This window comes from Podarcis muralis, chromosome 5 (assembly GCF_964188315.1).
Source record: "Podarcis muralis chromosome 5, rPodMur119.hap1.1, whole genome shotgun sequence".
Lineage (NCBI taxonomy): Eukaryota > Metazoa > Chordata > Lepidosauria > Squamata > Lacertidae > Podarcis > Podarcis muralis.
The window spans coordinates 22,485,024-22,592,961 of NC_135659.1; the positions used below are offsets into that span (position 1 = coordinate 22,485,024).

The following is a 107,938-nucleotide window of genomic DNA, read 5'->3' on the forward strand; positions in this document are numbered from 1 at the left end:
TGCTGCAATAAAAGTAAAACCTATCAGTTTAAGAACAAAAGCACTCTACTTCGAAATAAGATGCCTTTGCCTTTGCACTCTGGCGAGAAGAACTGCCCTCTCTTTTGCAGCACCACCCCGCGCGCATCTCGTCGAGACAAGAAGCATCCCAACCTCGCCACCGCCCTATCAGGCGGCTATCAGAGCGCCCGCGGCAGGCGAGCCAAGTCGACCGCCGATCGAGAGGCGCGAGCGAAGGAAGCCGGCGAGCGCCAGGTCGAGGCGGATGACGGCCGAGCTCGCGGATCCGAGGAAGCGCGGTTGAGCTGTGGCCGCCGGAAGTTGCGAGGGTCCGCTGCCTTGGTTCGCTTGTTTTTAAAAGCGCGAGGAACCGTTGGCGGTTGGCGAAGCGAATCCCTCAGGTGGTGCGCGCGCGCTGCTAATGCGGCTGAGGGGGTTGTGAGTTCGTTGGTTGTGGGCGTGGTGGTTTCCTCAGTTTTCCTCCGTCCGTCGCCTCCTTCCCTCAGGCGGGGACGTCCCGCCAGCCAGTGGTCGTGGCCTCGGTTCTCCTTCTGTCGTTCTCCCCGCTCCCCCCGGGCCTGGATGACGAGGCATTTTCCCTCTCCAGGGTTGCCGTTCCGCCTTCCCCTTTTCATCCCCCCCCCCCCCCAGACGGTTGCACGGCGTCTAATGCGGGCGAGAAGCGTTTTCCCCCTCAGGAAGGCAGGGGTGTGGGCGGGTGTGAGTCTGTCGCCGCTTTTCAAAGCAGCAGCTTTCGCTTTCGGTGGCCGTGGCCAACCCTATCCATGGTGTGGGGGGAGGAAAAGACAAATCCCCGTGACCCGTGCTATTTTTCTAGAAAAAGAGGAACCGGAAATCCCTAAGAACGCCTCCCTTGTTCTCTTATAATGGCAGTGGCGCCCACCTGAGAGGTGCCGGAGTTGAGTTCGGGCGAGTTCTGGCTGAAAAAGCCCTGCCTGTGACCCAAAGGTATGTGGGGTTTTTTTTTTGAAGGGGGAGGGGAGTAAATAACAAAAGAATCTCGGTTCCTGGATTCAAAATGCGGGGTTAAATTCACTCCCAAGAGGCAGAGGCATAGCTGGGCTCCCTTGCGCTCTGGGCAAGGAGATGGATCCCCTCCCCCCAATCCCTTGCGCTCTGATGGCCAGACTGGGGAGAGCCCCCCCCCCCCGCAAGGCTGTTGCGATGGCTCCCACTCCGAGCCAGAGTAGAGAGGTGCATTTCTTTGTATCCGCCCCGCCCCCCAACTGTGCCCTTAGCGTGGTCCAACCTGACCAACCCCCTAGCTATATCCCTGCTAGCAGGAGAGAGCCCCCATTAGCAGAGTTTAAATTAACAAAAGTCAAGCAGCTCTATAGCTTTATGTTGTTAGACCCTTTTATCTTATTTAGCCTGCTTGCAAACAGCATTCTTTCTACCCATCTTGCAGCGAACTGCATGCTATTAAGTAAGTTTAAAATGTGTTGCCTACGAAGGTCAGAGTTTCATTCATTTATCCAAGCAGCAGCAAAGAGAACACAGGCAGAATACTAGTGGGTAGAAAATACAGAAAGATAGCTTCAAACACCAGCTCTAAGCTTGGAACTTAGGCACATCTTCTTTGGTCAGTTACATGGCTGAGTCTAGGAACAGACATCTCTGGTCTTAATGCCTTCATGCACTTATGCATAGTTACCGTATTTTTCGCTCTATAAGACGCACCAGACCACAAGACGCACATAGTTTTTGGAGGAGGAAAACAAGAAAAAAAATATTCTGAATCTCAGAAGCCAGAACAGCAAGAGGGATCGCTGCACAGTGAAAGCAGCAATCCCTCTTGCTGTTCTGGCTTCTGAGATAGCTGCGCAGCCTGCATTCGCTCCATAAGACGCACATACATTTCCCCTTACTTTTTAGGAGGGAAAAAGTGAGTCTTATAGAGCAAAAAATACGGTATGTTTGACTGCAGTTAATTCTCTACCAATGGCTTATCTCTACAGTGGTACCCCGCAAGACGAATGCCTCGCAAGACGGAAAACCCGCAAGACGAAAGGGTTTTCTGTTTCGGAGGCGCTTCGCAAGACGAATTTCCCTATGGGCTTGCTTCGCAAGACGAAAGCCCATAGGGAAATCTCCGGGGACCTGTTTTAAATTGCTGGCGGTCGGGAGCAAAGACTTTCGCCCACAGCCGGCCTTCAGAAGAGGTCCTGGACCTCTTCTGAAGGCCGGGGGGGGCAAAAGTCTTTGCTCCCCCCCGCCTGCCTTCCCGGGACAGCGGAGACTTCTCCGCTGCCCCGGGCGATCTTAAAATACTGGCGGGCGGGAGCGAAGCGTTCGCTGCCGACCCCCAGCATTTTAAAATCTCCCCGGGACAGCAGAGAAGTCCCGCCCCGCTCGGGATGGCGGCGCAGAGCTGTCTGCCGTGCCGGGATCAGCGCAGCTCTGCGCGGCCATCGGGAGCCGGGGGCAAAGCCCGCCCCGCTACAGATGGCCGCGCAAAGCTGCCTGCAGTCCCGGGACTGCAGACAGATCTGCGCCACCATCCCGAGCGGGGCGCTAAGTCCCGCCCCGCTCGGGATGGCGGCGCAGAGCTGTCTGCTGTCCCGGGATCAGCGCAGCTCTGCGCGGCCATCGGGAGCCGGGGCGAAGCCCGCCCCGCTCCAGATGGCCGCGCAAAGCTGCCTGCAGTCCCGGGACTGCAGGCAGATCTGCGCCACCATCCCGAGCGGGGCGCTAAGTCCCGCCCCGCTCGGGATGGCGGCGCAGAGCTGTCTGCCATCCCGGGATCAGCGCAGCTCTGCGCGGCCATCGGGAGCCAGGGGCGAAGCCCGCCCCGCTACAGATGGCCGCGCAAAGCTGCCTGCAGTCCCGGGACTGCAGGCAGATCTGTGCCGCCATCCCGAGCGGGGCGCTAAGTCCCGCCCCGCTCTGGATGCCAGCGCAGAGCTGTCTGCCGTCCCGGGACTGCAGGCAGATCTGTGCCGCCATCCCGAGCGGGGCGCTAAGTCCCGCCCCGCTCTGGATGCCGGCGCAGAGCTGTCTGCCATCCCGGGACTGCAGGCAGATGTGTGCCGCCATCCCGAGCGGGGCGCTATGTCCCGCCCCGCTCTGGGTGGCGGTGCAGATCTGCCTGCCGTCCCGGGATCAGCGAAGCGTTCGCTGCTGACCCCCAGCATTTTAAAATCTCCCCGTGTCCTGGTGAGATTTTAAAATGCTGGGGGTTGGCAGCGAAGCCCTTGTTCCCCCCCAGCCCCCCCAGCCTTCAGAAGCCCTTGTCCCCCCCCCCCCAGCCTTCAGAAGAGGTCGGGGGACAGACTGTCCCCGGACCTGGTCTGAAGGCGGTTTCCCTAGGAACGCATTAATTGATTTTCAATGCATTCCTATGGGAAACCGTGCTTCGCAAGACGAAAAACTCGCAAGAAGAAAAAACTTGCGGAACGAATTAATTTCGTCTTGCGAGGCACCACTGTACTTGTTTGAACCCCCAGTTGCTGTGACCTGGGAATGATGAGTGGGGAGAATGCTGCTGTTATGCTCAGCTTCTGCTTTCAGGCTTCCCACAGACTTTCTGATTGTTGGCTGCTGCAAAAACAGACCTGATCTAGCAGGCTCTTCTGTTCTTGTGCAGCATTGAAATGAGGACTGCCAGCAGCATAGTACACTGCCCATATTTAGACAGGTAGGCAGGAGTGTGTGCAGATAAGAGGGGGTATGAGGTTGCTATGCAATAAGGAAAAAAGAAATACTGTCTTTCATTTCTTTGACACAAAACTTGCAAATCTTTTTGAGAACCAAAAATGCTGCTGTTAACAAATAATGTGTTTGTGTGCAGAGAAGTCTTGGTGAAATTCTTTTTTTAATGCCAGCCAGACTTTCTTAGAAAGTTGTCTAGCAAGAGGCACACTAGTAAAGGAGTTATAAGTTATTATATTTCACCCAGAACCCTGTAAATGTGGTGTTAAGTTTCCCAACTGATGTCTGGCCTAGGTTTTGAACATGTCCCACCCTATATATGCATCATAAAAACTTGGAAAACACCCAAGGGTCATCTAGTCTAACCCCCCGCGATGGAGGAATCTCAGCTTAAGCATCCATGACAGATAGCCATCCAACCTCTGCTTAAAAACCTCCAAGGAAGGACAGTCCACCACCTCTTGTGGGAGTCTGTTCCACTGTTGAACAGCTCTTACTATCAAAAAGTTTTTCCAGATGTTTAGTTGGAATCTCCTTTCTTGTAACTTGAAGCCATTGCCTCAAGTCCTACCCTCAAGAGCAGGAGAAAACAAGCGTGCTCTCTCTTCCATGTGACGGCCCTTAAGTCTCCTACAGTCATACCTCGGGATAAATGTACTTCAAGTTAAGTATTTTTGGGTTGCACTCTGCGGCGACCCGGAAGTAACAAAGTGCGCTACTTCCAGGTTCCGCTGCGCGCACATGCGCAGACGGTCAAAATGGCATCACGCGCGGAAGCAGCAACGCGCAGATGTGGGTTGTGTTCGCTTCAGGGTGCGAACGGGGCTCCGGAACGGATCCCGTTTGCATCCCAAGGTACCACTGTATTTTTTAAATTGTGGGTGGATATTGGTATCATTCTTTGAATGGCACTAATAGGTCTATGAAACTCCTAGCAATGGGAAGACTGGGTTTTGTTTTTAAAAACATATCAGTGGTCAGGCTTGGGTAATATGAGTTAAGTTTAACTGCAGCTTAATACAGCTTGCTTTTATCAGGTTTGCCTTTGTCCATACATATGCCAGAGTTTCGCAACCATGATTTAGAGTAAAGTTTACTAGACTTTATGACCATCATTTGAGTGTGCAACCTCAGACTTCCACACATACTAGTTAATCTATTCTGATGTTCATGTAAAATTATTCTGCAGATCAAGTGTTTGAAGGTGTTTGGAAACTAAGTGGGTAGAATTTAATGGGGACTGTAAGAGATAACTTTATATGTCACTCTCGAGTTACTTGCATAAAGGATAGGGTGCAAGTTTGACAAGTAAATTAAGTTATATTTCTATGTTCCTTAACTAGAGTAACCAGATGACGTAGGCAAATTACCTACGTCACTAAATAGTTCAATTTGTCCCAGAGGATTTTGATTCTGCTAAAACCATCAATTGTGTTTTGTGACAGATGATGCTAGCTCCTTTGATACTGTGTGTAATCCTGCTGATAGGAGGTAGCGAAACTCAAAATGATGACTGGATTGATCCAACAGACATGCTGAACTATGATGCAGCTTCAGGAACCATGAGAAAGCCTGATAAGGTACACATTTTGAATTTGAGTTGCTGTTCAGTAAATGGTTTAGTTGATGCCCTTTAAAGAACCTGTTCACCATGGATGTCTGGATTGCCTCCCTTACAGAACACATACTGCAACAAATTAATAAACCTAGAGTTGAGCATTGTTTTTTCTTACTGGAATGATTCCATTCTGTCCTAATGATCAACTGATTAGTTGATAGGGGTGTCTTACTGAGCTCTGATTGCATCTTTAGATTCAAACAGAGTAATTACAAAAAAGGGATTGGAAGGAAGTAATAGTTGGTTGAAGGCTGCCAAATACTCTTCCACATTTCATTGTTATTTTCTTTTCCATTTGTTTTTGAAAAAAATATAATCCCTGAGTGCTCTCAGTTGTACATGTAGCACCATGTGGACAGGAGGGCTTGGGACAGTTCTCTATGCACATCCTCTCTTGAGTGCACAGATTGTGGTTTTGAAGGGGATACTGGGCAGCTTCTGCTGGCATGGGACTCCCAGTGAATATGGGAAACTCATGGCTAATAAAAGCGAGCCGGGAAGGGCTGGGCGATGGGCTCTGCGGGGTGGTGAATGCTTCCCTCTGTGAGGGAGCCTTCCCAGACCCGCTGAAAGAGGCGGTTATTAAACTTCTTCTTAAAAAAAAATCCTTAGACCCAGCCGATATGGCCAACTATTGCCCAGTCTCAAATCTTCCATTATTGGGCAAGGTGATTGAGCAGGTGGTTGCTGAACAACTCCAAGCACGCCTGGAGGATGCGGACCATTTGGGTCCCTTCCGGTCGGGATTCAGGCCTCATCATGGGACTGAAACTGCCTTGGTCGCGCTGGTCGATGATCTCCGGCGGGCTAGGGACAAAGGTGAAAGTTGCTTCCTAGTTCTGCTGGATCACTCAGCGGTCTTTGATACTATCGACCATGACATCCTTCTGGACTGTCTAGAGGAGCTGGGAGCTGGGGGGACTGTTATACAGTGGTTCCACTCCTCCCTCCTGGGCCGTGTCCAGAAAGTGGTGTTGGGGGATGAGTGTTCGAACCCCTGGGCTCTCACTTGTGGGGTACCTCAGGGTTCCGTCCTCTCATGTTTTTTAACATCTACATGAAGCCGCTGGGAGAGATCATCAGAGGGTTTGGGCTGGGTGTTCATCAGTATGCAGATGATACCCAGCTCTACCTCTCTTTCAAATCGGAACCAGTGAAGGCGGTAAAGGTCCTGTGTGAGTGCCTGGAGGCGGTTGGAGGATGGATGGCGGCTAACAGATTGAGGTTGAATCCCGACAAGACAGAAATACTGTTTTGGGGGGACAGGGGGAGGGCAGGTGTGGAAGATTCCCTGGTCCTGAATGGGGTAACTGTGCCCCTGAAGAGGCCTGGGAGTCATTTTGGACTCACAGCTGTCCATGGAGGCACAGGTCAATTCTGTGTCCAGGGCAGCTGTCTACCAGCTTCATTTGGTACGCAGGCTGAGACCTTACCTGCCTGCAGACTGTCTCGCAAGAGCTCTGATTATCTCCTGCTTGGACTACTGCAATGCGCTATACATGAGGCTACCTTTGAAGGTGACCGAAAAACTACAATTAATCCAGAATGCGGCAACTAGACTGGTGATTGGGAGCAGCCACCGAGACCACATAACATCGGTCTTGAAAGACCTACATTGGCTTCCAGTACGTTTCCAAGCACAATTCAAAGTGTTGGTGCTGATCTTTAAAGCCCTAAACGGCCTCGGCCCACTATACCTGAAGGAGCGTCTCTACCCCCTTCTGGCGGTTCCCTTACTGCGAGAAGCGAAGTTACAGGGAACCAGGCAGAGGGTCTTCTTGGTAGTGGCACCCACCCTGTGGAATGTCCTTCCATCAGATGTCAAGGAAATAAACAACTATCTGACTTTTAGAAGACATCTGAAGGCAGCCCTGCTTAGGGAAGTTTGGGCAGGGTATAAATCATAAATTACTATATTATGACACTTGCATCGTGCCAGTTTGATTTACACAAAGTACCAGTGAGCTGAGAACCCAGTAAATGAGAGGGAAAATACATATTTGGTTAGCATGTTTATACTACAAACAATGTAATTAGTTAAATTGTTTTGTTAGTATTATTTCTTGTTCATGCATTCAGCAGCAATGAGTAACAAATTTTGTTGAGTTCTCTCTTTTCTCTCTACTCCTTTTCCAATAAATATGCAAAATGAAGCAACCATATTGATATGAGATTTCCAATCTATAAATTACAGTAGAAAGATTAAGAAATGCCTATGATTACAGTTGCTGCAGGTGAACCAGGATGATTCTGAAGATAAGAAAGTTCCCCAAAAATCAGTGGTAAAAGAAAATATTGTGGATGTTTCCATGTGCCAAAAGCAACTTGATTCTTTAATTCTTAAGGTTTGTTTGCATGTATGATGCTTCATATTTAATATATTACTTTATGAAAATATTGTTTACATATTCTTTTCATAAATTCAGATCTTGTTGGTCTATCACCTTCACAGAAATATATTCCTGGGTAAGCATTCATATTGATAGGTGGTGGTAAGAATCAATACTCTTAATTAACTATTTGGTCCACAATCTGGTTTTATTAAAACCAGTCAGTTTCATTGTTGACATCAACAGGTGCAGATTTGTATGTTTACAGCACAATCATCTGCACAACTGCATACAAGTCAGTCCCATGGAGTTAACTGAGACTTAACTCCAGGTAAATGTGGGACTGCAGTATTGGTGCCTGCAAGGCAGTATTTGTTATTGTATTATTAGCTACGATGTGTAGAGTGTTGAGCTACTATGAAGATCTACCACAACAGCCCCTGTATATGCAAAAGATTAGATGTAGAAACATAGACTGTTTCTTGGGACATTGACCTTTGTTTATAATAGGCATGTATAGTTTTTGACCCACCAAGCCAAACCTGGCTCATCAGCTATATATCATAAGCTGCCAGTTGTTTGTATTTCAGCAGATATCAAAAGCAAGCAGCTCATTATGATCCTGTTAGGTGCCATTCTTAGCTGATGGACTGCATTTGGCATGATGGGTCACAAGTTTCCTTTTTAAAATAGGTTTCAATACATGTCTGGAGTCAAATCTCTTGAACATAAACAGATCTTGAACTGTGTTTTGGAGATGCTTTCAGCAAGTAGATTTCAGTTATTAAAGGCCAGAGTGCCTCTGTAATCAATGGACCTTAGCCTACATGTGAACATTAGCCTACGTGTTAGTCTAATCAATATACACACTACAGTGGTACCTTGGTTTGCAACCGCTTTGGATTACAACCATTTGGATTAAAACCACGTCAAACCTGGAAGTGCATGTCCTTTTTTTTGGATTACAAACAATTGGGGGGGGGGGGAGGCCCCATTGGTGAAAGCGTGCCTTGGGTTACAACCTGTTTTGGTTTACAACCGGACCTCTGGAACGGATTGTGGTTGTAAACCAAGGTACCACTGTACAATGAATTATTGCTTGGCTAAGACATTGTCTGGCCACAGTATACGTATTACAGTGGTACCTTGGGTTAAGTACTTAATTCATTCCGGAGGTCCGTTCTTAACCTGAAACTGTTCTTAACCTGAAGCACCACTTTAGCTAATGGGGCCTCCTGCTGCTGCTGCGCCGCCGGAGCATGATTTCTGTTCTCATCCTGAAGCAAAGTTCTTAACCTGAGGTACTATTTCTGGGTTAGCAGAGTCTGTAACCTGAAGTGTATTTAACCTGAAGCGTATGTAACCCGAGGTACCACTGTATATACTACATGAATTAAGATTGGCAAAATGTGATATTGAAACACTTTATATTTGCAGCTTGAAGAATATGAAAAGAGAGATAAAGCCAAGTTATATGAAAACAATAGCATCCATGTTTTTAAGAGATATTTGAATAAGATTTTAATTGAAGCTGGAAGACTTGGTCTTGTGAGTATCTGAATAAGCCAACATTCTTATTGCTGTATACATTCGCTCATTTAAAGATTAAAATGTATTCTTAGCAGTGTCTTATGCAAGCAGAACATTCATTGTTAAGATGGGCAATAGTAAGTATGTCATAGAACCCAACCATGTATTTATTCTTTTTTCCCCTTTTACTTTGCTTTCATGTGGCTAACGAGTAATCTTACATAAAACATGAAAACATCCTATATTCGTGGATAAGATGGGTTTGGTTCTGTAGGCTTATATAGACTTTGTCTTGGGCAAAGTCTCTTAGAGGTGCCTTGGGGCTGAATGTCCCCCCTCCTCCTCAAAGGTGTTTCTATCTGGCCCTCAGGATTCTTCCCAGGCCACACCCCTCACCAACACTGCTCTACCCTTTCCTTAAGTGCTTTGGCTTAACTCAGCTGTCTCATTGAGCTGTGTTAATGCAGCTTACATGTGTGCCTGCTTGCTTGCTTGCTTGCTTGATTGCTTGGATGGTGAAGAGATATGTATAAACCTCTTAATGTAGCCAACTGGAAAAAGGGTAAGAGTCATATCTGTTGCTCTACAGTACCTACTTTTTGCCTCAAACCTTACCCGCCACTGCCATGCAGTCCCCAGAAGGTTGCCTAGGAGGAATGCTGCCCTTGGGCTTCAAAAGGTTTGCCAAACCAGTCCTTGGCACCGGGGTTGGTTTTTTTGGTGTGTTTTTTTGGGGGGGTAATAAACCCCCTGGATCTAGGACTTCTATAACTACAGTATTAGGTTTGATATATGATTTTAACAGAACTCCCATCTTCTGTTGGTACTGTATATACATCAACAGCTTTACCTGTGAATCTGGGTACAGTGGTACCTCAGGCTAAGAACTTAATTTGTTCTGGAGGTCCGTTCTTAACCTGAAACTGTTCTTAACCTGAGGTACCACTTTAGCTATTGGGGCCTCCTGCTGCCGCCTCGCGATTTCTGTTCTCATCCTGAAGCAAAGTTCTTAACCTGAGCAGAGTCTGTAACCTGAAGCGTCTGTAACCTGAAGCGTCTCTAACCCAAGGTACCACTGTCATAGGTTTGAATAGGGCTGGCCCAGCCATGAGGTAAGGTGAGGCGACTGCCTCAGATTACAAGATCCACAAAGGCAGCACATCTGGCCTGCAAGGAATGCATTGCCTGCTATTGCCAATGTAGATCTTCACTTGCCCCTTCTTCCTTGCCAGAGCAGGGGGCTACACCATTTTGTGGTTCGACTTAGGTGCCAAAATGTATTGGGCTTGCCCTGGTTTTGAGACTAGAGTAGGTGAATGTGTACTTAGAAAATATTAAGCAGAGCAATCCTAATTATGGTATTATTTGACAGACTAGTCCTTGTACAGCAACTTACATGCATTTAACTTGTGCGCATTCAGCTTTACATGCTTGGCAAAATATTTTTATTTAAATGAAAAGTGGGGGGGGGGGGAGCATCTGGAGAAAAAGACTAACAGTCCCACCCACCATTGAACCCATGTGTTTTCACTATACATAATTTTGGCTATAGGCGTAAACCCTAGAACGTAACCTCTACATAAACTGTATAAGAATTCTTTTCTCTTTGACTTTGTCACTACAGACGTCAGTCAGTTTGATTTAGTAAGGCTCTGCTTAGCTATGGTTAACAGTCAGATTACTTTGTCTGTTATTATATGCAAGAAATGTCAGTTCCCAATTCAACTGTGTTGCCTTGTTTTTTAGCCTGATGATAACACTGGAGATGTGCATTATGATGCTGAGATCATCCTTACAAGACAGACATTTAATGAAATCAACAGGTTTCTTAATGAAGAGGGCTGGAAATCAGCTGCTTTGGATGATGCACTCAGTGATATTCTGATTAACTTTAAGCATCATGATGCTGAAGTTTGGAAATGGAAGTTTGAGGACACATTTGGGGCTGATGCATATAATGTCTTTATGGTGAGATAATTTTTCTGCAGTAAGGTGTTTTTCTACTGCCAATATAGTCATGGGTACCTCACTTGCACCAGACAGAAAAAGATAAAACCTATATGCAGTGCTTTGTCCCACTGAAGGCTGAGCATATAAAGTCTTTTAATGTTTTCAGGCGGTCGGGACGCGGGTGGCGCTGTGGGTAAAACCTCAGCACCTAGGACTTGCCGATTGCATGGCCGGCGGTTCGAATCCCCGCGGCGGGGTGCGCTCCCGTCGTTCGGTCCCAGCGCCTGCCAACCTAGCAGTTCGAAAGCACCTCCGGGTGCAAGTAGATAAATAGGGACCGCTTACCAGCGGGAAGGTAAACAGCGTTCCGTGTGCTGCGCTGGCTCGCCAGATGCAGCTTGTCACGCTGGCCACGTGACCCGGAAGTGTCTGCGGACAGCGCTGGCTCCTGGCGTATAGAGTGAGATGAGCGCACAACCCTAGAGTCTGGCAAGACTGGTCCGTACGGGCAGGGGTACCTTAATGTTTTCAGGCAGCAGTAGTAGGTCCAGACTGCTTAATTTGTGATCCAAATTTCAGCCCGCTAGCCATGACTGCTTTCCTACCATGAGTTCAGCACCACATTTATGTCTGGGTGTGCAAAAATAAAGGGATATGAATCAGTTCAAAAATTGTAGCATTGTCTTGAGTGCAGCTTCATGGGGTATGTACTGCAAAAGTCTAAAGTAAATTTGTTTGTTGCATTTATACCCCACCTTTTTCTCCAAGGAGGTCAAGGTGTTACACATTGTTTACCCCTTCTTCAATCCCCACAAGAACCCTGTAAGGTAGGTTAGGCTGAGAGAGGTAGTGACTGGCCTGAGATCCACCAGTGCGCTTCATGCCGAGTGATTATTTGAATGGCATCTGTTTAAATTTCAGTTCACATTTCGCTGCCATCAAGCTATTGTAAATGAAAAGAAGTCATAGCTGTTAGAATATGAGGTTTAATAAATGTTCACCAACATGATAATGGTTCCACATTGTTCAGTTTTACTTCAAGAAACCAAAATGAGGCTTCTGCCTCCCCACCCCATGATCCCTTTAATTCATACTGCTCATGATTCCCTCAAACAGAAGCTGAATGGAAGATTTCTCTATTATCAGATAAATGCTAAAAATGCTTCAATGCTAAAAATGTAGGTTCCTCCCATTTTAAATGGCCTTGGCTTTTATAATTCTTTTGCAATTTACCTCTCTTTATCTCTTGTTTTCTAAAAGGTACTTCTGTGTTTAGTGTGCATTTCAGTAATAGTTGCTACAGAACTATGGACACGCATTGGTTGGTTTACACAGCTAAAACGTGTTTTATTCGTAAGTTTTCTCATCAGTTTTGGGTGGAACTGGATGTACCTATATAAGGTAAACAATTATTAGTGTTTATTAAGTAGTAATGGGGAAGTGGATATCAGTGTGCCCTGGAAATACAGAAAATATTGTGCCACTCACTATTTAGCTCAATAACTTAACAGGGCTCAATATAAACTCAGGCTACCACACTTGCTACCCTTAAAACAAATAATGTTCTTATCCGGCACATTTTGATATTGATCCAGTAATAATCAGAGGCTATTTTGGGACACTTGTGCAAAACTATTTTAAAATATACCAGGTTCGTTCTCGTTACAGGCTAGTGAGATTGGCACATTGGTCTTTCCTTCTCCATGATTTACTAGCAGTTCAGTAGTTTTGAACTTTTATTATCCTGTGTGCCAATCTTATAAAATTAACAGTGTGCTGCAGCAGGTCTAATAGACTCTTTCCCCTCTGCTATTTTTCAGTAATTTTATGGCTCAGTCACAGAAAGAAGAGTGCTTGACCTCAAGAGCCATATGTGTGCAATCTGTTTTGAAAAATCATATGTTTTAAGAAGTAGACTTTTAATAGCTTTGAATTATTCAGTTTTATTGTATATGAAAGTTGCAGCTGCATTTGGAAGTATATTAGTTGGAATTATTTATATCCTGCTTTTAGGATATAAATCCTACCAAGACAGTTTACAAGTAACATCAAATTGCATTAATACAGTACAAAATAAAATAAAATCAAAATATTAAGTCATAAGGAATTTCCCACAGGCTCTGTGGAAACAGAGGGCAGTGGGATTTTCATCCACTTTTTTAAAAAAAAGATTCCAAAATGAAATTGATTTAACAATTTTGTTAAATTGTTAAAATCCTTTTGTTTCTGTTGTAGGTAGCCTTTGCTCAGCATCAAGCTGAAGTGGCAAAAATGGGAAAATTTGATACTGTATGTGCTGAGAAGATCCGTTGGAGTGATGGTCTAATAGGTGAGCTGTTTTTGTTTTGCTTGCTAACTTTCCATGTCAGATTTCCTTCTCGGTAGTGGCGCCCGCCCTGTGGAACTCCCTCCCATCAGATGTCAAGGACATAAACAACTATCTGACTTTTAGAAGACATCTGAAGGCAGTCCTGTTTAGGGAAGTTTTTAATGTTTGATGTTTTGTCGCATTATTATTATTATTATTAATATTCTGTTGGGAGCTGCCCAGAGTGGCTGAGGAAACCCAGCCAGTTTGGGGGGGGGGGGGTTGTTAAATAAATTTTTGTTTGTTTGTTTGATTTAGTAAACATTTAAGCTTATTTTTAAGATTGGCTCTAAACCCTATACAAATCTGGAGTGGAGTATCTAAGACAGTTGGATGGCTCCTTGTATGCCTCCTTCCAGCAACTCCTGCTTCCAAGCTGTTGCCAAACATTTTGTTTTCCTTTGGACCACATTAGTGAGCCTGAGAGCAGGATTTTGTCTAGACAGTCAAGGACTTCCATACAAATTGCTCAGGCTTGTGTTCCGGCAAGGTCACTTCAGTGCTGCTAATGCAGAGATTTGGCTTCACCCCTGGTGGCGCACTCCATTGTCTCTTGAGACAGACAGATGCCAACAACACATTTCTGATATTGCTGATTTTACTCTCTGGGTCACTTCTTCCTTGTGCCAATATAATGATTCAAACATTATTATTCCTGAAACATTGCCTGTATATTCAAGCATTTCAACTTGCTTACTTGGACTGTGTCATTCATACAGCTGGCTCACTGATAATCTTCTGAAATGAATCTCTTTCCTGGTAGTAGATTCATTTAATGTAAATGTCTTTGAACAAGTCAGGTAGATGTGCTCCTTGAAATATCTACAGAAGACATTTTGTCTGCTTGTTGAGCCCAAACTAGTATTTTTGGCGATAGACTAGGGCAGGGGTCTGCAACCCGCGGCTCCGGAGCCACATGTGGCTCTTTTATACCTTTGCCGCGGCTCTGGGGCGGATACTAGCGAGGGGAGGAGGCGCATTGTGCGCTCCGACACTCCCCACTGTGGCGGGTGCTGTACTGGCTGTGACGTCACATGGGGGCGGTGCGTGCGTTAGTCACGCACCGTCCCGACGTCACCTTCCCGCCCACCCGCCCGCTACATTGTAAGGGGGCATGTACGCTGGTCACTGCATTGTAAGGGGGCATGTACGCTGGTCACTGTTTTGAAGGGGAGTGAAGAACACACACACAAAAAAAGGTAACTTGTTAATTTAACGTTTATTTCTATGAGGAGAAGTAATTCTGAGGGGTCAAACAAAGAAATAATAAAAAAGTGACAAAAAAGTTATTTTTATAATGACGAGTTTTGCGGCTCCCAGTTTTTTTTTCTTCGGAAACGGGTCCAAGTGGCTCTTTTTGTCTTAAAGGTTGCAGACCCCTGGACTAGGGTTTGGGAATCAGGTCTGCTGAACATCTAAAAAAATGACAGAGAAAGGCATTTTAGTGGGATGAAGGGGAATGAAGACAAGAATACTGGAGTTCAGCATCGCCCTTGGCCTTTTCAGCCCAGTGCACTCTTCTAGTGCTGCTGCTAAACCAAATAGCCATTTGGGAGGAGAACTGAGTCTGATAATCTAAGTTAGCAAACTTCTAAAAACTTCTAAAAACCTTTCTCTCCTACACTCTCCCATTGTAGGGCTAGGAGAAAAGGGCATGAGGAAGAGAATACAGAGGGAAAGTAACAAGTTTCTCTGTATCTGTTACATTTTACTTATGTACCTAATCAGAACAAAACAGGACTAAAAGCAAATAAATAGGACTATTTGGTAGCAGACCAAGGTATGGATACTTCCTCCTCCTGAGGAAAGAAAGTGCCATTTGCTACATTGCTTACCTAAAAAGGTAAAGGTAAAGGACCCCTGACAGTTAAGTCGAGATGTGAACGACTCTGGGGTTGCGACGCTCATCTTGCTTTACTGGCTGAGGGAGCTGACGTTTGTCCGCAGAGCATTTTTCCGGGTCATGTGGCCAGCATGACTAAGCCGCTTCTGGCGAAACCAGAGCAGCGCATGGAAACGCCGTTTACCTTCCTGCCAGGGTGGTACCTATTCATCTACTTGCACTTTGACGTGCTTTCGAACTGCTAGGTTGGCAGGAGCTGGGACCGAACAACAGGAGCTCACCCCGTTGCGGGAATTCGAACCACCGACCTTCCGATCAGCAAGCCCAAGGCTCAGTGGTTTATACCACAGAGCCCAAATATCAATCTGGCAGGTTGGGGGTGGGTGTGTTCCGTTCTGCAAATTATGCTTCAGCCATGTCTTCTACTCAAGACTGGGCCTACCCCCAGTTTAGCAAATATACTTTAAAATACCCTGAGTGTTGGTGTAAATATTAGAAAATCATTTCCTTCCAGATCTTGTATCATTTCTTTTGATAAGACAAGTATAGTTAAGTGTTTACGCCCTCCTCACTGTCTATATATGACTTATTACACACTGAAAACATCTAGTTATTTATTCATCCTTACAGCCAAAATATACTTGCTTTTTTGTGGTTAGTTGTATGACTTGTTGCTTTTTAACTATAGAATGGTTTAGAAGCTCGATGACGTTCCAAGATGATCCTTGTCAAAAGTATTATGAAACCGTATTAGTAAATCCTATTTGGCTTGTTCCTCCAACAAAGGTACTCTCTTTTTCTAACTGAGTCATTTGTATTTTGTTTGATTCTGACAGCTTCACTATCATTCTAATTTTACTTTCTGTCTGGTTTTAGGCATTGGCTGTTACATTTACCAATTTTGTAACGGAGCCATTGAAGCACATAGGTCAAGGAATTGGTGAATTTATTAAAGCACTCATGAAAGAGATTCCATTGCTGCTACATATCCCAGTGCTGGTGATCATAGCAATAGCAGTTTTGGTATGTACATGCACAGAAACATGAGGGATCCAATACTGCACACATGGATTAGAAATTGTGAAAGTAGATACAGCTAACAATGGATTTGCTCAACAAGTTAACACCAGTAAGACTGAAGTAAGGGTACAATTAGCTACTTACCTGTGAGTGATAGACAAAGTAGTTCCAGAAATAACATCTTAGTTCTAGCACAGTTGTTCCACCTCCTTGTGCAAGAAGAGGCAGCTGTGATTGTATATTGATGCTCTTTCTAGTCCTAAGAAAGAAGTGTTAGAAGATAAGGAAGACTTAACTTGTTGACATCTGCAGCTAATATTTTGGGACATAAATAGCAATTTATTTTTCAAGGATAGTATAATCTTTCTCCCATACTGAAGTATTCTAGAACACAAAGAAACAAATTATCCATATTTAAAGATTTATGAAATAGAAAATTGGATTTTTTAACATGCATGCCACAGCAGTGGTACATAATTTGGCATTTTCTGTTAGGTGGACTGACTAAAAGTAATACTCATTTGTAAAGCTCTATTCTTATATGAATATAAGTAAGTCCAAGAATTTAATTCTCTGTTATATAGGGCAGTTACAGAAATACTATTTCCACTATGTCTGACTAAGAATAGTTGATAATGAAGAAAATCTCTTGAAAAAAATATCTTATTTTAATGAATATATAGGAACACAGATCTTGAGCCTATTTTCAAAACAAAACAATGTAAAAACCTGTGTTAAAAGGAGGAGTGGAAACAAAAGTTTGTCAGAGTACTTACAAGGGTGTCTCTTCTGTAGGGTTTCTGCTTTGGGGCTGGAAGCTCAGTGAATGCGCTAAGGATGTTAAGCTACTCAGACAAGCGGCCACCTCCAGCACTTCCTCCAGCAGATGAACAGCCGCCTGCACTTCCCCCAAGGGGCAAACAGTCACCTCCTGCACTTCCCCCAAGGGATAAACAGCCACCTCCTGCACTTCCTCCAAGGACCAGAGCAATACAAGAACAAATGCTACATCTGCAGCCAAATGACACAGGTGAAAATGGTGTCAACATTATAGAAAATATGGAAAATACATACAATATTTACTCCATCAAGAGAGGACCTTATGACAGAGGAGATGCTTCAGTAAAGGTAATATTTAGGTTTTGCAATCAGGTGATGTGCTATATATATATTGTTGTCCAGCAGCCTCCCAGACCAAGCAAGCAAGTCTCTGGCAATTGTGTTGTAGAACCTAGGACTATTTCCATACTGAAACTGCTCTTGCAGCTCTGACTCAGGACTTCATGCGATGAAAGAAGCTAGATGCTGGCTAGAGCACAAATGGTGGAAGTCCCACTTCAAAGATTACTAAACCTGTGCTAAAGCACATAATTATGCCTGCTGTGGAAACGAAAGTGGCAAAGAAAGTGAGCTAGATGGCATGATTGATGCAGTCCTAAGTGAAGTTTCCATCAAGCCACATTTTGAGGGATCATTTTCAGTTTTTGCAGCCGGATGTCATTGACAGGGTGCTTGTGAGTCTGCACCCAAAAAGATGCCTTTTGGACCATTTTCGTTCATGGCTGGTTAAAGCTAGCTAGAGGGGTGTAACTAGATAGGATCTTGGTGTGATGAATGCATCTCTGCCTGAGGAGGTTATGCCAGACATCTTGAAGAAGGTAATAGTATAGTCATTCCTGAAAAAAACCACCCTGGATCCATGGTATTTAACAACTGCCCAATCACAAATACTTCCTTGAGTGTTATGGTGACGCAGCTACAGGCGTGTCTGGAGAAATCGGGTTATCCAGATCCTTTTTAATCTCGTTCATGCCCAGGTTTGGAACTGCCTTGGTCGCCCTAATGGATGACCTCTGTTGGGAAAGGGACAAAGGGAAGCATGACCCTGTGGCTCTTAACTCTTGTCAGCTTTCAATACCATTAACCATGGTATCCTGCTGGACCCATCTACAGGAGATTAGTATCAGTTCCGGTTAGTGAGCGGTTCCGGTCTTATTTCCAGAGGCAGTTCCAGAGGGTATCACTGGATGAGTTCTCCTTGACCCCTTGTCTTTTGAGGTATGGGTGCCACAGGACACTTTGTCTCCAGTGCTATTTATCATCTACATTAACCTGTTGGGAATGGTCATTAGGAATTTTGGACCAAGCTGTCATAAGTACATTGATGTTGCCCAATTCTCTTTCTATGCAATTCCTGATTTGAGAATGGTAAAAAAAAGGCTGTTGTCTGGTGTTTGGATGTAGTGGTGGAATGGGTAAGGACTAATAAACTGAGCCTGAATCCTAGCAAAATGGAAGCTCTGTGGATGAGTAGTTCCTGGGTCCAGGAAGTTGGTAATTTGCATGACCTGGACAGGGCCAGAAGGGCTAGCCAATATGTTCTCTCCTGTTTGAGAACTATACTCTTAGGAGATGTATATGGGAATTTAACAATTCAGTTTAGAATCTTTATTGCAAATAATGAGGAAAAAGAACTCAATTTTCTATAGTTATTAACACAGGAGGTTTAATCTGCATTAAAAACAATTTTTGACAGGCACCTCAACTACCAACTAGGGATGCACTAATTTCGTAACTGCTTTCTAAAAAACACCTTAACACAATTTTCACATAAGAGTATCAAAAACAGCAAATAAATTTAAAGCAAGACTAAAATCCTAACAAAATAGACACTCATGGTAAAGACCCAATTATCCAACTGCGAAAGCCAGTTGGAGCAAAACCGTTTTCAGTTGTTTTAATGCATGGAACTAGCATTATTAAAACGCGTTAGGTTTAATAAGATGTATAGTGCACTTAAACATGTCTACTCGGAATCAGTCTCATTCAGTTCAGTGAGACCTAGCTGGGGGTTTGTAGCCTTAATTATTTAATGACCTTGATTCATCTTGTTTTTTCAGTCTTCAGAAGAAGTAAATTCACAAACAGAAGCAGAAAAAAAGAACAGTGAAGACCGTCCTGTAAGTTGATAGATAATATGTTGGGCGGGGTATTAAATAAAATGTCTTGAGAAAAACACTTAATTCCTAGTATGTTTGAATATCAAATTGATATTATATTTTTACTTAATGGATGTTTCAGACTGTTATAAGAACCTTTTTTCCCCTGGGTGTTGGATGTCTCTTGTAGCTTGAAGTCTGGAAGCCCTATGACAGAACAGATTTTGTCAGACCTCACTTTGCCTCACAATCTGATATTTTCATTGTGCCATGATGTTAGACTACGCAAAAAAGGGAATAGCATGCATTTGCGTAGCTGGTTGTACAATGGAAAGTAGAAAATAATATGTTCTACTGTGTCTGGCACATTCAAAAAACATCCACAATGTCTCAGCTATCTTTCCCTCTCAGCTCTTAGCTTCTGGACTCCTCCTCCTCCTTACCCAACTGAATGGGCTTAGTACTCTTTGAATATTCACAGGGCTGTCAAGATACATAGATAGAATGAACACATTCAAGCAAACAAGCACACTATTTCCCTCTTTTCACCTGACCACTTTAGGCAATAAGGTTTCTAATTCCAGCAGTGCTCGATGGATCAAAGCCTGTATTTCATTGGTTTATGAGGCACTACACATTTCTATACCAGGGCTGCAGCTTTCTCCATAAACACCCCATTCATAAAATATGGCAAGCAGCCATGTTGTCCACACGTAACACTTGTACTTATCACTACGAATTAGACCCGTTTGTTTCAGAGGAGGTAGCTTTTGCAAGAAAGAGACTGCAACAAGCCATCCCTCATATGTAGAAAGCCACGTTGCTCTCCCATCCACATTACACCCACGGGAGAAAGTAATGTTGTCTTAGCATAGAAGGTTGTTCTCATTGAGAGTCATTTGTGTCCCCTTTAGTGGTTTTTCATTGTTCTTTGTTCTGTTTCTGTGCATCAGAGGGTCTTACTGAGCTCACAGAATGGAACGGAGGTATGACAAAATCTGTTGTTGCAGGGTTTAGAGATAATGGCCAAATCTCACTTAAGATACATATACCCAAAGAGGACCACCTTTCACAGTAAAACCGTTACTAAAATAACAGATTGAGATACCCCATTTAAGGCCGCAATCCTATATCCAGTTTTCTGAGACTAAGCCCCATTGAACTCAGTGAAACTCACTTCTGAGAATATATGTATGGGATTGCACTGTTCGTATTTTTTGTTGATTTTTGATGACCTAATATTGTTCCACAAATTCAGTGATATGTTACTTCTTGCAGAGTAGATTAGATACCAAACCAGGTGATCAAGCTACTGATAGAATAGAGAACAGCACAGATCAAAGCCTGGTTGAACTGGACAGACCTAGCCACATACAAGAATTTACAAGAGGCAATGAAGATGAAACAAAATGTAACTTTAAAGAGGACAGGAGTGTGCAGCAAGAAGTTCCGGATATAACAGGATGTAAGAAGAAAGAGAGCCACTCATGTGAATTAGAAGAACCCACAGAGGAGATTGTAGAACATTTGAACTTTACTGTAAGTTTTAACATACAGCATATTTTGTGTATCACAGAAAGGGGATGTACACCTCAGCCAATTCTGCCTTTCCTAGTGAGGTAGCATTATTGAGCAAATACAGAAGTCTTTCCCCTTTTTTGCCTGCTGCAGAGGCTGGAAAGACCTGCACAGAAATGCAAACGAAGAAGCAGTTTGAGGACTTGCTCTATTATTTGAGAATAACAATGTTACATTCTAGGCTGCATAATCTTGCCTACACTCAAAACAGGGTTTGGAGATTTAAGAATGCACTCTCTTGCCTTAGTTCAGCTATTTATATAACCATTTCAAAAAGCTCGGTAATGCAGGCAAATTTATTTATCAAATTCAGAGAATGTAAGAATGCGTCAAATCTGAGTTGAAGTCTTAAATCATTTAGGTATCTGATTCCTACTAGAATCAAGCTTAGTAGACAAATGCTGTTTTATTCATACTTAAAATCAAAGGATTATATCCAACTAAATTCTACTTAAGAGTAGTCCAATTAAAATGAATGGATCTAACTTGAGTATCATGATCTTCGAGTTGTACTATATTGAATATTTAATAACTTAAGGGAAGAGTAAATTCTTTACTGAACCAATTGGAGCATGCAGACTGAAATGCCCAAGCCACTTCCTTAGCATTAGACACATGCTATATTTGAATTGTAGAACAAATGATTTGAAGATAATAAGAGTAATAAAAGACATAGTAGAGACAAACTAAATGTGAAAATTAGCAAAGACAAGATGTTCAGGGTAAGTGTTTTTAGTACTGTGAAACTTGAGCATCCAACTTATGCTGTTGGTAGAGGATCTAAGAGTATTATTTTAATTAAATTTTAAAGGTAAAGGTAAAGGTACCCCTGCCCGTACGGGCCAGTCTTGACAGACTCTAGGGTTGTGCGCTCATCTCACTCAAGAGGCCGGGGGCCAGCGCTGTCCGGAGACACTTCCGGGTCACGTGGCCAGTGTGACATCGCTGCTCTGGCGAGCCAGAGCCGCACACGGAAATGCCGTTTACCTTCCCGCTAGTAAGCGGTCCCTATTTATCTACTTGCACCCGGGGGTGCTTTCGAACTGCTAGGTTGGCAGGCGCTGGGACCGAGCAACGGGAGCGCACCCCGCTGCGGGGATTCGAACCGCCGACCTTTCGATCAGCAAGCCCTAGGCGCTGAGGCTTTTACCCACAGCGCCACCCGCGTCCCTAATTAAATTTTATACTGCACTTAATCCACAGATCACAGGGCAGTTCACAGCCAAAAAATACAAAATTAAAACCCAAAATACAGTGGTACCTTGGGTTAAGTACTTAATTTGTTCCGGAGGTCTGTACTTAACCTGAAACTGTTCTTAACCTGAAGCACCACTTTAGCTAATGGGGCCTCCCACTGCTGCCGTGCAGCCGGAGCACAATTTCTGTTCTCATCCTGAAGCAAAGTTCTTAACCTGAAGCACTATTTCTGGGTTAGCGGAGTCTGTAACCGGAAGCGTATGTAACCTGGGGTACCACTGTATATAAAAAAACAGGAACAAAAACAAACCAATAGCCCCATTCCCAGTGCTCATATTCAACAACTTTCTGTAGTACTGGATGTATTAGATGGCAACCTTATGACCCAGTTCTGTTCATATTTACTTAAGAACAAGCCCTACTAAGTTTGAGTAATGGTGCATAGGATTAGTTAGATTCTTTGGTAAAAACAGCTGCCTAGAACGATTTGCCCAAGTGTGTTTAATGAGACTGACAGCATTCTTTAAATAGCAGCATCTTGGCCATGGTGGAAGATGATATTAAGCTGAAGAGAGCAGCAATGTTCTGCTTCAGTTTCCATTACCAATTCTCACCAAAACTCATTTCCCCATGTAGATTTTAAATTGCATGTGTGCAAACATAAATGCATCTGGAGTGGAGGGAATAGGGAAGGGCTAGCTGGGGTAATGGTTGGCATAGCAGTGAGCCTTGGCCTCCTATACATTTAAAAACAATGGCACTGTAGTCTGTGTTTGAAGATGTCATAGTTTTATCCTTCTACCATTACAAAAAGTACCAGGATAGTGGTTTTGCCCTTTAAGATTACTAAATATTTGACTCCACACTGGAACAGAAATTAAAAATAATCTGAAAGGTTGTGGCTTGTATGCTTCTCATTTAAATCTTCTCATTTACAGGAACAAAAACAGAGGAACACTGCTTCCTGATAGACCACCTTATACCAGGGAAATGATTTTTTTAAATGCCTCTGCTAACCAACAAATGTTCGTGAATTTACTTTTGTCAGTTTTCATTCTTATAGAACTTCTTTGCATATCAGGGCACATAAATTATATTTATGAAGCACCTTTGTTTCCATACAACTACTTCAACACATTTTAAAAACATTTAATGAGAAAATAATGTAATTCGAAAAGGGACTCTACTGGTAAAATGCTTTTAAAATTTGTGCTAAGTTTTTTTGTAGTTAATATTTGCCAACAAAATAAACTCTTACAAAATGTTACTAATGAAATTTCTTTTATATTCATATCTGTAAAAGCTGTTATTTAGGTTCAACAGGAGAACTTTTATTTAGCTGTGACTCCCCTACCCCAAGATCAAGAACTAATTTTTACCAGGTGTCATGTTTTTGCATGAAGAAGGCTTGAACATTGCTTGGAAAAGGAATGTTGGTTCATACCCAAGTTCATGTTCTTCAAAGGTAGGAGAATAACCTCGAGTGGGTTGCTCTTCCCAGTCCCTCAAGGAGACAGGACCATGCAAAGCAAGCTCTCTGACAGAGAAAGCACATCTTCAGCCATGACAGTCCTGCAATCTAGCCCCCACCCCACCCACCAAAAAACAAAACAAAAACCCAATAACAGGCAGGAAATAATGGAAAAGCCTTCTCTTAACAAATGGGAGCAACAAATAACTAGAATAGCTGAAAAAACTCCAGGGTGGGTAGGAGATAGGACCTTACCACAAAAGGACATCTTAAGGCAGCCCTGTTCAGGGAAGTTTTTAACATGTGATATTTTATTGTATTTTTGGTTTTTATGGAAGCCGCCCAGAGTGGCTGGGGAGGCCCAGCCAGATGGGCGGGGTATAAATAATAAATTATTATTAATTATTAAAGGAACTTATCTGACTTAAGAACCAATGGCATTCTCTTTGGATCAGTTCATTTACTTACAGACAAAACAGCAGGTTTTGCTAGTATGAAAATATTTATTTTTCTCGTGTTGTTTTTTTTAAAAAAAACAATGTAATACTTGTCAATTGTTTTGGAACATTCTATACTTCTTAGATGTTAGAAAAACTTTTGAGGTTAAGTCTAGAGTTTTCCTATTACATAATTTTAGCTGGATTTTCCCCCATAAGCTCATGTGAAAAGTACCGTTAAACACTAAACCATATGAAACAAAAAAATATTTACAGAGAGAAAATTGAAACAGTGCTCTATAGAGCTTTTTACAAACATTTTTAGATATGTTTTTTTCAAGCTGTGGCAGCAGTAACTGTACCATAAACTTTTCCCCTTAGAGGCATTGTTTCCTGTATTATTAAAAAAAAAGGAATTCCAGTATTACACAATCCATCTGTTTCTCTTCGGTGTGCTTTTGAAGAAGTCCATTAATTGGAATTTGCCCTCTTCAAATCAGAGGGTAGAAAGACTCTCTGTTCATCCATTCTCTTCCCTTGGGATCGCAAAATAAGGCTAAAAAAATCTTCATCGGGTACAGTTGGTCCTTTTGTGATGATTGGTGGTGGTGCACATCTCTGATCATCTAGTCTAGAGCCCTAAAATCAAAACAAAGTAGGATAGTAGGATAGGAGTTACAGCTAAAATCCACTGTTTAATCATTCCACAGTTCAATTCATCCTGTTTGCCCATGTTAAACCTATTAAAAGTAGTAACATTCACATTTTGGCAGAATATTGTCAGCCATGATTTCCTGTCCTTTCCCAGCAGAAACAGCATATATACGTTGTGTGGTTCTTATTGAAATACTCACTCAGAGAAGCAGTAATATAGCACAACTATGTCTGTTCCTCCAGTGACAAAGGAAGAAAAGAATTGTGGTGGGGTTTTTTGATTTGGTAACATGGTGAAAGATGTTGGCCAAATTGAAGCTGGTTAAAAGATTTTGTAGACCAAAATCCTGGAAAAACTATTTTACTTCCACAGCAAATACACTAGGAAAGCAAGTGCTAGAAACATTTGGAAAATCTTAAGTGATAGGATATGTGTTTTTGAACATGTCAGTATGCTATTCTCCATGGTTACTGTTGGATAACAATGTGGTGAGTTCTTGTTCTCATTCTTTTTATTGGTTTTTCACATAATAAATACAAAGTACAATAAACAATAGCAGCTTGCCTGTCATTTTGGGGGGTGGGGGTGGTCTTAAAATTGGAAATATTGCTTAGAACAAGTTAGTGATGCATATTAAAGTCTCTAATCCAGTAACTCTGCCAATGTTTCCATGGGTGTGGGGAGGTTGTCTCGATGCAGCATCTGTCGTACAGGAGAAGAATGGATGCCAGCTAGAAGAATAAAGGACTCATCTGGCATCTTGTCACACTTCCCAGCCAGAGCAGTGAACTCCACCCAAGTGTGTACCATGAATGGATACAGAGGCCTTAGCCCAGATTAGAGAGGAACACCTTTCAGGTATGCATGAGCATATACTTCAAAGTCAGCTAACACAACATGAACCCATTTTAAGCATACTGAAAGATTAGTGACATATTGTTGTACCTTTCATGATAGGAAAAGTGTGACACAAGAACAAAATAGTTTTAAATTTTCCTAATCTACCGTATTTTTCACTCCATGAGAGACACTTTTTTCCTCTTAAAAACTAAGGGGAAATGTCTGTGTGTCTTATGGAGCGAATGTGTGGTCCCTGGGGCGGGCTTCAGCTCTGGGAGCAATGGGAAGGCTGAGCGCAGCCTGTCTGCTGCTCCGTGAGCTGCTCTTTGGGGCTGGTGGGGGGGGACGGACCCGAGCTTCTCCCGACAAGTTCCTTAGCAGCTCTGGGGTAGCCCACGAAGCCTCCGCAGGGCAGCAGGGAGCCTGGGATGCATACAGGCTCTGCTCAGAGCTCCCTTTAAATAATTTTTTTTTCTTGAATTCCCCCTCTAAAAACTAGGTGCGCCTTATGGAGCGAAAAATACGGTATATTTTAATCATCTCTTCCTACTAGACCCTTAGTCTATGAGCTCTTTGTTTGGAATAGTCAGTTATGTCATGGAAAGACTCTAGAGCTTCTTTTGCGTTTTGTCCTTATGAAGTCAGAGCACTTTAGATAAAAACTGAATTACCCAGTTTGCTTACAATCTCCAAGGCCCTTCAAGCCTCCTTCACTATATTATCTTTTTATAAATGTTATGTTAGCCACTCCTTCACCTTGTCAAGAAATGTATTCCAACTGAAATAAATTTTTCTCCTTGCACAGGATTCACAGCTAGTTGTTAGATGCTTGGGAAGTAGGGCTGGCCGAAGTCAGGTTTTCAATATTACAATGTATCACCAGCCAAACATTACAGTCTGGCAATTCACCATGATGTTGAAATAAGCTGCACTGACCCCAGCCCACAAGGGAGGGAGCAGAGGCAGTTTCACCTCACAGGACTGGGGTCAATGCAGCTTGTTCCCAGTGCTGGGGGAGGAGCAAATCCCTCCAGCCCCAACACCTGGTGTGGAGAGAACATGCGCTGCCCATCTGGGGGGGGGGCACAAAGGCTTTACCCCCCCCCCGCCCAGCTGACCAAGCCCCATGTCCCTCCAGCTCACGGGGCACTTTTTTGTACTGCATTGCCCCATAAGACCCCTCATCTGACTGCCTTCGCCCTGGGTAGGTGAGGTCTGTCTTTCCTCCCAGGGTGGTGGGTCACCCTGGGAGTAAAGATGCAGTGCACTGGTTGGGCCGGGAGAAAGAGATAACCTGCCAAGGCGGCACTGTGCCAAGGTGCCTGCCTCACCACCACCTTGCCATGCGTGGGCTACCTCTTTTGGGGTGCACAGCTGCCTGCCCCTCAGCAGACAAAATCTAGCAGAGCACCCACCACGTCTCTGCCTTGTGGGGGCTCCCTTAGACTTCTCCGCTGCAGGGCAGGCAGCCCAAGGGAGGAACAAGCTAGCTTGCCCTCAATTCTACGATGGCCAGAGTGCAATGGTGGCTTCACCTGGTGGTATATTGCGTGTGAAATTGCCTCCAGTGCCCAGCTCCAGTTTGGAGCCTGGCACACTGGTGACAAAGGGACTCCTGAGTGGTGTAGCCCTCATACCGGTCCTGGACCAATGTATTGATATAGAAAAGTCCTTTTGATCCAGGCTTTGAAAACAAAATCCTAGTGACATGTATAGTCATTTCAACAGGGAGAAAAAAATGAGATAAGAAATCTGCAATTGTGAGGGTCAGGCAAAGTCTGTGCAGAGAGCTGTTTTCTCAAGTCAGAGCATGTTCTGCTTATTTCTCATCCAACCAACATTAGATTGTTTATAAATCCAGTAAGTTGAGTTCCTTATTCGTTACAGCATTTTGGCGAGCCATTTGATTTTAAGAATATATCTGAGGGTGACTCACCACAAGCTTTGTTTAAAATGCTAAGATTTATCAGAGAGCATTCATTAGCTTTTTAAATTGAAAAAAACAGTAAGAACCCACTGAAACCAGATGTCATCATCATGCTGCATAAAGTTTATTTCCTCCTGGCCTTCACAAAACATGACATACTATGTAGAGCACCATTTACAAGACTTACCTGATATTTTATCAAAATGTCAAAGAAGTCATCATCTGGTTCACTATTGCTACTGGCCATCAAGCGGCCAAGGACCGATTGACTGTTGCGCTGATTAAGACGAAGTCCTGGTAAATCACTGGCATTGGCTCGCTGATCATCTAGACGTCTACTCTGAGAGCTAGCAAGAAGATCTAGAAATTCATCAGTGTGAGGTGAGACCATGGACGTAGAAAAGGCTGCAGAAAGATGAAGAAGAAAATACTTATGCTGCTTCTATTCTATTCTTTCAGAAGGTGGGAATTATACACAATTTAAAATTAGTTACATTTTTTCAATGTTCTTGACGGTGTAGAAGATGATGTCACTGCCAATCTGTTCCTGTCCTGGAAACAATACCGTTGATCATCCATTCTGTTGCTCTGAAATCGACTTAGCAAATCAAAGAACCCTTCATCTCCAGGCACATCAGGGCTGTTCTTTTAAGAAGTCAGATAAAAAAATAGTCAGGCCAAAGTTATACTGGTTACTTTTGAAGACAATAGGAGAGATTTTTCCTCTACCCGTGTTACAAAAAAAGCTATGCACAGATAAATAGCATGGGAAAGAGGGAGGGAAGAAGAGCCTATGAGGTAAAACAACACTTAGGCTAAGACGCTAGCATCAATTTCTATCCTAACAAAGCCAGCACAGTATTTGAGCAGCTGATACAGGTTTTATAATCAAATGTTTAGTTCTCACTCCAACCCAACAAAATTTTCAAATGGATTTTTCCACCCGAATCCTAACCATGCTTATTTAGAAAATATCCACTGAGCTTAATGAGATTTGCTTCCTAAGAAGTATGCTTAGAATTACCTTCATCATGAGCATTAATCATGATGTTCCTAAGATTTTTTTTAACTCAAGCAAACAGGTTAAACCAACATGCTTCTTAAAAAGTGTTCAAACTATAATTTTAAGATTTCTTTCAAGCAATTAAATTTTTATCCACAAATACCTTCTGTGAACTTAGTCGGTGGTCAATAGAATTACTAGCATCCTGAAGCACTTTAGAAGATGTGATGTTTTTGTATTTTTTGCCTTTTAATCGATTTACAAAGTGTAGTTTCGCTGAAGGTTTAGGAACTAGTGGTTTCTGTTTGGCCAGAATTTCACTGTTCCAGTCCTGAACCTAGAGAACAAGGGACAATGTATATCAAGAAACTATCCAGAAGAAAGTCTCTCATTCAGGCACAAAATACTACCTGCCTTAATTTTCACACTACTAACACTGAAGTGGCTGGTTTAATTTGCGTCAATATCTCCACAGAGCTTGAAAAATTCAAGTACCTCATATCAAAACAGGAAGAAGCCTGCTATGGCAACAAATCCTACACCCTTGAAGTTCTAAGCAGCCTTCCAAGTTAGAACATTACAAGCGGTATCCACTACAACCTGTATCACTATAATAGACATGCAAATTTTGGGCAAGAGGGTGGTCACATTTTCCCAGGGACAAGATACTGCCACTTTTAATGTTTCTTTGTGACACTGCACTACATTCAGGAAAGTAGTATGGATCCCAGGTATTATTTAGCTATGCTAAACTAATTGTCCAGGATAACTTTTTAAGACCTAAAATTAAGTTCATGCAGTGATGCCAATTCCTTCTTCATTATATTAATTGTACATCACTTTTTCCCTGTTTAAATTAGCTCTACCTCCTTAGATTGTTCCTGAACTACAGATACACACAAGCATTCTGAATTTTTAAATATCCCATTTCTGTGTACAGATCAAGTGCAGCAAAAAGGAGAGACCCCCCCAGGCAAATGGGGGCGGGGCAGGTGGAGGCACAAGGGGTGGCAGGAAGCAGAAGCAAAGAGGACACAGTGGAACAACAGATGAACTTCTATATTTTTAACTTTTTCTCCTACCCTTTGACTCCCCATGTGTGGAGGCTAAGGGCGGTATTCAACGAAGTTTTGCTTGGGGTAGGCCTACTGAAATTAATGGACCAAACTTAACCATGGTCACTAATTTCAATGGGTCTACTATGACTAGAAATAGCACAGGAAACAACCCTAAAAATGTGAACTTGGAATTCATTTTACCCATTTCTTAGCAAAGCTGCTGCTCCTCATAATTTTAAAACAATAAATTTAATGTTTAATGTTAAACATTAAACATTTAATGCTTTTTGCTCCTCCCTGCTGGTAAGCAGGAGCAACAAATCACAACTCTTGGCTTAGTATTCTTTTCAAATCAGGGATCATGTTTTTTGCTCAAAAAACAGGGATCCCTGGATTGAGTGATCTGCACATTGACAATAGAACATTAAGGGTCATTGTGATGTGTGAACCAAACCTTGGAAAGAAACTCAGAACATCAAACTGCACAGAAATCAGTCATCATTCCATTTTGCTTAGGATGTACTTGTGTACCCTTCATTTCCAGTAGCATGCCTCAATTACAGAACCAAACATTATTACCCTTAGTACTGTTCTACTCCTATATCTTCTCTCTCTCTCAGTGCTATTTCTGGTATTTCCATGTAGTCATCTTCTGTAAACAATGGCTTAGTTTATTTTAAGTACCTACAGTACTCAAGACAAAGGGAAGAAAAATATTTTCTATCCCTGATAGATTAGTCAATCAACCAACTAAATCTCTGCTTCAGTTCAGCTGATTTGGTCTTCAGATCATCAAATACAGCATAAGGTATTGACAACCTCAGGGGAGGGGGAGAAGGCTATAGATGCACACACAAGTGGTGCCATATATTGCCAGATTCACAATCAATCAGAAACAGTTAATAATACAGATTTTGATTCTCCCATTTTTGACCAAAATCACTTTGTGCATAACTTGTTCTGGCTAATCTAACATCCAAAGGTAGTTGCCACTGCAGAACACTGGTCAGTGAGGAGCACTGCTGCTAGAGACCTGACACGCCCCCCCCCACCAGGAGAGAGGGGGACGACGACAAAGCAGCAGGCAGGTCAGCACTGTGCAGGCGCGTAGATGGGAGTGCCACAACCTCCACATCCCCTCTCCCTATAGCTTGAATGACAATTAAGACTAATGTGCTGAATCCATATTAAGTTAATAATGCCTAGCTGAATTCCATTTCCTGTAAAATCAGTGGGTGCTAATGTAGTCCGGATCCAACCCATGAAATATGTTCAGCCAGTCACCAACCTTTTCAGGAGTAAGCTTCATAAGTTCCATGTTTTCCATACTATGGCGGCGTCCTACTCGGGGTCTTGCACCTTAAGACAGAAAAATAGTTTATTTTGAAGGAAAGCTTCATAACAAGTACAATTACCAGGACCTTCTAAAGTCTAATGACCAACAAAGATCATTACTACTTGAGACTAATAATTGAATTAGAACTCACCTACATGCAAGGTAAGATTTTATCAAATTATGTATTTATTTCCCACTTTCACCTGAAGGTCCCAAAGCAGGTCACAGCATAATATAAAAACAACTTGGAATGACTTAGAACCATAAATATAAAGTGGCTCCTAAAAACATAAACCTCAAGCGTCAAAATCCAAGGTGCAGCTTCAGCATTCTCTGAAAGCTGTATAATGAAGTTGCCAGATACAACTCAGCAGGGAGTTCCACAGCTTAGTGGCCACCACAGAGAATTCTCCACAGAGAATGCCCTGTCACAGGCCGCCACCACCCCAAGCCTCAGATTGTGGAGGAACTACCAAGAGGACCCCCTCTGCTAATCTCAGCTGGGTCTGTAAGGAATGAGGCAGTCTTTCAGATATTTAGGGTATTTTGGGTGTGGGTGTGTGGTGTTGGGGCTGAGGGGTGCTCTACACAGTGGATTTCAGCGGGAGGACCGGACCAGGGAAATCACCAATAATTATCTCCTAGTTCTGCTGAGGGACTCCACTGTATAGGTGTGCTTATAAAAGAAAAATGGCTTGTGGTTTTTTTAAAAACAGTTTCTAAAACCAGAATACAAGAACAGACCCAGTATTGAAGATTAAGGATTGCAAAACTTTTCCCCCATTGCATTGCAAATACACAATGGAAGCAGCAGGAACTTCCAACATTGGAAGAATGGCAGACTAAGATGATGGAATATGCAGAATTGGCAAAGCTGACGGGGAAGATCCGAAATCAGCACAACATACTGTTTGAAAAAGACGAGTAAATTTATACAATATATGAAAGAACATTGTAAACATTTGAAAACCTTTGTAGGTTTGAGTTGAAATATTTTGTTATGCTAATATCGGGACCTGGTTTACATTTAACGAGGTAAATTTTATTAAGAAAGAAAAAAGGTAAATAAGTGGTTATAGAAATGCTAAGATGTAAGTGATTATTTATGAAAGCCAGAGAGTGGGATGGGGGGAAGTCGAAGCTCAATTTGAGCATTGTTCTTTGGTTATGAGATTATGTAATGGAATGTGATTATGGTAAAATGTAAACTCAATAAAAATTATTATTAAAAAAAGCATATACAGAGTCTTATAATTTCTCCAAGTATATCCCAAGTATATGTGAGAAGTATATCCCACAAAATATCAGCCTATCTATGAGTGTTGAAGATTAATTAAGATAAATCTTAATACGTAATCATGAAAGTTTATACTTACCATTCACACTATGATCTAGAATTTGATTTTCTGTCATCATTGAACTGTTTGTGCTGAAACTTAGGCCAAGCACCATTTGTAGATCTGAGAGGTTAAGTTTAGCTGTTAGTTCTCCAGTTTTATCTCCCACCTGCAATCAAAAGCATTTCATAATTTCATATCCATACTGAACAAGTTCCTGTATGTAAACCCCAGTCCTTGAACTTCTGAGGCAGCTTCCATTTTGAGTTTCCCTATTGTACTGAGGCTTCTGTATTGAGTTTTGGTTTTCAAACATTTCGAAACTCGAACGGTCTTCCGGAACGGATTACGTTCGAAAACCGAGGTTCCACTGTATACTTATTTTTATAAAAAGAGTATACCACAAACAACTTGTAATATGACCACATACCTCTCTCGAAATGTCCAAATGCTTTTCGGCATAGTGCATAGCTTGTTCATGGTTCCCCAAGGCTGTGTATGCATTCCCCAAACTCCAGCATGCTCTTCCTTCACCAATTCTGAAACACAGTTCAACAGCATCACACTTATTAAATGCTCCATACATTAGCTTTCTAACTGACTTAAACCAGTAAGGACCCATTCCTATACTAGTCAGTTCATATGCCACAGTAAACCAGTTAATCGTTTAATGCTAATGCACTGGTCTGTGCCACTTTGTACTCCCCACTAGCACATGTGAGAAACAAATCGTGATCCTTGGCTTAGCTTTATGTCTGAACCAGAGATCATGTTTCATTTAAACAAACCACTATCGGCCAAGAACAAGTAAGAACATAAGAGCCTGATGCATCAAGCCAATCCTATCTAGTCCAGCATCCTGTTCTTGCTAGCCAACTACGTGCCTGTGGGAAACCTTTAAGCAGGATCTGAGCACAATAACATTCACTCCTCCTGCAACCCAGTAACTAGTATTCAGAACCATTACTGCCTCCAACCATGTATAACCTTCTTGGCTAGTAGCCATTGATAGCCCTACCCCCCATGAATCTTGTCGAATCTTTTAAAGTTGGTGGTCATCACTGCCTCCTGTGGGAGCAAGTTCCATAGTTTAACTAGTTTAACTATGTGCTGTGTGAAGGAGGACTTTTATCTGCCTTAATCTTCCAACATTCAATTCTAGTGTTATCAAAGAGGGAAAAACACTTCTCCATCCATTTTCTTCACTCCCCACCCCAAGAAGCATCCTGAGCATGCAGGCATAACAAGGAATGGGTCCTTTCTAAGGAAGTGTTTTCCTCTTCTTCTTTCACTCTCCTTCCCAGAAATCCTCATTCTCCCTGACAGCACGACAGCTCTCAGTGTGGGAGTGGGACACAACTATAGTATCCCCGCATGTCCCATTCACAGAGTTTTCTGCCTCTCTTAGCTTTCCTGGTCTGCCACCTTAGCTTCAAGGGAATAAGCTTGTTCCAAGAGAACCAGGAGCAAATTGCACTTTGGACACACCCGTGACTTTTGCCCAAAAGGGAGATAGCTGTACATGCGACAAGACAGTGTAAAACAATGGAAAGCCCCACACCCCTGCTGACATTCCAGTTGCAGGGGTTACTTTTATTGAGAGTTCAGGTTTACTTTAGTTAAAGGAAAGGAGGGGCAGAGAGTCGTGTGCCCTGGCCTCCTTGCCCTGCTGCTAAACCTGCACATCTGCTGAACTCACCTTGATGCTTTGTCAGCTGGGGCTCCCTCTAGCTCACTAGGTTGCTACAAATTTACATGCCTAGCTTTCTTCCAGCTACTGTAGTAGTCAGTGAAGTCAGGAGGTGTGGCTCAAATTTAGTTAGCCCCCTAGGAATGGGGAGAGAACAATGGACAGTGGCTGTTGAATCAACTAGTCCTCCTAGTGGTGCAGCACTGAAACTGCTGGCACATTTGCAGAGCTAAGCAGCATCCAGTATAGGTTCAAATAGGAGGACAATGTGTTCAGATTCTGTGCATTGCAGGGGGTTGGACTAGATGACCCTCAGGGTCCCTTCCAACTCTACAGTTCTGTGATTCCTTCCCTTCCTGAGAGGAAGTCCTGTTTACACGCTCTTAGTAATGCTACTGAACAAAGCTAACTAGCTTTTATTTTTGTTTTATTTACTGGCAGCAACACACTTAACACCGTCAGTCAACAAATGCATTACTTTATGGTCCCTGCAGAGGGGATCCATTTCTCTTTGCTTCATATGTTAACTGTAGAGAATCAGAAGTATGAACACGCGTACTTCCACAAGCTGCTCAATTAAAGTAATACTTAAATGAATTGGTTCTCAGTAACAGTTTATATTCAATTTGAATATACAAAATCTCATTAATGCACAATTTCAATTAAAAGCCCTAAAGCTACATAATACAAAGCTTAGTGACAGAAAGCTGGCTAATCCCAATGCAAATCTCACAACTTTTAAAAATAATTAGTGTTTATTGAAGTTTCCAGAGTTGTATTTAGATATTGAACCCAGGCTTTTGTTTCTAAAGTAGCAGATCAAAAGACAAGTCACTGCACAAAACTGAAGGGAATTTTCAAAAGAGTTTCTGATATGGCATGGTCACCTACAGTTCAAAACAGTGGAGGGGAAAATCCCAAGGGGCAGGGGCAGGTTCTTAGGCATGCATAGTGTAGTTCTTTGGACCTTTGTCTATTTGAATAGGACCATTATTCTATAGGAACTTAATTTTATACCCTCAAAAAGATCTCTCTCTTGCTAATGAACAGTGGACTTTTAAAAGCCTTACCTATCATTCAGTTCTTCAGCAATTGCCAGGTGTTTCAGATGATAATCGATGGCCTTTTCATAGTCTTGAAGTAAAGTATATGTATTCCCAAGGCTGTAGCAAGCTTGTGCTTCTACAGCCCGGTCTGTAAGCTGCCTGGCGAGCTGCAGTGTTTTCCTAAAAGTACAAACAGCTAGAAATAATCTTCGCTTACATGACTAACAAGAATGTATCTGCACATAGTTCAAGTGGCTCTCAAAGTTTAATATACAAATATAATCCTATACAAAGCTAATTGTCTCCCCATTTCCAGAACAGTCTTTTTCCTTAGACAAATAGTATATATGCATAAACAAACATACAATGGGTCTTTATCAATCAATCTCTATTGTTTAGACTAGGAGTCACAACAAAGAAATAAAATAAAATAGTAATAACTTCAACAAAACAATATAATTTATTTATCGCGCTACTGAGAGGGCAGAAAACTGGCTCAAACTTTAGAAGCTGCCAAAGCAAATATCACCACTGCTAACAGGGTCACCCTACTTTGCAGTTCAGACCAATTAGGTTTCCCATCAACAGCTAGATCTAAGGATCTGCTGAAAAAACAGGTCAGTCAAATAATGGGGTACATTTTCCACAGAACCAGTGCTGCAGTCTAAAGCCATAGGGTAAGAACCCATAAACATAGGAAGTCAGACCATTGGTCCATGTGGCTCAGGGCTTGTCTACAGTGAATGGCAGCAGCTCTTCCAAGGTTCCAGGCAGAGGACATTCCCAGTCTTAATGGGAAATGCTAGGCATTAAACCTTGGACCTTCTGCACACACAAGCAGATGTTCTACCATTGACCATTCCCAAAATATTGGTATTTTCCTAAAATGATATTCTAAAACAGCTGTTGTTTGTTAGATCCTTAGATGAGTTAAGATAGTTTAGAGCATTAAAAAATGTAAGAAAAGCTTGCTGAATCAAGCCAATGGCCCATCTTGTCCACCACTCTGTTCTCACAGTGGCACAGACTGTTTATATGTTCTAATAAAAACTGATTTTGAGGGTCTTAGTTTCAAGGGGGGACTGCCAATACTGACCTTTTGAAAAGATCTGAACTAAACTCAGGAAAGAGAACACAACCAATATTCAAATAAAACATCTAAATCTGAAAGTAGCTTCAGATTTGGAGTTAGAAATAGGAAATCCAGGCTCACACAAATATAATATTCTCTGGGTGGTCCAGGGCAAGTTATATCTGAGTCTAACCTACCTACAAGATAGGCTAAAATCTGAAGGAAGGATTATAAATTTATAATGAAAACTAGAAGGATTGGAAAACTTATGAAAATAATACTGTGGTTAGGTATTAAACAATACATTGACTAACTTGTAGTATTCGGCAGCAGTTTCAAATTCTCCAAGGAAAATATAAGCATTTCCAAGATTGCTGTAGGCTCTTCTTTCAGCAGCTCTATCACCAAATTCTTTTGCAATTAAAAGGCGCTGAAAAAGAAAGGTTCTGTTGTCAAATACTGTGAATTTCTGATGGACAACTACCTCCTCTGGAATAGTTAGGAACCCATATGCCCACTACTGTGTCCTGAAAGAAGGAACAGTAACTCTTTCCTGAAAAATTCAAAGTAAAACAACTTTTAAATTCTCAAGTCTGCTGTTTGTAATGGTTCATACTGATATCCAGTAAGTAGTTGTGAACTGTAAAAGGATGGAATTTAATATGTAGCACAAAATTTTAGAATCCCAGGTTACTGATTTCAAATAAACCTTAATGTCATAGCTGTCAACTTTTCCCTTTTCTTGCGAGGAATCCTATTCGGAATAAGGGAATTTCCCTTTAAAAAGGGAAACGTTGACAGCTATGCTTACTGTGGGTTTCTTTTAATAAAAAATTCAGCTATTTCTGCAGAACATACATTGTTACAGATTCTTTGTAAAGAGGAATCCTGAATAAACTATCTTTCATCACTAGGAGTTAACAGATGATAATAATAGTAATAGTAGCAATAATAAAAACCTGCTTTTTAAATGGCAGGTGCATACATCATGCTGGAAACTATCACTATATTCTGGCATGCCATGCACATAACACCAAGCCAAGGTTTCTTCAGCCAAACTGTGGATTGTCTGAACCCAGCCCAGTTGACTAAAAATTGTTTGTTTTCTGGCAATAAAGCCATGGTTTGTTCTTGGCTTATAGACTTATTTAGACTATTGTGTGGCATTATGTCTGAACCAAAAAGTCTTTGGCCATACCACCCCAGATGCTCACCAATCTATACAGCAAAGCAAGAGCAGTCAGAAAACAAACCAAGCTTGGGAGAAACAAGTCACGGCTCTGCAGGATGACTTCTGGTTTGTTGAAACAAACCATGGCTTAGTGTTTTGCGTGAACACAGCACTCTCTTGTACCTGTTCATGGGCAGTAACAGCACTCCTGAAGTTGCCCAGAAGATAATGAGTATTCCCCAGGTTTCCATAGGCACGTCCCTGGGCTGCTCTATCGCCCAGCTCTGTCACTAATGTCAGGTTCTCCCTATTTAACAGGGAAACAAAATAAAAACAATTAAAAGGTTTATGTTAGAAATGCATAACAATTAGCAGCCATGAAGGTGGCTGTTCTTCCTGCTCATGGAACTGACACGATGACCACAATACATTAATAACTTGCTAGAAGCCATCAATATTAGGTGGTTTAATGCTTTCACCCTCACAAGAGCCCTGATCCAAAGCTGTCCTTCCAGAGATAGGAAGAGGGGCCTAACTCAACCTATTGTCAGAGCTGTTGAAGAGCTGTTGCGTATATAGGCGGTGACCACTTTGCACGTGTTCAACAGATGTGCGACTGCCAACATGTGGGTACCTGTGGACCTAGAAGAGGGCATAACAGGGCAAGGCAGGCTTATGTGCGCTCGAGCTAGAAACAAAACCCTGTGCAAAATGGTTGACACCTATGCCTAGAGAGAGATTTTGGAGGCTTACAAATGTGTGGTCAGTTTGTTGAAGAGCAGAAATTCACCAAAACAGAATCCCTTTTTCCACCTCTCTGCATTGCGATATTCAGGAAAAATAGGGAGATGAGCAGAGGAAGCCATCAGTTATTAGTGGCTTTTCCATGCAAAAAACATTTATATGAATCAGGCTTGTAAAAGTAGGGTGGTACACTCACTAAAGATTAAGTGGAAGGCGTTTCTGATGAGAACAACAAGGTCTCTTTAACTCTATTGTTTTATAATTATTATTTTTCACATTACAACCTGGTTCGTTATCAGCTCATGGAAATGTACATTTTTGATAAAAACGTGGAAGAGCATAGACAAAATGAAAGCAAACTTGCTTCTCTTTGGGTACTGTTAAAAGTTCCTACACAATATTTTTTTTCATTTTCCTCCTTCATAAATATATGTTCATGGTTTGAAATGGGATGTGTGTCACCAGACTGAAGCCAAATACTGTTGAAACCAGTGGTCAGCAGATCTCATGACTTGGGATAGGAAAGTATTGATGGAGTTCAAATGGGAGTGACATGCAGCACTTTTCCATAAAGGCTGTACAGTGGTACCTCTGGATGCGAACGGGATCCGGAACGGATCCCGTTCGCATCCTGAGTAGAACATAACACGTGACTGCGCATGCCACATTTCGCCGCTTCCGCGCATGACGTCATTTTGAGCGTCTGTGCATGCGGTGAAACCCGAATATTAAGAAGCAATAACCCATATAGTTTTGACTTAACTTCACTGGCTTCTGGTACTGTTCCAGGTACAATGCAGGACTAAATTTGGTAACTAATAAAATCTTGAACGAAACAGTACATACCATTGTGACTGCTATGATAAACTGAAAGTGTGTCCTACACTGTGCTCTCTGTGAATTAATTTCATTTTGGAAAGGCGCATAAACAGCTTTTATGACAGTTACTCTATAACTGTTGACATTTCCCTCCTTAGAAATTCATCAGCAAGTGCATTTTTATTGGCCAGAATGAAGCTGCTGCAACTGGAGAGACAAGGTTTCATCTGAATCTTTCATATGTTCTATTTTTGAAATTTATTTTTGTGTTTGGACTTTAACAAATCTTCAAACAAAAAGAGCTTATTATATAGAGAAGGGGAATTAGAAACACAGTTTTGAAAGCATGTCTAATATAAAGCACATTTTAAAAGGATATAAATACTATTTTAAGCCACATCAACTCCGCTTCCAAGAATAGTTCTCCCGCTCCCTTTGTTACTTACTCATAATAATCTGCAGCTTTCCGCAATGCAGCTTTAACATCATCTGGAAACTCTCCTGGATCATGGGTACCTGCACAGGCTACACTTTTACCCTTGGAGTGGTATACATTTCCAAGGTTATAAAGTGCTCTTGCTTCTCCAACCTAAAGAAGAAAAGGCTGGAAATGAATTTCAAACTTACTGCCTTATGAATGCTTTCAGCCAGACATATAAAAGAACATTTCTCAACTATTCAACAATGGATGTCTTCCCATTTATACTAAACAATCATTCCTTTCCTGCAATTCTGATGAGCCATTTCACCACAGCATTCCTCAAGAAGGCTCACTATATTTGCAAATATGTTTTATCAGGTGCCACATCTGCAGACTGCAGGAACTCCACAGAGACATCTTTTAATTATCCAAACACATGCTACCTGGATTGGTAGGCACAAAACTTTCTTTTTAGACTATCAAAACAAGTTCTCAGGAATGTGCAGGTGCTACCAAGCACTCGGTTATGAATGATTTCCCATGGTTCATGCAACCGGCAGATTCCCACACCTATTTGCTTTTAACAAAGACGAATGGCACGAGGAGAGGTTAAGAAAAGCAAAATGGTGAATCGTGTTTAAGACCAGTCTGGATTGGTACCCAGATTTCCATAAAGGTTATAGAGAGCTAGAATGAGGTGCTCTTTTGTTCTCTACACAGCAAATGTATTATTAGGACAGAGACAGTAAATGTGGTATCCTCCCGATTTTGTGGACTGAAACTCCCAACGGAGCAGGAGGGGCAAACAGTGGTATAAGAATGGGAAACTAAACAAAACTGAAATCACTTGAACCAAATAAATCTTTAGCTATAACCTTGTTTAAAAGAACACTTCCTGTCTCCGCCCCCCGCCAAACAGTGCTAAATATAGCAAGTGTTTTTACCTTGTCACTTAGCTCTCTAGAAATGTCGAGGTGCCTCTGACAGCGGACAATTGCTTCTTCATAATTTCCAAGGACCTTTAAGGTATTTCCCAAGTTTCCACTTGCTTTAGCTTCGCCTAACTGGTCCCCAATGGTCCTGAAAATCAAAAGAAATATGAACTCATTTCTGCCACTTTTATAACGTATGTGGACTTCAACCTACCTTAAACAGAAATATTTTCCTATTAAATATCTACATTAGTTACCACATGTTTGTTACAATTTGAACACACTTGAGTCCCATCCTAAATATGTTTACTCAGTATTAAGCCTTATTTGTGTATTTTAGACAACCTGTGATCACATTAATTCCAGCTAATGGCTTAGCAAAGACTGCTTGGAGATATTTTAACATTGGTCAAACTGCTACAATGCTATGGCTCCAATTCTAAATGCTCTCACTAGTACGTTAAGAACTACTGAAAACAATAGGACTTGGACATGTGCATAGTATTGCACAGTAAATGTACTACAATTTAGAATTCAATTACAACTCGGTGCAGCTAGGTAATTTTATACCCTGAACTTAATGATCTTACCGGAGGGGGGGGGCGAATTTAGAAAGCTATGTGTATTACTTCAATTTTGAAGTGTACAACACTTCTCTTTTCCCCAACTCCCTGCCACCACTCTATGCTTTACCACTGCTTCTACATTTCTACTACATTAGTGCGAAGATCAAACCAAAGCTTCTGCTGTCCTCATGCTAAACACATTTACTTGAGAATAAGCACCATTTTATTGTAGAAAAATACATTCTTAAAAAGTAAAAAAAATGAGAATATGTGACCATCTACATGCCCAGCTGGGCACCCCCTGTCTATACAATGTTTGCAAAAATAAGAAGAATGGTGAGGCAACTAGCCTCAGTCCTGCTGGGAGCTAACATGCCCGTGCCAGCTCAGGTCTTGTTATGAGATCTCCCTTCCTTTATCCCAAATCATCTGCAGCTCTTGATGTTCACTAAGGGACCTGGACTTAGAACAACGAATGAATATTTTTAAAAATGAGAAGAATGAATAACAAACTTACGTGCCTGGTGGATATGTTTTGGATATGGTATAAACTGCATATTATATATATATATATATATATATATATATATATATATATATATATTTCTTTATGTAGTACTTTACTGGCTGCCAATCTTATGCTCTGTCAGTTTGTTTCTTTGAAGTGTATAATATTGTTTTGAGAGTAAAACAGTGTGTGTTTTAAACTTTAATGAAGATTAATTAACACCACCACCACAATATTAGTGTCAGGAAACCCTTTTTGAAAAAACTAATTTCCAGTACATATTTTACACAATGCTTTCTAAGATTGTATTTTCAGATATGCAGGTGGCAGAAGGAAGATTAGTTATACACAACTAATACAACTTAAGACCCAAGTCAAATTAAGTGTGTATTAGTGATCAATGCATGCCTTGCTTACATATAATACCCTGGGCACATCTGTGGCCGCTCTCATGAAATCCTATTAGCATATTTCATCACATAATTAGCAGAAATTAGCCTAAGAAATTTCTGTTGACAGAATTATACCGAGCAACATTCCATTATCATGTGTTCAATATATGGTCAAGTATATCTGGTCAATTTCACTGAACAAAGTTTATTCACAAACAGAAAAAGTAATTGCTATCTAGAGGATCCTGAAGGAATCAAAATTTAAAGTTACCTTGCAAGGGTTAAATCATGGTGGTGATACTCCAAAGCTTTTGTGTATTCATGCAAGTAGAAATAGGCATTGCCCAGCTGGCTGTAAATTGCACTGAGGGTTTTCAAGTCTTCTGTTCCAACCTGAACTGCTGCTTCAAAGAAAGAGACACCAGCTCGACAGTCCCCTGCCTTACACAACCGCTCCCCTTCCAAGGCAAGCTCCAGGCAAGAAGCTTCCATTCTGCAGAGATGGAATGCAAGACGCCATGAGTTCCAATATCCTGCTATTCCCCGCAGCTGTCATTAAGACCTACCTAAAACCCACACAAAATCCCTTGCTAGGCACTTTTACTGAAACATAGATAAAATATGCTTAGTTCAAGTGCACACTTAAGCACTCATATGATTTTGCAAAATTAAAATTAAGTTCCAATTATGTTAGAACAGCTGATGCCCTTATTACATATATGGTACATTATTATACAAAGCAGAGGGTGTGGTTGCAGCAGCAATCCTAAGTACCACATACACTTAATAAACATGTTTGGTAGCCCACCAACACATCATTAGTCATTTTGCAGCTCACCAATAGCCTGAAAGAAGAGGTTAAGTATCTGTTTTTCAGTAGAAAACAATCCATACTGGAGGAGCTTCTTTCAGAACATGTAGCCAGAAATATGACTTACCGGTATTTACTAGCTTCCCAGTTAAGGACCTTATAGTGCAGCCCATTTCATACAACAGAGGCAAGGGTTGATTTCCAACCCAGTACAGTGGTACCTCAGGTTACATACGCTTCAGGTTACATATGCTTCAGGTTACAGACTCTACTAACCCAGAAATAGTACCTCAGGTTAAGAACTTTGCTTCAGGATGAGAACAGAAATCGTGCTCTGGTGGCGCAGCGGCAGCAGGAGGCCCCATTAGCTAAAGTGGTGCTTCAGGTTAAGAACAGTTTCAGGTTAAGAACGGACATCTGGAACGAATTAAGTACTTAACCCGAGGTACCACTGTAATGGTTATTTTCAAGGCTACATTTCAGTTCAATTGACTAGACCAATGGTTGAATATCTCTGTGCCTGTCCTGCATAAGCAGGAGACACTGCTTCATGTTTTAAGCTACCAAAAAGACCTTAATCAAGCACAACAGGCTTTAGATTGCAGTGGTAAGCATAATTAGAGTACAAAACTGTAGTGCAGAACAAAAAGTTGCAGTTCATGCATTTGTAAGGCCCCTGGTATATAATTTCTATTTGGGTATGTCTTGACTGTACACTACGTATGCCTAGTTGTGGAAGAAGTTCTCTCCCCACCCCTCTCCACCCAATAGAATAAATGAGATGATTTATATTGGGGAAAGAGTATGGAAAGGGTTGAAAGGGTTAAATCCCCTCTTCCTGAGCACCACAGTCCCACTCTTCAACACAGCCCCATGGGACAGCTAAACAAGAACTGTGGGTGACCTAAATCACTGATATCCTACCCCCTGCTGCTGCCACCACCTGTTCTGTCTGGTTTGGACCTTACTAGACTGCTGTGTTGCATGCTTTGAATTGCTCCGTTATGTTGCAACTTCAACACAGAAACATGGAAAGTGGAAAGAAGATCGTGAATCTCTTAGCTGATGAATCTCAAGTGGCTATGTGATTTAAATTAAAAATTAATTGTACCACCAAAATATACCATCTATGTATTTAATTCCAGATTCCTGGTTGCAGTGTTGGGCTTTTACAATAAGAAACGTGAGTGCATGTTTTGCCACCTATGCAAGCTCTTAAAATCAGATGTACTGCCTCCCATCTTCTCTGAAAAGAGTGCTGACAGTTACCCTGTTTTTATTTATTTGGGGTGGGGGGAACACACATGGAAGATATGCATAGATTATACAGATGCTGTATTAGAACTGGTTCCATGATTGCTTCAAAATTAAGATTCTGGCCTGAATTTCAAGAACAGGCAAGTTAACAAGTTAGGTGATATGGTATTAACATGCGGAGTATTTATAGGTTTTTTTTAAAAAAACAACAACAACGCAACAAGGGTCTTTTCATTTAGAAAGCATAATCCTTGCACTCAGGCCCCTAATGTGTCATTCTGGTGTTCAATAATGTTTAGGTTCTCAGCTCTTACCCAGCCAACTTTCACACATAAATATTCTTGGATTCAATCTTTACAGGGGGGAGAAAGAACGAGTTATTCGTGCCAGTTGGACTGCAGTTCTCTTGGGTACAATTCAGCCAGCAGGAATTCCTTCCTCATTCCCTGCCTGAACTATTTGGGAGAAGCCTGGAAAGACAGACCACAGAAATCTTCCATCCCTCTTTCTCTGGCTTCTAAAGAGCTTGGCCTGTTAAGTGGGTTAAAGCCAATACTTAATACCAAGTCAGAACACTGAGCATATTATCAGAGAGGAAAAAGGAAAAAGGTGGGGAGCAAGATGTAATTACATATAATAATGACTAGAAAACAGGCAAGAAGACTAAAAATCAAGTTCCTTGCAGTACAGGCTTTACTTGAAGCCCATGTTAGAATCACAGAGGCAGCTGGGGGTGGCCTTACAGACTATCTAGTCAACCCCCTTGCTCAATACAAGAAATCCTGAGTAAGAGCACCCCCAATATATGTTCTGCTTGAAAAACTACAGCTAAAGCTCACCATCCATCGAGGCAATTTGTTCCAATGCTGAACTGCTCTGATAATGTTCAACTGAAATCTACCTTCCATTAGATTAGTCCATTAGATCCAGCCCAACCTCATTTTATGCAACTGCCCCTCAGGTATTTGAACAATGCTATCATGTGTCTCCCCAAGCCCAAATATTCTTCTCTTCAGGCTAAACACCCTCAGTTGTTTTTTTCTTTAGAGGACTTGTTTTCCACACCCCTGACCATATTTGTAGCTGTCCACTGAACCCATTGCAATTTGTTTACAGCATCCAGATGTTCAATGTGTGATTGACTATAATCCAAAGATCCTTTTCATGTTTTTCTGCCAAGCCAGGAATCCTCTGTTCTTTACACATGCATTTGGCTCCCCGCCTCACAGCAGAACTTTGCATATACCTTGGTGGAATTTGATTTTGTATGTTTCATTCAGTTTTCCATTCCATCAAGAACGTTTTAGGTGTACTACTGTATTCTGAGGAGTCGGCTATCCTTCCCAGTTTTCTGTCATCCTCAAATCTGAATACTAGTTAATACACCTTTTCGCCTAAGTCACACATAAAAGTGTGAAGAATTCCAGGCCTAAAACAAGGACTTGCTGCACCCCACTTGAAACCAGATTGATGAGGAATTACTGATACGCACTCTTTGAATATATCATTCCAACCAGCTGTAAATCCACATAACAAAACTATCCTCTAGCAAACAGTGAATCAGTTTACTATCCAAAATATCATGAGGAACAAATTAGTTGAATTCTTCCCATATATTCACAACAAGATGACTGTTAACATTATGAAGCATATAGTCCAGCAGTTAGGACTACAGAAATACACAGAACACACAAAAAAGCATTTTAAAAGTGATATGCAGCATTTTACCCATACTAGAGAAACTGGAGCATGAAGTCACATAAGCAGTTAGTACGGTACAGCACCTGACTGAGTTAATAAATAGTGCAATTATTTTAAATACCATCCAAACGCTATATAGGTTGTCAACTGGCAACATAAACCCCAACTTTGTATATACCAAATAACATATATTTCTTCAATATCATGCAACAGGATCTTTTAAAATTTTCTAGTCAAAACAACTGCAGAATTAATGCACCACAGACTATATGTAATAAGAAACTACCAAAAGTATACTGTACCTCTTAGCCTTTGACACTCCGCAGCCTAAACACAAGGATATGATAGACATTCTTAGCTTTTGTTAAAAAAAATAGTGTACGCCTATTAGTCAGGAATCGTACAAAATAAATCTTATATTTCGTTTGTAAGTCTAGTGTCTCATGTTGGCCAGCCATACCATAGATTTGGAAACTTGCCAAAATATCTTAAACAGAACTAAAAGCCAACTTCTTTCATTTTGTTACAACGATGTCTAGCCAACATAACTTGAATAAAAACAAAATTGACTACAACAGTATGTAACACCACCACAACAAAAGAATTAAGACACGCTATTGGGTAATCTTACCTAATCCTATCCCCTCCAAAGAGGTTCTCTCCGGGCACTTCATGTTGAATGTCACATTCAATTAACTTGACATTTAGAAATTATAGGGCTCATCAACATGTAGAGGTTTTCCTATCACTTAGCATGATAAATTTATGGTTATCCTTTCTTGAATTTTCATTTTAAGTAATGGGTAGATTTTGATTTTTAATAAAGATTTTAAAGCACAAACTCAAATGAAGCAGAATTTTATGAAAATTATATTATATGCATAAAGTGGCTTAAGGATAGATGGACACAATGCTGGAAGTATTTTTATGACTCAAGAGCAGATCTTGCAGGAGTGCAGAGATGAGGTGTTTACTGTTACAAAGCGATAAAAGCAAATAACTCCAGTTCAATTGTGCGAAGGCAATTTTTTGGTATGCCATACTGGAGATCAAAGCAGCTTTGGGAAGAAAAGCTATTTACAGATATCTCATTGGATCTAAAAGCTGGGCCTTAACTGAGGTAAGATACAACTTGCTTTTAATTACAGGAACAGCATTAGCAGCTGAGCAAACGCTTTACACCTGCACTATGCCTGTTTCTAAAACCTTATAAAATGTTATAAGAAATGCTTATTATGCCAAAAAAAAAAAAAAAAAAAAAAAAAATCAAGTGGGAGGGAGCAATATATACATTTGTAGGAATTCATCAAATAGTCACAAGAAAAGCAGTTTCATTTTTTCACTATCTCTTCCAGTACTCAATAAAAGGATATATTGTTAAGGATGCTGATTGGAAAAAAGATAACTCTCCTGGTTTGTACATTTCAAGATAAATAATGTCCTGGCTTACCACATGACAGTTTTTTAGATTCTGTGTAAGTATTTCCAACATACTGCTGCTTAATCTTAATGTTTTTGGTTCTACGTATAATCAACAGAATCATTCTTCTCTGAACAAAATGTTTCTCAAATATAATTTTCAATTTTGGTCTCATAAATCACAACACATTGCCTATTTTGCCTCCATTCCTTTTAGAATTTCTCCATCTTTTCTTTTTTAAGCTTCTAAATTCTTATAAAATGCTTTTTTCCCTTCATTCTTTTAAATGCAGGGAGCTGGTACTTCTGAGTAATACTTTAGTCCTAAATTATTTTAAGCAACTGTGGGAAAGAATGTGAATGCTAGCAAGTGTCTTTGTTTCCCAACCACTACCATGCATGCATCTTAAGTCAGGGATGAGCAAACTTCAGGCTTGCAGGATATACTTCATTTTTTACATAATCTCCAAGAGCCAACCAGAGCCATGTGCAAAAGCATGTGTTTAGAACTAAGGAATCCTGACCCCAGGGATTTATTTCCGAGACCAGAGCTGAGCTCACAGTTCTTCCAAAGAAAACCCCATTCTTGATAACCTCAGCTGCTCCAGCTTTGTTAATTTCAACAGGGTAATGGGTGGGTGGGTGGGGTGTCATTTTAGTGTTGCAGTTGATAAATAATCAGGAGTTAGAAATCTCTGCTGATCAACTGGAAAACACCCAGAGATCTACTAGAAGATAGAGGTCAACTTTCTGTCTACCTCTATATTAAGCTACCAAGAAACTGGGCCATATTTGCTGTTTAAGATGCAATAGAAGTATATGAGAATGCTTTGCACTTTCTATCCCTGCACTGTCATTATGTCCAAAAGATAATGTTTGCATCTACCCACATGTGGAGGTGCATAAGCTCGATGAGCAAAAACGTACAGATTTTAAACATGTTGGAAAAGAATTAGTGCAAGCTATTTGCACTTTCTATTTTTTCCATTATCTCTGTCAAACCAAAAGCTTCTCTAAGCGTCTACTGTATTCCTTTCACATTTCTATTTTTCTTCTCCTGACCTTTAAAGAGAAAACACTTTTCAGTTTTCTAAAAGATTTTAAAAGATTCCCATTTATGTGTCTTTCCCATCATTTCTTTCCTCTTCTGTTAATAAAGTTTTTACCAAATATAGGTGCCTAATGTCATGTCTTGATAAACATATGCATATTTTTACTGAACTTAGTAAAAAGAAACTTCTATCTTTGGACTTGTCTTTAGACACTTGCTTTTCATCACATGCAGCTAAACCTACATTTACTCAGAGTTCAGAGTTTCTGATATACTGCTTGTTGCTACAGGAGCTATATCTGTTTTCCATTTTATGTATGGAGAATAAAAAAGTAATACATAAGTAAAATACAAATGGATCATATACATCTAGAAGGAAAGGAGCTATGTAGTCATACAAAATCCAGAAACTTAATTTTACAGCACTAGAGTATTTTGCCAGCATTAGTCCCACTCAATAAAGGAATAGAAATAGAATATGTAAGGCATTGTGCACATAATTGTGTAGTGGATAAGGACTGCCTAGTTGAGCAGCAAATAGCACACTGAGATCCCTATGAGGCAATTCATGTGGTATTTCCTCATTCATTTAGCAGACTTTTCTAACAAAGTAAAGCAAATCTATGTGCTCATTATTGAAGGCAGATTTCATTTGCTTTTAATAGGGCTTGCAAATAACTGATCCTTTTCTAAGCATTTGATCCAGTGGTTCATGTGGTGAGGTACAGAATCAGATGCATACAATTGGTCTTTCTAGAACAATTCTGTTCATTTCATAAAGAAGGATACCGTATTTTTCCCTCTATAACACGCAGATTTTTTCTCCTAAAAAGGAAGGGGAAATGTCTGTGCGTGTTATTGAGCGAATGTGTGGTCCCTGGAGCCAAATGGCAAAAAAAAATCAGGCAAAAATCAAATTGCGCGTCTCGGAGAAGGGAAACCTGAAAAGAGGAAGCGGCTGCTTTCCTGCATTCTGCCTCAGGGTCTTACTGCCCACCCTCCTCTGTTTCCTTGCTGTGTTTGCTCAAATGAAACAAAGAGCAGGGAAAGCCCCTCCCCTCCAGGCAAGCAGAGGGGAAAGCATAGTGTCGTCTCTGTGCTCCGGTGCTGCTGAAAACATGCAGGAGGGAGGGAGGGAGGGGGAGAGAGAGAGAGAGAGAGAGAGAGAGAGAGAGAGAGCGCTGGCTGCCTTGGGTGGGTAGGTGAGGGAAAACTTTTGCCTTCCTTTCCTCCCTCCCATTATACCCCTCTTCTGAATTCTTAGCCAGCTGCTTCTCTGCACACCCCTCTTGTGCTCCTTGTCCATTCTGTGTTTTTCCTTCCCTCCCCACTTAAAATGTGGTTAAAAAGCATGGATCCACATGGATCCTCAGGATCTTTGCATTGGGTCACCCCAAATTCACCATCAGATCACATAGCATGTCCATCGCTACAGCCTGCCCCCCAAAAATCACGCACCCACTGTTGCCTGGGGCTGCAATGGTGCAAAAACGTGGTTACAAAACATGGATCCACATGGATCCTTGCATTGGGTCAGCATCAGAGCACATAGCATGTCCATGGCTACAGCTTGCCCCCCAAAAATCACACACCCACTGTTGCCTGGGGCTGCAATGGTGCAAAAACGTGGTTACAAAGCATGGATCCACAGGGATTCTCAGGATTTTTGCATTGGGTCACCCCAAATTCACCATCAGATCACATGTCTGTGGCCACAGCATGAAGCACAAAAATGATACATCCACTGTTTCATTCAGAATGTTTTTTCCCTTGTTTTCCTCCTCTAAAAACGATGTGTGTGTTATGGTCAGGTGCGTGTTATAGAGCGAAAAATACGGTAATTACTTGCTTGGCCAGCAATCTTTCTTCATTTCTGCTGCTATTACTGCATGGTTATTTGAGACTGACCATCACCAAAAAACCTCAGTTTTCTATTCAGATGGAACACAACCCACTTCTATAGCAGCTTTCTTGATTTTCTCTCTCTAAGAGAACTGCCACAGTAGACACTACATAGCAAGGAAGGAATAAGGAGCAAAAAAAAAAAGAAAAAAAAAGGCAAATGAGTGGCTCTCACCTGAATACCTATTTGCTATACCCAGACAAGTTGTGAGAAGCGCCAACAAACAAATATATGTTCCAGGGAATGCTACTGTTGTTTAGAACAGATTCATGTATTATCTTTCATTCAAGAAGGAAAATCAGAAGATATTAAAACTGAAGGGGTTGGATCCTGACCAACTTAGTTGTACTTGAGTCCCACCGAAGTCAATTGAGTTAGTGATAACCTAACTAACTTGGTCTGAATGCAACACAAGATTCACAGAAAGCTCTTTTCAGTAAAAATATTGCCAAGTATTTTCTATCTGAGTGTGCAACAGACGTTGCTGTTGTGGGTGGAAACCACTGGAGAAAACACTTTGGCTGTCCCATGCTCAGAGGCTACCCAAATTTCTGAACACATAGTTGGCTGACTCCCTTGTGTTGTGGGTCCCACCAAACAGCTGGCTGTAAGGTGTTTGGAAACCAATGCACAAGAGATTTTGACAAGTTGGCAGGGACAACCTACCTGTCACTCCTCTGACACCAAATCACTGTCAGACAGGTTATCCCACCCACTATCTAAGTTGGTCCTTGGAAGAGGGACCAGATAAAGATCTGACCAACAGAGCCAAAGAAGTCCCCACCACTGTGCTAAAAAAGGGTCTGTGAAGTCTTTTGAAAAAGTAACGTGCAATTTACTTGCAAGCCTTATTTTGCTAACCTTTTAAAAGTATATATTAAAAAAAATTAGTAAGCATGCTTACCTGTAACGAACATGAAATGAATGACCTTCACACATGTTTAAAAAAACATTTTCTTCCACTGAGTTGCATGATGAGTAGGAAAGACAATATCTAGTATGTTGCATGCAGGGCAGCCAGTAGGTTATGAGGAAGTGCTTTACGACAAAGTCCCAGTTAGTGTATTAGCAAATTGGATTTAATTGTATGTTCTTGTTGCGGTAGTCTTCCTTAGTAACAAAAAAGAAGCTCCTTGTCAGATACCACTTAAATGTTCAGAAATAAGATGACGGGCTGTATCTGTGGCTGAATCTGTTGTATTTCTGCAAAGGGAACAAAATATGCTATTGTTTCAAACTATGTATTTATCATCACAACAATCCACAGCTAATGAAAAAAGAAGTGTAACTCTGTTGAGCAATCTTAAATAATGCAAATAGGGGGTGTTTGTTTTATAAGTCAATTTTCATCTTATATTTTGTTTTCAGGTTGGATGCCCAAGTACAAAAATACATAAACCGCTCATTAATTGTGACTTATTTAAACCACAATACAATTTCCAAACCTGATGTATGAGATAGGAGCAAGCATGTGGGCATGCTAATTTCTGGTTTATGAACTATACAGTGGACGCTCGGGTTGCAAACATGATCCGTGCGGGATGCACATTCGCAACCTGCCTCTGCGCATGCGTGGGATGCGATCTGGCGCTTCTGCGCATGCGAGACCGCCGAAACCCGGAAGTAACCCGTTCCGGTACTTCCAGGTTTCGGCAGTCCGCAACCCAAAAAAACGCAACCTGAAGCATCTGTAACCCGAGGTATGACTGTACAGCTTTGATTTCTTGAAAAAATAAGTTTAGTGGGTGATACACTGAAACCCCCAGCAATTTTCAAGTGATCCATGCAACAACGAAGTCTAAAAAACCACTAAACAATAAGCTGATTCAGTTACATTCAAACAGTTACAAGAAGAAAATGTTACAATACAATCAATGTTTTAGCTCTCATAAGACTAGGTCCAGGAAACTAGTTTGTGCTAGCCCAGTGAAATATTTTATTTGACCCTCTTTCAATGGCTAATTCCCATGCCAAGTAACAAAATGTTTTTGAAATGCCACTCAGTTTCAAAAGAAATTTGTTGCATAGCACTGGGGGCTGCTGTTCAAGAAAAATAAGTCTAAAGTCCTGCTCAAGCTCATGGAACAAGTTTAATTATTTTTTGAATCTCAGCCAATAAAAAAGGTTGTGTAGGGAATTGGGTGTAACTAAAAATAAGTACAAATGTGCATTATAAACATATTACAAAAAAAATACTCAAAGCTTCTATGCAAGTGGATATAATATTGTTAGTCTCACTCCACCACAAAATGTAAGTATAAGTCAGCAGTAAGAAACCAATTTACTTTCCCCACAAGTATTTCATAAGTGTCCTCTAGCATAACCCTATATAGTACTATAGCTAGAAAACTGGGAGCAAACTCCAAAATACTGCAACACTTTGTCCTAGGTTCATTTTAATACCAGAGTTGTTAAAACAACCAAGAATGTGTTAACAATCATGCCCACTTGAAAGTTCTAGCCCTCAAATCACAAATCTTCGTCTCTAACATAACCAAAATAGATTTTCAAAATTATTCAAAATTTTTGAAGCCAATATACTGTAGAGTGCTTCCCAAAACCAAACTACCTGTTCAAATGTCAAAATTGAAACTGCACATTTAGTAATCAGAGATGACAGATGACTATGCAATCCCATTATAAGCAAAATTAAATACCTCTCATAAAATCACTACTGAAGATAAACATGCTTCACATTTTGTACACAACCCAGGAAAAATATAGCACTTTTAAATTCCTGTATGCTCAGTACGGAGCTATTTCCAATGAAGTCAGTTTTAAATGTACTTTATTAGTGGCATTTCCAAATTTTCGTCCATGAAGGTAGGCTGAATGTTACAGTACATCGGCATCTAGGCCAGATGTTAGATTATGTTGTGAACATCCATCTCCAATATTTCAGATTTTTATAACTTTATCTGGAATTTAAACATTGACTAGATCATAATGAGCTCACTATTCAGTTCTCTAGTTTACAATAAAATAACTATATAATCAATAACATTCACCACTGAGAACAGCAATATTCAAAAGCAGCAATAAAACCATATAGGAAAGGATTACCCACTTTTTATAAACACAAGCTTAGATATTTGTGCTTCTTTAATTTGTATCTTTCAGTGTCTATGGAACTCCCGGCAACAATAACTCAGAGATCTTCAATGTGATCCCTTTCCTCTGCCACCCATTCTCTTAGAATGCTTTTAAAACCTCATTGTGGATATAATGTGCTTAAGCATGAGACTGGCACCAACACGGAAGGAAGAATGAACCATTAACTAAAATTATTAAAGAGATATTTTGTACATAAAGGAAATTTTTCGGTCTTTCATGTACTTTATAAATTTTACCTGCTTTCAAAAACTTATGGAAACTTTTTAGTAAGAAGTGTTTTTTGCCCAACACCTGCTCACTTCTTCTGATCTTCACCAGCAAAATATAGTTATCACACCAAGAAGGAACAGTTTAAAATTCAAGCTTCGGCTATCGAACTTCACCTCTATCCAACGCCACCTTTCTCTGCTGGCCTTTACCTCAAACCTCCATCAACTGATTTTTTCAAATGATGTTTATCTCCACAGTGACAGTTAACTGCCCTTTCTTCACTGACTAGAACCTGCAGCCAATCAGAGACTGTCATTTGCCACACCAATCAAACAGAATCTACCTGATCCAGACTCATCTTCTCTGACCCGCCCCCCCAATCTTTCAGACATGTCACCTGGTTACTAAACAGGCTTGCAACAGAGTAACAGCACATGGCCTTGAATTTCGACAGTTAAAACTGACATCTTGTTCAGAGGCAAATACAGTGAGTAGTACCTTGGGTTACATACACTTCAGGTTACCAACGCTTCAGGTTACAGACTCCGCTAACCCAGAAATGTTACCTCGGGTTAAGAACTTTGCTGCAGGATGAGAACAGAAATCGAGCGCCGGCAGCAGGAGGCCCCATTAGCTAAAGTGGTGCTTTAGGTTAAGAACAGTTTCAGGTTAAGAACAGACCTCCAGAACGAATTAAGTTCTTAACCCAAGGTACCACTGTATCCCCTTCTTGACAAGACAAGTTACAATTCTCATGGTACAGTGTGACTTTCTTAAAGAGTAATAGCACAGCCATCACCTTCAAGTCAACCAGGACTACCTCCTCTCAGAAGTGTGCATTACTTCTTGGACCAGTTCAGTCAATGCTGCTTTAAGCAGAGGTTGGATGACCATCGGTCAACATGTATCATATAGTTGAGATTCCTGCATTGCAGGGGGTCGGACTAGATGACCCTTAGGGTTCACCTCCAACTCTACAATTCTATGATAACTCCTTCTGCCACGGAAAAGACCACACGTGCTTTCAAGCACCCTGTCTGTCTCCTTAAGCTTCAATTACAGAAGCTGATCACTGGCCATTTATAATTACTTCCCAAGCAGGATACCATAAGGGGCTCTGCCCCTTCACACCTTAAAGGGGTCCCTTTTGAGATATGGTGGAAATGAGGAAATCTTCCAAAATTAGGTGGATCCTCCCCCACTTGATCTGGGATTACCCCTCCTCCCAAGAGCCCCCAGGTCCCATCCCAAATTGTTCAAGAAGACCTCCCAAGCACTAAGCTAAAAAGCACTATAACTAAAAGCATAGTACCCACACACGATGCTAACTTTTGCTTCTCCAAACTCCTCAGGAACAAGCTCAGGAAACACACACACAATCAGGGATGCACGGCAACATCTTGTTGTGGGGGGACCAATTTGAATAAACTAACAGTGGTCTAATAATGAATCTTCTTGAAGCCAAAACCCCTGCACAAGAGGGAGGTATCAGAAGACTCAGGTAAAGCTCAAAGTTTGCAGATGTACAAGTTTTGCTAAAAGAAAAGCCACTAAATGGGAGATATAAAAAAACAGTTGCATAAGGGCTGAATATGCCCAGTATCCATAGAATACTGGGTGGGGATAGTCGTATGGAAAATCCTCAAAGGTGACATAGCTGCTAGTCTGGCCTCATGTAGAGCTACACAACACACTAACATTTTGTTGTGTTTTAAAGTGTCATTATCAGTTGATGCTGTTTGAAACTTTTGTAAACTACTCACTGCCACCCGTGTGGTCCAAATGCTGCTTACCACCACTCCTTCTGTTATTTATATATTAAAAATATGCACATTAATTGCACTCATGCAACTGACATAATGCCTAATCTGGCCCTAAACTAGCATGGAATTAATTCTAAATTAGCACTTTGCTCATTAATGTCCCCAGAGCGTATTTGAACTAGGGAGACAACATCAACAGTACAACACAGGGATCATTTAATGAAGTCAATTCAACCAGAAATTCAAGGCTGAAACTTTCAAACAAAGAGCATCCAAAGGAACATGCAGTATCTCTCAGACAATTAGTCCTGCTTCTCTACAGCAAACTTGTAACACACAGAGGCATAATTGTTTAGTGTCTTGAAATTACACCAGGAGGTGTTGCCATCACGTATTTAAAGTTCCCTCCAGCTTTACCATGGATAGAATAATAATGCCAACATTTTAAAAATGCCAAAATTGAAAAACTAACAGGAACATATGGGCTACCATAACATAATGATATTCAGGAGACAGAATTAATGTGTTTTATTAATTCTTATTCAGCCAGATTCACATGTAGCCTGACAGCAAAATGCTATTTCTCAGCATCAGTTCCATTACTATAAAGTGGAACAACCCCCTTAATTGCCCTCCAAGAATTGTGAGGACAAGCAAGAAAAAGACCATGCGCAAAGATGGAGCTAAGCATACCTAAGGCAACTACATTCAATAGGCTTAGGAATGGTCAACAGTGTGTTGGATTGTGACCAAATGAATAATTGTAAGTAGGAGTAATGAGGACTAGCTCTATCATTAAAAAATATTAATAAATACATGTTTAATAACTAAATTTTACACTAATGTGATACATACTGTCAATATGACTCCCATTTAGATTTCAATTAGGAGATTTCAAGCTTGGCTTGCAACACATGTTTGTGGTTTTTTTAACACTGCCAAACAGCTACATTTAAAAAAAAAATTCCCATAAAAAGTGAAAAAGACGTTTCTATCTCTGCTTCAGCTACTACTCAACATTTTTAGTTTTTTGCAGCAGTATTTAGTTGGACTGGACCCTCAGCAAAGCTGTGCCATAGACTGTGGGAAGTTTGTTCCTAAAGTCACATACTGTATTCCTTAGTACACTTTTCCAAACTTTTCATGCTGGTGACACACTTTTTAGACATGCATCATTCAGCGACACAGTAATTCAGTTTTACTAGCAAACCAGAGGTTAAACTAACCCCTTTCCAGCCCCGGGAGGAGCGCGGGAAGTGTTCGCACAACACACCTACGTACTGTAGCTGGCACACTAACTTGTCGCGACACAGTGTTTAGAAAGCTCTGCCTTAGTACATAACTCCATTTTATAATATTCAATGAAAACCTGTTTAGTAGGTAGTAAGCAAACGAAAGTTAAACAATACATTTTAAAATGTTCACTTTGACAACCGCTTTAAGTTGGGCTATTTGACAGATTGATTACCCCCACCTGAACCTGATTGTGCCCAAAGATCAACTGGACTACTATTAAGACTATTAAGATTCATTAGACTGGCAGGCACTAGAGCTTTCTGTCATGGCCCCGCAGTAGGTAACCTACATGATGCCCAAAGGCAACATCACACCTGCCAGTTTCTCCTATAGTGCCCACAAAAGGTATCTGTAAATACCCACTAAAAAATCCACAATAAGTACAAAACATGTTTGTTCTTCGTGCTCAGGTACACTGGCTGAGCCTCTCCTACACTAAACACACCCTGAAACATGCCCATATTTCATTGGATGCCAGGATTGCACAACCATCCTCCCATCTATTTTGAACAGAGAAGTGCAAAGAGCTTCTCTCTTCCCCCACTGTTGGAGAAGGTGTTTCTCTGCATGACTTAGCGGTCCTGTCTTTTTCTGGGTTTTTTGATATGCCAACCATTTTGTATTATGCCATGGCTTCATAGCATCCATTTTGTGACTGGCACCAGTGGCATTTTCTCAAAATTCCAAATATACACCGTCCCAAAAAAGTTAGCCCCATTCTGGTCTCCAAAAGGGCTAAAGTCTTACTTATTTTGTATGACTGTTGACTAGACGATCTTTTTGAACATGCTTATTGGTTTATTATTAGATTTACTGATCAGTATTAATTTTTGTTCTGGTTCAAAATGTGGTGTAAATTGTCATTTCTGATATTTGCAATTTGTATTTTTAAATGAGGTTATGTTACTGAAACTATTTTATCATTTAATATTTGTAGCCTCCTAGACAGGACTTCATCCTGAAAGGCAGCCTAAAAAAATTAAAACAAGAAACCAATAGGATATTTTCATATTGAATTATGATGTGCTAATAGTCCATCTCCTAATAAGTTATTCCCGTAAGCAATCTTTGAAGCTGGTTTAGATGATATAAGCATATGTAAAAACAAAGTTGTTTAAACCTTGGACCTGAAGAGCCTCGTCAAGGAGCAGAGAGCATTTCCAAAGGAGATTCCTACCCCCTTCAGAAGCAACTTTTCAGGGGGCTCAAGTGGTTATTATGGGGATGCCAGTAAATTCCAAATATGGATGAGGTCCAATAATTGCCTCATTGACTGGCAATGGGCACACCTGCTTTTTACTTATGGTTCTTGAACAGATGGCAAGTCAGTTCAGCTCCCTGTGGTTCACCTACAATTATTTCTGTATGCTTGGATGAAATGCTACCCATATAAAATTGAATTAAAGCATTGAAAATAATACTAATCCAGTACTGAACAACACAATATAAATAAGAACACACTTGTTGAAATAGTTGCAGAGTATTTAATCCTTTTTTTACACACAGGCACAAGCAACTTCATTTAGGGAAAATGACAACCACCTATAACACTCCATTCCTGCAATGAAACAATCTGAAGGATAGTGTATCCAAAGAAGGCACACTGCCCAATTATTCTTGTTCAGGTGTTGAAGTAGGTCCTCTTTATGCCCCAAATACCACACAGAGACTGGGATATTTGTATGCAACTTTAAGCAAAGATGAATAGGGAGTTTCAAGGAGGCAACTCAAGTGGCATCCAATACCAGAGGGATGGCAGGACCTGAAAAGTACAAAGGAGGGAAAGGGGGCCTACAGCTAAATACCTAAACTGATGGCAGAAGCCCCCAAGTTTTCTCCCACACAAGAGGGAACCTCGTTTCGCTGCTTTTCTGTATCTGGTGTTCCGAGGGTTGCCTTGCTTCTCTTACCTAGCCCTAGAGACATCACGGAGGTACGTGTGGCCAGCTTGCTGGAAAACTCCCTCACACCTGGCGCTGATTGTAATATATATATACTGTCTATCGATAAGAAGCTCCGCTTTCAGCCAAGGGCTTCACGCGGATCGATGCCTGACCCCGTAAGGATTTCCTCAAAATGGCTCCCCTTAAAAAAAAAAAAGAAAAACCCCGACTCTCTGTATTCTCCTCACAAACAAGCACCGTAGCTGCTCCGCCGTTTTCCGCCTCACCGCCACCGCGCGGGTCTTAGTTGGTGGATTCCTCGCCCTTCCCCACAAAGGACCCCCCCTTGTGAACTCCCCCCCGGCCATTAGCAGCCCCCCCCCACGTTACCGGGCTCGGGGGAGCCCCCGAAGGAGGGCGGGCGACTTCCACTCTTCCCTCAGCAAAGCTTCATCCACCCGGGGCAGCTCGCCAGGCCTCCTCGAGCTCGGCGCTCGCCCCGTCCGATGCCTCCCGGCCCCTTCGAGGGTAAGGCACTAAAGGGGAGCCGCCGAGAAGCTCGGTGGCTCAAAGCAGCAGCGCCCCGAAAAGGAGGGGCGCCCCCACCCCACGCGCGCGCACTCTCACACACAAACACGCTTCGCTCTGAACCGTCCAAGCCAATAGCATCGCACCCTCGAGCTCCCTTCGCCCCGCCCCAACCAACCCCCATCATGCTTTTGCCTGCTTGGTTGAGTGACGGGAAAAGGGGTGGGTGGGGAAAACTGCCGCCCGCGAGCGCATGCGCTGTACCGAGATGTCCTTTCCTCCCGTTTAAACGGTGTAATCTTTCAACTGCCGCCGCCCGCATCTTTCGCATTGGCCAATGAGAAGGCGAGTGGGGCGGGGCGGTTTTTTCCCCCCACCTTCGCCTCAGCCTGCTCCACTTTTCATTGGTTTAAAGGCTGACAGTCGCTTGGGTCGGAATTTGATTTGAAGGAAAGTAGTTACAGTATTGAGGCCGAGCAGGGGCAGAAGGTACTTTGTCTTCGAGGAAAGGGGGTTTGCGCTGGAGCAGTTGAGTATTTGTTTCCATAACGAGAGTGTTTACTTAGTGTAGACACAGAAGTCCACGTAGCGTGATTACCCCGCCCTCTAAAGTGCATTCGATACTTTACTCGTGTACATAGGTTTGCGAAAGGACAAATCTTTATTCCGGATTATTTCATTCCGGAATAAAAACTCCTATCTTTTGTGTAAAACCAGACACCGTATACACACGGTGACCGAGAAAGCTATCGTAAAGCCCGGAGCAAAAAACAACGAGGTGTCTTGTGGCACCTTAAAGACTAAAGACTTTACCAGATTTATTACCATAAACTTTCGTGGACTGTAGCCCACATCATCGGATGCATAAAGTGTTCATCTCAGTTACACGCTGAGGCAGCGAGCAGCTTTTGTTTTTGGTTTGCTGCCCCAAACACTAATCAGTATTGGAGTACCGGCACTTTTCTTGTTGCAATGGTGCACATGATGTTGGGGGTTGTAAACAGTGAAGAACGAGGGAAATGAAAACTTTTTCATTTATCTGATGAGGTGTGGACTGTAGTCCACAAAAACGCAAACCATAATAAATAGGATTGAGTTTAACGTTGCTGCAAAAGACAAGTAATCTTCTAGATTATTAGTTCATCCTTCCTGGTGGGAAGAATTTCCTGTTGCGTATGCACCAAGAAACTGATGGCCCCATATGAATCACCAAACGCCTAATATTGGGTCTCCCTATATGCAGTAAAAATACATTTGCCCTTTACCATGTGAAGTAGGCTAAGGAACATTATACATTCTCTACTGCCAGAGAAAGGGAGGGACAGTAAAAAATAATTATAGTTACCTGCCTCAAGCCTTTGGCAATAAAGCTTAATACATTCATACAGGAAGGGGTGGAGATGGGAACACACCCATCATTCTCACTCAGCACATGGGATGTGCTCATCAGAAAGCATGCTTACCTGGTGCATCAAGGAAGCTTGATATTGTCTAGCAGCAAGGCTGCATCTGGAACTTGAGTACAGCTAAATATATATATATATGAAGAGATACAAGGCGTGTTATGCTTTGGATGCTAGTTTACATATATCAGCCATAGTTTATCTTACAAGTGTATAAACAGACCAGAGCTTGAGTTCAAATACCTGCTCAGCCATGAAACTACTGTGTGACCTTGGGCCAGTCACATTCTCTCAGTCTAACAAGGTTGTTGCAAGGATAAATTGGGAGAAAGAAAAACCATTTACACCACTTTGAGCTACTTGGATATAAATGCAATAAATAAAATAATCATGTACTAACTAAGGGTTTTAGCAAAAATATTATTTTTTTATAAGCAAGTGGAATAGAGCAGTCTGACTCTGTCATGCATACCTTACACAGGATGCTGCAAAACAAGCCTCTGCTTGCACCTCCGCGGGTGCTGAAGGGATATTATCAGGATGCCTGTGTTTCCTCCTTCTGCTTTCCTAAACTGTGTCATTGACGTTTTTAATTCCTAGTGCTTAAGAAACTGAGCTTCCATGTGTAAAGGGACTCCTCATAAGAAGATTCTAATGGACTAGAATACAAAACAAAGTAATTATGGAAAATACCTTTGAGGATTTTCAAATGAATGCACAGCGTCTCCTCCTCCCTCTTAGCCATGCTAATGTGAAACATTCCTAGAGATTGCCTGTCTAGATAATTTATAAAGATTTCAGGATGCAAACATTTGCTTTTGATCTTAAGAAGCAGTAACAGATGATGGCCATGATAATAGTAAATAATTAACTTGCATGGACCTTCCCATATAAATAATTAAAAGTCTCCACTGTGTAGGTGGAATAAACAGATTTAAGACATTAAAGGCTTCAGAAGAAATTCAATACCCATTCAAAATACTCCTTCATAGGTCCCAATGAAAACAAAAGTTAGTTGTTAAGTGAGACTAGGCTCATTCTGACATTCCCACCCAGGACTGGAAAATGATGGCTTGTTACTCTATATTCCCTTTGTGATCCCACTGAACAATAGCAGGATGAAACCAGAATAATAAATAGCAAGGTGTCTTGTTGCATTTATAAAGATACTGTGCTACTCCAGTTTTCTAGGCTCAATATAAGGTTACAGCTTATGTAATTAAATATATCCACTATGAAAAGGCATTGCTGTGTCTGAGTCTTAACTGTTTGGTAGTACGCAACAGAAAATGTTCCAAGAATTTTGCTATTATACTGCTTGCCTAGGGAATTAGCCAGACATTTGCCTGTGATGTGTAAGTATAAAGGAGCATTGTCAATTTAACGATTAATATTTTCTGTACAAGTATATGTACTGTTTCTGTTTTATAGATGTAATGGGAAATGAGCAGGATTTGTGTATTGAAAGATGCGGGGGGCAGGCATGAAATAAATATTTAAGGTGTAGTAATTTAAATTCTGTTTGCCTGTTTACATGCATTTGCCAGAGGGTATATAACAAGCTGTAACTTAGACCCCAAAGCAGTTTAGACTCTAGCAAAGTTGTCCAGCATTTGACAAATGCTTGATGTTCTGAACTACTTTGGTAGCCAAGCAAAATGTGTTGGTTTGCATATATAGAAACTAAGAAATGGCTAGTTCATGTAAACTAACCCAAAGCCAGACCTCTAGGGGTGAGGAGTAAAATTATACTTCAAATGCACTTTTCATTTTAGAATATACACAGAAGTAGATCTACAGATATCCCAAGCCATTCAGAGTTACATAAAGAGTGCTCTTTTGTCCAGTTAATGTAAAATTTGGAGCTAATAAAAAATTATCTGGGGATGCAGGTTAGTCAGAGTTTTCTGTTTGAAAAAAGTGCCTGGGACAAAAAAAAGAAATCCAATTTTTTTATTTCAATGGATTTACCTCAGACAAGAGTATATAGGATTGTCTTGATAAAATACCACCAGATGTTCTCTCTTACTTCCCTTTTTAATGGTCACATTGAAACCTTGCTGTCTCAAATAAGGACAGGGCTTGCACATTGTTAATCCATAGCTGTATGGAAGGCAGCAACTTTTCATCCCGGTGGTGAAGTACTATTTGTTTGCATCCAAAACTCAGTGTTCATGAGTCACTGATAAATTTCAAATAGTGGAGGTGTAGTTCAGCAAAACATGCATATTTTTGAAATGTAGGGAGGTTTCTGGGACTAAATAATTACCAAGACTTCACCCCAAAAGGAACTTATAACAGGGTAGCCCTACATTCAGGTGGATAAGGAAACTGATTTTTGCTCCACATTGCCAACACCTCAGGAATAGCAGTAGCCTTAGTTAAGCTGCAGCTAACTGGCACTATTGATTGTGGATATAATTTTCCTTCATCCTAGGTTAGATCCTTAGGCAACCCCAAAGATTTTAATTGCATTAATTATAAGTAGTACTGTATGTGAAATGGACTCCAGAAAGTTTTAGAGTATGGAAAAGGAAGACTTACAAGTTTATTGTACTGTTTTATTTAGTTAAGCTAATGTGCATGTTCTCTCAAATCTTTCAGAATCTGAAAGCTGACATTCAGTGAAAGTCATATTGAATATGCTCAGAATATGAGTAGGTATTGTAGGTAAGAACAGTCTAACTGTATGAAGGCTAAGCCAATAATATAGTATTTGATATGCTTTACCCTGAAGACAATACCGATGATGAGCAAGAAGATCTGCCTTATGATGGAGATCTACAAAATACATATCAACACAAGTGTGATTCACAAAACCTAGAAAATTCCACTTGTGTAGAAGATGGATCTCAGCATGTTTTCACCTTGACACCTTCTCACATGAGCTGTCATTCAAAAGAAAAATCAGACTGCAAAACACAACTGCCTGAAACAAAACTAAATCTGGCAACATTGCAAAGGGAAAATGACACGGAATCTCCCAAGGCAACAGAGAAGGAGTTACTTGCTTGGGATGTTAACAGTTTAGGAAGAAATCAACATCTATCCAACTCAAACATTTCAGATGTCCTTTTACGCCATTTTCCCCAAGACGAATTATCAAGTTTGTGCCAATTGATTGATTCTGAGACTCTCCCAGAGATATCATTTACTGAAAGTTTTGATGAAACTATCCTAAATAAAATTAAGATTTCAGAAAGTACAATATCTTTACCAAAGGAAGAAGGAAAAAATCTCGAATGCTGTACTTCAGAAAGAGAAGAAAAATTTGAACCAGCTGACAAAAATTGGGATTTGACTGAAGTTAAGGAGTTTGTAATGGATAAAAGTGTGAATCCCATTTGTGACAGAAAAGATTGTAAAGAAGGTAATCTTCAACTTGTAATTGAGAAAGAACATGCAATTAATGAAGACTTCCATTATTTCTCAACCCCTAAAGAAGTGTACCAAGAGCACAAATATTTTCTGGAAACAACTTCGCATAATCTCAAAAATGGTCAACGTCAGGTTCATTATCAGCTTCCTGATTTTTCTAAGGTTGCTCCAAAGGTCAAAATACCTAAAGGAAAAAATAGCAACTCATGCCCTATACCTAAAAAGACCACACACACCCCAAATTTGCTTGGTAAATCAGAAGTTGTGAAAGATGTTTTAGAAGCGATGAATTCTTTGGACTCTGTTGCAACCAAGAATGAAGAAAAGGGAATTAGCACACCTGAACTAGACCAACAACTAGAGGTAGATAAGAGGTGATATTGCACATAATTGGAATTGCCATTGATAGCCAAGCACAATCTTGGGTGTATTTATTATGCCTGTAACAACTCAGCCAGCCACAGATTTCTGTGTGTCTCTAGACACTGGTTTGTGCAACACACTAAACTTTGACTTAGTGGGACCATGAAAATGGATGAACTCTTAGAAAGAACCAGCAGCTCCTTTGCTGCCACACTGATTTCTTAGCATTTCATCCAAAGTAGGGCTCACTCTCTCCTCATTAAGCATGAGCTTACAGCAAACTAGTCCATAAACTGAATGCCTACCTTTTATTTTTTTGTTAAATGTAAAACCAAAAACCAGGGAGACTCCACTAATCTGTGGAGGCAACCCTAAGCATGCTTTTTCTAATGAGAAAACCATATGAGCATAGTGAGAGTTAAAGGTAAAGGAATAAATATTAGCTGGCGTGCAAAGTGAAGAGTGCAGCCTAATACCTTACATTTGTGCTGAAGAATTTACCTGTGGGCTGGGATTGAAAGGAGACCTACTGCAAATAGGAAGCACTTCTACCCATAAAAGGGACATTCCATGATTTCTGCTGGTTCCCCACTCTATGTGCCATGCCCCATACAGTTCCAGAGGTTCCCTGGCCAGCTTTTTGGAATTTCAGGGGACTATATTGGAAAGGATGATAATGGCAGTTGTTAAGATCCAAGCCATTACCTCCAGTCTAACCGTCCTGCAATATGCACTGATTGGGAAACTTCTACCAACCTGAGCTTTCCAAGGGTAATATATCCAGAAAAACATTTGTTATCTTCTTAGATGGTGGTATACACATGATCCTATGTAAGAAAAACTTATTGAAACTTGATTATATCTATTTCTTGCATAGTATTGTATATCATTTTGATTATGTATACTGCCTTGTTAATATTGGCACTGAAGAAATTATAGCAATAAGATATTTCCTCTTCATTAACATAAGGCCCTTTCATGTAACCATCTGTATATGATCTTTTATATGTATATATTTTAATTCTAGTCCTGTTGTTAAATTATTGATTTTTATGTTTTTAGTTGTTTCTATTTTAGTTGTGATCGGTCTATATACTCTCATTATGGGAAAAGGTGATATTATTATTATTATTATTATTATTATTATTATTATTATTATTAATGAGCCCAAGCACCAGTTTGGATCCCAGACTGCATTTTCTACCCTAACCTTATCCTTTGCTCATAGCACTGCTTCCTGGCCCAATATCTATATTATCCTTTCAGATGCATTATCACCATTAGCCACTTTTTCCAGAGTTCCCATTATATCCAGCACTCATCTCCCAGTGTAATAGCATCCAGTATCTCCTGAGCCTACCTTCTCTATGAGGATTTTCCTGGCCAATTTTTTGTTTTCTTTACAGTGCTTACTCTATTTGAATATAGATTTTTCCTAAGCAGCTAGAACATTAATGAATGACCTTGGCTATGGGAAAAGTATTAAAGGTAAAGGTAAAGGTACCCCTGCCCGTACGGGCCAGTCTTGACAGACTCTAGGGTTGTGCGCCCATCTCACTCAAGAGGCCGGGGGCCAGCGCTGTCCGGAGACACTTCCGGGTCACGTGGCCAGCGTGACATCGCTGCTCTGGCGAGCCAGAGCCGCACACGGAAACACCGTTTACCTTCCCGCTAGTAAGCGGTCCCTATTTATCTACTTGCACCCGGGGGTGCTTTCGAACTGCTAGGTTGGCAGGCGCTGGGACCGAACAACGGGAGCGCACCCCGCCGCGGGGATTCGAACCGCCGACCTTTCGATCGGCAAGCCCTAGGCGCTGAGGCTTTTACCCACAGCGCCACCCACGTCCCCCAAAAGTATTGCTCACAGTCAATTGCTATTTTTGCTTTCCATATACAATATATGTTTATTGTTTTCTCTTTTTTATATCTATTGAAATAATAGCTACTGACAAAACAAGCTGAAGCTCAGAATCATATTGATCATCTAAGATTTAATACAAAGGTAAGTCTCCTATAACATGAAGTCAGTTTTTCTTAATATCTTTTCTTGCTACAAAATATTAATATATTTTTTCTGAATACAAATGTTTTGTTTATGCATGCATGGTATAATGCATTGCAAGCACATTCTGTATTCTTTTCAGTGTCTGTTTAAAACATGTGCAAGGCTGCCCTGACATGTAGAAAATACATGTGTTTTATCTCTTTTTAGCTACTATTGATTTAAATCTTTTTATATATTATTCACTTTTTATACAGAATTTTAATGCTTTATTTTATATTTTGTAAACCACTTAGAGGTTTTCTTGTAGTCAAACAGAATACAGTTCTTGTTAAATAAATATGCATACTTTCATACTGTGGTTTATTTATCTCTCTACTTCAGTATTTTATGGAATATAGTGCGCTCACTCTTCCTAGAGCAGATGCACTGGAACAAGCTAATTTTCCTTAGGTATAGCTGGTATAAACAGTAGCCCTAGTCCATGGCTATGTTTGAACAACCCTAGTGATGACTCCTACTTTCCACCACCCAACTTCAATGACCTAAGATTTCTAATCAATTTGCTATGTATTTTACCTTGTTTGTTTAAACCCTGAAAGTTCCATTGAAGAGTGGTATATATATCTTTTAAATAAATTAAAATATACTAGTGTTTGGATATCGCTTGCCTAATTTTACCAATTTATTATTTGTGCCTGTGGATGCTTAGGGTGGGGGTGGGGTATCATAAAGAGAAAGGCAAGTGAATGTTTTTATTGTGGGTGCTGATTTTGTACTTCACAATGAGTTTTTGTATATTTTAACAGATACCTCCTTGCTCAACTCAAAATAGACCAAATACTGGCATTAAATCAGAACGTCCTGGAATAACTACAGAAATGTCTACAGTTCTACCTGTAACAGTCCCTGTGAAGCCCATGGTTGGTTTCTCTCAGTCACCTTTCTCAGGTAGTTCAAATGAACTATTCAAATACTTAGAATACAATTATTACCGTATTTTTCGCTCTATAAGACGCACCAGACCATAAAATGCACATAGTTTTTGGAGGAGGAAAACAAGAAAAAAAATATTCTGAATCTCAGAAGCCAGAACAGCAAAAGGGATCGCTGCGCAGCGAAAGCAGCAATCTCTCTTGCTGTTCTGGCTTCTGGAATAGCTGCGCAGCCTGCATTCGCTCCATAAGACGCACACACATTTCCCCTGACTTTTTAGGAGGGAAAAAGTGAGTCTTATAGAGCAAAAAATACAGTATGTTACTTGTATAGCCCTCCAGAAGTTGTTTAACTACAACTCCTTGAACATTGGACTAAGCTGACAGGAACTGACGGGAACTGGAGCGCATCTGGAGGGCCTCAGCTTAAGCCACCACTGTTCTGCCTGTTTGCTGTTGTACACTATCTGAAGGAAATAGCATACAGATCACATTAGCACTTTTGTCATATTGTTCTGTAGAACTGCAGTCGCAAAGAATGATCTCACCATTACCCTCAGCTGATGCAGCAAGACAATCATCTGGGAATCAACCTCTGTTGCAAAACGTTACAGAAGAAGAAAGGCTTTTTCAGATGTTAAAGGAACAGTCAAAAGAGCTAAAATCAAAAGTAATACAAATAGTTCTATTTTAAATACAATGCATATTTGAAACAAACACCTTGTTTTTCTTAATACTCCATCTGAAAGCTTAAATGAAATGCATCCCTTTTTCTTAAAGGTGGAAACATTTTCTAACTGTCTTACACAGGACATATTCCCAGTGGAAGAACGCCATCAGGTGAATACCTTTTTTGTGTTTGAAAACAAAATTGTTACATTTTAAAACTCTGTTTTTGAAAAACTATATGTAAAAATAAAATGTATAAAATCTAGAATAGCAGCACTATTCTCTACATCTTATACTCAGAATGAAGTATAAAAATTGCTGCTTAAATCAGTTAAAATTAGTTTCCATTGAAATAAGTGACACAGGTGAGTCACGACTTACGACTTATCTCACGACTTATCTCATAGATTTAAATGGGAACTAAGTTCAGTTACCTTAATCTGTGCTTAATAATAAATCATTTTCATCATCTCAGAATCATGTGAAGTTGTAATATCATACTCTCTCTACAAGTTTGTACAGGAGAGGTGGTTAACCTATGGCCCTCCAGATATTGTTGGTTTACAGCTTCCATCATCCCTGACCATTGGTCTTGCTGAGAGATGAATTCCAACATATGAAAGGGCACTGATTAGCCACCCCTGCTGTTTAGGACTGCAGTCTTAATGGAGCAGTTTTATGACCACAGGTCTTGCTATAAAGGCAATTATAATTTGAATAAATTCCTTCAATTACCTTAATTCCTAAATTACCTTCAGAATTAACTGGGAGATTTTCCTGAAGGGGAGTGAAGGCATTTGTTTAAGTATACCCTGCAGGCCACAGATGTAAAGCACCCGTAGATTAAAATTAATCAAATTTCTTAGTTGCCTACTGCAAAAGAAATCTCTGGGTGGCTTAAAATAAATTTACAAAAACTATTTCAACATAATAAGTAATGATACTTACATAGAGTGTATACCCCAAAGCGGCACCTCATTCACTTCTGCAGAGTAGGCCGCTCCATATGCATATTTATTCGTGTGTACTCTTCCACTGAAGTGTACAGGGCAGTTCACACATGCCAGAATGCCACCTGCACAGACATATAGAGTTCTTGGTAGAGCAGTATTGTTTGAGTGCAACATTTGGCAAAACAGGCATTCAGTTAAATATAAGAAACATTTTAAAAGACTGGTATAAACTACTTTAGCTATTCATGTTCTTTTTATCTTGTTATGTTTGAAGCTATTGCTGTGTCCATGGCATGTTTAAGGACAGCACTGAATACTTCAATTACTAATCTATAGAAAAACTGTCAAATAACACCAAGGTTACAAATTTTGTTTGTGAAGCTTTTAAGGCTTTTAAAGGAGCAACTAGACAAGCTGGAATGGAATTATTTAGCCACGAAGGAGAAACATTGTACATTTCGGCACCAACATCCCATGTACTCATCAATGAGCATCGGAGAGTTTGATCCTAACAGGTCAAGTATTTTTTAAAAAAACTAATACACTAATAATATAACCATTTTTAAAAAATCTTACATTGATGACCTTGCTTATGTTAAAAAATTATTGGGACACACATCAAAAATTACTTTACTTTTGGTCACCCACCAATTCTCTCCTGCAAATGCCTCCCAGGCTGAAGAAAGAAATAAGCCCAGTGAAAACAGAGTGCATCCCTTTCCTGTCAGTTCACCCTTAAAAATGCGTGCCACAAGTGTTACAACAAATGTGGGTTTTGGAACAGGACTTAAGGAAGCTATCTTATACTGTACTGAGTCAGACCATTGGTCCATCTCTAACTCAATATTATCTACGTATAATAGCAGCAGCTTTCCAGGGTTTCACATGGGAGATGCTGGGGATTGAACCTAGGCACTTTTGCATGCAAAGCCTATATTCTACCACTGAACCATGGCCCTCCTTGCATGGCTCCCCCCATTGTTTGTCCTCCATGTATATTAAGAGTCTTGCAAATATGAAACAGCAATTCCAGACATACAAACTGGCATTGGATTACTCTATGAGGTGGTAGGGAGGAAGGCAACATCCATTAACTCACTATTGATACCGCTAGGGTTTTCTGAGTAAGGCAAGCTGGGAGTAAAACAAACAAGTGATCCATCCAGATGGGACAAGGAATTTGCAGGAAAGTCTGTGCAGAAGGATCCTGTACATGGAAATATGACATTGGGCAGGAGTGAAGGCTAGATAGTTGTGCTCCTTCCCATTCACCTCTCAATGTGTAACTATGTCTGATGTGTGTCACTACATACAGCTTCCCTGCACATGACATTATTAATAACAAGAGCCCTTTTCTATCTGTATCCAACCTTAAGATGTGGCTAGCAGCACTCAGGTTTTTCATGATTGCAACCCTTATTTTGAAGTTCAAACTTCACCGTACTCAGTGCATGTTAAACATTGTGGGTTGCATCCCGTGCTGTGCCAGTGGGATTCTGCTGGTACAATGGGACTTCCCCAACCCTCCTGAGCTGATTGTGAGGGCATGCAGGAGGCTGGAAGGGTCAGGAGAGGAAGAGAAAGTTCTGCTACATGCACAACAATCCATTGCGCTAGTGGAGCTGCAGTGTCGGATAAGGCCTTTTAAATACTGTGATTTTTGACATTTCATTTCCTTACCTAGCCCATTGTATCTCTAATAACGCTAATGCTAAGATCAAGAAGCATGTATCAATATTATAATGTAACTTTGTATCTTATATTATTTGGATTTAGAAAAGTAGAGGGGGAAATATTTAAGCTTGGGATGCTGCTTGAAGATATCAAAGAGAAAATTGATAAGACTGCCTGCAGCCCACGTTCCTCTGCTTTTGTAACATCACCATCATGCACACCCTGTGAATCTGCTTCTCCCTATTCAAGTCGTTCTGAGGTAAACCATTAAGTCCCAATAAAGAACAAAGCATATTGTTTTATATCACATTATCTTTACTGAGATTGCATGATTGAATTAATGTAATAGTAGAGTGGCAATACATGCACTCAAAATGTAGCAATACTGTCATAGTGCCACACCCCTCTAATTCACCAGTCCCATTTCACTGGTTTTTCAGGTTTTGAAAGTTTTCAGGTTTAGACCTTCTGAGTTTCTGTCTCCTCCACAGGATCATGCAATTTAACTCTAAGCTAACAGCAGGCCTTTGGACCTCTTCCAGATATGTATATATCAAAATGTGCTCCTTGGGATGACTGTTGCTAAATTGTATTGAAATATTATTTTCTTGGTTTAGCTGTTTTGTATCAACTTACAATGGCTTCCTGGGGTATGCTTAAAACTTATCAGACATCATTTCTAGCTATGAGCCTGTGTGTTAATACATTACCGTAGTTGCACAAGACTCTTCAGTCTAGAGGCGGTAGGTAATTAATCCTGGTTTTTATATGTTTTGTACACATTTAGACTTAACATGTGGATTCCTTCTATTTCATTAGGGAAGAAATTACTTCAAAACTATGAACTCAGAATAATAGAATTGTGGAGTTGGAAGAGACCCCAAGGTTAATCTAATCCAACCCTCTGCAATGTAGGAATCTCAACTAAAGCATACATGACAGGTGGCCATCCAACCTTGGCTTAGAAACCTCCAAGGACAGAGAGGCCACCACCTCCTTAGGGAATCTGTTCCACTGTCTAACAGCTTTGTCAAAAAGCTCTTCCTGATGTTTAGTCAGAATCTACTTTCTTGTAACTTGAAGCTATTGGTTCGGATCTTAGCCTCTGGAGCGAGAAAACAAGTTTGTTCCATCTTCCATGTGACAGTCCTTCAGATATTTGAAGATGGCTATCATGTCTACTCACAGTCTGTTTTCCAGGCTAAACTTACCCAACTCCCCCATAAGGCTTGGTTTCCAAACCGTTTAACATCTTGGTTGCCCTCTTCTGCACACATTCCAGCTTGCCAATATCCTTCTTAAATTGTGATGCCCAGAACTGGACACAGTATTCCAGGCGTGGTCTGGCCAAGGCAGACTAGAGCAGGACTATGACTTTCCTTGATCAGGACAGTATACTTCTGTTGATGCAGCCTAGAATAGCATTAGCTTTTTTTGCTGTTGCCTCACACAGTTGACTCGTGTTAAGCTTGTGGTCTACTAAGACCCCTAGGTCCTTTTCACATGTACTACTGGCAATCCAGGTGTCCTCCATCTTATATTTGTGCAGTTGGCTCTTCCTATCTAACTGTAGAACCTTACATTTGAATCTATTGAAATTCATTTTGTTAGTTTGGGCCCAGTTCTTCACCCTGTTAAGGTCACCTTGAATCTCCTTAAAATTACAATATTTTTTTCAGTTTTTCAGATCTTTTGGTTGGCATGCAAGGTGGGTTTTGCAGATGAAAATGGTATATATATATATATATATATATATATATATATATGCACGCAGAACCCTCCAACATTGTGAAATTGCCGTCGTGAATGTAGCAAGTTCTTCAGTAGGTCATAATATCCATTTCCCCCATGTGGTTCTTTCATAGAGTCCAGCGATTTCAAACATTAGTGAGTCCCCACAAAAGACTGCTTCTTGCGTGAATATTGCTAAGAATAAAAAATATGGAGACAATGGAAGTCAGCCTATGGAGATGATTCCACAGAGAATGTATCAGCAATCTAACAAAGGTAGCCAACATCATCCCTTTCATCAGAAGTAAGTGTTATCCATAGAAGCTGACTATTAAATGGGTCATAATGTGTTAACTATTTGCTTAATTCAGCAGATCTCCAAATCATGGCCTAGAAGGCACAAAACATATCAAATTCTCTCATGCTCTTTCTCATGAATTTGTATGCTACGGTTAGTGCTTGCTCTCGCCAACCCATGTTTGGAAAGTGGTTTTACAGTTCTGGTTTGGAAGACAAGCACTATCCATAGCTTGGCAACTCAGATCTCACAGCAAAATATAGTGAGCATTAAACTATAAACTGGAAGTAAAGCTGTATGTGAAAAGTGTGTGCATGAGCCCATGATTTTGGCCATTGGTATCTGAAAGAGAGCCTATTCTGACAGACTAATATAAGTTTCCCCTTTGAAGCTTATCGCAGGGCCCACCACGGGTCGGTCTCAGATGAAAGGGGAACTCCCAAAGGCCTTGAACAGGGGAGTTTCTCTTCGTACCGGAGGTGCAGGTCCGAAGGATTGTTGTTCTATGAAGCACACAAGTTTGGCACCACCCAGATCAATCCAAAGCAATCCTCCTTCGTCAAACTTAATTAAAATCTGGCATCACACCAGTGGAGAGTCCAGCAATTACTTGTCTAGCAAAATGCAAAACTAAAGTAAATAGCTTACTCCAACGGTTGTAAAATCCAAGTTAGGAGAAGAGGTCGGAGAGAACTGGAAGGAGGAACCTTACACGGTGGCCATCTTGGAAGGTAGCCAGACAGGCCAAATATAAATGTTTTGACTAAGGTCCAAAGAACTACCTTAGGTATGGCCAACTGTTTACATACATGCAAACATTCTATTTTACCTAGATTCCCAAGCAGACCCTATAATTTTAACATGTTCCTCCACTAACGATATCATTACCAAAGTGGCAAACCTCTGTGCATAAGCATGTATTAGTAGAAACTAGATGATTAAAGCACCTTACCAGCCACACTAGTACTCAACAATTCATTCTAGTGTGACTGAATGTGCGACAACACACACACATATCCTATGCAAATAGTCTTTTGCTGGCCTGTAAACTGTAAAATTCTATTTGTTTGATTATAATTTAGTGGCTGATCTGTGATTGGAATAATAATAAAGACTGAACTCTATGCCATATCATAAGTTGTTTTGTATGAAACTCACCTTTTTTTCTAAGTGGTTTACTATGCAGCATTGAGGACTCTTTTTCAGAAACATACATTCAACCTCTCTTGGGTTCATAGAGCTGGTTGTACATTTCTTTGGAGTGTAGACCATTCCAGCTGAGTTAACTGAAAATTTCCATGTAAACGTGCCTAGGATTAGTGTTAAAAGGCTCATTATAAAGCAACATCCATTGAAACGGCTGTATATTGAAAACAGCCTTATAAATGTGAAATACGGACTTGAAGACATATAGGGCAACACACAGAACAGTATCCAATTATGTCTGTTTGAGAATGAGAACAGAAATCGGGCTCCGGCGGCGTGGCAGCAGCTGGAGGCCCCATTAGCTAAAGTGGTGTTTCAGGTTAAGAACAGTTTCAGGTTAAGTACGGACCTCCGGAATGAATTAAGTACTTAACCTGACGTACCACTGTATCCAATTATGTCTGTTTGCTTGTGCAATCGGACTTTTGGATTCTCTTCTTGTTCCACCAGTTCCAACTCACATCCCCTCTGGAGCATATTTTGAAAACTTGTTTGCATGGGAGATGTCTGTAGAAGATGATTTGCATGAACAGATAGCCACTCACTATGTTGGATCTCAACCACAGAATGTAACTTTCTTCTTCCCATTTGTACCAATTCATTCTGTGCCTCCCTCAGATCTGCAAACAGTTGTTTAGTGAATTTATAACCTGTTTTTAAAATATCAAAATTACAAGGAGTTATTATTAAAGACACATTTAATAAAACAGAATTTTGCTTTCCCTTTAGCCAGCTAGAGCTGCAAACTAAACATGCTTGTGAAGATATAGTGAATCCTCTTGAAAAATCAGGACTCCCAGCAAATAAGCAAGCTACTCATGTAAGTCAATTTGATTCTTAATTTATTGTTTTATCAGCTTGATAAAACTAAGATGGTTCTAATTAATTACTGTTGACTTTAATTACTGTTGACTAGGCTAACATCCTAAGACAATTCAATTGCTGTCATTCAAATAAATGTACGAGGAACAATGTGCATTAATGCAGCAGGTGTTGACGATGTAAATAATAAGAGTCCTTTGTTAATGTACTTTGTTTTGTAATATAGCAGCACTGCTCCTTTTCACCCATTAAAAAGGCTGGAGGGCTACAATCCCACAAACCACTTATAGGCAGAGGAAATCAAAATGATTACAGTGATCAAGAAAACACAGATGGGTAAGTTTTAATCTCAGAGGTTCCAAAATATACTCTCTCAACTATTCCAACTGTAACACATTTGCACTGTATGATTAGCAACAAGGCCAGCTTCGGGTTGTGTGCCTTTGGGCAACTGAGTATCAGTTGACTCCTTTGGCACCACCGATTTTGCACCGCCCCTTCTTATTCTAACCACTCTCCTTCCCTCTTTGTCACTTCTCGCTCATAACCAAAACAAGTCTTATTCAACAGAATCTCCTATTTTCAAATAAAAATATACATTTTTTAACATCACTAATTGCCTATTTTTGTGCTGGGGTAAACTTTATAGTCTATCTGACTAATAAAAGCTGTAAAAATTAAAGCCTCTATTGAAAGATGCCAGCGTTTGTGCTACTGTCACAATCTCAGCCACCATCAAATCAAAACCTCTCAGTTCCCAATAGTTGCTAGCGACCAATGCCAATGATCTGAATAATGTTGACGGCAGTTATTCCCCACATAGAGCAACTGAATTTTAATTTGTAACTGACATGACAAAGTTTGCAGAACTTAGTGTTTATCTATGGTCCTTCCTGAAGCACCTGATCTGCAATGTCATGCTGGTGGAAACAATAATTTGCAAGTAACAGCTAGCCACCACGTCACAAATTACTTGTAGGATTTTGCAAACTTGTAGACAGATATTAATATTTACAGATCAGCACATCTAAAACACACAACATAGCAAATCCAGCCTTGCTGTTACAGAAATACACTTTAGCTCAAACAAGCCAAACAAATGTTTTCTCAGACTCCAACCAGATACCATAATTAAAAAGGATATAAGAAAAAGAAACTTCAAAAAGAAAATGCACACCAGCTTCAATTTCCCTAAACAAAATGGAGCACCATCCCTACTAGGAAAGACTAAAATGTTTAGAGCTTTTTAGTTTAGTAAAAGAGAAAAAAATGGGACGCGGGTGGCACTGTGGGTAAAAGCCTCAGCGCCTAGGGCTTGCCGATCGAAAGGTCGGTGGTTCGAATCCCCGCGGCGGGGTGCGCTCCCATTGTTCGGTCCCAGCGCCTGCCAACCTAGCAGTTCGAAAGCACTCCCGGGTGCAAGTAGATAAATAGGGACCGCTTACTAGCGGGAAGGTAAACGGCTCGCCAGAGCAGCGATGTCACGCTGGCCACGTGACCCGGAAGTGTCTCCGGACAGCGCTGGCCCCCGGCCTCTTGAGTGAGATGGGCGCACAACCGTAGAGTCTGTCAAGACTGGCCCGTACGGGCAGGGGTACCTTTACCTTTACCTTTAAAAGAGAAAAATAAGGGAAGATGTGGTAGAGAATTATTGAATTATGGGTTTTAAAACTATACATGATCCAGGTTTATACTGTTGCATTGCTTATGTGCAGTTTCACTTTTCTTTATAGCTTTGATAACTAGGAATGATTAATAGTGTTTTAAAGAGTATCTAGAATTGGCGCCTCAATAACATGTTTTTGTAAGGGGGGTCTTTTGACTCAACAGTGCTGGCTTGCAAAAGGAGAGTTCTAGGGCTCATGCTTAAAATGATGATTACAGAATTTGCTATGTCCTTTATATTGTGCTGATCCTTTCTCTGACATGCATTGTGCTCATATTTTATTTTTTACCCCATAAGTAATTTAAGCTACTGGGAAATGAGATCTCCACCCCCAGCCAATCCATATAATACCAACAATCAAGAATCCAACGTGACTATAATGAAAGAACGAGGTACAGAAAGATAAATCAGCAAAAGTATGTAAGTTTTTAAAAATCAACAAAATAATTCTAATAGATATCACCCAATAATCCATTTTTTCTGATATACATTTTTTCATAGGAAGCGTAACTTATCCTTCAGATTACAGGTTTCTTGATGAGTTGAGGAATCCTGCAAAGGATCATATTATTATACATCCTAGACTGAAAATACAGTTATCAAGTAGACAAGTTTGTCCCTGTTCTTCCAGCAGGTTAGTATGTACATTGCTAAACCTAAACTCTACACAAACTAAATGTGCACTCTCACCATGTTGAGGAACACATCCCTGATATGTCTCATAGGGTGCAATCCTAAACCCATTTACATGGGACTAAGTCCCATTGAATTCAGTAGGATTTGATTTTGAGTAGACGAGTAGAAGACTGCAATGTTAAGAACCTCTGTGCTGATTGTTAACGTACAATTAAGCCTCTCTCCTGTGTTATCTGTTTCCAACACAGAAATAAAAAAATGGAGCACAGGAAAATAAAAGAAAAGCCAGACTGTGAAAGGTACTCTATCTTCTTAGAAGGAAAAGCGATGGATTTAGATTTATCAGGTACTTAAGTTTTGGTAATATTAACAAAAGGCCTCACATTATTTGGAATTTAAGTGTGAACTACTAAGCATCTCTAGTAAACATTACAATAATCTGATGTCAGTTAAAGTCAATGGGTGTGATTGAATGTAGCAAGACTGGGCTTCTGCTTCCTTGTCGCAGCTCCCCCCCCCCCCCCCAAAAAAAAAAAATCTGATCTGGAGAGCTAGATCCTCAGAAGCAGATTTTGGGGAGATACAATGGTGCTAGAACAGGGAAAAGAAAACTGCAAGTTCTGTAGTTTCCAGCAAAAAACAGCTGCTATAGGCAGCAAAAAAAGATGCGCTAGTGCCCCCGTATCAATGAGTACTGTCACATAAAAAAGATCAATATACGTACGTGTGTGTGTGTGTGTACATATGCATACGGTGGTACCTTGGGTTAAAGACGCTACAGGTTACAGATGCTTCGGGTCACAAACTCCACTAACCAGGAAGTGGTTGCTCCAGGTTAAGAACTTTTCCCCAGGATAAGGACGGAAATCACGCACCAGCGGTGCAGCAGCAACAGGAGGCCCTATTAGCAAAAGCACGCTTCAGGTTAAGAACTGTTTCAGGTTAAAGAAGGACCTCTGGAACAAATTAAGTTCTTAACCTGAGGTATCACTGTACATCTTTAAGTATATGTAAGTATTTATAAATAAAAAATTTATCAGGGCAATGCACCTGTGCACTCCCATGGTCCCAATCAAAAACAACCATCTCATTCAGGCAAAAGAAACCACATGTTCAGCTAGATGCATTTTAAACTTCAACAGTGAGCTTCCTTGGTTGTCCAACTGGAAGTATAGCACTAAAAGGTTATGGGATTCTTAGTAACATAGGGCTCAATTAATGCTTCAGCTGGTTCTGATGACTGACTGGTACAGACTGCTATTACTCCAGCGTTAGAAGACCTTGACTGATTTTCCCCTCCTAGCTCAGCTAAAACCCTAAATGGCAAAGGGCCATGGTATCTAAAGGGTCATCTTTTTTCATTTAAATCCAGCCATCAATACCTTTATCAGAGGTGAATCTACATGTGTACCGCCCTTCTGAAGTTAGGCAGGTGGCAACCAAAAAGCCTTTTCTATAGTAGTACCATCTTATGGGATTCTCCCCATAGAAACGGAATGCTTTTGCCTGGCTCCTAAAGATACATATGAAGGCACTAGACAAGTCTCCCTGGGGAGAGCATTCCACAAACAGGGTGCTACCACAGATAAGGCCCGTGGAGGAGGCTCACAAAGAAGGGCCTCAGATAATTGCAGGGTCTGGGTCAGTTCATATGGGGAGAGGTAGTCTTTGAGGTATTTGTGCACATTTATGATCCTCTAGATTGTTTTTGCTGCTGCTTTAAATCTGTTGTTGTTGCTGTTAAATCTCCATGCTTTTACTGTTGGTTTGACACCATTTTTTATTGAGCCTTGTAAGCTTCCTTGGGACTGTTTGTGGATGAAAGGGAAGGTGCAAATTCCATGAATATATAAAAATTTTATACATACGTTAAGTGTTTCAGTTGTTCCAAGAGACGTAACTGACATGGCAGCAGTCATCACAGATTTTAACGAAGTCATGCAAGCCTTACATTTCTAAGGCCAATACATTACATATGTTTTAACATGTTTGTTTAACTTGGGGTGCGGTGTTAGGTAGTGACACCGAAGACACTTCGTTCTCACACCTACTAGACAGTTCAAGCAGTGAAGTATGTCTGGAAAAAAGTATTAAAAGTCATGGATCATGGACAATGGGTCTACAAGAACAAAATGAAGGTAGAATAATTTTTGTAAGGTATTCTTTTGTATAGTATATGGATAATTCTGGATATAATTAACACACAATTTTGATCTTTATACGAATTTAGCTGAAGACACCAAAGTGGTATTATCATACTTCTGTGCCCATTTCGCTTGTTGAATCAAGAACAGCAAGCCTAAATCAGCTGTACAATCAAATTAATCTGCATGAGAATGCAGATTACACACAATGCAAAAATATACAAATCAAGATTTTTGCATAACTACATCACAGTCTGAATCACTCAAAATCTGCAGTTTTCCTCTGGAAGACAAAATACCTATTTTTGGTAGTTTCCACAAAAGTCTTCAGAACACTTAAGCTATGTACAAAAATACAGACTGACTCTGGGCTAAGTTGCTGTTTTACTTTCTTTCGCCTTCTTTTTATTTCAACATACTTCTCTCAAAGAGATTGGAAAGGGAGTCAAAGAAAGAGTTATATTAAGGAAAGTGATGACTGTGAGAGTGGTAAATCTTGATTTACCGTACAGTTAATAATTAAGCATAAGCTAATACCAAAAACATTTCTTTCTTGAAAGGGAAAAACAAAATGCACATAATCTCAGACAGTTTTTTAAACAAAAGAGAAGTTAAAGGGAATGACCCATGCCCTTTCAAAAGCTGCAATACTCAGTGGAGACTCTCCACATCCTGCTTTTTGCATATAGAAAATGGCCTTAGAAGCTTGTCACACCCTGTGTGACTCCTTTTCTAAGGTGTTAATTAAAAATAAAAGAGCAGTTATACTTGTGGTTGAAACATTTAATAATCAATGCTTAATAGTAGGCTGGAGCAGGGACCAGGTAATGTAGTGAACTTTTTTGACTGCATTTCTTAAAAATATTTTTTCAAATTTTTTTTAGCTAGTTCGCAGAAGCAAAGCATCAAACTTCAAAGGATATATACAAAGAAACAACCAGAAGAGTTTATAGAAAGGCTATGTGACAGGTAACATGCATCATCAGTTTTAAAACCAAGTTACTTATAACCCTAGCTTATAACTGTAATTTTCATGGGCAAGTTTGTTTTATTTGCAGCAATGCATGCCAATACTTTTTAAGATCACAACAAAAATGTAATTTTTGAATTCAGCCTTTTGTGGTGCCCTTGTGGGCTTAGTAGTAGTATAATTAATTTAGAACTAGCAAGCAGACACTAGCTGTTAAGCATAGAATGTGTTTTTGTGTATCAATATGATATGCCTGTGATTTGTTACGCTCTAGACAAAATCTACATATTCCCCAAACTCGCTACTCAAGGATGCATGATACTATTATCCTTTCACCACAATACCTCCCTAGTAGGAATATTCATGGAAGGCCAGTATGCAGTCTGAGAAACAGGCACATCAAGGAGACACATTCAAAGGTAAGGGGGGAGCCTTGTATCTACAGAAAAAGAAATGAAGAAATCTTTGAACATTTTCCTTACAATGAAACAAGTGAACTTTCCCCCCTAGTCCAATCAGTGATGTTAATTACAAGCAGAGTTTTTTCTCCCCCTTAATAGATATTAAGCTCCACTTTGGATGATGTTATACAGACTGCAAACAATTTGAAGAAAACTACAGAACACATGGTGCAAGTTGTTTCAGAAGATTTAGCCAAGGCCAAAATTCAGACACTTTCCAGTCTTGCAGCTAGCCAATACTAAATCTGAATGTGTTTTGAAAACGGACAGAACTGTATTTGAAAGAGAGACTATTGGAATGTGTAAAGAATGAAAACGCACCATTTCTCTCCTTATTCTTCATGTTAAATAACCTAAAATCTGTTACATAAAAAATAACAGAAATTATCAAGTTGTGAGTTAATAATAAATAGGTTTTACAAAATCTTGCATTGTATACGTATGTTTAGCTCAGTTTGGAACTTAGGATAAGTATATTTCCCACTTAGTGTTGGTACAGAAGAATCATCTATTTGACTAGTCCAGTCATTTAATCTCAGACACAAACTCTGATAATTTAGTAGGCGGCGCAATTATTTTTATATCAGCATTGAAAAAATTCTAATTTATTGCCCAGCAACACCCCATTTATGTCACTCCCTCCCCCAATTAGAGAAGAAGGGAAATATGGGGAATATATGTGGGATTGACCAATGATGCAGTTCATTTTGTGAGCTGATGAAAGAAGCAAGTCAGTCATCTGCCCTGTACTGCATTCTTTTTCAGAGTCCTGACAAAAATTACCAAAACAAGTAATTAAGACAACATATTCTTCAGCGTTCTTGATTGTTGATAAAAGGTTTATTACTTTCATGATTAACTTCACCCAAATACCATACAGAGAACCATGCAATCCCCGACACACATAACCAAAGTTCTGTCTTGAGATTTCTCAGGAAAAGTTTAACTTACACTTGGTACCTCACTGAAAGCAGCTGTCTATGGCACTCTTACAAGTTGCATGGAATCTTGTAGCTTACCAAATTGTAGTTGTGCTATACATTTACATTTCCTCTTGTAGCTAAGCTCATTGCCCTTTTATAATAGGATTTTTAGAAACTGACTTTTTTTCCAGGATAGAAAGTTTACACATTATTACTGAAAAATCATTAGCATATATACAAATGTTTCCCAAGTCCAAGCATGATATATTGCGATGGTGAGCATTCTCTACACCAAACACTTCGCCGCAAAATGCCATCTATAACCAAGTACATTAATATAAAAACATAAGCTGTTACATACATCTTATTCTTATCTATTACCTTCCCCTTCCCCCCAACCCAAGGAAAGCAGATTTCAAATTATAAAAAGAACAGTCCCAAATACAGCACTGATTTATAAAATATGTACATAGGGTACAATCCAGTTCAAATCAAGGACTTTTAAGACCTGCTGATTTCAATAGGGAAGTCAGATATGTAACACTTCTCCCACTGTAATCATTTGAACTTAAAACACTCTTAACTATCACTAAATTGTATCCATAATATTTATATTATGTGTTCTTAATATCTCTTAAATTAAGCACAGCTGAAAATCTTTGAACGTTATAATCTCTATTCATTCTTAAAAAAGACTGTATCCTTTGATTTTGTTACAGTAAGTGCTTTTACATCATCCAGTAGTCTTCTAGGTGTCACGATGTGAGTGGAACCTGGTAAAAACAAGATGTAATCTTGAAGGGACAGTCATCAACAACATTAAGCTTATTAAACTTGTAACTGGGGAACGGACAATCTGCATCCTCATTAGGGTGCTGGGTTTGGTAAAGAGGTTTAAACCTCTCTGTACATCTCCATGCTGTGTATTCCCTGCCTTTTTGCTGCCACTGCCAAAAACAGTGAAGTATTGGGGGGGGGGTGATTTGGATGGGGGGTACTTTGGGTCCCAGGGCACAGGATTAGCAACCCCTGAACAAAGTAATAACCTTGAGGCAACTTGTTAATTTCCTCCTAGATGCCATTAGTTTCTCCAGCAATTCAGTATGACAACAGTAGTACATATTACAGCCAAGTGGCCATAACAGTGAAACATTTGCTGGGAAATGTTAATCACACACATTTCCTACTTCAAACTGCTCCTTCCCCAAACAGTTTTTCCTTTATTTTGAAAAAATAAATAAAAGACCATCTGCATGCTATTGCATGCATGTGCATTCAACATGTAGTTAGGCTCCTAAAACTATTTGAAGCTAACATGAGTTGCCAGTTGCTGTTATTTCAGAAAGATAATTTCAAAATTTGATGCAGCTTTACAGAGAAATGAACTACATAAGAATGCAAGGATAAAACACTTGTAGGAGAGTATTCATGCTTTCTGATAATATGCAGACTAGATACAACAGCTATTTTAAATTGCTTGATTCTTAGAGGAACCAAGAGGAAGATTCAAGAGAACCAATCCAGAAAAAGGAAGCAAAAATAAATCCTGGTGCTCCTATCGCTTCAAAAGCCAAGCAGTTTTTAGACAACAATCCTGTCTAAGCATAATTGGTCAGGCTTACCAATAATAACTTCACAAGACTTGTAGGCTTGAGAAACTTCATATGCACAGCGCATCTCAGAATATGTAATGCCTCCAATGACAAACACAATTAGCCTTGATCCACTTTTCCGGTCGTCCAAGTAACTAGTTTTGGGTTTATTGCGAGCACTGTAAAACAGAGTGGAAAAAAGGACATTTGGAAATTAAAGGGGGAATATGCACACAATTTTTAATTTGAATACCATTAAATCACTTACCTCACTGCTCCAGAACCATTCCATGGTGCGGGGCACTGGGAACAATAAGGCCAGTCTTTTGTGTCCAGTTTATTTTCTATAGCATCCTGGAATAAAATAGGTTCTTTTAACAAATTAAGGTGATACAAAGTATTTATTCTGAGTCTTAAAAATCCCCAGATTTTCTATGACTAGAAAGCAGGCATGAAGTCAGCATATAGCAACAAACACTTCCTGGGTACATGATGTAAACATGTTGATAAAAGAATGGAAGTTAAGGTTCTAAAGAACAAGCCACCTTTCTGAATGAAGGAACTGCCTGGTTATAATGTCCACACTTTAAACCACTGATTTCTTCTCCCACGGACTAATTGAAAATTGCTGAGGGTCTTGGTGGATACTTAATAATTTTTCTGCCTGCTGCAGCAATTTTAATTCCATATAAATTTCTGCGTATCTATTTTTAATCACTCCTTATTCTCTGATGAACACTATAAATGCTTAAGGCACACTAGGACTCTTTATTATTAAACTGTCTTTATAAATGTCTATTGTGCCCAGTTTGAAAGTTACTTTCTGAGCATGTCAAGATGAGAAGGAAAAAGTATGCAAGCATAAAGAGTGCTCTCATCCTCAGCCCAACAGCACTTCCAAGGGAAGGAGTGTGTCCATAGATGGAATAGATTTCCACTCTCTTTTATACTCCTCCCAACTAGCTGCCTCCAAATCTGGATCCTATTTAGCAGATTTTTGGGGTGCATCAGGACTGCAGATGAGAGGAGAGAAAGATGAACTCCTGTTGTGCAAATGGAAGTCTGCTTGTACAAAGTTGGGTTATACCTTCTGTATTAGACTGAAGCAACTGTGTTATACTGGTCTAAAAATTAGGAGTGTGAAACATCAGACTCAGAATATGACGTTCTAGAAACCTGTATCACGCCCTCAGGACTCTCCCCAAGTCATGCCTTCTCCCCAGAAGGTTGTACAGAAGAGAATAGGGGCCCTGGGCTGAAAAAAGCTCTCCACCGCTGGATTAAATGTAGCACACAAGTATATGTTTTGACCTATGTGGTCATTCCCCCAGAAAACTTATCAGGAGTAAAAGGTCTATATTAAATGCAACTAAAATAGGGATAACAACAGCACACAAACAGAATTTCTTAAAAACATCCAATATTATGTGCATGACTAAAAGCTATTTTATTTAGAAATTTTACCTCCATAATATCCTTAATAACAGGTGTCCATCGAGAAAGTTGAAATGTTTGTTCGGAAGAACGATCCTTCCTCGATGATCTGCGCTGTTGTGATCCAGCCTAAAAAGCCAAAGAGATTGAGCTTGATTGCTACTGAACGCTGTTAGGAGTAATATCAGTAATGCATTTATAACAGGTTATAAACCACTGAAAGAAATTAATATAATTCAAAGACAACGTTTTGCAGTCTATTATACAGGGGTTTCAAAGAAAAGTAATTGGAGAGAATAAAATATTGTCTTTGGCAAGTGAAAACAGAAGTACATCTCTTAGTAAGTACATAATAAAATGAAAGCTTTAAAACTTAATGGAAGACAATTTTTATACAAAGGGATTTGTAAACATTGGTTGGCCATGAAATTGCATGCATGCATGCTTCACTACCAACCCTGCCCCTCCCAAATCCTTGGCATACAAGGGACACCCAGGAGAGGGGTGGAAGATCACTTTTGACATCATTAACTTAGTCTATATTTGCCACAAGTTACCCTGCTACAGGGTATGAGTTATACCACATGATTTCAGAGTAGCTTCCATACTTGCTACTCTACTCAAACTGTACACAACTCATGAGTCAGCAAGAGTCATACAAAAACATGTCTGAGTGTCAGCAGAGCTATCTAAAGCACATGCTTCCAATTTTATCTCATCTTTTCTCAAGCACATGGCATATTTTGCACTTCTTATAGCACAATAAATTCATGTTTACTTGGAAATGAGTCCTAATATGCACAAAGGGGTTTCCTCAAAAGTATGAGTATGTTTAGGATTGCAACGTTTGGTTTAAGAGCTCAGCACAAAGAAGTTTCAGTCAAGAGTTTCACATTCTTCCTATGAGGCTGGGCTTTAGTGTAATGATGTGAGATACAAGTCAGTGAAATCCCTGGCTTAAGTCTCCCATCAGCTGCAAATTCATTACATGGTTTTATATAAACCATAATATCCTGCTTTATGCCCTACCCCTTACTTACAGGGTTGTTGTACAAATCAGAAAATCATCTGTGTGAAGCAATCTGAACTCCCTGAAGTACTATACAGACATTACATATTAACAATACAATACAACTTACTAGGGTTTAATGCTAATAATATGAATATTATTATTATTACTAACCTGTAGCAAATTCCCCAATTTGTTCTAACTTGGAAATATGTCATGTAATGCCTTAGGCTGCTACATGAATAAGTTATGTTCAGAGTAGACCTATGGAAATCAATGAACTACGACACAATTAACCTAAATCTGCTTGGTGGAATTCAATGCCACATTATGATGAATGTTCCATCTGTGTGAGAATTTCAGATTGTCAGACGGAGCACTCTCCCCTCTTCTCACCCCATGCATTGTTATTGGGGTTCTCTTGACCCCTCCAGAGCCAATTGGGAGGGGAGCCCCATTGTGCAAGCTAAAGTCTTGCGCAGGGCTTCAGCTGACAGGGCTCATTAGGTGAAATCTTGCCCATTGATTTCACTGAGTCTACTGTGAGAGTGATAGTTTGATACCACCCTCTGATTACGTTTGAGTTTGAAAAATTTGGAGTATTATGGCAAAGACAGAAGTAAGAGAAAGTGTAGTAGAAAACACTAATGGCATGAGGATAGTGGAACAGGCCTTAGAAAATAAGCAAGAGGTAACACAGAGTTAATAGGAAAAAAATGCTGCATTTCTTACTGCGATGACGACAGGTACACCAAGATACTTCCAGTTTTTTATCATGTCGCTATCATTTTCTATCTGTACGTTCTGGATCAGCTTGTCCAAGTTCTCTTGTGTAGTTCCTTTTTCCACATTTAAAAATAAATGTGACATTCTGAATTAGTAACTCTGAGATTGGTGTATTTATTTGTTACATTTATATACTGCCCATTTCTATATTGCTCATTAACCAAGTGCCGTGCGCATTGAAGAAACTTAAAAAACAAACAAAAAACAAAATGGTTTAGAGGAAAATTCAATCACAGAATTTACGTAAGCATTAATAAGTTTGAAACACTTTATGAAGTGCTACCCTAATACCTGTGTAGCATTGTTCCGAATAAGTTTGCACCACGGCAGGCCTGAAAAATCTCCATCTCACTAGCAATCCAATAATTACAGTCCAATACAGCTATCCCAGATATATTTTAAGATTAAAAAATCTATTCTTCAGGGCTGGGCAGCTTTTTATCCATATAAACAAACGACAATTTACTTGGCTACATCTTCTCCAAAAGAATAGTTTCAACAATAACTCTTGCATAACTGTCATTTATCTCAATAAGCCATGCTCTGCTGGCATGAGTGAATTGTGGCCACACATACACATGTGCATACACATGACATTTCATTACATTCATGTAGTTTAGTGTATGACATATTGAACTATGCTTTAAGACAGTAGATAGAAGATTTACACCTTACCATTTGTGCTGAAGATATAGAGGAGGATGGCTCTTATCTTATCATAGCTATCGTGATTTTTATTAAGCAGTACTGGAAGAAGGACTCGCATCTGATCTTTCACTTTCTGTCCCTCTACATCTGTTCCAAGAGCCAAATCCTAAGTTACAAACAAGAGATATCCTCTCAAGTTCACAGCAATTATTTCAGCATATTTTTGTGTTGCCACAGATCCACATTTAGCCTTAAGCGGAAGTAGAATTTTGGAGGCATATCATATATGTTGTGTTTCCAGGTAACTATCCCTTCTCTCCCAAATACAATTATGACTGTACTAGATTGCTAGGAGTAATGCTGTAAGAGGAAACCACACAGTACTAGCAGTAATGGAGCAAAACAATACAAGTTCAGTTGTTAACCGATCCTGCAGTACATTACTCAAGGAAACGAGTTCACTTGATCTACTTTGTAAATTTATATCCTGTTGCATCCTCTCTGTTGCTGCTGCTCCCTCACCAGTATACCACTGGGGCATTAGTCTTAGTTCTGGATTTTTAGAAGTTGATAAAGTAGCCATAACTGTGGCTCTTCCCATTGTTGAACAAAAGTAGCTACTGAAACTAACCCTTAAAGGGCAGTGAGAGACCACTATGAAACTATCCTGGTAGCTTTTCTGGTCAGGAAAATAGGGCTATGGCAATACTATAGCCGTACACACACACGGTTTTTTGACAGTAGCTTTGCACTAGTATTCAAGAACTGCAAAGAATAGTTATTTTTTACTAAACAGATTTTTAAAAGGCTACTTTGGCCAGAAGCACTTTTAAAAGCCACCAAGATATAAAGTTCTCTCCTTAGGGGAATAGCCAATAGAATTTCTGTTATTATACTGTCCCCAGTATTTGTTCAGTCCAAATAACATTGTACTCTTGGATGATTCACATACCTGTTCAACTTTGCACAGCTTTTCTATGTTATTCTTAAATTTACTCATGCAATCTTCAGCTATATTAAGATGCACTACTTGCTGCAAAACAGAAGCAAAAATTTGCTTACTTTTTCATAATTATGACACAGCAACAGAAAACAAACAATTCATTAACAGGCAGTAAAGTTTAATGTGTCCAACCTTATTTCTTAAAAACAATCCACAAAATATAAGCTTCACACTCTACAATATTAACAGGAAGAAAGAAAGTTGCAGCTATAATGAACATGAATATGTTGCAGTTATAATGTTTAAGAATGCTAATTAAGGCCAGCCTAACACTTTCTAAAGCTGCAATCATAACACACATTTAAGTAGTATATCCCACTGAATTTAGAAAGAGTTGAACAAACATGCTTAAGATTGCCTGCAAGCCAGGAAAATACAATACAAAGTAGATTTTGGCACATAGGATACACAATTTAATATGATAATACATTTTAAAAATTAAGACAAATTCATGAGGCTTAGATCTATCAAAAGTAATTAGTTGTGAGATGTAGATGAAATTTTCATTTACAAACAGTCGGGATGCCTCAAACATCAGAGACAGGGAGCTAACAACCTTTCTGTTTTGCTTTTGAACCTGCTGAGGTATCTGAATAGCCAAATGACAATAGAATGCTGGACTAGATGTTCCTTGCTCTGATCCAACAAGGGAATTTTTGTTTATGGAACAATTTTATCTCTCTTTAGGTTGTTAGTATGCCAGTTAACTAACTATGCAAGTGGGACGGTGGGGATTACCTTGCTAACCCTGCTTCTCCTGCCCAGGTCTTTGCTCTGATCAAAAGGTAAACTTCTGAAGCAATGAGTCTTCTTGTACTCATGGAGGCTCCTCGCAAATTTAGAATAGTGCAAATGCTTCCTGCTTCAGAAATTTACACTCCCGTATGAGAGGGGAAGTCACAATGGTGACAGGTCAGAGCTAATGCAATTATCTCCACCGCCACCCTATGTGTTTACTTAACTCCAATTCTACCAGTTAGATTACTTGTACCAGGAGCAGTTCACGTGGTGCTCTGCAGATGATATTTGACTCCCAACTACCATCAAACTGAGCCAACTTCACTAATTATCAGAGATCATGGGAGTTGTAATCCACAACATCTGGAGGGCACCTAAGTCATGCTTAAACACCAGCATAATTGGCCACAAACTAAGCCAAATCTAGGCTCAAATCTAAAAAATGCACAGCATCCAAACATATAACAGTATTACATTTTGCTCACCTTAGTAATCTGTTTGCGAAAGTGAGGCATCTTCTTCATGAGCTGAGCCAGATTACTTAAAGATAGCTAGAAAATAATTCAAATTTCAGTTTCAAATATTTCACAATCAACATTTCTTTTAATTTGTGTTTGAGGACCGGGAAATGCATAGCCAGCTTCAAGAAGTCTACTAAGGCTGAAATCCTGTGTTTACTTACAAGGTAAAAAGTATCTGTCTGAAGTCATAGGGGCCTTTCTTCTGTGTTTTTATTTATTGACTGATTACATTTATTCAAAGCTCAAAAACTATTGTTATTTAGGATTGCACTGCAATATATATTTAAGATTGCACTAAAAGGTAAAGGTAAAGGTACCCCTGCCCGTACGGGCCAGTCGTGTCCGACTCTAGGGTTGTGTGCTCATCTCACTTAAGAGGCCGGGCGCCAGCGCTGTCCGAAGACACTTCCGGGTCACGAGGCCAGCGTGACGAAGCTGCTCTGGCGAGCCAGCACCAGCGCAGCACACGGAAACGCCGTTTACCTTCCCGCTATAAAGCGGTACCTATTTATCTACTTGCACTTAGGGGTGCTTTCGAACTGCTAGGTGGGCAGGAGCTGGGACCGAAAGACGGGAGCTCACCCCGCCGCGGGGATTCGAACCGCCGACCATGCAATCAGCAAGTCCTAGGCACTGAGGTTTTACCCACAGCGCCACCTTCATCCCCAAGATTGCACTACAAATATATATATTTTAATCTCCATTTTAGTAGGTTAGAAGTACCAACAAAAGGCAACTCAAAAACACTTGAAAACAAACCCCAGTGGATTTGCATTCAGTTATTCTCACTTCCAAACCCATGTCTTTAGTATCAAGGTAGTTGCAGAAGACAAATTTAAAAACATTTATTACCACTTTAAAGTAAATATTTATTTCTTACTTTTCCTTCTGTTGCCTTTCTCTTTGATGAAACTTCTTTCATAAGTTTTGGGATTTCCCTGAAAGAGTAGAAGAAAATGGCTTCTTAATATTTTTAAATTAAATTGAGAATATATACAAGTCTGAAATTCCCTTCCTAGAAAAGCTAGATGGGCTTCCTCTTTGTTCTCCTTCTGCCATCAAGTGAAGACTGTTTTGTTCTCACAGGATTTGGGGAACTCACATTTTTTTAAGGAAAGGACTTTTAATAATACTGTGGTGTTTTTACTATCTGTTTTGTACCAGATTTGCTTTTGCATTATTTTAATTCTATCACAGTTTCATTACTTTAACTATTCTAATTTATAAGCTTTTAGGTTTTTGTATTTCAGCTGTGTTGTTTTACTTAGTGTAAGCTGCCTTCAGTCCTTGTTTGGGAAAAAGGTGGGAATAATAATAATAATAATAAATAACAACAACAACAACAACAACAACAACAACTGCTTAAAGGCTTTAAAATCAATGATAAAAGGTATGTCTCAGGTATGTCAACACAGCAGTAGTAAGCAAGTTTATTTAGTAGAAATTCAACAACAGCAGCAAAAAAATGTAGATTTAGTCCTCAGAAATAAGTGGACTATTTTGTGTATGAGGAACATTCCCAAGGTGCCTCACAAGTCCCCGAGTGGTCAATAAGGTGACTCACTCAACTACTCCAGAGTTAAATACAGGCTGCCACCTTCTACTGACTTAATGAGAGGCGGCAGTACTCTCCCTTTATATTCCTTGGCTGTGGCCTATTGTTTGCCTAGAGCAGGGGTGGGGGGAACCTAAGGTCTGAGGGCCACATCTAAGCCTCTATCTGGCCCTCAGGACTATTACTAGACCCCTCCCCAGGTCACACCCCTCACCCAGCTTCACACCTCCTTGAATGCTTTTCATAGAATCATAGATTCTGTAGAGCTGGAAGGGACCTATAGGATCATCTATTCCAACCCCTGCAATGCAGGAATTGCAACACACAGTCCCTGTTGCAGAAGCGGGACTGCTTCCACTAGCATGCCAGGTTAGTTGAATACAACCTGACAGGCCAGATTCAACTAAGTCCTACTCAGAGTAGACCCGCTAAACTGATGAACCAAACTTAGTCGCACCATTAACTTTAATGGGCCTACTCGGAGTAGGACTAGTACTGAATACCACTGATACACACACAGTTTTAAGTAGCTATCAAGTAATGTTATGTAAAACAGCAAAATATGTTCAATCGTACGCACTCCAACACATCCGCAATATGCCTGTGTCGGATTTTCACCCAGAGGTCATCATCTTCTTCCAGAATAGCTTCCCTTTCTTTTCCACTTGCACCTTCCGTCTTATACCTAAACATAGGGGGGAAAGCAAATTTTTAGTTGTAATATATAAACAGATGAATATACAGAACAGTTTTTTGCACATATGTTTTGTAGTTAAAAGAAAAGGATTTCAAAACTCTTGTTTTGAATACATCAAGAGTCCTAATTACAACATACAAAAGCAATAGTTGCGCTTTTTAGGATATAAAAAGCTGAAATACTAAGCTAAGGAAGCCTAGGAATTATTCCTAGGAATAAGTCCCTCTAAAGTGAGAGCTACTTATTTCCTAAGAAACGTGCACACAATATGCTGAAAGGGTAATAATATTTTGTAATGTAATGTATAAAAGATCACCAACTGAGACACAAAATGGCCTATTCCAAAACGTATTGTCTGTTTATATAGGTCATTACATTAATCTCCTCTAAGAGTTCAACAGTTCCTCTTACCCCAACGTGCAGAGAACAATCTCTCACTTTAAATTGGGGAAATACCGTATTTTTCCGTGTATAAGAATAGGTTTCCCCCCTAAAAAATAATGTCAAAAATTAGGGAGCGTCTTATACATGGGGCCATCTCCCCCCATTTTCTTAAATTTGAGTCCACCCAAAAATAAGGGGCGTCTTATGGTTAACTACTGATTTCACATACAATCACAAAGCAGATTCTTATATGGGAATTATTTAACGTACAGGTATCTGTACTAACATGCCTAGTATTGTATTCTTCCAGCTGTTAACCAGATTCCTAAGAACTGGGGGAATGCCACAGAGTTTACTACTGCTATGTCATGAAACACCGTTTATATGTATAGGAACTCACATAAAAACTGATTCAACCAGAAGGCAGTAGAAATATAAGAAAGGAAAAAATGGAAAGTTAGTTAAGACCATATTATTGAAAAAGAGTTAGTAGATATTACAGAAATATGAGTCTCTCTTGAATGCATTAGTTATTCCTAAAGTAGATGTAGAAGATGGTGAAAAGCTGAAATCCTGCTGTGGAAGTTTGCATTTGAACTACAGCTGATTGTTAGCTATTTACTGTGGAACTTAAGGGCTGTATACTTTAACTAACATGTCTGAAAGTGTGGGATAACACTCTTTGTATTAACACAAATCCAGAAAGTGGCTTCACATTAGTATCTTAATAGCAATAAGCACGACTTGATAAAAAATAATTATGTTGTCTGTTGTGAATATTAGATTGGCACTTCAGGTATGGACTCAGGACAAAGGAAGTGTGCCTCTGTCTGTCTATCTATGTGCGCGCACACATATACAGGCTTTCTCTGCTGACATGAGTAAAGCCACAAAAGTGTGGTATGATACATGGAGCTGTGGCATCACATGGTATTGTTTGGCAGAGGGACAGATCAATGCTTTAAAATTTTGAGTAGCACTAAAGTTACTGAAGTGATTTAGCCTGCAGCATGATGCTATGGATCTGTGCTCAGTGGGGCTTACTTACTATATTTAGGATTTCAGCATTGGTAAAAATAATTCCTGAGCAGATAAAAAACTAACAATTTCTACTACCATATCTACCACAGTACTGTCTACACTGACTAGCAGTAGTTTTCCAGGGTTTCAAATAGAGGGCATTCCCAGCCCCATCCTGGAGATGTCCAGGATTGAACCGGAGACCTTCTTTATACAAAGGAGATGTTCTACCACTGAGCTTCAGCCCTACAAGATTGTTCACTGCCCAAATCAAATCAACAGACTACACACTTCCATGAGACTCTCTGCAGACCACTTAAATAGAGGAAGTTGTCACCACTTACAATATACTCAAATTCCTCTTCCCTTTTATGTTGAACTAAAGGTGGACTGTTCTGGAAGCTCTGCTTATGCCATGTTGATAGTCAAGAAGATGACCCCATTCTTAATTGGTAGTGGCTGTAGCAATGACCTCATGTGTGAGTGTATATTCACACGCTTTGAAGTGCACTAATCCGCTAGCTTTGACAGTATTCTTATCTGCGGGTCAGAGATATTGGGCTCTGAGCCCAGAAAGGGGCAACATCGGTCATGCTTTGGGTATCAGCCACCATGTGACGTATGCTGCTTTACCGTATAAAGAATGTATACACTTTAGGCTGGGTACGCGCAGTCCATCATCTGCTTGCCTGGTGGTGTCTGTCTCTCGTGCAAAATGTAAGAACTGGCAGGCTACTTTTTGTTGTTAAGTCTAAACCCTTCTCAATAAAGACAATGAAACTGTTCATTCTGGTGTCTTTAGCATCCTTCTTTGGAATTCCTGTGTCCCACAATTCTCAGGAGTCCTCCTCTGGCTCTGCAATGTGTAACACCTTAAAGCAAGGAACTTCAAAGGCAGTCCTTCTAGGGAATGTTCCATTTCAGCCAACATGGAATAACAAATATAGGGCAGAATGTATTCTTACATTCTTACATTGCAGGAGTTTATGAACTTGTGAGTATATTTAAAAATTGAGATGAAATTATACTTGCTTGTATGTGTCATTTTCAATTGGTAGCAGATCATAAGCCATTGCTTGAAAAGTGAGTTCATGAAGCACAGTTGACACAGGGTCAAAGCCACGATCAATTATTAACAGCTGGGAGTGGGTTTTCCCCTAAAAATCAGAAAGCATCACTTTTTAAAAAGATAACAAGCAAAACAGAGAGTGCTGTACAACCTAAAAAGATTTACTCTATCTTTTAAAAAAGAGGACGCACTAGGAAATTAAAGCTACACAAAAACTAACAGGGGAAAAAGGCTAAAGTTTATTTTCATATAATTAAAACAATAACCATATTCCCAACATATTCCAAGATTTTCCTGATACTCTATACTCCTATATTTCATGGGGAAGCCATTTAGGTTCCTTCAAGGAATCAGCAGTGAAGAAATGGAATGTCAGACCCCTCTGCCCTCAAGAGATTTTATTGAAAGTAACATGCTGGACTTTACATGGAATAAGTTTTGTGTATAGGTTTGTGGCTTGCTTCTCCTTTTGTGTTGTGGTTTAAAAACCTTGTTCAATTCCATCCCCTTGTAAATGGAAGAGCTCTTTTCCTGCATTTACAACATTCATTCTTCCCAGCTACATTCCAAGGCTCTCCTATCCCCAGCCTCCTAGAGAAAACTAAATATTCACTCTACCTTTACTTGACTTCGTTGATCAATTTCATAGTAGTTTTCAAGCTTTTTCTCAACTAATTGTGCAAGTTTGCTGGCGTTATCCAAAGGCTTGCTGAAAAGAGAGGAAAATATATTTTGGCTGACATTTATGAGGACACTGATATCTGAAATAAGTGATTGTGAGCTAGTTGAGTTCATTTGCTCTATTAGAATTTGAAGTGATCATTTGCTACAGAGTATTTCATACAAACAAACCTGCCTTTTTTCAAGTCAGACCATTGGTCTGTCCAGCTCAGTACTGTCTATACTCAGGTGGTAGCAGCTCTCTACAGTTTCAGATAGGAAGGAGTCCTTCCTGCACAGCAGTTCACACAGATAGCAGGATTGGAACATGGGGTCTTCTTTCTGCAGGCAAAGCATGTGCTCTATCACTAAGCTATGACTCTTCCCTACAGTTCTTTATTCTGAACGCGCTGAGTTCAGTATGGGGTGGAGGTCAGTAGCATGGGAAACATCAACCATCACAAACTTCATTAGGTTTATACATTTCTCCCCTCCTCCACTCTCTGAGTTGGAATTTGGAAAAGTGTTAAGGAACTGTACTAAACTAGGTACCTGCGGGTGGCGCTGTGGGTTAAACCACAGAGCCTAGGACTTGCCAATCAGAAGGTCGGCGGTTCGAATACCCGTGACGGGGTGAGCTCCCATTGCTCAGTCCCTGCTCCTGCCCACCTAGCAGTTCGAAAGCACGTCAAAGTGCAAGTAGATAAATAGGTACCGCTCTGGTTCACCAGAAGCGGTTTAGTGATGCTGGCCACATGACCCGGAAGCTGTATGCTGGCTCCCTCGGCCAATAAAGCGAGAGGAGCACCGCAACCCCAGAGTCGGTCACAACTGGACCTAATGGTCAGGGGTCCCTTTACCTTTAGGTACCTGCCGAAGACCTAGTTATGTATACCAAAGCTCTTCTGAATAGTCTCACACACACCAATGTTCCTTCTGGTGTGCAACCCTGCTTGTCTCCCTCTCTCCTCCCAATACTTTCCCAACGAGCATGAAGTCCTTTTAACACAGAATATTTGACTCCTCAGTATATATTCATAGATTTGTTCCACACATGCAGGGGAACTGCATTGCCTCCTAACATTTCAGAATGGGCAATGTTGAATTTCCAAACTGTTCAAAGCGTAGAATCCATTTCGATCAAACCAACAGAACACTTGGAATACAGTATTTCCAGTTGTACCTTCTGTATCTTACACCAGGATTTTCCTCTAGAGTGGCACATAATGTAACAATTTGTTCAGCCATTTGCTCCATTACGTTGTCATTTGTCTTCTCCATGATGGGGCTGTAGCAGCGATAGAAAGCATTTGGGACATCAAGGGTAAATACCTAAAGTAAAGAAATGGTTCCAAATAGACTGTTTTAGGAACCAGAATGTAACAGCAATATCAGCAGAAGATTAAAACTTTTATTATATTAAATTGCAAGCGCAATAAATGTCTAGTATAACACAGCTTAATGATACCTTCCCCCACCCACATCTTTTCTCCTTGGTCCTCTTGAAGAAATGTGTTCCTTGTTCTCACTGAGGTCTACCTCTACCACTGAGGTCTACTTTCTCCTCTTACTTAAGGGCATTACTGTACAATCTTTTGCTACCTACACAGATGATGGAACCTGGAGTGGTCAGAACCAAATTCAATAGTTCAACATGACTGGGCAATGTAATGTCAAAATACCGTATTTTTCGTCCCATAGGACGCACCTAGTTTTTTTTTTGGGGGGGGTTTCCTTTATTTCCCCCCCAAAAGCAGGTCGGGGAAACCGAACCAGGTCGAGGAACAGCGGGATGGCGGTGCTGCGCCTCCCTGCTGTCCCCCGAGCTTGTGGGGCTGGCCGATGTCTGCCCGGCGCGCGGGGCGCTCTGCTTCAGCAGGCCCGGCACTCCGGGAAGCAGGCTGCTATGCACAGCCTAGACAGCCCTGCAGGAACTCCTGCAGGGCTGCCTAGGCTGCGGATGTCTTCCTGAAGCCTGGAGAGCGAGAGGGGTCGGTGTGCACCGACCCCTCTCGCTCTCCAAGCTTCAGCGAAAGCCTGCATTTGCCCCATAGGACGCACCCAGATTTCCCCTTCATTTTTGGAGGGGAAAAAGTGTGTCCTATAGGGCGAAAAATACGGTAGCCTTCAAGGAAAAAGAAGTCTGAAACCTAAAAAAAATAGGTTTTAAAAATCTCAGCAAGTGACCAAAAACCTAATGTCTAAATAACTATACTTTGATTTCACTTTTTCCATTTGTAGAGTTTTCTGTCAACATCTAGTGGTTTTTATAATTCATGGAATATGTTCCAACCACTGAAAACCCCATCTGGTTTCTAAAGATTTAGGAGAAAATGCCTACATACTTTAAATTTTCTGTCTGCGGCTATGATGGCTAGCAACGTTATGTAAGAGGAGTTGAAATATTGTGTTAAAATATTAAAATCATTTTTGACAATATTCAAAATATGCAGCTTTCTAGTCATTTTTGACAGGGTTATTTTTATTTAACTACTATATAATTTAACAAGCAAGACTCCACATAATAAGCATTAGTTACTTAAAAGGTTAAAAGAGGATTAGACAAATCCATGGAAAACTTGGAAAAGTTAAGTTCAGTAAATTAAGCTTACCTGTGATTCATAAGGGAAAAAGTTAATATTTATTTCTTTGCACCGTCTTATAGCCTTTGAACAAGATGACTTCATTTTATTGAAAAGTTTGTCATCACAAACTAGGAGGAGAGAAAGGTTTTTCAGCTGTCATATTATTTCATATTTAAAACTTCTTTTATGCAACAGGCAGTGTGTATGTCTTACCAATAATTTTTAAATAAACCAAGAATCTATTGAAAAGTATTAGTTTTTTTCTTCATGTGGGTATTCTGAGTCATCCACAATGGTCTGATTAGGAAGAACACTAAACCATAATTTAGTGTTACAAGAAGCTCCTCCTCCTCCTCCAGCGCAACCACAGAATTCATAAGTTCTTAATTCAATATTTTATTAGCCACCATTTACAGTGTCATCTGAACCACGACAAACTGTAGTTAAACTTAATTATGATTAATGAAACTGAACCAACTTTAAACCATGGTTTATGCAGTTAGCTTGTTTCCAGAGGTTACAGTTAAGGTTTCAGGCAATTTGCCAAACTGTGGTTAAACTAAAGCAGGAGTGAATAACCTTTGACCCTGCAGGCTAAGCTGGGGCAGATGGGAGTTTGAGTCCATCACCTGGAAGGTCACAGGTTAGACATCCCCAGGCTACAAACCAAAGCAGCCTGCTCTTTGCAGCTGTGCTGGAGGAGGAAAGGAGAAGTAGTGAGGAGAGGTAGTAAGCATGTAAGCCTAGAGGCTAGCTGGGTTAATTCTCATAACACCAAACCACAGGAGCTGAACCAGGTCAAAATATCTTGCCTATAGTGGCAAACTATTTTTAAGCACCAAAACAGAAGCCAGTCTTCAGACTAAATTATCTATGGAAGGTCACCTAACCCTCTAGTGTTTACCGGGTGTGTGTGTGTGTGTGTGTGTGTGTGTGTGTAAAGGAGCAAGGGGGGAGACTGAATGAAAAAGCACAGAAAATTATGGCTCTACTACTGCACATCCCTTGCACTAACAGGAACATTGCATACCACCCACTGCTCTGAACCTTTTTATTATCCTAATCCTAAAAGACCTTTTCAGTGGGCATGTCCTCATTTTGTTGTTATCTCCCAAAACTGCTAACCAAGGCCACTGTTTTCACATTTAGGTAAATTATTAAAAGGTTTTTTATCTAGAGCAGCCATTTCTGGCAGATGGGAGGATAGAAGAGTATGATTATAAATGGTATCCTAGTTTTTACTTTGTTTTAACTGTTGATACACCAAACCTATATTGCTTTAGGATTGTCTATGCAGGGCTGTTTTAATGGATGACTGCTGTTTGTTGTGATTATATTGTTTCATATTATAAGCTGTTCTGGCGACATTAAGGAACCAAGTTGGCAGGAAGAAATCCCAAAGAAAAAATACTTAAAGCAGCACTTGGAAGAAACTACACTATACAGAATAATGTGGGGAAACACGTAATACTCTTGTCAGAATATTGTAGGTTTTTAGTCATAACCAATCCCCTCACACCTGAAATATACAAAAGGCTCAAAGGTCATTAACCTGCCTGCTCCCATGGCTACAATAAAAAAATCAATGAATTTGCTACAATCAGTGAATACTTACAGTCAGTAAAGTAGACATATGCTGCTTTGTACTTGCTGGATGATTTACTGACGAAGTCATTTATAAGCCCATCTACAGACTGAACAATTAAAACAGTACATTCTAAGTACAATTTCCATAATTGAGGAACTCTGTATATTTCCTTTTAAAGAAAGTGCTAAAACAAAGATGAACAAGTCAAAATCTTGGGGAGGGGGGGAGAGAGAGAAACTGCTTTCATTAGCATAGAGAAAATTATTGGCAAACAAAACTTGTATCTATTTTATTAATATACAGATTTATAGGAAGTGTATTAAATGGACAGCAAATCATAAACAACATATCAATAAGTGTATTTGGAAGATGCAGAAAAGGCTGTATTTGAAATGTATGACTATAGTTTTTTCCAAACAAGCTATAATCAAACTGTGATTATGAGCCTGACTTGTTAACAAACCACAGTGTAAATCAGGCTTTCCCAAACTTCAGTTCACTGACCCCTTGATGAGCTTATAGTTAAATTCTTAGGAATGTAAATGAAATAGTCAATAAATATCAATATATAAACAACACTTATTAATTATTCATCACCATTACTAGGAATCAAAGTGGAAAAAATAAGGAAGCAAAATAAGTGAATTTAATAATAATTTATCTTATCAAATGAGACGGGTGGGCCTGATGGGCTTTAACAAAGTTTATGAATATTGGGCTGTTGGTTTGAGAGTCTGAATCTTAAGTCACTGCGTTCTGCTGTGTTGTTAAATACATCTTTTAAAATACAATGATTCTTCTTAACACGGGAGCTGCACTCCATACATTCCTATGCCCTTTACTTCTGAGGCTCATCGTTCCCAAATAATTTTGTCGCACTATACCTCATAAACTTCTTTTCCACCCCCAGATGCTTATTGATCCCCAAGGTCTTTATTCTCTGTAATGCAGAACAAGTATGCTTTTCTGGATCTAACCCCATTGACAAAAAGAGAATTACATAAAGTATAGCCCTTTCAAATAAAATTCTGATCTGCAATGACCACTGTTCCTCAGCAACTCTTTACTACTACTACACATTTCAATGAAGTAGTAACCTATGAACATTTTATCACATGGTAATTTTTAAAATTTTTATTCACAAGAAGATTAAGTCAAACTGACCAACAGGCTTAAAAACAACAACTAACCTTTGCTGTAGGTGTGATGAGATAAATGGCTTTCATGTTAGGGACTGGCTCACGGTTTTTATAAACATTCTCCACAACTACAAAATAAGATTTTATTTTTTTAAAAAAACTTCAGTATTTTATACATCTACATTTGCAAAAAGAATTAAAAGTACATGATGGATCTCTGATTTGGTAAAACTCCATTTTCATGCTGGATCCCACTTTTCCTAATAATAATTCCAAGCCAACTCAAAACTTACAATCAAAAGTAATAATTATATTAAATTAACAAAGCATGAAAAGAGCAAGATAAAACATATTATATAAGTCCTGCACTTGATCAACAATGTGAGAGGTGGCAATGGGGGCCATAGGAGAAATCTAGGAAACTCCCACACAACTCCCTACCTCCCACAGGGAGCACTACTGAATTCAGGCTCCCTCCCCTTGGAGCCCCTTCCATTCTTAGAGGGGCAAATCTGGATCCAACCCAATAATTTTAAAAGAAGAACTTTAAAAGAAAAACTGCAGGTTGCAAGTACTTCCTTTTCTCTCATAGGGGAATGCTTCTAAGATGAAAGAAGCAAACAAATTGCTGAGCCACGTGAGTGTTATAATTAGGGTTTTCCATTTATCCTTTGGCAAAGACCAAAATGACCACAAGTCAAACCCAAAGAGGCCTGAAATCAGTGATATGCTAATAACTTCAGGCATCAGTTAGCAAACTTAGTTTACAAAATAAGCACAATACCGCAAACTGCATGTAGTCTCACCACCTACAGCTGTTAAATTGATTGACATAATGATTCTAATCAATCACTATTGTGCAAACAGATTTTTAAATGTTAGTTTTATCATGGTAGTTTTTCAGGCACTTCCAGCTTTACACCATAACTACTTTGTATCTGAGCTTTAGGATGGCTGCAACAAGGAAAATAAATTTATTTAGTTCCTTTAAATATGGCTGTTTATAGACTATAAAATTTAACAGCAAAATCCATTTTATAAGTTATCCCTTGCCACCACGCCTTCATTAAGCATGACTTTCCTTCTGCCCCCACTGTCAAATGTTTCTGAAAGCCATAATATACTAGGAGCTACTGCCTCAGGTCGCTTCGCTGTCTCTCCATTCTGCCTTCAAAGTCTCGCTTTGTCCCCCCACAAGGCAACATGCAGTCAAGAAGCTCCCCCATCCCCAACTAGAGCAGCCTTGCTTGCTCTTCCCTGCTGCCTACCAACAGGGCGGACAGCTTGCCCAAAACCAATGGCCATGCAAGATGTGGAGGAACAGGCAGGACAGGCTGGGGCAGCTCCCCAGCAACCTTCCTGCTTTGCTGCTGCTTTCTTCCTCTTCAGCCTCTGATGCTGCTAAGTATGAAACGGGCATTGTTTGGTGTGAAGGTGTACAGCAGCAGGAGAGCAGGCAGTTGCTGGGGAACTGCCCCAGTCTGTCCTGCCTGTTCCTCTGTGTCTGTGTTTTTGTCATCATGCCACCTAGTGGCAACCATGAAAAGTGCAGCATGATGACAATCCAACAACTATATTATAGCACAGATAGGTAGCCGTGTTGGTCTGCCATAGTCAAAACAAAAAAAATTCCTTCCAGTAGCACCTTAAAGACCAACTAAGTTAGTTCTTGGTATGAGCTTTCGTGTGCATGCACACTTCTTCAGATCTGTGGTGTTCTTGGGATTCCTCCCACCCACCCAGGGCATGTTTCCTGGTTACCTTCTGTCACTACCCACTTATCTGAAGAGAAGTAGGACTCTCCCCTTTATAGTCTTACTCAAGTACGTCTTAAACAGGCACACAGTATGAGATATATCCCTAGAAATTCACCCATATCTGAACACAGTAATATATTTAAGGAAGGTAATCCAGAGCAAGTAGGCATTTAATACAGAATACTCACAGTTCTAATGTCCTATCTGATATGACTAACTTTCCTCATTAACTATGCTAACTCACTCATCTCAAATTCTCCCTTTCTCTGTCTCTAACACACACACACACACACACACACCTTTCAACTGTCATTTTGCAACAGACACATTCAAACTCCACCTGACATTCCATTCAACACCCCTCCTGACAATTCTTCCATTCATTATTCTGTTACAACCATATACCAAAAGGATAAGAAACTCAATGAAGACAAAGTTAACAGATGGAAGTAACAAATCCAGCAGCAGAATGAGTAACAGAAAGAAGTGAGATGAAAAAGGGTAAATTAATTACACATATGCCCTGTTGAAATTCATGACTTTTTCGTTGAATAAGTTTCCACTGGATGTCCTCTGCAAATGCTGACAAAACAAGTTTCCCCATATGCTAGAACCACAGAACTCTGTTTAAAAGGTACTTACCAGTGATCCCTTCTGCTAATAAGTCTGTCATTTTACCACATGATGACAGAAGCTTTGTGGTGAAGTCATCTAGAAGAATTATCTGTATAAAAAATGTTGAAGTAGTGCTTTAGAAAATTATATCCAATTGTAAGCTTCTTTATTGAAATTGGTTTTGATGCCTGGTTTTAAGACGAGAGCTTAATGATAAATCAAAATCATTGTACCTACTAAAGTATTCATTTATAAAGTATATAATACTCCTCATTTCAGGTCCCAAGAACCCCTAGGAGCTTCCAAACATTAAATATAATATAAATCCTATAAACAACATGGCAGTATCAAAACAAACCATCACAAAAAAGAAAACAACTATGTATTTTACAACAGCTTGATTTTTAACATTAATTTGCCTCAAAGTACTTCCTAAGTAACTAGATTTTCATTGCTTGCTGAAAGGTGAACAATAATTAACCCACATGGGTGTCTCCTGGAAAAAAGGTTCACAATTGTGGCACCACAACCTGAGAGGTGCTGCCTCTCATGCCCACTCACCTCACTTCTGAAAATTGAGGAACATGGAGCAGGGTCTCAAATACTGATCTGAGTGCCTATGTGGGAGCAGGCAATTCATTCAATATCAAAGTCTCTTACTGTTCCTGAATTTTAAGAGTTAAACCAGGCCAGTACAATTCCACAGTCAATGTAGATGTAATGATATCAACGCAAGAAGCCCCAGTTAGAAGTCTGCTCACTTCCTTTTGTGACAACTCTAGTTTTTGAAGTTATCTTTTCCAAGGCAGTCCCTGTAGTAATATATTGTTATCCCTCATAAGCCCCATGGGATATAAATAAAATATATAATGTTATCTGCATCAAGTCCGCATAATGTGAAGAGAAGGAAAAAAGAGATGACACAATCAAAAAATTGCGCTAGAAATGGAACCAGTGTTAGAAACTGAGATATGAAAGCTAGGAGCTAAATGGCACCTTAAACCTAGGTTATGGGCACAACAACGGAATGTCTAGGCGTGCTTTTTTATAACAAGAATACAAAGCTGCAAATGAATGAACTGCAGCTAAAATATTATGTTCATTTTTCACATGGTCTAGTCCTTCCCCTGCTCACCCCCCCTAATATTCTTAAGATGGTTTCTTCTCCAGTCTTCAGAGAGTAGCTGGAAGTGGGGAGGCAGAAAAAGGTCCTCCTTTTCTTCCACACTCCAGTTTTAATCTGAAATCTTAGGCGGAATACTGCGCTAGAGCTCAGAAACTGATCACGCTAATGAAATTCCCTGTCGCAAAATGCGCCTAGAACAATGGGAGTTTCGAGCACTGAATGGAACCACCGTGCTTACCAGTCCCTGTCCTCTCTTCTGCCACAAAATGAAGATGCTTGACATATACAACTAGACATTAAGGCACATTAAGGTAGTGGTGATCACATACTAAAGACACTGCAATACAGGCCTAATGAACTAATATATTTATGCCAAGGACTGCCAATGTGGGCATACATGCACCCAGAGGGCTTCCCTGGCATCCACGTGGCTTTTTACTGTATCTGAAGAGCGTTATGTATCTTAGACAAGTGATTTGTTCCTTTGGTTAAGAAAATTTTAGTTTACAAAAGAAGACTAAAAATATTACGATATGTTCTTCTTAAATGGTCAAAATATTTGAAGAAGTTATACTAACAGTGTTATGCTGAGATATGAATGGGCATTTTGCTTGTTCACAGAGCTCCCTATGCAACATTGGAAAATAAAATCCAGGAACTCGTCAATTAACCATAATTTCCTGTTACATCTAAAGCAGGAACTAGGCTTGCAGGCTTCAGAGCATTAAATGCATTGTTTGAACCTGGCTTGCTCCAAAGGTGGTTCAGACAAAACAGGAAACTATTGTTAATTAGAGGTTTAAGCCAGTTTGTGCAAAGGAAATAGTGAAGAGGCACCACGAGCAAGCACAAGACTCGCTTATCTTGTCTTAATAAATAGAAATATGATTGTCTGATTTTTCCAAATAGTGTAGATGCATATCTCTGCAGCATTTCAGTAGCTCCCATTCAATTTAAATACTATGTTCTTGAAAAGTATTACCACATTTTCCTTTGACCCTGGATCATGGGGATACACTGAAGCCCAATGCAAACTTTTAAGTAGTCAAGGTCTTAGGTTCCAAGAAGTGCTTGGGACACAGGTCCTCTGAAATCAAAGAGCCTCTCATTTAAGAACACATGTACAAATTTAAAATCTGAGTGAAACTGTTTTAAGTATCATTGTTTCCTTAAAAGAACTTATGGAACTGTGATACGGCTATTGGATGCCTAGTCAAGTACGTTTTGTAAGTGGTGGATGAACTACTATACAGTATTTGATAGAGGCAATTAAAAAAGATTAAACTTACCTTCCATTCCTCTTCTTTCCTACAGTCATCAAATACTGCTGCTTTTAGCTCTGAAAAAGAAATCCAGCAGTTAAAATAGCAGCACTGTAACAATGTGATCTAGCTCTGTAAGGAAAAAGCCTGACAGTTCAAACAACTAATTTCATTTCAACAAAAAACTGACATTTTTATACAATGTGTTTGCTAATGGCACAAGCTGAAAAGAACATGGCAGCAAAACTTTAAAATGAAGTATGTAGAGTAACATTTCAGAACCAGAAATATAAACAACTCCTTAGATGTCTCCTAACTGCAAAGGATGTGGCACATGACTATTTTCCTCTCTGCACATCTGAACTTCAAAAAAGCAAACTGAAACCCACACATGCATCAGGAAGTTATCCACCTGCAAGACTGCTTCTGTCTCTAATGTATCTATATTTGCAAATTTTGTTTATTTTTAAAGTATTAATATGGGCACTACTGCTGCAAGTGCAATACTAAACCAAGGGTGTGATTTTTTAATGAAAAAAAAGACACGAGAAATGGTACTTAAACTGTTGCTAGAGTTGTGTAATTTATTTTTTTAATGTGTTATACTAGTACATACAGTGGTACCTCTGGTTACGTACCTAATTCGTTCTGGAGGTCCGTTCTTAACCTGAAACTGTTCTTAACCTGAAGCACCACTTTAGCTAATGGGGCCTCCCACTGCTGCTGCGCTGCTGCTGCGCAATTTCTGTTCTCATTCTGAAGCAAAGTTCTTAACCCAAGGCACTATTTCTGGGTATGCCGAGTCTGTAACCTGAAGTGTCTGTAACCCGAGGTACCACTGTATTACACTTCTTTAAGAGTTTTTACTATATTTTTATTGTATTATATTTATGAATAATAGTAACCATATAAGGCAGGTATGAGTCTGTTCTCTGCCACTTTAAACAGTGCTGAAAGCTACTGCATTTTTGTATGAAAACTCTTCTCCAAGGATTCTTACTCCAGAAACCCTCTGACTCAGAGCTATTATTAACAATGATTCAAAGGTTTTATCTCCAACAGGAACCTATAGCCTCTTTTAATCACAAATACTTTTTGTAAATCAAAGAGTAATGACTTCCTTATACTGTAGTCTAAACTTGTTTCAAAGTTTGCAATGCATGAAGCATTTTTAAATTATTTTTATTACCTTTTCAGCTATACAGTCTGTAATCAATCACAGAACATTCAAATAAAACTCTTTAAAAACACTGTATGAAGTACAGTGGCTTCATGTTCACAATCAGCTTATGTTACACCTTGTATTATGATGCAACGCTACCAGTAACTACTGACGTTTCCATATCACTTACTATAGAAGATATACATTTTTCAAGGTCCCTAGTCAAAGATGAATGCACCCTTCAAATAACCACAATCATTCTGTTTCAGAAAACTCTGTATTCTAATGTAATGAAATAATGATGTATTTGGTAATAGAAAAGCTTTTGATGGTGGATCACAGAAAATATCCAGCCCCTTATACCCCCAAACATCTGCTCCATTTATTTTTAAACACATGCAGAGACAGAAAGAGAAATATTAAATCACAACAGAAGTAAAATTTGGAAACAAATGTGGAAACAGAAAACAACGGTTACAATCATATTGAGGCCATTATGAGTTGAAAGGTCCAAAGGTAAGTCATAACACAAACTGCCATTGTGCTTGCTTGCTTTTTCTTGAAAGGAAAAAAAACTAAGTTTCAAAAAAATGATATATTTGAGCCACATATTGTACAAAGCTAAGAAACGATATACAGTATATTGAAATCAATGGGCTGTCCTTCTGGTTGCAAATTATACCACCTCTTTTTCTTCACCCATTCTAGGACTGACAACTGCTACCTGCATCCTACCAAACACAGTGCTTGATGGGATTTTCACCACTCGTACAGCACCCCGAACAACAAAAATGCTTTATAGTCTTCATATCGCATCACTCAGCCCTTCAACAGCCCTGATTCCATTTTAATTTTAAACATTTCCTTAAATCTGAAGATCTCTTAAAAGGGAATCCTATTTTTATTCTCAACCATGATGTGAGGCAGATTATGACGAGTAAATTATATCCAGTAAGTACAGATCCAAAACCCAACACTCAATCCATTCACACTGCCTCCCAGGTGTTACCGACCAGGACTAGAAATGTGACCCCCAACAATGTACCTTCCCAGCCCCACCCTCTCCTCATCCTTCTGCAAGTGGGGGGGGGGGATTATGGACGGCTGGACTTTAAACTGGGGTGCAGGATAAAAAACATACATTCAGCCACAATAACCTTGGGCTATTTTGCCACCTAACTTATTCCTCATGGTTCATTTCTTTAAAACACATATATAGACAGACAGACAGACAGACAGGACTAGAAATCCTTTCATGCCCAACAAAATGAAAATCCATGTAAGGAAGGGGGCTAGAAATCCTTGCATGCCCAACAAAATGAAAACCCATGTAGGGAAGGGGGTTGGAAATCCTTACATGCAACCCAACGAAATGAAAATCCACCGTAGGGCGACACCTGCTCGCGTGCGAGAGAGGAAAGGCGTCTTTCTCTGCTCGTTAAAACGCCGCCCGGTATACAGAAACGTAGCAAGTGAAGCATTTCCAGGCGTGCAGATAAAAAGAGTGGGAAAGAACTGCTTGACCTCATTTTTCTTGCACGTCAGGATGCCGTTACGGGCACAGGTCAGGATCGGGGGTGGTCTCGCTGCCCTCCACACACACAAGCCGACCAACGCCGCCCGCCACCCTCGCGCCTTGCACGACCCAGCCACCCACCCGCCAGCCCCCCGTCCGTTTTCCCGTGACAGCGGGGCAGAGAGAGAGAGAGGGCAGGCGGAGGAGGAGGCCTCCCTCACAGCCGCTGCCGGGCAAGAGGGGAGCGGACTGGCTCTGCCTCTATGCCCTACCACGGCGGGAGAAAAAGAAGCGCGGGGCGTGAGAGAGAGATGTGGCGACAGCACCCGGCACTCACTTTGCCACACCAGGCTCTTCAGCCCCCGGTCCCCGCTCGCAGCCGGCGCCATCTTGCTTCTTCCCCTGCCCCCGCTACGCGACGGGAAGGGGGGGGGGGAAAATGCCGCACTCTGAGGGAGAAAGGCAAGCGCCGCTGTCCTTCGGCACGGCGCCCCGCCCTCTTCAGCAAGGCCACGCCCCTAGCCTTGCAGGTCCGCCGCCGCCTTTCCGCTGAGCTTGCGTGCTGGGCGTACGTGCTCACAGCAGAAACTGGCGAGCGCGGAAAAGGGGCGGGTCCGTCCTCGCGCCGCGATCCTCCTCTGCAGAGCTTAAGGCGCGCCCGGCCCCCATTGGCTTCAGAGGGATCTTAAGGCGCGCTCCTGACTCTGCGCCGTGCCCCCCCTCCTCCCCTGTGTGGGAAATGGTTTTCTTTCTAAAAAAAAGAATTCTCAAGAGAAGGATCTGGCTCCGTTATAGTCTAAAAAGGTAGTTGTGTTTGTTCCTCATTCCAAAGGGTCTGCCCACCCCCTGTTAGCCTGGCACATTATCTATATCTATATCTAATCTATATCTATATCTATATCTATCTATTTATCAATCTATATCTATATATATAGAAAGATAGATAGATAGATAGATAGGAATCAGCTACATCTTGCACCTGATGGACTCCAGCCTATTAAAAAGCAAAATTCGTTAATAAAAACATTTTTTTTTAAAAAAAAATAAGCATCTCGCGCTGTAATAAATGTCACAGGTGCTGCAAGAATCGTTTTCGTTTGATACTATGGGGTAGGAAGGAGTGAAAGGTGTAGTTTCAACTGTGACCCATGGAAGGCCACACTCCCAGTTTGTAATCTAGGGCGGGAAAGTCGACACAAGCACTTTGGATCAATAGTGTTTATTATAAACGGGGAAAGATCACGCCTTTCCCCAAGCATGCAGAACCCCTTATAGAGCCGTATTCCTAGGCAGGAGGTGATACATGACCCTCCAACCCTTCAATTTTATGTAAACTTATGTAAGTGCAAGGATGCTTCCCATGCCTTCCAACATTTCTCCGATGAAAATAGGGATGCCCTAAGGAAAAGCGGAACATTCCAGGATCAAATCA

The 107,938-nt window shown here is 40.4% G+C and overlaps 4 protein-coding genes and 2 long non-coding RNA genes across 30 annotated transcripts; 3 read left to right on the forward strand and 3 right to left on the reverse strand.

The window, feature by feature from the left end:
• The first annotated feature begins 219 nt into the window (after positions 1-219).
• CLCC1 (chloride channel CLIC like 1) lies at positions 220-23,640 on the forward strand. 13 transcript variants are annotated; one of them, XM_077928403.1, is made up of 15 exons: positions 223-438; positions 895-969; positions 3,468-3,658; positions 5,118-5,252; positions 7,516-7,635; positions 9,058-9,168; positions 10,897-11,118; positions 12,361-12,501; positions 13,336-13,429; positions 16,000-16,097; positions 16,188-16,334; positions 17,127-17,459; positions 19,232-19,291; positions 20,549-20,809; positions 23,349-23,640. In XM_077928403.1, exons 4-15 carry the CDS (start codon positions 5,118-5,120, stop codon positions 23,382-23,384), a joined length of 1,758 nt encoding a protein of 585 aa, XP_077784529.1. In that variant the 5' UTR covers positions 223-438; positions 895-969; positions 3,468-3,658; the 3' UTR covers positions 23,385-23,640. The 13 variants fall into 13 exon arrangements, with proteins under 13 accessions (XP_077784532.1, XP_077784529.1, XP_077784530.1 ...); XM_077928404.1 differs by having other exon boundaries at positions 223-404; XM_028732610.2 differs by having other exon boundaries at positions 223-401.
• Positions 14,669-17,244, reverse strand: LOC144327762 (uncharacterized). Its single transcript, XR_013392856.1, has 3 exons — positions 17,108-17,244; positions 16,476-16,590; positions 14,669-14,883 (listed from the first exon to the last, which is right to left on the reverse strand). It is a non-coding gene; the product is annotated as an uncharacterized LOC144327762 (long non-coding RNA).
• A 359-nt stretch (positions 23,641-23,999) lies between the features above and the next one.
• On the reverse strand, positions 24,000-58,527 carry GPSM2 (G protein signaling modulator 2). Of its 7 annotated transcripts, none has more exons than XM_077928394.1 (16): positions 58,269-58,527; positions 50,517-50,815; positions 45,542-45,566; positions 41,742-41,963; positions 40,017-40,152; positions 39,098-39,240; positions 37,272-37,395; positions 36,232-36,347; positions 34,870-35,025; positions 32,540-32,648; positions 32,149-32,278; positions 30,725-30,795; positions 28,542-28,715; positions 27,870-28,020; positions 27,563-27,780; positions 24,000-24,592 (listed from the first exon to the last, which is right to left on the reverse strand). In XM_077928394.1, the coding sequence occupies exons 2-16, from the start codon at positions 50,527-50,529 to the stop codon at positions 24,425-24,427; spliced, it is 1,956 nt and encodes a 651-aa protein (XP_077784520.1). In that variant the 5' UTR covers positions 50,530-50,815; positions 58,269-58,527; the 3' UTR covers positions 24,000-24,424. The 7 variants fall into 7 exon arrangements, with proteins under 7 accessions (XP_077784520.1, XP_077784521.1, XP_028588434.2 ...); XM_077928395.1 differs by lacking the exon at positions 45,542-45,566 and adding an exon at positions 43,853-44,069 and having other exon boundaries at positions 58,269-58,526; XM_028732601.2 differs by lacking the exon at positions 45,542-45,566 and having other exon boundaries at positions 58,269-58,526.
• LOC144327763 (uncharacterized) lies at positions 24,592-31,544 on the forward strand. Its single transcript, XR_013392857.1, has 2 exons — positions 24,592-25,466; positions 27,336-31,544. It is a non-coding gene; the product is annotated as an uncharacterized LOC144327763 (long non-coding RNA).
• A 227-nt stretch (positions 58,528-58,754) lies between the features above and the next one.
• On the forward strand, positions 58,755-81,414 carry AKNAD1 (AKNA domain containing 1). Of its 7 annotated transcripts, none has more exons than XM_028732586.2 (18): positions 58,757-58,934; positions 62,414-63,550; positions 65,493-65,552; positions 66,362-66,503; positions 67,009-67,157; positions 67,268-67,327; positions 68,491-68,624; positions 69,886-70,042; positions 71,649-71,818; positions 73,748-73,838; positions 74,067-74,176; positions 75,804-75,898; positions 76,008-76,140; positions 76,391-76,488; positions 78,158-78,280; positions 79,171-79,255; positions 79,531-79,675; positions 79,817-81,414. In XM_028732586.2, the coding sequence occupies exons 2-18, from the start codon at positions 62,531-62,533 to the stop codon at positions 79,958-79,960; spliced, it is 2,916 nt and encodes a 971-aa protein (XP_028588419.2). In that variant the 5' UTR covers positions 58,757-58,934; positions 62,414-62,530; the 3' UTR covers positions 79,961-81,414. The 7 variants fall into 7 exon arrangements, with proteins under 7 accessions (XP_028588428.2, XP_028588419.2, XP_028588425.2 ...); XM_028732592.2 differs by having other exon boundaries at positions 78,197-78,280; XM_028732590.2 differs by having other exon boundaries at positions 74,070-74,176.
• Positions 80,536-107,000, reverse strand: STXBP3 (syntaxin binding protein 3). Its single transcript, XM_028732607.2, has 19 exons — positions 106,844-107,000; positions 103,856-103,905; positions 101,468-101,549; positions 99,120-99,196; positions 97,957-98,035; positions 96,369-96,469; positions 94,940-95,088; positions 93,715-93,805; positions 93,060-93,184; positions 90,507-90,611; positions 89,252-89,309; positions 88,336-88,401; positions 87,062-87,142; positions 86,137-86,275; positions 85,408-85,514; positions 83,697-83,795; positions 82,501-82,586; positions 82,263-82,411; positions 80,536-81,413 (listed from the first exon to the last, which is right to left on the reverse strand). The coding sequence occupies exons 1-19, from the start codon at positions 106,893-106,895 to the stop codon at positions 81,316-81,318; spliced, it is 1,794 nt and encodes a 597-aa protein (XP_028588440.2). The 5' UTR covers positions 106,896-107,000; the 3' UTR covers positions 80,536-81,315.
• Positions 107,001-107,938: the final 938 nt, after the last annotated feature.

Excerpts from the sequence above, each read along its gene's own strand:
- GPSM2 (XM_028732601.2), bottom strand. The coding sequence starts at position 50,620 with ATGCAACATACTAGATATTGTCTTTCCTACTCATCATGCAACTCAGTG. Across the intron at positions 37,396-39,097 it reads AAAGCTGCAGATTATTATGA|GGAGAACCTGACATTAGTGA; the intron begins GTAAGTAACAAA and ends CCTGTTAAATAG. Across the intron at positions 27,781-27,869 it reads GTCAAGAACATTGAAAAAAT|CCTTTTCTACGTCCATGGTC; the intron begins GTAACTAATTTT and ends ATCTTTCTGCAG.
- STXBP3 (XM_028732607.2), bottom strand. The coding sequence starts at position 106,895 with ATGGCGCCGGCTGCGAGCGGGGACCGGGGGCTGAAGAGCCTGGTGTGG. Across the intron at positions 103,906-106,843 it reads GAAGAGCCTGGTGTGGCAAA|AGCTAAAAGCAGCAGTATTT; the intron begins GTGAGTGCCGGG and ends TTTCTTTTTCAG. Across the intron at positions 86,276-87,061 it reads AGCTGTGCAAAGTTGAACAG|GATTTGGCTCTTGGAACAGA; the intron begins GTATGTGAATCA and ends TTTGTAACTTAG.
- CLCC1 (XM_077928400.1), top strand. The coding sequence starts at position 5,118 with ATGATGCTAGCTCCTTTGATACTGTGTGTAATCCTGCTGATAGGAGGT. Across the intron at positions 7,636-9,057 it reads TTGATTCTTTAATTCTTAAG|CTTGAAGAATATGAAAAGAG; the intron begins GTTTGTTTGCAT and ends TTATATTTGCAG. Across the intron at positions 16,335-17,126 it reads TCATAGCAATAGCAGTTTTG|GGTTTCTGCTTTGGGGCTGG; the intron begins GTATGTACATGC and ends TCTCTTCTGTAG.
- AKNAD1 (XM_028732586.2), top strand. The coding sequence starts at position 62,531 with ATGCTTTACCCTGAAGACAATACCGATGATGAGCAAGAAGATCTGCCT. Across the intron at positions 65,553-66,361 it reads ATCTAAGATTTAATACAAAG|ATACCTCCTTGCTCAACTCA; the intron begins GTAAGTCTCCTA and ends ATATTTTAACAG. Across the intron at positions 79,676-79,816 it reads TCAAGGAGACACATTCAAAG|ATATTAAGCTCCACTTTGGA; the intron begins GTAAGGGGGGAG and ends CCCCCTTAATAG.